We start from the raw sequence: 144,179 nt of genomic DNA on the forward strand, positions 1-144,179 counted from the left end.
ATTAGCTTTAGTGCATATCAAGTCTTATTCCTCAAAAATGCCATCAATAATTATCAAATTATGACTTCGGTAGGTTGTTCGTTACAAAACATTAATTTTCTCATTTTGCTTGAAGCAGTCGCTCAAAATGCGCCTAGAATTTCATTATCTTAAACACTTACTATTTCTTAATATGTGCTGTATTCATTATCAGTTTTGATATACTTGTAATACATCTCAATGTTATGAAATAGAGGTGATGCTTTTCTTCATATGAATTCAAATTGTTTATTTAACCGAAGATATGAAAGTTAAATAACTTTGAGTTCAGTGACGCGATTGCAAGAATTTCTCCAGTTTATTCCACTAATTTTAAAGGATGTTGATTTTCGATATACATAGGTTTTAAAATTCCCCAGTTGTACACAATTTTGAGTGTTTGGTTATCGACGTATGGATGAATAAGTTAGGAATCGTGTTATTATTTTGGCCATTACCTAGTATACCTGAATACACATCAGTTATGTGAAGTGAATACCTTCTATTAATGAAGATAAGTGTTATTTTTATTAATTTTATTATTCGAATAACAGGTTAATATTAAATTCAATTGAAGAAGGGCAATGTAAATAGCGTTTTAATCACGAACGTACGTTTCCTCCTATTTCGGACACTCGAGCTGAACAAGCTCACTTTGTAGGGAAAGTAGGTATCTGCGTATTCACCTACACTTAATTATATATTTATAATTTACAAAATAACTGGATATAATTTCATGCTCAGGATGTCAAGTTAACCTCCTGTCTTTTATATCGTTTTCTTTGTGGATGGTTGTAGTATCGTTTCATAAAAATAACATGAGTTCGACGAACATAAATTAAAAGAATACACTAAAATCCTAACCACAAACCTTTAAACGAATTTAAATAACCAATTTTTCTATCATTAGCTAACAAAACATCTTTCCTAATAGTCTTTTCTAAATTCTACTGTTAGGGAATTATAGTTAGAAAACGTATCTCAGCTTTGAATCCAGTAAATACAGTTGACGCCTTATAAATAAATTGGCTAATATTTATGCTAAGAACCTTTCGGAAAATTCGCAAATTTTTTATAATGTTTTATGACATGGACTTAGAAGATAACATATCACTGGATCCATATCATTGTGCTTGATTATGAGATGTGTTACATGTGATAGAGTTTAAGACATTATCTAATCCTGATAGTGACTTTATTTCACGTCTTATAATAACAGTGGAATATGAGCTGATTTGGATCGGCAAGGAAGCAGAATGGTTTTGCTGGTGAAACAGTGAAGATCTTTAATTCATTTTTGTATTGGTTGTTTGAATCTTTCCATTGATGTTTAGGACTGCAATTGACCAGTCTCTTATTGGCATATATGCATCCTGTACGCATTGCCTTAAATCACAAGCACTGTAAACAGTTATGGGTGATGGCTAGTGGTGGAATCCAGGAAGCATGTTTCGTTTCATCTAGGAATCGTCACCTGGATGTAGCTGCATCTCAGAGTTGATGTTCATTCCGGGACTCGAACCCAGTACCATCCGCTTCAAACGCCATAGCGTCATCTACTTGGCTACTGATTGGCGGATTCTACTGCTAGTATCCATCCATCTCTGCTTATAATGCTTGTGATTTAAGGGAATATCGAGACAATCTGCACGGGATGCATATATGCCAATAGGAGACTGATCAATCGCAGTCCTAAACATCAATGGGGAGATTCAAACAACCAATACAAAATGAATTAAAACTTCAACCAATTGCACGAGCCTGTGATTACCACAACTCAGTAGCTAAGCGGATAACGCTAAGGCATTCGGAGTGAATGGTACTGTTTTGAAGTCTCGGGGTGAACATTAAATCCGAGATGCAGGTATACCCAGGTGACGAGTCCTAGATGGAACGAACCACGCGTCTTGGATTCCACTTCTAGCCACCATCCATCTATGCTTATAGTGATGAGCTGTTTTCCACTTGTTGCTCCTCAATCCATACATAATAAAAAAAGTGGTTCAAATGTGTATTAGTAATGATTTTTGATAGGATACTGAAATATTCCTGAACTTAAAAGTTTGATGACATTTTAACTTAACTCTCGAGTTAGATGTTACTTGTATATGTTCTTATATTCATCAGCTTTAAAACCTCATCTAGGTCTTCGTGAAAATGTTTCTCAAAAAGAATTGCTAAGGGTTCTAATGTGTATGATACATTGAATGTTTCAATCAAGTTATCATTGTGTAAAATATTTTTTTGGGAATCTATATGATATGTCTAAATTGTTGGAAAAATCCCATAAAGACGTTTCAAAATTTTTTATGGGTTACTTTTCATTTTCAGAGCATGACTCAAACCTGACCAATTAGGGTGTCAAACGAGTTCATTGTTATTTAACTGATGTTTTAGTGCGTCACTGATTAACAGAACAAATAAAGCCAAAAACAGCTCCTGCTGCATTGTGATATTTCGATCAGCATAACAAGCTAAAGAAACGTGAGTTACGGCAAAACGATTGATCTATATCCATATAAAAACTTATCCCTCTTTGAACAGATCAAAGACTTAAAAATCATATATATATATATATATATATATATATATATATATATATATCATTCTAATTCTTCTAATTAGCTACATCTGGAACCTCCGGGTTTCTGCCTTTCTTAATCTCAGTCAAAGGAGGATGGTTGGACATCATATCCGCAACCCGATCCCGTAGAAAACAACGTTGCTAAAGAACGCTAACCAATTAAACTCTGCTCTGAGATATGAATGATCTCCATTCAGAAGAACTATGATGCCTCATTGCAAAAGCCAATATTCTTCTGAAGTCCTGAGGCAGATGCCCATTCTAACAACCAGAGCAACAATTTGTACAGGTACATCGAACGTCCAGACAATGTGGGAGACCGGGAGGACCAGTGTTATTCACTCACCAATGATGGTAACGAAGATCAGTTCTACGAGATGCTACAATCCATTCTAGCAAAGTACTCATGAAACGACCTGACCATCCTGATGGGAGATCTAAACGCCAAAGTTGGAATGGACAACATCGGATATGAAGATATCACAGGACGGCATGGACTGAGTGGTAGAAAGGAACGAGAATGGTGAGAGATTTGCGAATTTATGTGCATTCAACAGATTGGTTACATGAGGCAAATTATTCCCACACAAACACATAAACAAAGCTACATGGGTCTCCCCGACTATTCTAGAAAGAACCAGATCGGTCATAGTTGTATCACTAAAGAATCCAGAAGGACAATGGAAGACGTGAGAATCATGAGAGGAGCTGACATAGCTTCAGATCATCACTAGCTGATGATTGCCATGTTGAAACTGAATCTCAAGAAGTACTGGACAACTGGACAATCAGCACTACAAAGGTTCAATACTGCCTTCCTTCCACATACTAACAAACTCAACGAATTCAAGATATCTCTCAACAACAGGTTTCAAGCCTTACAAGATCTACTGAAGGAAGAAGAAACTACTATGGAGGACAACTGGAAAGAGACCAGTGAAGCATTAACTTCAATGTGTCAGCAGGTTCTAAGCCTGAAGAAGCACTTTTATAAGGAATAGGTCTCTATGGAAACCCTGTATTTGATTCAAGAAAAGAAGAACAAGAAGACAGCAATTAACAACAGCCGAATCAGAACACAGCAAGTTAAGGCACAAGCTGAATACACTGATGCATACAATGAAGTGGAGAACTGACAAGCATAAATACGTGGAAGATCTAGCAATGAGAGTGGAGAAAGCTGCAAGAGGAAATATAGAACAAGTATCTGACACGACGAAAGAACCGTTAGGGAAATATATACACCGTTGAGTTTTATCTAATAACGGTTATCAGGACAAGTGATATACGAAGCCTTTGGAATTACTTCTAAAATATTCTAGTACAACCCAACACTTGTGAAATGGACGCTACACGAACTGAAAAGCAACTTTACTTGCTACTTTCTTAGATTTATGAAGACATAACCAACGTTCGTCAGTATTCTTCGGGAGGCTGATGGTTAGCCTTAAACATAGTCTGCGTACAACAATCCATTCAGGACGATACGTTTTTGGGTCAGCGAAAGGCAAGAAAAGCTTGTTTTAAACCAAGACACGATCAATTCCAAATACGCAGCATTCGTAACCATAAAAACTTCCCCAAGAATTGGCCAAACCTACATGTTATCTGCTTTGTATCAGTGCGTAAACGAAGTAGGCAAGTTTAAATAAGATAGCCCTATATTTTGTATTCCGTGACAGTACTAATCAATGCGACTACTTAAAGACGTGGGACCGTCTAGATGGGACAGAGTTTTCGGCAGAGGTAAACTACTAGTTAGGTTAAATAATATAAGTAAACAGGATGAAATAAAGGAAAACAAAGGTGAGACAGTGTAAAGTAGATACCTTTGAATTAAATGCACTGCAAATAACATGTACGCGAACCGGTTATTTTCTTTATTATTATTATTTATCATATTTCTGAGTGTGTTAGAATACTACCCTGACATCTCAATAGGATCCTGAAGTCCATTTACATCATAGGTTTGGAATCACAGTTTTCCAACTTCCGTAGGTGGGTCCTATGGGTCCACCAGCCTAGTTTAATGACCGGAAGTTCACTTTTCGTTCTACCATTTTCGTAAAAGCCCACTTTACGTGACGGGAGAACACGACCCTTTCCATTCTCCGTTTTACCAGCATTTGGGGACACTAACACTCTAGACTTTTCCAAGTGGCAGAATATAATCTGTTTCTGGCTACCTGTGGTTAATTGACTCAATTGATTTGAAGTCTGATTAAGCAATACAATCCGGTTGTAGCGAGTAACTGACATCCTTCCCGACAAATGAATGAATAGTGGAAAAAAAATAACTCGCCAATAAAAATTATTCCTTTTTAGTAAATTGATAAACTGATACACAAAATACTTAAGATTAATTAACACAACTAAAGCCATTTAAAATAATTATGCAGTTGGAATACAAGGGTCATTGTATTTCACTTCTGACTATTAAATCTCAAGCATTATTCACTAGATCAGCTTCATATGAGCTATTGAATGTTAAATATAATTTATTCGTTCAAATTAAAATGAAATACAAGTAGAACACATAGTGGAATTTAGTGTTATAACTATGAAAAGCAATTTGATTTATTATAAGAAATAAATAAATGATTTGCAAGATACTTCGATAGATTTTGAAGATATGAAAATAATAAAGTCAATATATATAAATAGCTGAATAAAATTTACAAATTGTTAATATTTCTTCAAGCATGTTATTGTTTTAGATTTAACGAAGATAACATATAAGAATCCTTTACTTTTCAAGAGATTAATATTTAGATAAAGCCTCTAACAAATATTAGTTGTATACTGAATTAAGTACTCGATTTTCATATTAAGGAAGCCTGTTTCTTTGTGAGAAACTTTTATTCATTGTATATAGATATATCTTTACGTTTTTTATAGAAGTAAAGAAATCCATATTAAATTGATAATAGAAGAGTACTTTCCTCCAATATAATTTACCTAATTAAAAGAGATATCTAATTGAAATTACAATTTGTGAATATTTTTCTTCAGGCTGATATTATATAATTCAACATTTATAAAGCAAATTTTGAGAAAAAAGAGTCATAGGAAGTGGTTTATTACAGAAATGAAATATATTTTTAAACAGCAAAATCTTGAACGCTACAAAATAATTTATAACATATTGAACGATTAAATTCAATTCAATTACAAATATGCTATGATTGTTTGAATGATTAAGTTTACAGTTATTCTAACATAAAATAAAATTGAAATTAAAGAAATAATTATCATGATCATATTATGTAATTTTTTTTATTTCGTAATACATTAAATAAGACAAAAAGAAGTAAATAAATGGTAAGATCTTTTACCAAAATATAAAAAGATAAATAAAAGAAAAAAATTCAAGTAATTAAAACGAAAATGAAATTAATGATAAATAATAACTCAGAAAGTAATAATAATAATAGTTACTACGGAGATTGTAGTGAATTAAGAGAATATGATCATAAATACAACTTAAAATTGGTTATAATTTGTTAACATTGAAAATCATAGGATAAATACATAATTAATGATAAATAATATTTACATAATCTCAATAGATAATTGTTAATTAGTGTGATGAAGTTTCACAATTATTTTCATTAATTGTATTAGATGTAATATTATTTAATGTGATGGATTCTTCCATTGATTTATCACCATTTAGTTCATGTAATTTCAATGATGGAGAAGAACAACTGTTAGGTGTATTCAATAATTTGAATTTATCAAGAATATGTATAATTGATTGTCTTCTTGTACATTTACCATTAATGATTTTTTCTTCAGATTGATTGTTCAAATGATCTTGATTCTATGAAACAAAGAGATAAATGTTTTGTCAATACAGTGGATTTATGTTTTGAATGTAAGATATTCCGCTAATTAAAACTGAGAATAAATCTTACAGACATAAATGAGAAAAACTTTGAAACGTCTAAATTTCTTTATCTGTCAAATGCTTCACAAAGTTTCATGATTTAGTGGTAGGTCAAAAGATAAAAGTTGACAATGGAATACTTGTAAGACTTATACACGTTAAAAAGCTTAATAAAATGACTAATAGGTCGGTACATTTATTGTAAATGCATACAATGATAGGTGTAATGAATAAAATAGTAGGTAAGTAAATTGTAAAATACGCTCTTCATATTCACTGTTGCTACATCAAAAAATCAACTTCGGTAGCTTGAAGACGTTTTATGCAGTTATAACAGCTTCGTACTCAAGCAATATTTGATGACTTTTAGACTGGTTGGAGGCAGCGGTTACTTCGCAAATTAATATGCATACGAAAGGATCCATGTATCTTTTTAAATTTATCTTAGCTGTCTGAATAGGATCCTAGGTATCAGGTACATTAGTGGCTTTTGATGTTATATATATATATATATATATATGTATATATATAGTTCAAAATAAAAAATTAGTGGAATTTTAACTGAAAAGTATTACCTATGTTCTTTACAAACATTTGCAATGAAATCTTCATTGGTGATTTGCCTGATTAAATAGTAACCTTAGCTGCCATTATTATCGTTATTATATTATATTTCGATATTACCTTTACTAAAACACGTACAATTTATAAAACAAAAGGAGGCGGGGTGTGACACGGTGGCTCTCAATACTGACATTTTAATTGTAGATTATTAGTTCAAAATTCGATCCTCTCCTGGTCACATTTCTATTTAAAAAGAAATCAAGACAGCGTTTTACGAAAAATCCGGCCTAAGATGTAGTACATAAACTTCTTTACCTAGATTTGGGAGTGTTTATTTGAAGAAAAATGCTATGAAAACTATATATTTGAAATGTACAAGTCAGTGGAAATAACTGTAATTTCAATATAAAAAGGGTACTTACTTGTTTGTCTGTATTATCATTATTACTGTTCATATTAACAATCTCTTCCTCTTTAATAGATAAAGGAGTATTTACATGATCTGTTAAATTTACACTATTTGATTTTTCAATATAAGTATTGACAATAGATGAGCATTCTTTACAATGTAATACTTGTTTTATTAAATCAAAAGTTAAATCCAAAAATAATGGATCATGTTTATATAATTGATTAATAGTTAATGAATTGATGGGATAATTTTCATTAATTTTTATTAAATAATCATTTAATTCTTTTATAATTGCTTTATAACTAGTAAACATATGTTGATTTCTTTCTAATTCAATGGAATTCTCTTCAAGTGCACTACGAAACATTTTTTTCACCTAAGAAAAAGTATCAAACAATAATGAAATGATGATTCCATTATATAGAACTTATTCTAAAATTCTGAATGAATATTTATTAGGTAAATTAACATTATAAATTTGTATGCAAAATGATTTATCTGAGATAACATGATGAAAATGAACGTCACTTGAGAAAAAGACCAGTGAGGTTTCACATCAATCGTGCTTACTATTTCTTGTACATAGGACTAATCAGTTTGATGCATTTGGAGTCTAAACAATATTGGAGGCTGGTAATTACCAAGTTATCAGGTTGATCTAATCAGGATGATATTGTTATAATTAATAACTAATTTATTATTATTAATGTTACAGGGACAAAGTAATTATCCTACAATGATAATAATAGAACAGTTTAGTGATACAGTAAGTAATAGAGATAATAATAATATGATCACACAAATGTATATGTACTTTGGCGATAGTACACATTTGTTAGGAAGGCGAATTCAATCGCTTTGAGACAATGACTCAAAAGTGTATATATGTTATTAAATAGTATGCGAATTGATATAATATTTACGTAGATTGAATAAAAAAAGTATCTTATTTCTCACATGAAGTAAACAACGATCAAATAATCCTACCAATTTCATTCGAAACTGTTATATATTAGGACGTGTTGATCTTCGGTAACTTATTGTGATTCACATGACTTTGGACAGATTGTTGAAATATATAGAATGGTGAATTTTAAAAACTGTAAACAACTTTCTACTGAACAATGTAAATGATTCAAAAAGTATCTGCCTTTTATATTATTCCATCAATCGGAAGTTAATTGTAATCATTTGACGAATTAAATACATTTAGCGAAGGCTTATTAACAAATCAATATGACAAGATGTATCAGAAATTATTATTGTATAGAACAACTCAATTGAGTTAACAATAGTTATCAGATCACGTTAGCCCATAATAATAATATTCAGATTATTCTCATATTCATAAACTATCTGTTGGAGGAATATAGTTTGGAATAAAGCATGTCCCGTGCAGGACTGTATTGGGGAAAGCTGATTAGCTGTTTCTTAACCAATCAGCGTCAGCGGATACTCTGGGATCTTAAGTGAAAATTATAGATATACTGACGTTTCTCTTATTGAGATTCCTACTTCCATTCAACACTTTTATTTGGAATATAGTTACGTTACTATTCAACCGTGTTCTGATTTGGGGACCTGTCGAGTGAAGTACTGCTTAAGAATACTAAGCAATACGGGTAGCTGGATCGTAGTAAGAGAAATCGTAACACAATCTAAGTGAATCAATTATTAAAGAAAGTAATGTAAAACAAACATAGTATGGGGTGAAAAGAGACTAAATTATATTTAAGTGTCAAATATTTCTGTCTTAAAAATGATGTTAAATTCAATGGAAAATCATTAAACTGACGAGTATGCGATGGATATAAAAATGAACAGTAATAATCAAACAAATACATTGATTTATGATAACCTTGATAGCTTGAGATATGTCGTACAATATTTAATTTATTTGTTTGGACACATAAAAATTTATACAAGGGAACACCACATATATACATATAAACACGCGTCACGATAAAAAAAAGAGGTTGTGAAGAGATACAAAATGGACGGTAAGTATAATAAAAATTAATATATGAGAGTGAAAGAACAATAATAATAGGGAAAACAGCAAAAATGCAACTAGAAATAGAATTCTTTCAGTTAAAGAAGTTATATTCACTTTTATGGAGAACGCAAAATAAAGTTACAGCAGGGTCGCCACTGACTTCTATTCTAAAACATATCTGATAACGTCTACACATTGTGTTACAACGTCTCTAGGACCCCAACCAGGGAGTCGTGAAGGACCAACAGATGCCAGTCCTTTGCAGCTTTCTTTCATACCACGACACATCGTCATACACTGACCATCTCTCCACTTTTTCCAACTAGTCCGAGCGTCAGAAAATAATGCACGACGTGGAATTCTCTAGGATAACATTCGTAGAACATGTCCAAGCCACCGAATTCGATGTTTCAAGATGGTGACACCAACTGACTTATCGTCTCTGCGCCCGAACACACGATAGTTTGAACGCAGTCGGGAAAAGACATCCCCTATTAGTAGTTGCACAGATGACGTGAACCTTTTAGAAAGATAGGGAAAACTATCGACTCATTCAAAGATGCTGCAGCACAACAAATTATGCTTTAAATGATAAAATTTGACAAAAAGGTAGATACCAAACTTTACTTACCTGTAGTACTTCATTTTCTAAGTGAGCTTTTTCTTCTAAAGCATCTTGAAAATCCTGCCTGGAAGCGAATAATTCTCGAGTTAATATTTCAGCTTTATCTTCTAACTGAAATATACAAAAATAAAATGATATAAATTAATATATTTTCTTTTTAATAATAAATTTAATCTTTGTAAAAAATAACAAGGAAGTGATCGTTTAATGGTTTTAAACAGTTAGACTTTTTAACGATTTTTAATGACAAGTTTTAATGTAGTTCGAGCAGTGGCCAATAGTCAGCACAAACGATATAGTACAATGACACTTATACATAAGTATATACAAAATAATTATGAGTATTATCAATGAAATCGAGTAGCTATTAAAAAGGAAATATTATAGAATTTATCGAACATCAGAAGAAATCTTCAAAAGAAAAAAATAGATTTGTATAAATCCTACATAATATTATCTGAATTAAATATTTATAAACTATCTGTCTTACTATCTATGTAAACATGGTATCAAATTCAAACAACAATAGATATTTTGACAAAGAAACACAATTAGTGTATTGAAATGTTAACAGAGAAGTTGCACATATGAATTAAGGATAAATACAATGAATAGTACAATGATAACCACCGATCAAAGTGAACATTTTTATATTCCCATGACACATCCATTTGATATATAACCTAATATGTCACGATAATAATAGTCTGAATAGTAGAATATCATCTAGGATAGCATACACTTACTCTAGAAAGATAATAAGGGTGATTATACTGAAACCGACATTGCTGTGTATTAATAACCAGTAATTTTCAACACATTCCTTAGCCACTTTTCTCTGAAGTCCGAGATCAACAAGATTCACCCTTACGGAGAAACAATTACCCTTTAACACTGTGAATAAATCACCCAGGACTAAATACCAGTGACGCCTATTGGAGCGACTAAAGTAGAGTTTCCTTCCATGAATCTACGTTCACAGAATTACTCTATTTGAAACAGGTTGGGTCCACCGTACTCAGACCTCATTGATTCAATCGTTTGCAGTTATATGATGTTCCTCTAAACACCATATATAACTTGGTGAAACAATTTTATGCTCTTAAAGACTATCTTGAGTTACTGAATCAGCTTTCCAATAGTTTTCAGCCTGATTTACCTCATTGCTTAGCTATGCAAGCAAAGCTTAGCCTGAGGCTAAACTGATTCTCCGTTCCTAAACACCAGTACAATATGTACTATTGTCTCAGGTTGACAAGGAACTCTATCTTCTTTAGCAACGCTTTCCGTACTTCGCATAGGGAGCAAAGCAGCAATGCTGAATATTGTTGATACCAACCTCGAGGTAGAAGCATCACCAATACCTGTTTCAGTATAATCCCCTATTTCTTATCCCTGACACCCTCCACCCATTATCTTTCAATATTTAATGTATGTAATCCTAGCGATTCAAGTACTATGTTAGTACATCATCAAAAACCTGTTCATATACTTTTGAATCACACATTTTCTTACTATGAAAACGTTAGGATAACTTTTCCTGTTTTAGATTTGCATGAACTTATTTATTACTTATTTTAACCACATGTTCTCAATCACTTCCCTAAAAAGCTGCCAATATATCTGAGAATTACTGAGAAATTCAAACACGACCAACCACAAGGCTTGCTGGTACATTTCCTTCTCGTATTTTCTAAGGAAACAAGAAAACTGAGAATGGGATTCATGAACCACGTGTATTATGCGATAAAAGATTTCATAGCTACGAAACTTGTCGAAAATGTTTGTAAATGCCGACAAATAACAACTAATCACTGTTGTGATAAAATTTTAATCCATTTTCCCCATAAATCGATATCAAAAATGGAACTGTTGCAATACTGGACATTCTGTGCTGAGAGATTGTGCTGTGATCAAATATATGATATTATTATTATTATCTTTGAGTTTCGTGCAAAAACTGTAGTTGTTCACTTTGATGTGTATTGATTCGATATCATGTAACTTAGTTTTACCACTTGAAGCAACCCTAAAAATATTGTTTCGTTTATTTGCTTGTAAGCGACTCGAACACAACTGAATATACAAGAGTATGTAAACATCGAAACATTCATAGGAAACCAACAAAAGGAAAAACGATACAAATAGTTCCCGAGAAATACGGAATGATAAAACAATCACATACTATAGGTTGACTTGAGATACTTAAGCAATAAGAGCAAGGAACAGACATTTAATGTTCGGTTTTACAGAATATATATTTACACAAATTGTAAGTTAAGCAAATTTTATATGATAAAGAGAAGTATTATATATTCATTGCTATATTAAGTATATGAACAGATTAAACATGACGTTATTTTATTCATATACTAGTCTTCTACGATGAAATATATCTGTCTGATACTTCATAAGAATCTAATTTGGATAGGAAAGCAACAAAAAATAGTTTTATATAGGGAAAGAATTTTAACAATTAATCTGTGAACTAAAAATGGACATTAAGCTCATTCGAATGCAAAATTTCTTGAAAAATCTACACAACATTCAATACAAATAACTAACCGTAAATTGTAAAAAACTGGTTAGAATTATTGATAAAATAAATAACAAATTACCCGGTCAACTTGTTTGTGCATTAATGTTTTACTCGATAAAAGACCGGTAGCCAGTGATTCATTCTCGTGTTCTAATCGAGAAACTTCTCGACGTAATGATGCCAACTGACACTCCATGACATGTAGAGGAGATTCGGTCAATTTTTCTTGGGCTCTCTTTGTTATCCATTCTTTAGCATATTTTTGTAATTTGGCGGAAGTAACCTTTGAAGAAATGTAAGAGAATAAAGTGGATGGAGAATTTTATCGAAACTTCTAACCGTACGGTTAAGTGAAGAGTACAATTTGGTGATCAAAAGTGCAAGATCTTCTGCAGATACGGTACTATCATTACGAGATAATATGGAACACATTAAAAACATTAAATCGTGAAGTATCTGTATAAAATACTAGACCTATTTACAATAAAAGTGAATATTGTTACGTCATCTACCTGATTACGGCAGAATACGATATATAACTAACGGCAGTTGAACGTGTAGAAACCTACAGTCGCAAATCAGAAGACGGAAGAGGCATGGGAAATGATTATCGAGTAAGAACCAAAAATGTACAGAAAACATGGGTATTTATAGTTATTGGTATTGGCTATAACCTCATTGTAATTCAGTCAATATGCAAGCAGATAAGTTATGCTATCGTCCAATCGTAGCATGCCACGTTGATATTCTAATGAGCTCTATCAGATCCTGATTGGATGGAAACTCTAGAGTCTACATTGTGCTTTTCGAAACCGTCCTAATATATATAGCTATGTACAACAACATACGATAAGTTACAAAACAGATAACACCTGTGTCGAAATCGCAAGGGCAGATAATCGAAAATGAGAACGAAGTACACAAAATGGAAATTAATACAGCAGAACAAACGTCCAACAATTTTATCGAAGTTGAAAACGACTGTTACAAATGCTAATGAAATGCTATTACTAGTAAGTAATTCTAATGTCACAAGTTTATGTAAATATTTGGAAATACTAAACAACACCAGATACACGTCGAACATCATGTTCTCAAAAATCATTAAAACTGACACTGGTTACTGAACATTAGTAAGTACTATAAAGTAATAAACAAAAGAGAACAAGATAAGAAAATAAAGGAAAGAAAAAACATTTAAAAATGGGTTTTGATTTCTTTTGAAAGAGAAATTCCGATCATTAGTAAGGTGTATCGACCTAAGTAATCATATAAAATCTGTCTTTTTTTCACATAACCGACAAGACAAAGCTATTTTTTACTAGCAAACTTAGGACTCCTGGTATATGTCTAAATGGTAAAAGTGGAAATGGTACACGAAATACCTGTCTTAATTTGAAATAATCTGAGCAAACAAATTAGGTACTTTGGAGAAAATATATTTACGTAAATAAAAACCAAAAGAGTTCATTATTGTCATTTTGAACACCGAAGGTATCTGGCTATTTGAACTTAGTAGCTAAGTGAATGAAACTAATGGAGTTTGATGCGGATGGTACAAAGTTAGAGTCTCGTGGAGGACATCACCTTTGGTATCCAGGTCCATCACCCTGACCAGTACCCAAAAGGACGAGACGCGAGCCCTGGATCCTACTGCTAGACACATCCCATCTATTCTAGACTAAAGGTATTATGAAATATGACAAATAGAAGTGTTGACAGAACCTACGATGAATACAGTAGATTAACTTAATTGTTCTTGTCAAATTACCATCTTAATAATGCTGGATAAACAACAAACTGTATGAAAATAACGAATTATAGAATTTGTATAATTTTTATTCTAAGTTTCAGTGAGTCACGTACTATCATAAACTACTTGTCTGGACAAGTGTTACTTAAGCTATATGAGCACATCAATTAGTAGAAATAATAATAATCATAATCGATTGGACTACATCGGACTACTGCTGACAAAACTACAATTACCCTAAAGATTTGATTATGCAATATATGGATATTCATCTAGAAATCACACACTATGAGAAAACATTATTGTAGATTGTAAGGCTAGGATAATATTTTATTATGAAAAATAACACGTACGAAGTAAGGAACAGCGAGCAATTCGACAATTATATGACTGACGTTCAATGGATAGATTACACAATTAACATTATTCATTCTCTTAAAATCAGAATTAGATAGGGGTATAGTCATTAATAGTAGAAGATTAATTTGTCTTAGTTGAGATGTTCATCTCAGCGAAACCTGGATATAAGTTGGCAAACACGGTGATGGAGAGTAAGTAGCTGATTACGTGAGAGAATACCGACATTAGTGAAATCAATGTAAAAGTGAAGCTTAAAAATTTAATATTTATGAACAATGATAATACCACGATAATCATTATGATCATCAACCCAAAAACTAAGCAACTCCGTAGAAGTTTTCTTACTTATTGATGACTTAATAATCTTTTGAAAGACAATAGGTATTACTACTCGACTGTTCAAATGTTGGTTTGTAATTGGAATTTAAAAACCAAAACTACAAATTGGATTTTGAATGCCTAAATAAACGAGAAACAGTGTAAATAACGCATAGTAATTCTATGAAAATATATTCATAAGAGTAGAGAAAATACATATATAGAAAAGTAAGATGAATCTATTGAAGAAATAGGGGAAGAATATGAAATGTCAATAAAATAACTCAGTAGAATTGAATTTAAAACTCGATACAAAAATAAGTAAACTAGATGAGTATCGTACGCGAATTGGATGAGGAATCATATGACGTAGATAAAAAACTGATATAACTTAATCATCTATCTAAACGAAATCTAACAATTGACGCTAATATTTTGATTAAAGGAACCGGCTACCTCAGCAAACTTATAAAAAAGTGACAAAGTGGAGTGTAGACGTCTTAAAAAATTAATTATGAATTGACGTAGAAGAAACCTCATACAGCTTAGCTTGGTGCAAAGAAGTTATACGAAGAACTCTATACCTCAGTTTCATCCCTACAAATACACTAACAAATCAAGAGGTTAGGCCACAGCTGTGAGATTGCAGTAGTGCTACTCATGGGTAACCGGTATTTTGTTCCATAATTTCATTTTTGTCTTTTATTGGTTAACTGTAAATTAAATGTCTTCTTGGTGGGTGATAGACTCGTTATTTCTCCGGAAATATTGAACTGATAATTTTTGTGCTTGTTTGTGCGAAGAAGTTGATCGCTGTTGCTGGAATTATCACATTGAATGTGAAACTTGACTTTAAGCTGGTTATCGTTTACTGAAGAACCATTTATCACTTATACACAAATACCTCGAGAGCCAAAGATAGCCTTTTGAATTTAATCGACTTCAGGTAGATTGTTCCGTTGAATCTAACAGATTTTTAATACATATTTTATGATTACGGCAGTAGGAAGCTATATTATCATGTAAAGTTGCTAAACCTGGTGATAAAAATCTATTTCTTAGTTAATCAGAAAATTCTACGATGGAGAAGTAACTGTTGAACAAACAGGATTCAACATTTATTGTTATGAATTATAGAAACAAAGTGGACTGAATGAAAGGGAATAATAATAGATAGAATTCCTAATGTAAGCAGATCAACCTAAACTATTTTAGCTTTTAAACACATCATTTAAAACATCGAAAAACATAAAATTCATTAATGGAATCTCTTTTCATGTTGTACAGTCGTATCCTGTGAATAAATATGAATAATGAATAAACACGATGATGTAATAAAAAGATCATAATCTCGGATTATATAGTTTCAAATAATAATAGTAAAATGTTATGTTACTACTACACGATATGTATATATAAATGGAATAGATAGAATATAAATGAGAATAGAAATGATCCAAAAGGAGCAATACAAAAGCGCGATAAATTTATGTTGATTTAAACAAGGTTACAGTAAAAAATTACTCATCACATTAGTACAACAATACTACACAATATAATTTGAAGACAACAAATGACAGGATGATATGAATGGTATTTACTTATAAAAAAGTATCATATTATCATAAATAAAGCTCTAGAACTTCGAATTAATAGAAACAAATATTAAAACACTTGACCTTAGATATAAATGAATGTGATCAAAAAAATAATAAATCGGTGCGGATAATGACACGGATAATGTCTATAAAATAAACAGTCAACGAAACATTTACTAATCACTTAAAATGTTTAAGATAATAAATATGGACATTTTCCATGATACAGTCGATAATAAATCGTCTTTACTTTAACACTAGGAGCAAATTATTTTCTCAAATCAACAGTTCCTCTTAGTATCTTTGAAATATCACTTAACCAGGAACTTAGAATAACCAGGATTCTAAAGAATGAGTTTAACATCATTGAGATGGCAACCAACAGTGATTTCTGATAACAGTCACCAAACAAATCATATATATGGTATAATTGCTAAGTAACTAAACTATGTATATTCATATTCCACTTATTACAAGCTTTACTTTGACCTATGAACTTAATATAGGATTTACCATTCTTAAGTTATGCCCAGTTTATTAATTACAGTCTTCCACGTTCACAGTCACCTTTGGCTAGATTCTTGTACCAATGTTATTTTCCATTTATAGTGTGATGTGGTTTGTTTGGCTTGCACATAAACCCAGTATATTTGAAATACATAATTCATATCACGGAAACTGAGATTTGTGTTTTGGGCTTAACAGGCAGGGAAAAGGACCAATCGGGACTACAGGCTGTTCGTTCAGGTGTATACGTCATTTGTTGGTCGTATAAGTCCGTGTATCTAAATTTGGCAACCGTATTCGCGATAATCGTACAAGCTAAGGTAATAACACCTTGGACACAAACATCGTGCTAGTTGATACTCATCAAGATGTACGTGAAGAGGATTTGAATGAGTAACAACTAGAAGGAAACCGAATTTCGAAGTTTCAAGTTAATCATCTTCAATTATTTAATATCATGAAATCACTTGTTGTTATTATATCCAGCTATAACTGCACCTCTATTATTTAAATAATAAACCATAAGAGTTGTTCAAATGAATGATTTTATAGAATCATTGTCAATGTTGTCAATTCCTTTAAAACCATTGAAAACATTTTGTTCCATTCAATGAAAGATTTTCTTCATATATTAAATACATCATTTTATTAAACTAGATGCTTGTTTTCCAAACTCACTTTAGCCGATAATGCAATACTAAGTAATTCTTGATTAGCATCATGGGCTAAATATTTTTTTGGCATCGTAACACGCAAATGCTTGAGAACACCTTCAAAGTCCAAACCGAGTAAGTCACGTCTAGCCAATTGCAATAGTGCTAAAGACACTTTGAATATGAATATCAAACCCTATAATAAACATAGATAAAGGATCATTTTTAAAATACAAATAAAACATCATAAAAACATATACTACTATAGTGTGATAACCTTGACTAATAGAAAATAGTATACCTTTGTCTTCAAAGAAATAGAAAAATACTGGAGGGAAAAGTTCATTTTATTGGGAAAAAGAGGGATGTAACTATCAATTCTTGTATATCATTGGCGAAATTAGTGCAATTTAGAAGTAATTCAATGCTTTATGAATTTATCCAAACAATATAATTCCTAAGTGTGACATGCTTTATAACATTTGTTTAAAGCAATCAATCCCTTTAATAAATTCGGATAGTTCACTTGGTATTATTTACTTGAATCTTCCCATTGATGTTTAGGACTGCAATTGATCAGTCTCTTATTGGTATATGTGCATACTGTGTGTATTGCCGCGATATGACCTTAATCCACAAGCATTATAAGCAAAGATGGATAGTGGCCAGCAGTGGATAGATTCATCTTGGAATCTAATTGTAATATATTTCTATGTCTCTTTGTAATATCCTCTTGTCCTAGTTATTAACCGTTTTTCGATCGTCGATAAAACTTTGAGTGTTTAAGTTCATATGACCAAGTATCTAGAATCTAGCGTATGACATACAAAACACATTTCCCTCCGTTATACCATACGAAAACGATGTTATAAATATGTAAAACATTAAAGGTATTACGTACTTTTAAAAAAATTATAGTATTTATACATTTTAAAAAGAAATGATCATGTATTTAAGTACAACATACCTCAGTTAGAAACAGATCAACAATATGAAAGACAACATTTAATGGAAATTTAGCAGTGAACAATGTTAAAAACCATTGACTAGCGAACATGTGAGTTTCTAAGCCAAGATCACTAAAATGTTTTGCTACATCTGGCAATTGATCCTAATTAGAAAGAAAAATGATCACAGCAAGTGAAGTGAGTGTTTATTATTGCATCAATTCAACCAAAAACAAATCAAAATTACAAAAGCTGATGTAATAATTTATTCACAGTTTAAACGCTCATCTAAAACAGTCTCCCTCTGTAGCTCACAGAAAAGAAGTAATACTTTCTATACTCAAAGTTTATATTTGGTTATAAATAATTTATTGTAACCGTTGGACGATTGATTTCTCATCGTGGTGAGATTACTTCAAGATGCTACATGAATAGTGGTAATACTTATTTATTTAATTTAACACATAGATATTGGTACAAGGAGGCACCAAATACATATGCGCCACACAAATCTCATTCGATATGTGTGAGGGCTGTGATACTGCCCGGGTGCCCAGACCGAAGCAGGTGGTTTTCTTAGGGGGCCACTCCCCAAGCCTTCGACCTGAAGGTTTGATCCACTAGGCAGTGGAGCATCGTAAGGAGATGCAGTCCCATGGAAGCAGGTGACCAACAATTGGTTCTTACGCCATTTGTTCCCGCAGGAAACTGGAGCCCATGTGCACCATTGGTTTGGAATCCGGTTAAAGCGCCAGACATTCGCTTTTCGTCCTCTCATTTTCGTAAACAACACCCCCGCCACGAGAAGGCAGTGAGTAGGACTTCCCTGGCAGAGGCTATATACGCGTGGCCATGTGAGAGGATTTGGAGAGGGAGAGCGGACTCTTCCCACTCTCGGCCGTACCAGGGCATTTGGGGGCAGTGGTAATACTGAGTGAATAAAAAGTTCTCAACATACAATTATATCAAATTATTTATATTTTTATCATCACAGCGACACTGTTAGCTATAAAATCTAAAATAAATGAACTACCATTAGATGTATATTTAAAAAAGTCATTTTTATTTTATGCAAATTATTTACCAAGTAAAGATGATTTATCTACTCAGTTTCGAGACAGTCACCAGTTCACGTATGAGAGCTAGTGAAACTATTCCGTTGGCAAAAGTAAGTTAGGTATACAGTGGGGTTAAAGTCTGAGATCCATTTAATTGGGAATCGACTGACCTAGACACCAAGTCACACACATTCAATAATGAAAATTAGAAAATAAAAACAAAATCATATTTTGTTGAAATGATGAACCGATCAAAGTTAGACAACCACTGGGAACCTGGAAAGATTAGGCGGTCGTTTCATTTAACTACATGAACACCCATAGTCCCACAAGCAGGACTCGAACCCAGGATCTTCTGTCTCGTGCGTGAACGTTTAACCAATACAAGGACGAAACATCCGTCCAATGCTTCCAGGCTTTTAATGGTTGTTTTACTTTAGTTTGTGATTACAATGAAATTAAAAAAATTCCACGACCTCAAAAAGACAATTATATTTTACCTGAATAATACGATCCAATTGATATAATCGCATATGTAATCCATCGAAATCATTCAAGAAAAATTCTCTAACTCCATAATTGTTATTCACTTGTACTAATAATGTGAATGCTTGTTCTACTGGCATCTGAAACAAAAAGACAGAATATTCATAAAGAATAATTATGAAAAATTATTCAATTTAAGAAAACAAAGATGAAAGAATTCAATTTATTTGAGTGTCATCTATATTAATAAAATCATCTATAAGTTGTACCCAAAGATACACATTAATAAAATTGAGATATTGATACCACTGTGAAATAATAATAATAATAATCAATAGTATTACAATCTAATTTCATATGCTTAGATAATTCTCTTAGATTAAACACATGATTTTAGAGCAAAAGGTACTTAAAAAATGTACAATATTTTGGACACAGTATAAAATAAATCCAATATCACACTTATGAAATATATTTCATGCTAATTTTTAGAAGTATTATACAACCATTCATTCGTAGTATGACGGCTCAGCTTCCAAAATTTGTAATGAAAGATGTTTGCAGATTGGTAGATTAGTAGATGTATGGCCGATCGATTGTAATATACAACGATACGATATGACGAAGTGATGGTTCCTCACTAGATCAAATTATTATTATGAACCGCCAATTGAACATGCATCACTAGATAAGGTCAGATGCTCAGCAGAAGACATTTCTTTCCAATAAAAATAATATTCTTTGTACAACGCATTGACACAAAAACATGATTTTGTTGGTCACTTATCATCCAATGAGTTAAGGCATGACTATCTATCTATTATTGCATCATCGAATCACAAAGTTTACCAAATTCAATTATCAAGTGTGAGTTGATGTACTCGGTTTGGAGTGATACTAAATGTGATTGCTAATGATATCACCCAGTTGAGCGAATCAAAGTAGGTAGAATAGGGTCAAAACTTGAAATATATTGGTTGGAGGTTGAGAATTTTAATCGATTTTTTTAAATTATCACTGTTACCATGCTTTACCAACAAATGAATGGCAAAATCTAAATTTATTTATTTATTTGAACACATAAATATTGATATAAAGAGGCACCAAATACATATGCGCCACACAAGTCATGCTTTGAGTATGAGTTGTGATACTGCCCAGGCGCCCAGACCGAAGCAGGTGGTTTTCTTAGGGAGCCACACCCGGAGCTTCTAACCTAAAGGTTTAATCTACAAGGCAGTGGAGCAACGTTAGGAGATGCAGTCCTATGGTGCCGGTGGCCAACAATTGGTTCATACGCCATTTGTTCCCTCAGGATCCTGGAGCCCATGTGCACCATCGGTTTGGAATCAGGGTCTTCCGACTCCCCTAGGCGGACCCTCCATACACACCAACACTGTTAAAACGCTGAACATTCGCTTTTCGTTCTCCCAATTTTGTAAATAACAGTAATGCCGCGAGAAGGCAGTCAGTAGGACTTTCTTAGCAGTGGTTATGTACGCATGTCCATGTGACAGCATTTCGAGAGGTTGAGCTGCCTCTCCCCACCATCGGTCGTACCAGGGCACTTGGGGGGCTCTAATGTAAATTTGACGATGAAAACTTAGTACTAAAAGCACCTTGCTAATGCTATTGAATGTCAAGACTATGAATCTGTTTGGATGTAAGTAAGCTAGAATGATTTATTACATAGTCGCCATGATAATCTAAAGAAATCACAAACACTATTTTATGAGTAAACAAGGAAAACTTACATGAAGTAATAATACAGCGGCAAAAAATGTTAAACCTTGACAATAACCAACTTCTTCATCGTACAAAGCATAAGCACGACTAACAAGAAAGAGACTTTCCTGTCCAATTTTATCACGGAAGAAACTATGAGCTGGAAATGTGCGTGCTAAATCACGACGTATAACTTCATCATGTTTACATGGCTACAAGAAAAAAAAACAATATTCATTTGAGAAAGGCGGTTATATAAAGTGTTACTATGAATCTTGTTGTACTAAGATAGAGAGAATATTTAATCTTGGCGCTCAAGTCAATCGGCGATCAATAAACACATCCAAATCTGTCTGATCAATCAATCAGATAAATCATGGACAAATATAGGAGCAAGAATCAGATCAAAAGTAAGATACAATCAAAATAACGAGGCAGATAATTACTGGTTTGAGGTCAACAATAGCCAATAAAGATCGAGGTAGTTAGGACAAACTGTGAGTCTGATGTTGAGAAATTCAAATACTTTACTTTTACCGGAAGCTTGTCCTGATGTTGTTCAGAAGAACAATAAAAGCTCCACGTCCAAACCACCCAGATTAAAGAAAACCCCACCAAAATCTAAGAGGTTACAGATGAAAAACAGTGGGTTAGAAAATATTGGAGTTATTAGGAAGGAGAAAAACATGTAACTCTGTAATTTGGTTATATTGGTTAGCAAAAGCAGTCATCTGAGTGCCGACCGTTTGCGTGGTAATGAGAAATCAGTGGATAGTTCTTATTCTTACTATTTGGGTGTGATTGGTAATTTTTATCCGCTAATATAAACAATACGACTAATGAAACTATACCGCTGTTCAAACAGAAACATAAAGAGAACGGCTTGATTCTGTAAGATATTGGATGGAAGTTAAACGCTTGACACTAAACAGACCAAAGTATTCTTTTGTTGAAGGAAAAAAGTACAACAGAAAAAAATAATGAAACAATACTACTAGAGTAGCTTACTTTAGTAATGAGAATTCGATAAGCATCCATCAATCCACTTTCATCAACAGGACAACCAGATAATAACTGCCAAACTTCAGCTCGTAAGGCATCTGGAATACCACGGCTAACTAGTTTCCTAATTCGTTGACAAAATGCAGAACCTAAATGAGAAATATGAGGACCAGAACAACCACTATACAATAATTCAATTCTCAAACAATATGTAGATAAGCCGAGACCATTAGCTTGATCTTGTCTGACTTTGTTATGCCATTCAGTAACTAAATGTCCCCATTCAAGAAGTAGCTGATCATCTGTAACTTCTCTTGATACAATTCCATTACCGCTCATCAGTGGTTCATTGTCACTATCTAAAATGAAATTTAGTTTATGAGATCAATTTTGTTTTGCAGGTTTTGAAAAAAAATTTAGTTTTTACGAATAAGTTAATAAATGAAAAAAATAATTGAGTTTGGGAGCTGCATCGTGATATTACTTGGTCAGTACATCAGATAAATAGTGAATGGTAATGAATATACCAATATTTATACTGGATCTATAGTACTTTATTTTTATATACTTCATCATTTAGTTTTTATGGTGTGTTAGGAAGCCAACATAAAACTGTGAATTTAAGCAAAAATCAGATTTAAGTGTTGTATATGTTCTCATAAGTAATGGTAATCAAATATATCTATCTGTGTATACAGAATTCACTCAAAAGAATCATATGGAAAACTCCATAGATTATACAAGTTGTGTTGTAGATCATATGGATTCTCCATATATCATGTCTATTCTGATAATAACAATCCACTGAACATTTTTATCAAGTTTGACAAGTAGTTACGAAAATAACAAACACTGAAGAATCAACGGATGAATATTAATTTTCAGCTTTTCTGGCTACTCAAAAAAAGCAAACAACCACATTAATTCTCAAAATAACTACCTTATAGAACAAGAGGTATGAATTCACGAAGAAACTAAGCTCTTCAACAATTCTTCAATCTTATCATTTCTTTTACACCAGTAATTGTAATGCCTACTGAGGTCATTGTTAAAAGTCACAGCTGTTACTACTGAACTAAATAGCATGCTGTCATCACCGTAGGATTTAATGAGAGATTAAGACTAGAAACATGGATCAATAATCAAGATATTATTCACAGCACAAAATAGATTTTAAAAAATCTTTACAAGTGTAATAACTATTTTAATAGAAAAAATTATCATGTCGTAATGTACTTTTTTTGCTGTCCAGTATAATTTAGTTGCAAGGTAAAACTGAAAACAGTGCTCTCTACAAAGTTTTAGTGGAAAAAACAAACATCGAATGATCAATAAAAAATTTCTGAATTGTGTGTGTGATCATTGGAATGAAGGTTAAAAGAGAAAAGAAATAAGTTAAAATGCTTTAAGCGAATATTTCAGTGATTTTAGCTCAGAACAAACATGAAGGCGCAGCAGAGAGAGAGACAGTAAATAATATCACTAAACAACGGCAAAAAATCAAACAAATTGCTTCACACAGAAGTTCAACTAATAATGTTGCTTGTTTATAATAAGACTGAATAAGTATTCATATTCAACGGAAGTCTAGCGACATGATGTTTTACTAGTTCTATTTACTATATTAAAAAACGACTTTGTAAGTAAACGAGATTCAACATATATGACAAATCCGACAAAATAAAATTAGAATATTGATAATTGGAGTAAGAGGAGTTATACATAACAGATTTGGTGGATCTTTTAGTAAACTTTAGATGATCTTGAATTTTCGTAAAAATCAAACTAGAATATAATTTATTGTATTTCTAGTAACGTGAGACAATTAAGTAACACTACCTTCTTGTTCAATTTAAGTATAAGCTTAACATCATTATAATTTATTACACAGTGCCATGTCTTAAATTAACTGTCCACCAGCGAAGCGAAATGAAGCGCGGTGGAGAAGTCATGTGAGCCAACTCCATTTGATCAAGCGTTAATCAATATTTATAGCCAGATAAAAATAAGCCACAGACATGTGATGAATGTGATAAGAAGTGTACACACACATATGCTCGTATAGTATAAAATCAGTCAGGATTGATAAGTTAATGATTAACAAGGTCAAAACGTGACACAAGTAGGATGGATAAACTGGCCTGTCCAGAAGATAGAACAAATCATATGGGCTTAACATAGTAACTGAGACTACATGTCAAGTATACATTTTCCGGAGTTGAAGGATAGAGCCTCTGATCCCAGTGTGAGGTTAATTGACTGGTGCCAGCTGTTGAGCTCCCGACGGATGTCACTGAATCCGCAATTTTCGTCCCATATCGTAAAAGTATCATATATATATCTCTTGTATATATGGGAACAGTCGACTATTTATCAAAGTACGGTATTCTCCGGTTATTTTATGAAACAGTCATCTATAAGTGACTCCATCGATGCTTCAACATTGTCGATCATAATCATTATGAAACCTGGACTTTACGTTGAAGGTTCATCGTAGAAGTAGTTACCATAGATAGTATTCCGGGACACGAATATCGTCGGTTTTTACTTTTGACATAGTCATATAAGAAATATCTTCACGAATGAGACATTTTTGATAAGTGAATCAAAATTAAGTAATACCTTCCGATTTTCGGACATATTGATGTTAATTACTGAATCAACAGAATCTATTAAGCTGATGTCTTACTCGTAGCAAATTTTTAGACAAGTAGCACTTGCAAGGTATAGAGAACTATTTATATGTAGAAAAGAGTATGAGGAAACATCTTTATTATGCATGTTTGAGAAACCATATAACTGTGGAAGGACAAGATCCAGACGGTTCAAGGTGTCCGAAAAGGTCAAAACTGATGATTTGTTTATTGAATCAGCACATAATTCTTTTCATAGGATGCAGTAGTTGTGATTTGTATTCTCCTGACAATAGTTGCTTGGTTTTTGATATTCTTATTTGTGCATTTATTACAAAAGTGTACATGGGCCATTTTCAATTGCTCGAAATCTCTGTTACAGACTAAGAAATTACTTGTCTGACAAATTACTACGATTTTTACAGATGGCAAAACCTCAAGAAATCAGGGTAATCAGACGTTAAGGTATTAAATAAAAAATCAGTATGACATCAAGGCTGCCTTCGATTCTTTGCACAGGACTGTTCTCTGGGATTGTCTATCGGAAAAGGGTGTGCCTGAGATTTTTAACAGCTTGAAAGCCTTCAGACAGAGTGAGGGCATACAACCACCTCTTTCCACTGTTCCATTCAAGCAATAAGGTTGACCAATCTAATCCTTCCTCTTCAATTTAGCCATCGATGACATTCTGGAAACAGCTCTGATGGATGTAAGCAATGGTGGTGTGGATCTGTTGTCTGGAGAAAGATTCCTCGACTTTGAGTATGCGGATGATATTAGCTTACTGTGCGATAATACCCAAACCATGCAATTCGCACTTAATCAGTTGGCAATCAGTGTCCGTAGGTAAGCTATGTGCTTTGCACCTTCGAAGTGCAAGACTGGCAGGATCCTGCACTCACCCTGGATGGCAAGCAGATAGAAGTAGTCGAGAAGTTCGTGTATCTGGGTAGCTGCATAAGTGCTGGTGGGGGTGTGAGTGATGAGATCAATGCACGTATAGTGAAAGCCAGAGTGGCTTATGCCAATCTTGGCCACCTTTGGCGCCTTCGTGATGTTACTCTGAGTGTAAGACGACGCACCTAAGATGCGTCGGTTAGAGCAGTTTTGCTCTACGCTTGTGAAACCTGGCTTCACCGAGTCGAGGATGTTAGACAACTCTCTGTGTTTGATCATCGTTGTCTCCGAAGGATTGCTGACATTCAGTGGCAACACCATGTTAGTAATGCAGAGATTCGGCATCGTGTGTTCGGGCGCAGCGACGATAATTCAGTTGGTATCACCATCTTGAAACATCGAATTCGGTGGCTTGGACATGTTCTACGAATGTTATCCTAGAGAATTCCACGTCGTGCATTATTTTCTGACGCTCAGACTAGTTGGAAAAAGTGGAGAGATGGTCAGTGTATGACGATGTGTCGTGGTATGAAAGAAAGCTGCAAAGGACTGGCATCTGTTGGTCCTTCACGACTCCCTGGTTGGGGTCCTAGAGACGTTGCAACACAGTGGGTAGAGACGTTATCAGATATGTTTTAGAATAGAAGTCAGTGGCGACCCTGCTGTAACTTTCTCCTACTTTCTTCATAAAAAATGGACGTTACTTCTTTATCTGGAAGAATTCTTTCTGGTTGTACCTTTTATAATTGAACTGCTCCTCCCATTATTATTATTTCACTATCACACACTAATTTCTGTTCGTGTTGGTTCTCATTTTTCTTATACACATCTTACATTCTTTATCTCTTCACATTCTCACTGTTATTGTGTTGCCCATATGTATCTGGTGCCCCTTTATACCAATATTTGTGTTCAAATACATAAATAAAATAACAAGATAAAAAAATAACACAAAAGAGCAAAATAAAGTGAATAAGAATATGATGATACGATGTTTATCGTTAAACATAAAAAAATATTTGTATACTAATATGAATGATTTTCAACAAAGTACGATAAGTTTTGAAATAAGTTATCAAATTTCATATTTGCCTGCATGAATTGAACGTACAGTCAATGGCTACTATAAAGCGGTGACAAATTTGAGTAGATTTAAGAGAAAATTTCTCTCACTTAATCTTATCCAAATTAAAATGAAGCAGTGAAATAACAAGTCAACCAACGTAAATGATACATACTCCGTTTACTTTATTTGATAAATTTATTCAAGTTTACCAATTAATCTACACATTCTATATAAAGATTACCGCCCTTACTTTACTACTCGATAATAAATCAAATGCATCAGTGATTAACTACCTGTAATCATTTTATACTATATCGCTTGAGACGTCAACTCCGCCCGTAGCTCTTCTAGAGTTACTGCCGGTCCCAAGCCCGGGTAAAGGAGTGAGGTTGGGCATTGGGTTAGCGACCCCATTCCATAGAAAACTAACTCGCTAAAAAAACACTAACCAGAAAAAATTATTCAAACAATTTAAACTCTGCCCTGAGAGTTAGAAGGTCTTCATTTAGAAGAATTATGACGCCTCATGGTGAAAGCCGAGTTCCTTCGGAAGCCACGAGGCAGATGCCCTTTCTAACAACCAGAGCAAAAATTTTTGTAGGTAAATGGAACGTCCGAACAATGTGGGAGACCGGGAAGACTAGTCAAAGAGCAACGGAAATGAGGAGATACAACTTGGCAGTACTGGGAATCAGCGAAACCCATTGGACCCAAGCTGGACAACAAAGGCTAAATACGAGAGAGATGCTACTATACACCAGTCATGAATAGGAAAATGCTCCACACACTCAGGGAGTTGCTCTAATGCTGTCCAAAGTAGCATGAAATGCACTTGTAGGATGGGAATCTAACGGATCCACAATCATCAAAGCATCATTCAAAAAAAAGAAGGAGGGGATCTTAATGAATATTATCCAGTGTTATGCACCCATCAATGATAGCCACGACGACATTAAAGATCAGTTCTATGAGAGGTCGCAATCAATCATAGTGAAGTGCCCAAGAAAGGATCTCACCATTCTGATGAGAGATCTAAACGACAACACCGGATATGAAGATATCACGGGACGACATGGACTGGGACAGAGAAACGAAAATGGGGAAAGATTTGCAAATCTGTGTGCATTCAACAAATTGGTCATAGGGGGCACAATATTTTCACACAAATGTATACACAAGGCTACATGGATCTCACCGGACCACACTACAGAGAACCAGATAGATCATATCTGAATCAATAAAAAATTCCGAAGAACAATGGAAGATGTGAGAACCAGGAGAGGAGCTGACATGGTTTCAGATCACCATCTAGTTGTGGCCAATTTAAAACTGAAGCTAAAGAAAAACTGGACAACTGGACAAACAACACTACAAAGGTTCAATACAGCCTTCCTTCGAGATGCCAACAAAATCAACGAATTCAAGATAGCTCTCAACAACAGGTTCCAAGCCTTACAAGATCTACTGAAGGAAGAAGAAACTACTATGGAGGACAACTGGAAAGGTATCAAAGAAGCATTAACTTCGACGTGTCAAGAGGTTCTGGGTCTAAAGAAGCACCATCATAAGGAATGGATCTCTATAGAAACATTGGACAAGATCAAAGAAAGGAAGAACGAGAAGACAGCAATTAATAACAACCGAACACGAGCAGAGAAAGTCCAAGCACAAGCTGAATACATAGGAGCAAACATGCAAGTGAGGAAGAGCATTAGAGCCGTCAAGAAGAAATACGTGGAAGAACTAGCAACGACGGTGGGAAAAGCTGCAAGGGAAGGAAATACGAACCAACTTTACGATGCAAAGAAGAAACTAGCAAGGAAATACAGTAAACCAGAGAGACTGGTCAAGGACAAAGAAGGCAAGCCAATCACTGAAATTCAACAACAGCGGAACAGATGGGTAGAGTACTTCGAGGAACTCCTGAATAGGCTGGTTCCAATGAATCCACCGGACATCGAAGCAGCGCACACAGATCTTCCTATAGATGTCAATCCACCAACGACGGAAGAAATCAGAATGGTCATCAGACAAATCAAGAGAGGGAAAGCAGCATGACCAGACAATATACCAGCTGAAACTCTTAAGTCAGACATCGAAGTAACTACAAGCATGCTTCACCTTCTATTCATGATTTGGGAGGAGGAACAAGTGCCGATGGACTGGAAAGAAGGACACCTCATCAACATTTCAAAGAAAGGACATCTGAGCAAATGTGAAAACTACAGAGGCATCACACTACTGCCAGTACCAGGGAAGGTCTTTTAACAGTGTTGCTGAACTGGATGAAAGATGCGGTAGACGGTCAACTTTGAGATCAACAGGTCGGATTCCGTAAGGATCGGTCATTCACAGACCAAATTGCGACACCATGGGTCATCGTCGAACAATCAGTTGAATGAAACTCGTCACTATACATCAACTTCATTGACTATGAGAAGGCGTTTAACAGTGTAGATAGGAGAACGTTATGGAAAATTCTTCGACACTGTGGAGTTTCTGAGAAGATTGTCAACGTTAACTGGAACTCACACGACGGACTACAGTGCAAGGTCATGCATAGAGGACAGCTGACAGACACATTCCAAGTAAGGAACGGAGTCAGACAAGGCTGTCTACTCTCTCTCTTACTCTTTCTTCTGGTGGTCGACTGGACTATGAAGATTTTGACATCCAAGGGAAAACATGGCATACAAGGTACGGCTCAGAACCAGTTAGACGATTTGGACTTCGCAGATGACCTAGCCCTCCTATCGCATACACACGAACAGATACAGATAAAGACAACCAGAGTAGCAGCAGTTTCTGCATCAATAGGCTTCAACATACACAAGGGGAAAACCAAGGTCCTCAAATACAACACGAAGAACATCAATCCAACCACTCTTGATAGCGAAACTCTGGAAGATGTAGAATCCTTCACATAACTGGGAAGCATCATCGATGAACAAGGAGGACCCGTTGTAGACGTAAAGGCGAGGATTGGCAAAGCAAGGGCCGCATTCCTTCAGTTGAAGAACATATGGAACTCAAAACGACTGTCAACCAATATCAAATTCAGAATCTCTGATACCAACGTCAAGCCAGTTCTACTGTACGGAGCTGAAACTTGGAGAACTACAACAACCATCATCAAGAAGGTATAAGTATTTATAAATGGTTGTCTACGCAACATACTCAACATCCATTGGCCGGATACCATCAGCAACAGCCTTTTGTGGGAGAGAACAAAGCAGCTTTCAGCTGAAGAATAAATTAGGAAAAGACGATGGAAATGGATAGGACATACACTACGCAAATCGTCAAACTGCATCATGAGACAAGCCCTAACTTTGAATCCTGAAGGAAGGTGGAAAAGAGGAAGGTCAAAGAACACATTACGTCGGGAAAAGCAGATATGGAAAGGATGAACAACAACTGGAAGGAGCTGGAAAGGATTGCCCAGGACAGGGTTGGATGGCGAATGCTGGTGGGCGGCCTATGTTCCTTCACGAGGAGTAACAACAGGCGTAAGTAAGTAAGTAAGTAAGCTTGAGACGTCACATTTCAAAAATATCTAGTAAAAGACACCAAAGTATATTTTTGATAAATTGGTAATAACTTGAAAACATACCACACATAGTAGTTGGCAGAGTAATATACACTTTAACCGTACCTAGTAACTTCCCTTTCACACACTTACCCTACGAAAATATATCACATTTTAAGTAAACTCTCAAAGTTAATCTAAGTTAATTTAATTACCAAAGAAAATTTGATTGACCACATGATTTGAGTAAACTGAGTACAGAAAAAAGAATTAGTGATTTAAGTTTACACACCATTTAACACATAGCACTTCACTGATTAATAATTAGTTCAAAATAATAAAATGATGGACTGGAAAATATCACAGATGCAAAGAACTAATGAATGTTTCTCAGTAGAACAAGACTATCCCGTTGCTGATTATGAGTTACTTGAAACAACCAAAAAAGACTACAAACCGATAAATGTATTCTGATTTTTGTTTATACAGTAGAAAAGTACAAACCTGGTAAACATTGAAGTAATAGCAAACGTGTAATATATCATTTCCCATAAAACTAATCTTAGTTGACAGTAGGAAATTGATCTTTTTCTTCCAAATGGATTACAACTACAAATATGAAATGTTGATCTCTGTCATTAAGAAAGAATAAATTTTTTAAATTCCATAATGATCAGAACTAGGGCAATATTGTGCAGTTAGGTAGAAGGACAGATTTCTAATTACAATCATTACTACAAGACCTACATTTTTAGGGCGTTTTTTTTCAAAATGAATTTAAAGACTTCATGATCAAAAAATCGAAACACAAGAAACCTTGAACTGACTAATCCTGATTAGTAATTGATTTATTGTTTAATTTTTAGGGCTGATTGAATTATATAGATTGTATTTACAATTTGAATAATAGACTAAGTGATTCAAACAGAATTTCCTGATGTATATAAATCATTAGAAAAATGCATCTGCAATCTAGAAGTGTGTGATGGTTTCTCAGATATTTAAAGCAACATCATTTAATGTCTCAATTAAACCTATGCAACTCAGTGAAAGTCAATGAAAATTTTTACCATAACTAAACGGTCATAAAAGATGAAAATCTTAAAAGGTAGAGTTAACAAACCATACATAACACTATGATCGTGTAGCACGTAAATTTCATACATTAACTAATAGTACAAGATTGATAAGCACAAAAAACTACAGTTGAAAATATTGACCATGTAAAATGAAATATTAAGGTCACTAATATTGTTATTAGATCTAATCCAGGTGAAATATGCAAATCATATGCATTAGTAGATGGAAAATGAATACAAACAATAAGAAGTATAGTAATAATATTGTTATAATGAGTACTAAGTTAATTTATTATTGGTCAACTAATGATTAAAATTTACCTTCAGCTTGATTAACAACTGATGGAACAATTGATTGATTATGTTCTGGATGAAATGCAGTAACATTGAAAATTTTCTGTATTTTACCAGCGTGTAAATTTCCGTTTTCATCTATACTCTAAAATGGTAATTTCTTTTTTGTTTTTAAAAATGGTTATTCGAAATCTAAGAGTAATAAAAAAACTGACTAGAATAATGAATAGATAAGTTGTAAATTGAGATACTTAAATGTAACTCACTAGATATGAGAGCTAGTGAAACTAATTTTGTTGCTAATACTGAAGTAGTTGAAGCCAATTTCGAATACATTTATCATTAAGTCAGTCAAAACGATATGAAGTGCTAGAAAGTTTTAAACTTCATCAACCATTATCGGCCTCTTGCAGTGAAAGCTATCTATAAATAAATATTAGTAATACTGAAGTCAGCCTAAATGAATGCATTAAAAATGAGGTTAGAAATATTTTAATCAATAGCCACAGATTACGTTTTTTGGATGTATGTTCTTTCCAGAGAGTATATAAAAACTAACCAAAATGAAGAAATCCAAACTAGTAGTAGAAGATAACTGTTCTCGAAAAATTTACTTTAAGCTTTCGAATTGCTTAGCTAAATACACTAATGACCTTGACTCATCATATACTTTAACTTTTTTCAAAGTTATGACAAGATTTCAGGATATATGGCAATTACGATCCCTTACGGCTCTATTTCCATTTCTTAATATATACATCTTGAAGTAAAAGTTAAAGAGAAGAAACTTAATATTTCTTAGACAAACGTCTTAGTAACAATACAATAACAGTCTATGATCTTTGGGTATCATGTTAGGAAATTTCGGGGTATTTTGAAAATATTTAGCTTAACAATCCCAGAGTAGATGACTATGAAGTGAGTGCAAAAATTAACGAGTATGCACTTAGTAATACTACTATATGGTAAAACACAGTAGGTTAAACAGCTCATGTAAGATATGATAAAGAAGCGATCCGATTTACATACGTAATTTTCTTAAAACGAGCTTATAAAAACCTTCATTTTTACAATGATTGCCGAAATTCGAATAAATACTACTGCTAAGACTGACACGAAAAATTTGGTCCTTCAAATAGAAAACATTACACTATTAATCCGTTTATTTTTCAATAACAAGCTTCCTTCGACTAAGCCTGAAAGTAAGTTCTGTTTATTTCGTGGAATCAATAAGAAAATCCATTTGCGCAATATTCAGCATCCGTAAAGTTTAAAACAAATGATGAAAATTAAGAATATCTTAGAAATCTAATCATTTGATTGTAAGCTAGAAATGTATTTTGAGGATAAGATTTAAACTTGAGCGAGTGAACTGTATTTTGAAATTTTGAGTAGTTGATCAGAAATTTAGTGACTAAATCATTGAAACACACCAATGAAATGTTCAATACTCATTTGTCTAGTTGACACTATTTTAAATAATGTGGTGTAATCAGTTATCAACAAACGAGTCCGTTTTTCTTGAATTTTCAACTACCTACATTGGGTTTTTCATTTACACCGTAATATATGACAAACATGTTGATACAATAAAGCAAAGACTCAAAATCAAATACGAAAACATCTGTTAATATCAACGGCATATAATTAGTACAAAATACAAACCTCAGTTAATTTAATAGTATAATCTTCTATAACAGGTTTTCTATCTAAAGAGAGCCAAAATATTTCATCTGTTTTATAAACACGCGCTCGGCAGATTCGTCGAAGAGATAATGGTTCTTCAAGTCTATGGATAAGTAGGCGTACAACAACCGTGAAGAATATACATTCATCTACAGAAAAACATATGATAGAAGAAAAAAGTGTTAAAATTTCGGCTTCATTTCAACAAAAACATTGAGGTCAATTTATGACATGCGGATCATTTAAATATAACTTAATGTTTATTAAAACTGAAAATATATAATCTAAGTAAGAGCACGTAGTCTTTTATTTACATAACGGAACATTGTACAAAAAGTTTAGTTTAATAAAATAGTTGATACTTTTCTTGAGAACAACTATTTCTTGAAATGACACAGTATTTCAGATGGGGGAGTTAAAGCATTCGACTTTCAACCATTGAATTTCAGGTCTGAACCCCGCTAAATTTGATATAGTTAGAGCAACTAGTCAGTATTATCAGGCCACATATAAGATGTTCGGCTTGAACCTAATTACACCAATTTGTACTTAATTGCTAACTTCCTATTTAAAACCGTAATTATGAGCTCTACTTTGTTAGCTATAGTAAAGCAGATGGGAAATGTGATACTCATGTAGTTCACCAATAAAATATCGATTGCATTTTAACCGACATACGCTAAAAAATGCAGGATTGCTATAGCATGATGGTTAATCACGAAATTTTTGTGGTATGAATACTTATTCTTAAAATATTCAGAATTTATTCACTTCTTTTAAGTTGCACAGGGTTTTGGAGATTGTTGAATTACAAGAAATCATGAACCTACTTAAGTTAGACCACCATCTAAAACCTCAGAGCATTGAAAGACCATTTCGTCCTAGTATAGGACTTTTCAGTGGTGCGCATCCAAGATTCTGAACGCGCAACTCGAACACAGGACCTTCGGTCTTGTACACGAATGCTTAACCCCTAAACCATTGAGTACAGATTCAACAATGTTAATGTCTAACTTCAACAAATCCATGACATTGCACCACCATTTTTCATGGACTTTGGTGGGTAACTACCTTACAATCGACACAGTTTAGCTCTACATGTGACGGTTTTGCACAAGAAATCCGGAAATGTTTTCTCGAAGTTAGTCACCAGTGAGCAAATGATGATTATCAGTATGGGGTTGGGGAGATTGTTGAGTAGTAAAGAAAACTCATAACTGTACAAATTACAGTATGCTAAACTGTAACGAAATAATTAGCACAATCTTTAGCTAGTATATACGAAAGAAACATAAAAGATGTACATAAATTTAGGGATCATCTAGTTTCAAAGAAAATTCACAACAACCTTCAGATTTTTACTTTTCTAGTAAGTGAGAAAAGAAACAGTATGGTGTTCTTTTAGACTTTCAGTAATATTTTACAACTTAACTCATAAGCTCCAATTCTAAATGATGGTTGAATACTGAAATATTAATTTTCACTGATAGCATCTTACCATGGGCAGAAACGGTGGGAAAATGATAATAAACGTTTTATAATGGTAAGTTTCGGAAACAAGTTTATAAGCGAATGTTGTTCAACGTGGAAATTTAACGAAAGTTGACTTAAAAAGAGACTGGTATATACGCTCATTAGGAAAACTACGAAATACCATATACGTATCGTCAAAATAAAGTCAGTGCAAATATAACTATATAATTTTCATAATCGACCTGAAAAATACATATAAATCAACAAATGAAGAACTAACCACGACTTCCAACGACATCAAACATAGAGAATTGATTATGATTTGATGGCCAAGTAACCCAAGTAGAAAATGAAGTTCCGCTTAAAGAATTAGATGATGCTTCTCCTCGTGTGACATTTTCTTCGCCTCCCAAATAGGTTAGTTCACTATCTGATAAATAACGACCAAAACCCAAACATACGTCTAAAATTCTAGATGATATAAAAATGATTTAATGTATGTCATATACATACGTTGTAAACCATGAGAAAAAATATCCACACTTTAAAACTGATCATTATGGAATTAATATTTTCAGAATTTTATGGTGGAATAAAATAGCACAGTCTTAGTGTTAATATGTAATATGTAAATTTTAAACTAGCTTTTTACGATCACAATATTTGCATAAAAATATTATAGGAAAGATATCTACAGTAGCCTACCGAAATCATATTGCTTAAATAGATAATGGTATCGATGCTTAGAATTTTTCAAATTACGTTTCATTATTGTGAAAACCGGTTATGAATTATGATTTTAAAACTTCAAGGTTTTAAAATATGATTAATCTCACAGTTTTAGAAAGCAAACTAAAATGACCATTATGTTTGCAGCTTGCTTCTAGCAGTGAACTTTGTGGATGCAGAAAAGGAACTGAAGACTAAAGCATCTCAGTGTACACAAGATTACACAAACAGTCCATTTGACTTAAGCATATTTGAATATGAACTCTAGCATATTCATTTTGATATTTCCTCGTTATTTTAGTTTATGACATGAACGTTTCATAAACGTTATAGTCTTAATTCGTTATAAAGTGTGGGATTTATTAAGTCTTTCCAAGCCTACTGTTAATAAATTCATTCATCTTATGTTTATAAAAAGTCCATTATTAATTATTTTACACTGATTTTACTAATTTGGGCTTAAATAATGACTTGTTCGCATTAAAAAAGGATTCAATGTGTCAGTATATTAGAGTAACCATTCTTTATTTGAACCCTCAACTAAGTGAACATTAGTATTCATTTACTATTGGGGTCGATAAACATATCACGAACAAATTATTACCCCAGGACATCCTAATAACAATAATAGTGATCAGCTGCAGTAGTTAAGTCGACATTTTATAAAGAAAATTTTGAGGGATAGATAAATAGAACAGCTTTTTTATGAATACTTACGTCACATACAACAATCTGACCAGTAACTTTGTCGTAGCACAATGAATTCGAATAGTTTATAAGTAAGGATTTCAAAAAAAGAATAGTGTTCTAAATATCAAATAAAATAACTGAATTAATAGATCACAAACAAATCCCAGTTAAGATTTACTAGGCATCTATAAAATTTCATCTTTGGATAAACTAACTCATGTATTTATGACTAGTGACCATTATCAAATCACGTAATAAGTTGGAAATGATTTTAAAAAAATCTACTAACCCATTTATCGGTAGATAAACATGACCGTCTAATTGACTGACACCAACAAATAGTCGTTTAGCTGTGCTCTTTCTCATTTTAAATAATTCCGACTTTTCTTTTGGTACAGGAGTAAAGTTAACATTCGATCCATCATCTTCTCTTATATCCAAATGTAAACGTAAACTAGATCATGTTTATTAAGGTTGAGAATTAAATATAAGGGTAGACAATATGGGAAAGAATCTTTTATTATTCAAACTACAAATAAATTCTTGAAGTTAACAGGAAACAGGTACTAGTGATGTAGAACTTGTTAATCATGTAAATAGGCATTTCCAACTTCATCAAAGAGAAGCAGTTTAAAATCGAAAATTAGAATTAATGAGTACTAAGCAGTGTTTGATCACTGTATTGGGTTTAGTTCCAAATGGTTTACTTATAACATATGTTTGACTATGGAGTAGGATTATATGACTCGGGAATTTTAAGGTGGTAATACATTTCTACGATAGATTGTAGGTGGGTTTCATTGACAAGTTCTTAAAAGCACGAGAGCCAACTCAAAAGTCTTGATCAGAAAAAAGGCTGTATAACGCATAGGTCTTTTAAAATAAGGTCAAATAATAAGATTCCAATATAAGGAGAATGGTAATATGAATGCGTAACGAATTAAATAACTGGTTATCTACAGGTGATTTGCAAAGTTAATCAATTATATGAGCCTTCAAATACCCGTTAAAAAACGAAAATTATCATCAATATACAAAATGTTTGGTCATGGAGCTTAGACATGTTTCGACTAGATATCTAACAAGACGTTAAACCCCAATGATTTCATATGGAAAATAGCAAAGCAATCGAATCTAACGTCTTGAAAATCCCTATACAGTGTTCGAATGTAGGAATATCGATCGATCGGTTATTCAAAACCAGAATCCCAGTTAATAGTAAATGAATTCCTGAGGCTACTGAGTACATAGTAATAAGGCTCCTATTTCGTTCTTACAAGGATATAATATTCTTGATATCATATAGGTTTTTCAGCATTCTAAGGGTGGAAATGACTTACGTAACACTTTGAGGCTCCCACACACCTGAAATAGTAGCAGTGGATCCAGTTTCTTCAGTAATGATTCGACGGATGACATCGATTATCCTCAACGTCTAAACAAAAATTCGAATTGTAATTTTAATGGCGAAGAAATTAACGTTACTTTTTTCAAAAAGGAATTGAATTAAACAAAACTTTTGAAACTAGTTTTACTTCATACAAACATCACGACTCTTGAATTTTAACGTATCTCTTTACTTTTAGTGATTATGAATCGAACTAAAGAGGTAAATGGAAAAATCTTTTAAAACGTGGATTATCTTTTTCTGACAAACATTCGGTTTGAGTGAAGAAAAGTAATGGAAAATAAATTAACTCATCAACCAAGTATTGGAATACGAGTCACACTCTGAGCGTGAGGGACAGTGATACTAGCCTACTACCTAAACCAAAGTAAGAAGGGATCAAGAAGACTATATTTTGAAGGAACTGAAAATCCTGGGTATCTAAATAAACAAAAGGCGATGCGAGGTTTGGAACTGTGATATTGGTTTTTGACTGACTTTATAGATCATAGAGCAATGACGCCATATTTCTATGGTACCTGTTGAACGAACTATTTAGTATCTGGTCTTGTATGTTGATGGACAAAAAGAGAACCGCCTACTGCTGTCCCTAGTATTTGATAAATTTTCTCCACACCATAAAAATATTCCAATGGTTGACAACATGAGTCAATCGAAGCTAAACAACCATAGTTGGGAAAAGGAGTCACTAAATCGATCGACAGAACTATCTTTTCTCCCTTAGTAGATAGTGAACATTATATCAAAATAGAGGAAGCTTTCTCTGTTTTATATCAAGTTTCAAAATATCTACCTCAAGGAGCTAGATTACGGTTACTCTAAATAGCCGAATCCATCTTGACCAACTCCAGAAAACCGAACTTATGTGTCCAGAGAAGGTATATCCAGCCTATAGGTGTACCTTGGCCTATGACTGGATCACTGAATACCTAAACTGAACCATTGAAATTACTGTAATATCCACAAAAAGCCCTTGCCATATAAATATGTTGACTAGATCTCTCAAAAGGCTGAATACTTCAATATTGATAGAAAATAGGCGCGACTTATGCTACAAAAGTTCCTGATACGACCACACACAAAGCTCCTTTAGGTATAATAGCAAAATTTATCTAAATAAATCTAAGAAGAAAAGCCGAGTGATGACAATTCTAATTTAGACATAACTTTGGCTTGTTTCCACTGCAGTTACTATATTCACCACGTACCAGAATTTGTGAACCAAAACTATCGTAAGCAGTTTAATCACAAACAGGTTACACTTGAAAGTTTACATTGCAAAACGAGAGAGGTAACAAAAATATTTTTAGAGTTACCCCATGATATGTTGGACAACGTAATACATGTGTTAGGTACATGTTTAATGGCTCTTCTGAAGACGGGTCTATCGCTTCGTTATTTGATGATGAAGTACCGTGAGTTAGTAAAACATAATTTGCTGTTGCGGTGTCGGATCCCTTTGACAAGTTTTTGATCTCATTAAGTGGGAAACAAATTAATTGTTCATTGGTAACTGAATCCGTAACGCTAGAAAAAAGTGAGATAAAATAACACAAAGAAGGAAGTCTAGTGGTCGGGAAAGTAACGGACTAATAAGTAAAAGTGGCAAATGTTCCTAACAAAATAGTTTTGATAATGAAATGCGGTAGTTCAGCGAAATCGTGTATAGTTAGTTACACATGATAAAGTGACACAAGTAAACTACGCAGGTTATAATTAATAAAGTAGAGCTACTAGATGAGATTTCAAGTGAAAAATGAATGCAAAAAGATCTTCGAGTGAAATGAACTTACCATAAAATCCCCTCTCTGTTGGTTGGAATTGATATATTTACGACAGTGAAACAGTCTGTCGAGTTGTTTTCAAGAACATGAAAATATTTGTTTACTTCAGTTTTGTTCCATGACGACATATCGATATTTGGGGAAAAAAACTGGATGTCTTCGAAATAAATGCATCGAGAGTCCGGACCGTTCGTTCTACCAGGTGAAGGAGTCGGATTCATATCGCAATTTCGGATTATTTTAGGTAAGAACTTGAATATTCTCCTGATCGCCTACAGGAACCGGATGATTCGAATAACTACCTTTAAGGAAGTTAAATGATACGAGTTAGCAAGCTGTCGCGAAGAGAAAACGTTATTCCAAATAACCACCGAATTATAATAATGAAATTCGATTAACTGAAATTAACACCAACCACTTCATCACAATACATTACTTAAGAGCATCACTACAAAAATTCGGAGTGTCTAGTATTTACAATCACAGCAACAAATGTTTAGAATATTTGCATCGAAATGCACAAACAAAAACATGTATTCACTAACCTACAAATCTAAGCAATTGAATAAAGATATAAAAACACATAATGCTTTAGTGAATTTTATAACCAATTTTAAGCTAGCATATTAATATGAAATAGAAGTTTACGTCACAACTCAGCTCCCAGTATCCTTGCTATTTACATTAACTGTTCATTGGCTTCCGTTGTGAATAAAGCAGCATGTTGATAAGCACATCGAGTAGATTAGAATTTGCACAAGCATTAGGAGATGCGTATGGTGAAGTCTTAATTTTTAGTATTTTTAACAAAACCAAATACTAAATAACATAAAGGTTTTATTTTAGAGTTACGAATTTACGCCACATAAAGATTTATCGACACCACTTATGAACAGTTTACTTTAGGTAATTAAGTTCGTTTTAACTTGACAAGATAAAAGTGATCGTAATCAATTTAACAATTACGACATTAATTTGAACTTTGACCCAAAGAACGGCAAGACGGACATAGCATAATCGATTCAACCTCAGTCATTCAGAGAAAGTGCTGTTTCTTGTTAAAAAAACTTCTTAATAAAGTAAAGTTCAGGGCAAATCGACAGGGATTTTGCCTAAAAATAACGAAATATATAGTTGAATAAATTGTATCCCACTAATAAAAGGTCTGTCCTAAATCAACCAAAATGATTAAACGGAGAGTTACAATTGTAGTATGATTTGCTGCTGCTAATGAAATCAAGAAAAATATCCGTTTCAATAAGCCTTGCAGAAAACAAAATTATACTGAAATTTAAGACTGTTGCAGCACTAAAAGTTTAGATACTTAGTTTCTGAGAATATAACTTAGATTTCTGAAAAAAAGAACATTTTGGCACTAACTCCACTCATACACCAGACAATACCAGGAGCTTAGATCCTTTTTGACAGTTAGGTACCGTACGAGCCAATCTCAGCGCTATTAACTAAGCTTTGAATATATGGTTTAAGATCCAATGTAAAGGTATTTGTGATGAACTTATAAAAACCGACCAGTTCCTTAGCTCTCGTGTTTTTTGTCTCGTTGCGGTTACATGTCTTAATGTTAATGTATAATTTTAAATAGTACGACCACTAAGATGAACAAATCCTTGTCAGTTTATTGGTTATTTGTGTGTTTGTATATTTTGTGGTCGACGTGGATGCATTTATCTCAAAGCAAAAAAATTTTTGGATTTCAGCAGCTACTAAATTATTGGGCAGAAGGAAAGTTAGTTTTAATGTGAAAAATGATATAGAGAAAATTTGGATGCTATGAGAAGACGGTTGTTTCAAGTACCACAAATAAACAGGTAGTTAGTAATGAAGTACTACTGCCTAAAAGCTGCACCATCACAGCGGCGACGGACATAGCTACCATGGGAATTACGTTCAAATGTTGAGTTGGTGGACTTAACGAAATATAAATATACGACTCAGTTATCGTTGTGTTCTTCTTTTCCAGTAGTCTAAGTTACCAGACGTTTTGGACCCCTTTTGCACTATTTCTGTGTGTTTATTATTTTTACCATCTGTTGGAGCATGGGTAGGATTGCGATCCTGATTACTTAGTTGGAAACTCGGCTTAAGTGTTTGAAATATGTTCTCATTGCCTAGTGTTGTTCCGAGCTTTCTTACCAACGTTTTGCTGGATACAGGGTTTTTCAACTTATTATCCTGACTTGAGTCAATATGTCTACTACTCGTCGTTGTAGTTAGATTGTAACTACTGGTCGCAACGTTTTTACTGTTCGTGTGACTTAATGGATTAAAAGATATAACGTAAGTCAATAAAAAGAGGAAGCATACAAGATGCCAATTTCGATTGAGAAAAATAATACGAATAGCACATACATAAAGGACACTCTAGTCTAAAAAGCTACTTTTAACCATCCTAGTCACCAATCTTGCGTGAATCTGCAAGTTCTTGGTCTGAAAATGAATGAATGATGTTACGTTGTAGTTGAAGCAACTAGAAAGATAGCAGATGACTGAGAGAGCTTGTGGAATTCAGGTCTAGTTCGGTAAAATAGTATGTCTTTGCTACCGTAATAATAGAGACAGTCCTAAAACTGTAGATTTGTCATGGTGTGAATACCTAATTTTTAAGATCTCACATGAAAGTCACATCACAGACTATGCTGACTCGTCCTACGTGACGATGAGTATTGTGACGTTTAGCAATTCTGAAGAGCACATTTGAACAGAGGTGTGAGTAATCTATTCGATACAAAAAGCAGGAGATTATGCATATTTATGATTGAGCCATGCCATTTTGATTCATTGTTCCTGAGTTCGCCGTGTGCTGACCTTCTCTAAGCCCTACATGCTTAATGCAAATCTCAGTAATTACACGCTCAGCTTCAAAGATCATGTGGCTACGAGCCACTGACGTTTCGAGAGTCACTTACTATATAGTGCTTCAACCTTGATGTGATTATGTATGTCCTATTTAAGATTTTGGTTTTCTATCACCGAAATAAGACGCGGTTTTGTTCTTTGAAGTAGTTTACTATTTCACGTCGGCAGAGAAAACTAGATATTCATCGTTATTTGTGCGAAATAAAAGACAATAGGTCGAACTCAAAAAGCTCACTGAAAAACTGCTAAATAACTTCCCGTAGACTTTTTACTGTGTGTGACGAGGTCAGAAAGTGACGGCCTGTAATGAATCTTTCTTGTAAGTCCCTTTGGGTATCTAATAGACTCCAAGAGTTGATTACTCAGCGTGGGAACTTGTACGTTAGCAGTATTTCCTGGAGCTACATGCCCGGATAAAAGAACAAAGTCTTCTGGACGTCTAAAGGACACGTTCATCCGATTACTTCCTTATTATTTTTCTTGTGGACACTTATTTTGTTATGTCTATGCACCTCCATTATACGCAAGTACAACGCGTCTCGATTTATTTCATATCACTTGAGTTGACGGTTAAATGACTATATGTGGTTGTCCTATAAAATGGTATATCAGTCATGAAACGAATGGTTAAACTTGGTTACGACGATCAAGTTCAATAAGTAAATAGAATAGCAGCCACAGAATGATGCCATAAGAGTCCTACTCATTGTAAGCAATGCCCTTTATTCTCCAACCCTCATACAACTTTTCATGGACACTTAGTATTTACAAAGGAATTACAGACACCAAATAAAGTGATTCACAAAGTCGAATGAGCACTACGACATTTGAGAAAATACCGATTATGATTTTCATATCAATGACAGAAACTCACGATTCACATACAATATAAAACCACCAGAAAACAAAATTTAGATGTTACTCATCTATATGCATTAGATTTCTGCATATAGTTTGCTCGGTAGCCGCGGATTCTGTTTACAAAAACTGATTCGTCAACTGAACTACCGACGCATCATAAATTAGTATTAACTGACAACATTGTTCAGTTACTATGTTCAAAACAAAAATGAATCGTTTGGCCCACTATGAATTGGCGATTAATTATTATGGCACTTATGGTGATGCTATATACAGTTGCTGTATGTGTTCATAAGATGAACAGGAAAAGCTATCAACCTTAATTATTACTTATATGATTTTTCTTCATCAGATAAGTTACATATCAATATAACATTTCTACAAAAAGCGATTATACTTATACCTGTTAGACTTGTGTACTTTTGTATGTTAGAAACTTGTATAATGTTCAAAAAAGTTTAATGACGAATTGTCCCAACCTGCACTTACTAAACAACTGTCATATATCTTTGTAGGTATAATTACCAAGGTTCGATTTGATAATTTCGAATAAGTTGAGCATTTGGTTGATTGTTATAAATAAAAATAATATATTTGTAATAATACAAATATATTATTTTTATTTATCATATATCTTTGTTCGCTCACATCATTTGGAGTGTTAGATCATATTTTAAGGTTTTTAAGTCAACTTTGCATGAAAATATCTAATTTCAGTATATCTATGACCTGATAAATAGTACATTTCACTTGCACGCGTTCAGTTTGATACAAATAAGCACATTCCATTTGGCTTGGTTTTCCTCCAGATTTTGAACAACAACTACGTTAAAATATTGATAAAATGGGAAAAAGCTGCCTATTCTCTCTTTGTTTAGGGAAAACTTTATCCGTTTTGTTTAAATTTTGGGGAAGCCGCATTAGAAAACGTTGGAGAAATTTTAAGGAAATGGCAAAAAAGCCGCACAATTTTCCCAAGTCTGGGGAAAAGTTCCAAAGATTTCGAAGGATTTAGAGTTTTCTCCAATATTTCACCAGAATCGTATAACAATTAGAGGTTTTTTTTGAAAATCCACCTAACTTTGATGAATCACAATCTTAATTTTCGGTGGAACGTTAGAGAATTTTGGGCAAATTTTAGGGTTTCTTCAAAATCGAAAGTAGTTTGGTAAGTGTCCCATCAGGTTGGGGAAATTTGTGGGGAAATCCTCAAACCGTCATAAGATTACAGGGAAATATTGGGGAAAACACAAAATTTTCTGAATCATTTTAAGGATATACTCAAAACCTTGGGGATTTTCTCTATACCCTAGGAAATTTTAGGTTTTCCGTACCATTTCCATAAAAAAATCATCAAAGCTTCTATCTCAGTTTCCCCGAAATTGGCTCAAACCGTTTGCGAATCTGGGAGATTGGGAGACTACCAAGGTTCTCAGGGCATTAGGGAAAACCCAAGAATTTACTCAAAATTCCCCAAAATAAGAAGATTTGGTATGCAGTGAACATAAAAATTGCAAAACCTAACGTGGATCGGCAAAATTACTGTCAACAACTGATCATCAAAGACTTCAAATATACTCGATAACTTGTGACATGTACGCAAAAAACCGAAGCCTAATTTATACCTCGTTCCCTCACCTTCACCTCGGTCCTTCAAAGTTTTGCTAACATGGAAGAGTTAATTCAAACCATAGGATGACTTTTATTTTATACTGACATAGTCTGATTTATTGAAGAAGCAATATTGTTGAAGTATACTATACCGATGGCCTTAGGTTAATTAACATAACGCGCGCAAAACTTGAAGCGTAGTGACTGGTATCTAGGTAAGAATTGACTATATTCAACGCTTGGAATGAATATAACCAGTCAAAATATCTGATACACAACAAAAACGTAAATATCAGGTGGTTTGTTAGCTTAATTACAAAATATACCTGTTCGGAGACCAGGTTTTTGAGTTAGACCTCATCAAGCATTTAAATGCTTTGTATAGTTCAACACATAGTCAAATGTTCAGTAAAGCTTTGTTATTTTCTAACTTATTAATTCCTAATATTATTCTCAATTACAAGACTTTTTAGGCTCGTAGAAGGAAGGGTGTCAAGGCATTGTCGATAAATCTGCATATCCAGATATCATATTATAAATGCTGTCAATTCATGACGAAAACCCTGACTCTTACTTTTTAAAGCTAAACTACAAAATATATTGTTAGTGGCAGTGAAGTGCTCCATTAAATACTTTAATTTTTTTGGAAGGGTGGTAGAAGATTTATACAAGTGTGCTTTTACGTCTAGGAAATTTACACAGGTCAAATTTTTCCGAAAATTCACCGAATTCTGGACTTTCTACTCACTTTTGACGAGCCCTGAATTTTCTCCCAAATTAGCCTCAAAAAGCTCCGAATATTCGGAGGTAACAATATTGTTACCTCAAACGCTAGTATTCCGATAAGCGAATTGGAAAGGTGTTTATTCTATCATTCCTTGTAGACATTTCAGTTTCAATTTCAGTTTCAGTTTGGGAAGGACAGGAGGCTCGATGGCCTATGTTAGTCCTGGCAATGGTGGTCTCTCAGTTGATCCAACTTTCTTTTGAAAGAGTCGACGGATGGAGCCTCAACCACGTGCTGAGGTAGTGAATTCCACTCGTTGATGATTCGATGGGAAAGTCGATGGTAAGCTGACAAGTAATTTGTTCTCGGCTTATGAAGTTTTTTGGAGTGTCCTCGTAAATTCTCTGTTTTGGAAGACAAGAAAAATGAGGGCATATCAGGTGCAAATTTGGCACTAAGCAATTTGTAGACTGTAATCAAGTCGCCTCTAGTTCTGCGATAAGACAACGGGAAAAGGTTCAGCTTGGCCAGTCGAGATTCATACGGAAGCTTCGCTATTCCGGGAATCAGCTTAGTCGCCGTTCTCTGAACCTTTTCCAGAAGCTCACTGTCTTTTTTTAAGCAAGGGCTAGCCGCTTGTATGCAGTACTCAAGTTTGGGACGTACGAACACTGTATACAAAGTCAAAAACGTTTTGGCGTCGACATGACTAAAAGCTCTACGTATTGACCATAACGTTCTAAAACCTTTGGCGGCTATTGCACGGGAGTGTGCAGTAATCTTTAAGTCTTGGCTAATGATAACTCCTAAGTCATTATATGTCTGGACGACAGGTAGCTCAGTGTTATTCATCGTGTATGTATCTGTGCCTTGATGACCGATGTGCATCACAACACACTTGGAAGTATTTATCGGCAACTGCCATGTTTGAGACCATTCAGATAACTTCTTCAGGTCATTTTGAAGTTCTAAGCTATCACTCTTACATCGTATCGTTTTCCATATCTTGACATCGTCAGCATATAGCAAGACCGATGATGATAGGAGACAAGGAAGGTCATTTACATACAAGAGGAATAGCACTGGCTCCAAAACTGTACCCTGGGGCACTCCACAAAGCACAGTTCCCCGGCTAGATAACTTTGAGTTCACCCTTACTCTTTGTTGACGCTCAACTAAGAAGTCTTTTATCCACATCAATAAATTACCTCCAATCCCTACATTTCTTAACTTATATAACAGCCGGTTGTGCGGAACTTTGTCAAAAGCTTTGCTGAAATCAATGAAGGCGACGTCTACAGGTAGCTTTTGGTCCTTAAGAGCGCACCAGCTTTCACGAGCCACTGATAAGTTAGTGAGACAAGAGTAACCTATTCTGAAGCCGTGCTGCTTCTCCGAGAGGATCCGATTTTTATCGAGATACTTAAACAGCTCCTTCCGAATAATCTTTTCTAAGATTTTGACAACCACACTAGTTAGGCTAACGGGGCGGTAGTTCTCAGGTTTGTGTTTCGTACCTGTCTTGAAGACAGGACTTACTATAGCATTTTTCCAGTCTTTTGGTAAACGACCCTGCGTAACGGATAGGTTAAAGCATGTACTTAAAGGGCTTGCAACGAAGTTAGATAATTCCTTCAGTAGCCTAGGATGTAATTCATCGGGCCCCATGGATTTGCCTATGTCAAGCTTATTTAGCAGACCAAAGACATCGAGTTCTTTAATGGTCACGCTATCCAGTGTATGTATGGGGGATCTGTATACGCTGACGGGAAGGGCGCTTCTATGGTATATACGTTGCTAAAGTAGTTCGAGAACACTTGAGCCTTACCAAAGTCGTCTTCCACTAATGATGAAGCAGTACTGTCTCCCCATAGAGCAGGAATATTTCCTCTTCTCTTTGTCCTTTGGCTTATATAAGAATACAAGCGTTTAGGACATTCTACGGAGTCCTTAACAATCTTTTCTTCGTACAACTTTCTAGACTTACGGAGGGTCGAGGCACAAGTATTCCGAGCCTTTCGATACTGAGATTTTGACTCATCAGTCCCCAGTAACCTAAATCTATCCCACATTTTCCTTTTCTTACGGAGAAGGATACGGAACTCCCTACTGAGCCATGGTGGTGAGCTTTTCGGCCCCTTTGGTATAGTCCAAGGGATGTGAGGTGTGGTAACTTTTAAGTATGAATTTCGAAATGCGTCCTAGGCCGTTTCAATGGAGGACTCTGGGTCTATTGTCCAATCTATTAGCGATGCTGAATGCATGATGTCTGGTATGTTTGCTTTCCAGACGTTGGGTCTGGACTGGACTGACGCGTGCTCGTGACTGGCAGTTATGTGGAAGTCGAAAGTTAAAACTGCGTGGTCACTTTTACCTAGGGGTGGCATATGGTGGAGGTTCACAACATCATCCTCATAGTGAGTCAGTACAAGATCTAATAAGGATGATTCAGCGTCCGGATCGTACCTTGTCACTTCTTTCACATGTTGCACTAGAGCACATGTGATAACCGCATCAACTAGTTCCTGCTCGAAAGAATTCTCCGACGATTTAGTTTGCAGATTTTCCCAGTCTACCATAGGTGCATTGAAGTCCCCTAGGATTAGACATCGACCACTTTGGGACCAAGTATTGAGACTGTTTAACAGGATCTCATTTACTTCACAGCTTGGACTGCGATAGACCAAACCAATCAGCAGCTCTTGTCCCTTGCATTTTAAGCGAAGACTAACTAATTCACACGTCCCACTTTCATGGGATACACTATCTATAATGGCAAATGGGATAGCATTCCTAATGAATAGAGCTACTCCCCCTCCTTTGCGCTTTTGTGTTCTGTCGGCCCTTACTAACGTAAAACCCTCGAAATCAAGTTCCATACTGTCTATAGCCTGTGTCAGCCAGGTTTCTGTTACTGCGATTATGTCTGGCTTTGTAGAGTCAATCTGTACACCTAGTTCCGATCGCTTATTAAGTAAGCTTCGTGCGTTGGTGTAACAGATCCAAAGCCTGTTTAAGTGCCTTCGTGCTTCACCCAGAGTGGCTTCGGCATCATTCTCTGTCGAAGTCTTACAACCCGAAAATTTACAATTTTCAGGTCCTTTTCGCCAGCGTCTAACCTTAGTTGTAGTTCTTTCTCGGCTTCCCGCCTTTTAACACGGTCTGCCAACGGTAGGTCCTTTCGGATAAAGACTCCTGAACCCTTTAATTTGTGTCCATTTTGTAAAATCAGGTCACGTTCGTTCGAAGAGCCGAATACCACTTTAAGCAGTCTGGAATGATTTGGTTTCGAGTCCGCTAGACTCCCTAGTCTGTACACCTTTAGCAAGGTGACCCCGGTCATATTTTGAGGCATGAGTTGATTAAGCAGCTGCCTAATCAGTACAATGTCATGCTCAAAGCGAGCTTTAGGTTCAGAGCTCTCGCTCTCCTTGATTCTATGAAAAATAGCTGATCTGTCGCTATGATCAGCTTTCGATTTTTCAACTACTTTTACGGGGGCAGGGTTCCCTTTTATATCCCTACTTTTCTTCCTTACAACCTGTACCCATTCGTCAACGGTGCTGGTAGAAGCAATAACAGTTGCGTCAAACCTAGTGTTGGATTTTGGGGTTGTCGACGACCTGAGAGGTCGGGTTATGGTTACCGCTTGAAACCGATCGAGCCTTGCGATTGCGGCTTCTAGGTGTTTCCTGTTGGATCCCATCTGGGAGACGGGGAACAGAAGACCCTACTTTTCTTGAGCTTTTGTTTAAGGCAGGCCTCATTGGAGACTGCTTTTCCTTCTTTGACGGGCGTGAGTCATCTATCATCGGACTAACCTTAGTTTCCTTCACGTTGATTTGCGTGTCAACAGATCGAGTGCTATTTGACGCGTTCCGACTATGCTTGCTAAAACACTTCTTTGCAGCATCAACCAGTGAGATGGCCTCGGTTAACAAGCTGTTTGCATCCGAGCAGCACTGTTGACAAAGCCATACACAACCCTTCTTACTGAACCGTTTGAAAGCAGCAGGCGTTAAGTTCGTGCAAACTTCGTGGTACCAGCCTTTGCACTCGTCGCACTGCATGCCGCTTTCAACAGGATAACGACAACCCGGACGTTGGCAACTGCTTTTTTTACACTGTCCGGTCATTTAGGAGGGGTTTTTTTCAATATGCGATGATACCCAGAAACAAAAAAAAATTATCAATGACCAAAAAAGTGAAGAGCTGTAGATTGCTAGGACCAAAAGTACTAACAGATACACTTGGAAAAGAGGTACTCAAGAGTACCAACGACAAAACTAATTGAGAGAACAGTAAAAACGATACTCTAGTCGAATACTTTAACTGAAATAAATTCAATTAAAGTGAAAACAGTAGTCTTGATACGTAATAAACGATCAAAACAATGAAATTTACTCAGCGAGGAAAAATACCACTGTCCTTTTTAAATTGTAATTTAAAAATTTGTACTTCTTCGATGCAATAAAAATGAAGTCTGTTAAACTCAGTCATCCGAAATTTGAAGCTAAACCCTGTGAACTTGGTGCCAACTACTGCATATTGTTGTTTTATGTGCATCATGCCCACGCTTGATATACATTTTGATGCTGGCTTGTGTGTGTCTGGTCTCATCATTTTATTAGCTGAGGTTCAGTCATAAATAAAGCAAAAGTTACGAGGACACCGTTATGAAGTAGGATCTACTTTGATGATGACTGGTGACTAATTGATTGATCTTTCGTTTACTATAAAATGTATTAATACCAGCGTAAGAAATCTTGTTGCATGAAGTTGAATATAAACAAAACGTTCAGTGATTTTCACTGACGACAAACTACTGACAAATAAACATAATACATGAAAAAGCTCACTATAATATTTTGAATACGTGGAGTCACGATTCAGAGAGATTCATTAGTTTACGTTTAAATAAATAAAAAGTTCCATAACAATAGGCCTTGAACTCTATTAGTATCCTGAATCGCGATGAACAGCTAAAACAAATCAACCTTTACGGTAATGCAACTCAACTACCAGGTGTACGTGTGTGCATTAAGTTATGAGGTGCATTTTATTTCTAAGTGCTAGTGATGCTCCTCGATTGAGTGGACATAATAGGTGAGATAGAGTTGGAATGTGTGACTTGTGGTTAAAATTGGAATGTTTCAAACAATAACCTGCTAATCCATATTTCATTATTTGATGGTTTACTTAGATTGCTGCTGTACTAATAAAATAGTGGACTCCCTCAATAAAGTGGCAGATTCGTTTAACTTTGATAAATTACGGTCGTCACTGATATAAAGTCACTTGTTTTTTTACAGTAAATGGTCTTCTTTTGGATGTAACCTGCATTCCTTGTGAATAACTCTTCAACGTAGACCATTTTGCTAATCCTCTGTGATTATTTCCACAAAGTTAAACTTTAAAGGCTAGTCGACACATATACTCACCAATTTTGCACTGTGATTGGTTTTTCAAATACTCCAACAAGATCAAGACTGGATCTTTAAAGCTTTATCTGACGTACACTTCACAGGTGTGTCTCTTCTGCCAAACGTTTATTTCAATGTATGCGTATCCCATATCTTTAAACGTGCCTATATTTGTTTTGTGTTTGAAATTTACTGGTATAACAAGTATTTTTCCTTGTTAGATAAGACTATTTAGCGCAGTTCCTTTCTAATGAATGCTGAAAATGTCTTCTGTGACAAAATATCGTTCAAAATCTTTCCCGGACTTGTCTGCTTTGGGAGATTAACCAGTGATCATCACGTGCTTGCGTTTGTTACTTCCTCAGATAAAGTAATTGTTTTAATAAATTTTTCTTTTTTTAATCATTACTTCCGTATTTTGTAATAATTCAAATTATTGGCGTTCAAGTCGTCACTTTTATCTATGATTTTTGTCCGTTTATTAAGGTCAAATTATCAGGCGAATCGATGCATTATGGACTAAAGTTACATAATAAACCCATTTTTGTGTTGTTCGTGAGATCGATAGTCATGTAGATATAGATCTCTGCACTGTGACTCTTTATATTCCGAAATTCTATTCTTCAAAACGATTATCAATCCCTAGACGAATAATAGTTAAAATTTAAGTATACTCTGTCCACTAAAGTTCCAGCAATATTTAAGATAAGACAGTAGCTGCGCTTTCATGCGTAAACTTATGTTATGCATAACGATCATGAAGTAAGTAGTTTCGAAGCATGGGTGAAAATAACAGTGTGATTTTTCCACATCAAAATATATTCCATTACTTAGCATGAACCAACTTTATTTTTAATTTACAACTAAATATTTTTTATATAAATAACTGAAGTTACAGCAACTATTTAGTAGGTAGGAAATAAGCACGTTGTAAATATATATGTAGTCTATTGTGATTACAATCTGTCCAAATTAAACTGAACTAAGTTCATTCAAATTTTTAAAAAATATCGGGATTCTTGGGGCACAGCTAATACCAGTAGGAAGCATATTAAATCAATCTTCGCAGCCGAACAAAAGGTCTGTGGGCTAAAGGAAATTGAGGGTCATGGGCACAGCTACATGTAAACGCCAGAGTGTATGTTTCCAGGTAAGTAGACGGAGGTTATTGTGAAGGAGAATGGGGTATGGGTGAATGTTTTAATATCATAACAGTAATCAGGTGGACGACAAGTAAATTTTAGTGAAGAACATTCGAATGAAAATTGTTGAGTTTACACTTACAAAAAGATAGAATTTGATTCTATAGGGATTACTGAATAATGTACATAATCCTTAATGCTTACAACTAATTATAAGTTCTAAATTAGATGGCTTCATAATTCCATGTTTTCCTTTACTAAAATATGCTAGACGCGTTCTCCAAAGATATGGTTGTCGGAGAACAACCTGTGTTCATAATACAACATTAAATCAGACTACTGTTATGGTTAAACCAATGAAATTAAAGATAAAAAGTATTTTATTTGGGCACACATTCATTCATTGACATATTTAAATGGTGTTTCAGTTGTACAGCTGATACCAGTTGGTGATGAAAAACCGTACCTTAATTCATAACCCTAAATTTGGACGCTAAATCTTAATCCTGATTCCTCATATTGATTTATAACTCTTTTGGAACTGGTAAGTAGAAGAATTATCTAATGATCACTTTAGCGTCGCTCAAAGTTTGTCTAGAAATTGTAGGTCTACCCCACATTAATAAAGTGCTCTTGATAATTAGCGAATAATCATTTAATTTTTGAAATGTGACTATCAAATATTTTAACTAAATGAGGCAAAATTAGTTACATAATTATTAGTTTGATTTATGATTTTAGATGATATATCATATGTTTCACGTACATTCCTTTAGGTTTACATTTATAATCCAAAATTTTACCATTCTTCTGAAGGTATCACTAAAATCTTATCCCAAGGTAAGTACCAGTATATTATTTTAAACAGTTTTTTTTGTATATCTTTTCTTATTTTATAGATTTTATTAAATGTAGTAATATTCATTCAATATGTGCAATTCATACAGGCAAATTTGAGCATATTTCAAATCAAAATGATTTATTAATAATTGGATCGAAATATGGTATTCTAATCTATGATTCAATAAATAATGTGGATATATTTTGGAAAGAAGTAACCATCAATTTCTCTCATTAATGATCTAATATTTAGTTAAAAAATAATGGTGTAAACACAATTTTTTACAAACATTTCGATGAACAGTATAAATATTATAAAGATACTGATATTATATTTATTGGAGGTCATTGTTCATTGCTTGGATTGAATTATTCAGCCAAAGAATTATTTTGGACTGTAACTAGTGATAGAATATCTGCAATAACTTGTTTATCTTATGAGAACGATGAAGAATATCTCAATGATATTGTTGTTGGCTCTGAAGATTATACAATACGTATATTTCGTAATGAATTAATTATTCATGAAATATCAGAAACAGATGTTAGTAGTTTGTTTACCTACAAATGTAAATTTTTGTATACGTATTATGAATTTCATGAAAAATAAGTGACTAGATTTATCAAGTTTATAGTATTTCCAAACATTTTTAAAAATCTTTGTTATCTATCCGGGATAAGAATTTTGTTAACGGTTCTTATTGAACGTTCAGTAGTAGGGACATATAAAGTAGGTCTTGAAAAAGAAAGATTGTTTTCTTAAACTAACAAGCAATTACTAAGTTGACATGAAAGTCGGTTATTTTTCCAGCTTCAACCGACTTTCATCGATCCTTTAACGTTTTGAATTCACTGCCGAAACGGACGTAGATTATCACATTGAACTCGGAGTAATTAAATCTATTTAAGTTAGTATATATGAATTTTCGTGTAAAATTGATCGATTAGTTTCACGGTATTTGGACACCGAGTTGATGTGAGGCATTAAGGAGGAAGAATGTATTTGTAAAATCATTCATTTGCTGAGATTTTACAAATACACTCTTTCTCAATGTTTATTTCAGTTAGTGTTTACTTAATTTTTGAGGTTAAAAACTTACTAATCAGGGTTTCATTGACTCGTTTTTTGCTTAAACTAATTCACAATCTGTAATTTTCTAATTTATCACACACAACAATAGTAACAAAATAAGTTTGAAACCTGAATAGAAACCAGTATTGAATGTTTATGTAACAAGGTAACTCAATAAAACAATCTCTAAATTAGGGGCGTGCCGACTCATCTATTTCTAATAGACAGCTAACCAAATAAATGTTTTCATTAAAAACTATACTTCTTGTTTGACTTTTTCGTTGACGTGCTTTTAGAGCTGACACTTTCCTCATCTAAATTTCGAGGAGTTGAACTTTTACCGAGAGATTCACTTGTTGACTTAGAACATGTCGATGACATAGTTCTATTTGGTGAAGACGCTGAAAAATTCGGTCTTCTGACCACTCTAAGCAACAATGCAAGCATGTTCTTGATGCGATTCTCCCTATACTTTTACTACCTCTACTACTATGGGATTTGAATCGGCAATTGTATTTCTGTGCTAATATGGTGTGGCAACTTGAATTGATGTACGTGCGTACGACGTTCTACGTTGTTGCTAACTGATTGATACTTTATACTATGAATAAATCATGTAAGATAATATTTATTCATTCTAAGATTCTGAATAACAGAGTCTATTACTGTTTAGCATGACTAATATACCTACTTTTTCTGTAAATACTTTTTAAACAGGCAGTAATAAAACTTATTTCACTTGGTGGTGAGTATTTTGGTTATGGTTTGCGAAATGGTACTATCGGTGTATATAACAGAGTGAATCGTGTATGGCGTATTAAAGTAAGTAGTTCAAGTATTGAATGATCAAATCTCTTATCAGATATTAAAGTCAAAGTATATTTTACAATAGCATTACAATAATTTGTAGTGGCTTAATGACCATCCTTTTCCTTAAACATGTTTTTCACAATTCGAATGATGAGTGACAGAATTTATCTTCAAAGCATTGTGAAGAAGTACATTATTATCTGTGTACCAGTCTGTTTATTTAGTGACGTGTATATCATCCAGCTGTTAATGGAATCCAGCCTTTTGTAGTGGCTGTGCTTCGATAACTAATCACCCTCGAACCGTTATCGTATAATCTTCAACGATGTTTGAAATCAGAAGGCAAAAAGAAGCAGCTACTACAGTTTATTTAGCAGATAATTCGGACCAGATAGCAGAGGCAAAATGGATGAGCAAGCGAACTACGATTGTAGCAGTAGCAGTAGCGAGTAGTTATAGTGAATGGGTGCAAATGTATATATATATATATATATATATATATATATATATATATATATATATATATATATATATATATATATATATATATATATATAGGAAAATGGATGAGTCAGCGAATAGATTAAGCAGTTAATAATGAAGCTAGCATAATGAATACATGCGTAGGCGCTAAACAATGTTCAAGCATATGTATTTCATACAAGCACAATAATAATAACAGTACAACAAGTTGTTATAGCATGGATGACTTTGTCCATTAAGTAGGTCAACAAAAGACCTTGACTGAACTAAACTCAATTGCACATGTGTCGCTATACTTTTCACTACAAACAAATTTCCGTCTGAAATTAATTCTTGTTCCCGTCTTCTGAAAATCCTTTGCAATAACTAAGAATGAAGTCAGTGTAAAGAATCGTGTTTTTAGTTCGTATGGTTTGACTTTAAGTAGTAATAGGTAGTAAATAAACCATTATAGTCGATTCCGAAAATCTCTTTAGTCAAAATACTTATAATACTCACTTGCGTAGTTCATGTTCAGAAGAAGAATAAAGTCCACTGCATTTCTGTAGAAATGGTATCTCCAATTCATCTATCTATATATATAGATGAGAGGATGTAGATCTTCTAAATTTCATATGATTTTGAGATAGTGGAGATAATTTCTAGCCCAGGTGGATGAATTTGTGCTAATGATTTTGTTCAGAAGGACAACGAAAGCTCCACGACCAAACTGACCAGCTCAGAGAACGAAACTACATCAAAAACTTTATCTGATGTATGTGTATTACTAATTTAAATTAAACAATAGTTTAATGATCAGACAAATCATTTTTTTACTTATTTCAGTCAAAAAACAAACCTATCTGCTTTGTCAGTCATGATATAAATTATGATGGATATCCAGAACTAATTTGTGGTTGGAACAATGGAAAAGTAAGTCTTTTATCTACTTATCGTCATATCTCAACTTTTATCACAAATGAATCTGTTTTCGCTAATTATATCTTTAAACACCATTTTTGAGTTAATTTCCATCATAGTGCTTGATAATGCTTAGCAATAAAATCAAACACAGATTTTCTGCTGTATTCAAGACTCATCAACGAGAGTAAACCACATTTTATTATTCATGAGCTTTTAGAATATAAAGTGAACCATCTATATATAATTTTAAACGGTATTATTTATTTATTATGCAGTTTAAGTTATAAAAGACATTTCTATAAGGTTTTGTATATTAGAAAGGTTCACTTTTACATCTGCTTCCGTCTATTTTGATACATATGTTAGGGCTCCGTTGTCAAACGTGGATGGAGATGAAGGGAATAAATAAAAGAATCAATCCTCAATACAAGGTCAACATCTCTAGAATAGTGATACAGCCACCAAATTATTTTGATAATATTTCAAAATGCCTACTATGAAATAAACTGTCATCAATTGTTATGTACTGTTCAGTTTTGACTAAAGACACTAAATAGTGAGTTTGTTAATAATTTCAGTTAACGATACAAGATTATTTCGATCCGTGTTAATTCTACCTATTTGAGTCTGAATAGTAAGGTAAAAAGATGAATCGAATTGTCCTGTGCACATATTCCTCAGAAGTCAAATGTTTGTATAGTTAAGAAAATTATTTTATTTTTCTTCCTATCCGGTTGAATCACTAATTCAGTTTTTTTTAAAAAAGATGATCAATACGAATTTTGTTAATAGAGATATCTAATAAATCACTCATTTTTTAGGGTTTACTAAAATTTGTATCATTACAGTGGTTGTCTGACGAGGAGCATTTTAAAGCTTAACATTCTTTCATTCAAGTCAGTAGCTCTAATAAAAATTTATATAACTATCAACTTGGTATAATAATGCATAACCGACTTACTTACTTATGCCTGTTACTCCTCGTGAAGGAGCGGAAACCTCCCACCAGCACTCTCTATCCAACCCTGTCCTGAGCAATCCTTTCCAGCTCCTTCCAGTTGTTATTCACCCTTTTCATATCAGCTTCTGTTTCTCGACGTAATGTGTTCTTTGGCCTTCCACTTTTACTCATCCCTTCAGGATTCAATGTTGGGGATTGTCTCGTGATGCAGTTTGATGATTTCTGTAATGTATGTCCTATCCACTCCCATCGTCCTTTTCTTATTTGCTCTACTGCCGTAAGCTGTTTTGTTTTCTGTCACAGTAGGCTGTTGCTGATGGAATCCGGCCAATGGATGTTGAGTATCTTGTGTGGACAACCATTTGTAAATACTTGTACCTTCTTGATGGTGGATGTTGTAGTTCTCCAAGTTTCAGCTCCGTACAGTAGAACTGGCTTGACGTTGGTATCAGAGATTCTGAATTTGATATTGGTTGACAGTCGTTTTGAGTTCCATATGTTCTTCAACTGAAGGAATGCGGCCCTTGCTTTGCCAATCCTCGCCTTTACGTCTACAACGGGTCCTCCTTGTTCATCGATGATGCTTCCCAGTTATGTGAAGGATTCTACATCTTCCAGAGTTTCGCTATCAAGAGTGGTTGGATTGATGTTCTTCGTGTTGTATTTGAGGACCTTGGTTTTCCCCTTGTGTATGTTGAAGCCTATTGATGCAGAAACTGCTGCTACTCTGGTTGTCTTTATCTGTATCTGTTCGTGTGTATGCGATAGGAGGGCTAGGTCATCTGCGAAGTCCAAATCGTCTAACTGGTTCTGAGCCGTACCTTGTATGCCATGTTTTCCCTTGGATGTCAAAATCTTCATAGTCCAGTCGACCACCAGAAGAAAGAGTAAGAGAGAGAGTAGACAGCCTTGTCTGACTCCGTTCCTTACTTGGAATGTGTCTGTCAGCTGTCCTCTATGCACGTCCTTGCACTGTAGTCCGTCGTGTGAGTTCCAGATAACGTTGACAATCTTCTCAGGAACTCCACAGTGTCGAAGAAGTTTCCATAACATCCTCCTATCTACACTATCAAACACCTTCTCATAGTCAATGAAGTTGATGTATAGTGACGAGTTTCATTCAACTAACTTTCATATATCAATGCATAACGTGAAACACAATTTGTCAGTTTATTCAATCTAAATTTATACTAAATTATTTTCGACATATGAAAATTCATTTTTGAAAAATACTACTATTTAATTGTCGAATGCAAATGTGACTTTTTCCTTTTGTGAGGTTGAACATATTAGCCAAATAGTTTGGGGAGTTGTTTTGGTTTTATGTTTTGTGTGTATGGTAAATGAAATAAAAGGTAGTTCTAATATGTTGCATAACAGTAATAAGCTAACTGTAATATTCAATCATAGAGAACAGTCAGCTACATTAATTTAATACGGTAAATAATGTTGTTATTTACAGAAAAATTATTGTCTGCAATCTAGTTTATCATTCATTGCAATCTATTTATTCATGTTTTATTTTATATAATTTTAGGTAGATGCTCGTTTGCGTTCTAATGGAGTAATTGTATGTAAAATTCAACTAGATGATTGTGTCGCTGGTATGACAGTGGTAAATAATTCACTTATGTCAATAAGTTAACGATTTTTTCTTTTCTAAATCCTATCTTAGTATAGTTACTTCATCCAGTATTCCAAATGGGTTATTGACTTTCAACAAATGAATAGACGAAAATCAGTTTTCAAGACTAATAGTAATCATCACTGATGATTAGTTACATTTAAACTACTAAGTTCTACAAATTTATGAATGATAGATGTACAATGGCAGCAAATTGTAAATTATCATCACTATATTATTAAACATGCAAATAGACTATATTAAACCAAGTCCTAATACCACTAAAATAATATCTAATTTCATTTGAATGACACACAGAGATCTTTCTTAGTCAGAAAGCTACCATGGTTATTCAGAAACATTCATATATGAATAATATATGTGGTTTTTCACCTGTAGCTCTTCTAGGGTCACTACCGGTCCCGAGCCCGGTAAAAGATAAGAGTTGGTCGTGGGGTCAGGAACCCCAAGCCGTAGAAAAAAAACTTACAACTCCTGTCACAGTAAGTGGACTGCAGTTCGACGGAAGTCAGTCTTCTAGCAAAGGATCCATGGCTTGTTGATACAGTTGTGAGGACCATTTTTTACAGGTATGGCAACTCCTGAGAACCGATTTGATCGCTTCAGTAACTTTGATGATCTGTTAGCGTTTCCTTATTATCGAAAGCCTATAACTTAGTCCCGTGTCCACTGGGTTTACGATTACAGCAGATGATAAGACGAATTACCAAGCGATTAGCTGGTATTACAATTGAATGTCTCATCTAATACGGTAAACTAGCCCTGTCCAAACGTTCACCAACTCTTATAATTCCGTTCATGAATGTATGCTTTAAACGACGTAAAAAACTGGCAGACATATACATCATTTTTGAACCTATACATCGGTTCTTTGCTTTCTCATTGGTTGTACTTGAATTAGCTGAAGCTAGCTTGATCTCGGTATTATAGCACTCCTTCCGTGCCAGTCAAATAATATCAAGTACCCAGAAATCCTTCATTTCATAAAAGACTGAAATCCTTTTTTCTTGTACCTCATTGGTTAAATTAATTATGGACAAATTGGCTATGCTCATGCTGTTTGAAGCGTATTTTGTTTAGACAGCTATTTTGTACCTGTCATTTTTATGTTTGACTGCTTTGTGATTTACTGTTGTTATCTCAACTTTAACTAATTGTGGTTTGTTGTAAAACCACATATATTAGTGTTTTTCTTTGAAATTCCTTCTCCAGGCTAGAGTTTTTTAACAAAGTTCTTTTTCTACGGCTTAGGGTTCCTGACCCCATGTCCAACCCTTATCTTTTACAGGGCTCGGGACCGGCAGTGACCCTAGAAGAGCTACAGGTGATAAATTATATATATTATTCATATATGAATGTTTCCGAATAAGCAAGATAGCTTTCTGACTCAGAGAGATCTTCGGTGTGTTATTCAGTTGAAGTTAAATGGTATTTTGTCGAGTTTCAGTGGGTAACTTAGTTTGTAATTGTCTGTTAAGATGAATTATGATCTTTGTCTGCTTGTAGGCCGTAAATTTAATGACGGTTTCTTCATATCCTTTTATACTCAAACTTCGTAACAGTTATATTACTGAAGAACGCCCATTTCAGCGAATAGTTTTTGTTGTGTTCGCTTTGCTACAATTACTCAAACAAATTTCATCGTAGTTATCTATTTTTAACTCCTTCTCCTTGAAAATTCACCGTTTGTTTTTTCATAGGATATTTCTCATAAATGAAACTTACATTAATATGGTCAGACGTATTTAATTGTGTTGGAAATTTCTTACTTTGCCTGTTATGTATTTCAGGGTGATTACTATGGTTTTACCAATATATTGCTTGTTTGTACCACTGAAGGTGACAGTAAGTTCAAATTTTGTTCTACTGTCTCCATATGTTAAAATATTATTAATTTTGTTTGTGAATTCAGACTTTATTAATATAAGTGTTTTTATTTAACCGATAAATTCCACTGTATAATGTGATCATGACTATGAAGAGAATTTGAATCACGCGTGCGGGATCGTGGATGCCAACTGCTGAGTCCCATACTAAGACGAAACAGTTTTCTAGTGCTTCCAGGTTTTCAGTGGTGGTTTAACATTGATCAATTCGTGATCCCAATCATAAACTCAACATTCTTCACAACCCCATATTGATAATTAACATGTGCTCACTAGTGACAAGCTTCGAGAGGTAATTCTCGGAGTTCTAGTGATAAGCCGTGACCAGTAAAACTAATCTGTTTTGGGTGTGAGGCAGTAACCCTCCGAAGACGATCGATTTCGTGGATTGGTTGATGTTAGACATTAACATCTTTGGATGCTGGTTCGGTGGTCTTGAGGTCAAGCGTTCGCTCGCTAAGCCAAAGGTCCTGGATCCGAATCCCGCGTGCGGGGGGTCCCATACTAGGGCAGGACGGCCGTCTAGTGGTTACAGGTTTTTAATGGTGGCCTAACATTCATCAGTTCATGATCTCAATCCAAATACAATTTCAATTAAATTTTGAAACATAGTTGATTCGTGATTAAACGATAAATTGGGGACGTAGTTTTCCGTAATCAAAACTAAACAGCTGGATATATCAGCAATGAAGTTCTTCAGTCGGATTTGATGGAATTATGTATATTATCGGACACCACTGAGAAAATATTCTATTTTCCATAACGATCTTATGTTATGTCCAAACTTTATTTCGCCGTAAAGGTAAATCAGTTATTGCTTAAGTCCAATAGTACTCTGTATACTTACACTATATATATGTTTTTATTTCTATAAATGTTTTGGTGTATCATTTTTCTGCATATTTTAGTACGCTGTTATTCTGTAAGCCACTCAAAGAATTACTTGAATTCAGAACCATCTGAAGATACTTTACGTCATTTAGTCACTAAAAGACAGGTGAACGAAAATCGTAACTACTGAGTATAATATTATTTTTCACTAAATTTCATTTTATAAAATTGCCAAATATAATGTGTTTGGTAAGCTACCTTAGAAGAAATTGTGATAACCAGTTTTCTCTGCAATCGACCATTCTCTTTTGGTATATGTGCATCCCGTAAGGATTTTCTCAATGTTCCCATTAAGTCATAGGCATTATAAGCACGGTTGGATAGTGGTTAACAGTGTAATCCAGGACTTGCATTTCGTCAGCTGGATATGCCTGCATTCCAAAGTTGATTAATTAAAATTTGATTCATTACACACGCTAGTGGCTATCTGGACTCAGTAGCTAAATGAGTAATGCAATAGGATTTGAAACAAACGGTACTAGGTTCGAGTTTAGGAGTGAACATCAACTATGGAATGCAAGTACATCCAACTAAATTCTCCTCTGTCTAAGTTAATGCTTTATTTCGGTAACTGCTTTTATAAAAGTTGAAATATTGTGTTTCTCGGATGATCTCTTTAAACGGAAAACTTAGATTGTAAAATAACTTACAAACTATTCTTGTTCATGGTACACATTTCCAAAAATCGATTAAATTAATTACTAAAAAATGTTTCTTACATAAGATATTCCAAACAATACGTATTCGAGTTCATACCTACTAGGAAGTTAATAAGTCTCGTTCGTAATCTGTCGTGTTGTCATACCTTTACTAGATGGTGTTTAACACACTGTTTAGGACTGGTACAAACGTCTATGATTTTTAGTATACTGAGGATTTTATATATTTCTTTTTGCATAACAATTTTACTTTTTCACTTTGGAAATAGTTCATTTTTCTACAATGTTACAACAACAAGTGTACTTGTTCCGCTGATAGCCATAACACTTTTTATTCCTAAAGTAAAAAGATTCCTTAACTGAGTTTCAGATTATATAAGCCTACCATTAAAGAAATCATTCAGTTAAGTTCTGACTACGTAATGGCACAACGAACACATATCAACAATTTTTTTCATTATGATAACAATTGTTTCATTTTAATCTATTTTGAAATATCCCTAAGAAAAAGTGATATTCAATATTTTACTCATATTTTACATATTAATATTAATTAATAATAAATATTGGTTGGTAACCACTATCAATTACTGTGTAGCATGAGATTAATATTTAGTATGAATGAATTTTGGTTTGTATTACTTGAATTATTTTGGACTAACATTGTTGACGTTTAAATTTAGTACAGGAATTATTATTCATCAACTACAAATTAAACTTCTATCACAATTCACAACAAGACTATTGAATCATTCAATCGTTATGAAAGAAGACACCATTAGGTTATGTATTTTTTCTTTCGTGTTTAGTTATATCCATCTAAATATGTCTATTGTAGTCAACAAATATAGGATTACATTCAATCAGAAAATTTATTGTATCAGATCAATACTATTTTTTATGACTGAACTTAAAATATAATGATCTGACAACTTTGCATATCATTAGAAATTAAAATTACATACTGAATATTACTAGACAATTAGTTCGTGAATCAATTTAACGGTTACGTAACTAACGTCTTTGGTATCGTATGTTAAATTTGATTATACTATTATTGTCACTTGAGTAAATAATTCCAATTGTTGAAGTAAGTATTTCGTCTTTTTTTTTAAAACTTATACCATGGATACAACTAACTTTATACTATTCAATGTTTTGTTATTTTTTTTAAAAAAAAAAACAGAATTTATTATTGGAGATTCAAAGTATTGATCAAAATAGCAATTTATCTCAATGGAGTAAAACTGAAATTCGTCAAGGAAACCTTAATATCATTAAAGTAAAAATATATATATTTCTTTCTTTCTGTGTTATGATTTAGTATCATAGTTACAACTATTTCATATTTTTACAATTAGGAATTGTGTTTTTTTTAAAATCGGACCTTTGCTACTTACAAATAAGACAGTAGATATTCGAAAGTTGTTAACACTTAGTTCGTACATGTTTATTATAGTTTAAGAAGACCAGTTTTAAAACCTGTAAACAACTCATACAATTGTTGGTGTTAGATAAGGTAATATACTTTTCAGTTAAAGAATTTTGTTTTCTATACTACTAAATGGAGATAAGTAATCATTAAAGAATCTCCGTAATAAATTTGAAGCAGTTACTACCGATATATAATTTTGTTCCATCACTCGGTGCTTAGTGTTGATGTTGACTGAGTAGATTGCAAAGTTTAGTCATTGTTAGATCTACCTCTAGTCTGTCAGAATTCTGTAATTTGAAAGTTTTGTCAGCGTTTTGTGGTGTCACTCTTATCAGTTGACTTAGGACATAGGATCTAGAAAAAAGATGACGTCAGAAGAGCGAACAGTTGAATAAGCACACGGAATGTGCTTTAGTCTTTATAAAAAGTTCAAACAATATTATTTATTGTTTCACAGATGTGAATACAACGCAATCGAGGGACCAGGACATGAGGCAAGGTGAATAAATAACCTTAATCGTCACTTGATTTAAACTGTTTATTTACATTAATCATTAAAACGAACTGAATGGTACAGTTAACACTCAGTTTTAACTAGATATTTACATGTACTTGTACCCAAACGATAAGACAATGTTTGGATTCGATTGCAATATCTAAACTATTTTTTAGCTGACAGAGTGACGTGAATAAAACTACTATTCTAATACTTAATATTGAGATTATTGTGATTATGAATGAGAAAACAAACCAGTTTACATGGATATTTCTTTGAAAACTGACGTGCTGGAAAATGACAGATAAAACAACCAGCTCATTGTCATTTAATATAGACTAAGCTTTTTTGTGGGAAAATTTTTTGACCTATCCAAGTTTAATCCCATAATCGTTTAGTTACTTCGAATAAACGTTACCTCTGTTTTATTGAGAGAATAATGTAGTGTCTGATATTTCAGACAGATATCCTCGTTATGACATCCTGACTTCATTCTATCATTCCATTTATAAGGGTATCTCTTCATCCAAATTGATTCATTACGTATCGTGTATAAACCACCATTTTCTTAAATTTGATCCTTAAGTGTGTAATCATTTGATAATCCGTAAATTTCCGAGTTAATACAATAAGACTCAATTTATTTTAGAATCAAGTAGTTTTCAAATTGTGTTTGCTGAGTAATAACTTAAAAAGTTTTCTAATTTTATGTATTCCTTAATTTAATTTACTTGGAGGTGGTATTTTCCGTCGACAAGTTTCATGTCAAAAACATAACATTATGACATTTTTATAAAAGCGGTGGGATTATGGTAATGTTATGTTATAATACTGATTAGCGTTGGTAAAAGTCAAAAGTTATTTTTATTTGAAAAATAGTAGCATTGATTAAATAAATGAATTTATTTATTATAATCAGATAACTGCCAAGCTTAGGTTGAAAGGAAACTTTGTCTTACATGGACAGTTCTTCACTTACTTACTTCCTTATGCCTATTACTCCTCGTGAAGGAGCGGAAACCTCCCACCAGCACTCTCTATCCAACCCTGTCCTGAGCAATCCTTTCCAGCTCCTTCCAGTTGTTATTCACCCTTTTCATATCAGCTTCTGTTTCTCGACGTAATGTGTTCTTTGGCCTTCCACTTTTACTCATCCCTTCAGGATTCAATGTTGGGGATTGTCTCGTGATGCAGTTTGATGATTTCTGTAATATATGTCCTATCGATTTCCATCGTCTTTTTCTTATTTGCTCTACTGCCGTAAGCTGTTTTGTTTTCTGTCACAGTAGGCTGTTGCTGATGGAATCCGGCCAATGGATGTTGAGTATGTTGTGCAGACAATTATTTATAAATTCTTGTACCTTCTTGATGATGGTTGTGATAGTTCTTCACGTTTCGACTCCGTACAGTAGAATAATTGGAGAACATATCGAACTCCAAACAACTGTCTACAAGCCAATATAAAAGTCACAATCTTGCTTTGCTATATTGCTCTGTCAATCCTCACCTTTACGTCTGCATCTGACAATCCTCTACATCGATGACGCTTCCCGGAATTATAAAGTCGGACAGTTCTTTAATAAATAAATAATGACAGCTTTCTTACCAAATGTATTCTAAATTTTTCCATGAAAATCTTAGAAGATAAATAAGTGATATATTTGTTTTCTTTACAGGCTAATACAGAATTACAGACTAAACTGGAAATTTCTCCTGATAAACCATGTGTTAATTTGACAATTCAAACAAATGATGGTAAGTTAAACTATAAATTTTGTGGAAGTTAACATATTGTCTTCTTCATAGACATAACTCAGCTAGCGAAACAGTTGTTTCATAAATGTTCAGAACTCTTCATCAACGCGCCACCTCAAAATATCACGAGGTGCACAATGCATTCAGACCATTGCTTAGTGAAATAGCGTGATAGTTGTTTGATATCATTAATGTCGACTATCTTCATTCATACATGCTTGAAATCCTCCATAGCTATAAATTAGCTTGTTTGCAAATGCCATTGTTTCTAGATTGATTCGAGTATATAATAATGAAAGGTGAATATTTCACAGTATAACATAATGACCATTTAAGTAAAAAAACATACACATTATCATCTGAATTTTCGACTTGGTTATATCAACTTCCGCGAGATGAAAACTAAAAATGTCCTATTTACAAAAATGGTTTTTCTTTGAATACACTTAGTGTTACATAATCTTTAGGGTTCTATAAATAAATGCATACATAACTTTTCTTAGAACTAATAGTTAATGATTAGCAAATAGTTTTCAACTGTTCCACCCAATTACATGTGTCAAAATGATATATGATAAGTTAACTCTGTCATTAGTGCCAATCTAACCATCAGCACATTTGACTTATTTAGTTAACGAAAAATAAAATTCGTAATATAATAGTAGTATAATCTTACTTCTTGGTGTTGATAATTACTCATGAATTACATATTAAGTAATAAAAAGTACCCACTACTGTAATTGATATTTTTACTGAGGTTAATCAAGGTAAATTCAATAATTAGTAAATATTTATCTTATTTATTTTAGGTACACTTTTAAGATGTGTTGTATTATTTGCTGAAGGTATTTTCAAAGACGAAAGTCATGTTTTGTAAGTTAGTAATTTGTATGCATAGTGTAACATATTTTTTGATTGAGATCATGAACCGATTAATGTTAGACCACCATTGAAAACCTGGAAGTACTGGATGGCCGTTTCGTCCCATTGTGAGACTATTCAGCAGTGCGCATCCACAATCCCGCTCGAAGGATTTGAACCCAGGGCCTTTAGTCTCACGCGCGAACGCTTAACTTCTAGACTACTGAGTCGGCATCCGATGGTGTTAATGTCCAACCTCAACCAATACGCGACCATCTTTCATTGTACAGAGGTAGACACCTGTCTCTACCTGACACGGATTAGCTCCACCGGTTACGGCTTCTCATTAGGACACCTAGAATTTTCTCACGAAGCTAGTCACTTGTGAGCACATGCTAACCATCAGTATGGGGTTCATGATTCAGTAAGTTTGTCGTGATTTGTTGCCTGGGGATTTTTCCCATGACTAACTACTATGCCAAACACTGTTAATCGTTGGATAAGTACTGGTTATATATGAGTAGCTTATTTCTTAACCACCTTAATCAATGATTATTGATGACCTAATTAGTCGGCTCGTTATTTTTTCTTAAAACTATATTCCTAACTTCTCACTTGGTGGTTTTACTGTATTCAAGGAGTGTTTTGAAGATACGATTGATTGATTGCTAGTAGCCACTATGTTTTCCACTTTTATAGATCAGCTTAAGTGATCGTGCAGTAATACAGAAATGAATGATACTCACTATTCCCATATGTACATCCATAAACTGACATCCTGCTCATGCCACAAGTTGGTTAGATCCAAACAAGATTTATGATAAGACTGATGTTCATTATGAATAGCAGAATTTCTGTTGGTAAGAATGAATCTTACAATATAAAATGGATGAATTACAACTTGCGCTGGAGTCCAAGCCGCACGTTTTGTTCTATTCGGGACTCGTATATATATATATATATTCAGTTGACAAATTTCAAATAGAAAGAAATATCTGTCCTGAATTTCACTGTTAGCTACATTCCATCTATTCCATATTAACTTGTTTTATAAGGACTGTATCGAGGGACTCCGTTCATTATGCACACATACCAAATAAATCATCTTGCAATGTTTGATTCTTCATATGAATGTTGAAATTTTTTTCTAAATGTTTTTAATGAGTGGAGTTTTAAGGTGTACTGATAAATCTTAACATAGATGAAATGTAATGGCTAGTAAAGTTGTTGCTTATTTTTGACGATGAGAGTAATATATATGTTCCTTAATTTTTAGTTTTACATTGACATAATAATACGGAAAAATATAAATAAACTATTCATTTAACACTTTAGACATCCTCCAGAGAACGTTTCTTATACTTCCACATTTTCAATCGAATTATATCCAACAAGAGATATAGCAACTGATGTATTCATCAAAGCATATGCAATACCGATAAACAAATGGCAAGTGAATACTTAAAATGAATATATATGTATATATATGTACTTGTAAATTTGAATTTTATTTTGTGACAGATATAAAATCTTAACAGTTAAATTGACAAGTCGATCTAAGTTAGACCACCATTGAAAACCTGAAGGCAATGGACGGTCATTTCATTTTAGTATAGGACTCTTCAACAGTGCGCAGTGTAAAATTGTTCTTTTTTCAACTTTGCCAAGAAATCCTGTTGAACCAAAATGAACTACTTTTTTCTCGCTAGAACTAGGTAAAGACTGATGTTATAAACGGAAGAATATGTGAACAGATGAAATAATGTGTATTAATGGTTAAAGTAATTAGTCCCTTTTTATAAATTTCGATAGAACAATGAGAAGACGGAATTGATCGGTAAAATGTGATGTATTTGCGCTATACATTTCGAACAATCTGGTCACACATATACTTGTCAGGGCATTTTATATGAAAATTAATAAAGGTCAATTAAATGAAAGTTTAAGTAAAAAAGTAACAAAGAAGAGAGAAACAATTGTACATCGTATGGAAAGAATAAGAAATTGTCAAGTTATCCTAGGCCATAGAATGATTTAAGGATTACTGAGGTAAATCCAAGGTTACGACGAATTGTTTTTGTACATATAAGGAAGGGATTTAAATTTACGAAAAGCCAAGACTTCAATAAACTTGAGAATTCGTCCTTGACAGTTTCTATACAACGTTTTAAAAGCTGTATTTATGTCAATTTTATGCCTCCTTTCAATTATTTGTTTTGCTATCGATAAACTTGATTTTCTGCCTCCCACGTTGGTCGGATCGTTTGACGCACATTGATTTTGAAGCCATCTAGGCACATGTTCAATGACCCTTGATTGCATTGTTCGGTTACTCCTCTCTATGTATGTGTGTCCACACAAACATCTAAATTGGTAAATACAATGGGATGTGACGTAACCATTAGTGCATTGTCTAGGTCTATTTAGAATCCTGGGCTTAGACTTTTCAATCACAACCAATTGAGCAGGATAATAGGTTTTCTCGATGGCTCCTTTCAATCTCTGTCTTAAAACTATGCTGTTGGATTAACCTCTATATTGTAGATGGATATAAACTCTTTTCTTTGAAACTGAATAAACAATTACTGGTTAATCGATTATAAATATTGTTGGAATATTTGATAAATTCATGCTGAAATTAAGTATTTTCACTTTTATCTATAAGAATTTGTCATCAGTTTTAAGTTTACTCGTTAGAATATTTTGAAATTTCAGTGTAAAACCGATGCTATGAGAATGTTATCATTACAATTCTTATTACTTAATAATGATATACTTATCAAAGGTATATTCTTTAAAGAAAAACTTAACGGAACCTATGAAGAATAGAGAGAAAACATTGTTAGTAGTAAACCTGGAAACGTTTCAATGATTTTGAAGAAAATCTATTTCTTTAAAAATTTCAAATGAATTTAAAAGACCCCATTTGATTGTCGTCCGATTTTTATCGATTATATTATATTCAAATCATGATCTTTATTTATCCGATGAATCTTTGGAGAGTATATGTCGTATATAATTCGAATAAATTCTAAATAATTTTACATCCATGCCTATTCCAACTGGACTTTGTTTGAAAAAATAAACTATTCTGCGATAAAATTTCAACGTAAAATGATTACACTAAAGAATTTCATAATTAAAAATGTATAAAGAATTAAAGTCAGTTTCAAACCTAATTGTTTATCGCACAAATTTTCCTTTTTTGCTAAAGAATAACAGTCAAGTCAATGATAATAGTGTTTAGGTTGACTACGTTATCTATTTCTCACGTTTAGATGTTACTATCTGCCGGGTAGTCCGTATACATTTAGCGAAGCTATTTGATCCACACCTTAGCTATCAGAAACCATGTCAATGAAAAAAAGGCGTGGAGCACATTTCAAAAATATAAAGCCGTATGTTAGAATAGAATTTGGCGTTTTCGTCAACTAATTGTTTGAATGGATCATCTATTTAAGCCAACAACCTTGAATAATTTACTGAAGGCATCAAAATCGTATGGAACTATATTGTTCATTACGTAAACTACGTATTAGTGTAAAAAAGTCTCATTAAAAAGCCTTAATGGATCCACATACTTTTATTATCATTGTGGCATCTATAATGGACCCCTTTTAGAAATAATTTTGAACAATTTGCTGAATTGAAGAATCAACAATTTTTGGAGTAGAACCTGATAACCTCAACAATTTAATACAATGTAGTGCTATATGGGAATTATTGTACATTTAGAAGCTATAAGCATTTGAACTTTCATTGCCTTTTTAGTATTAAGGTGTATGTCTGTCAACATAGATATGTTGAACACAGTCTTCATATACTGATGAAATGAATTTCTTATGCATAACAATACTATTGTCAAAAGTTTTAAATATATTCAGGTATCAAATCTTGGGTGAGTATTTATCGTACATTATCCTGTATATATAATGAGTGAATTAGGTCACAGACAATCCGGTGTTATTACATTTAAAAGTATTTTATTTCTGATCTTAAATTTGTATCTTAATAGTTCAGACCAAAACTCCTACTACTTGTTGGCTAGCACGCAACTGTTGCCGCAGTTTTGCCTCTATCGATTACTCAGTCAAAGTCCCAAATTAGACTTTCATGCTGATTTAGATAGTTTGCGATCAGGAGTCTTCTTTATAGTGCATGAACGACCTCAGAGGGTAAGTTAGTAAAAACAAATCTTCTTGTTAATTTTATAATATAAGTTCTTAAAACGAATTTTTTATCACTAAAATATAGTCTAAATAAATGAAGTACACAATTGTATATTTCGGTAGTTGAGATCATGGGTCAATTAAAGTTAGATCACCATGGAAAACTTGGAAGCACTAGACGGCCGTTTCGTCCTAGTGGTTAAGCGTTCGCGCGGAAGGCCGACAGGTCCTGGGTTCAAATTTCGCGAGGCGGGATCCTCGACGCTCACTGTTGATGAGTTTCATATTAGCCCAGTACTTCTAGGTTCTCGATGGTGGTCTAGCTTCAAATGACTCATAATCTCAACTATTAAAATTACTACAATATCCACAAAAACCCCTTCTGATAATAATTGTATATTTATTAAATACTGTAAACAGATGAGTTTCCCTGAAAGATTTTACGGCCGTTTGATATATAATTCTATTCCATTTATAATCTTACAAAGTAAAATGAGATAATAAAGTTTGAAAATGTATTTCTCAATTAATTAAAAATCAAGTTTACTCTTGTTACTTATTCTCACTCCTATGACGATTTTTATAAGTCTACATATGCTCGTGTTAATACGAATAAGTAGCGAAGATAATTGATCTGTGCTGCCGGTATTGATAAAACGCATCAAAATGGCTTCCAACTCAGTTAGCATCATGAAATTGTCTATATGGTCATAAGAAGCTAACAGCTATTCTTTTCTATAGCGAAACATAATTAAGAGAAATTAAGTAAGTCAATCTTAAACCCTTGCATATAAACTGTAAGGCATGCACTAATGGGCTAACAGAAACTATAATCACTGAAAATATTTTAAAATTCTTTTAAGTGTCCGAAAACCAATTGTTCTGAATATTAAATTACTTACTTACACCTGCTATCCCTCGTTGAGGAACATAGGCCCCCGACCAGCACTCTTTATCCAACCCTGTCCTAAGCAATCCTTTACATATCTTTCCACCTGTTCTTCATAATTGTTATATCTGCTTCCAATTCTCAGAGCAGAGTGTTCTTTGGCTTTCCACTTTTCCCCTTCCCTTCAGGATTCCATGCTAAGGCTAGCCTCGTGATACAGTTTGATGATTTCTGTAATATATGTCCTATCGATTTCCATCGTCTTTTTCTTATTTGCTCTACTGCCGTAAGCTGTTTTGTTTTCTGTCACAGTAGGCTGTTGCTGATGGTATTCGACCAATGGATGTTGAGTATGTTGTGCAGACAATTATTTATAAATTCTTGTACCTTCTTGATGATGGTTGTGATAGTTCTTCACGTTTCGACTCCGTACAGTAGAAATGTCTGGATGTTCGTGTTGAAGATCCTGACTTATATATTGGCTTGCAGATAGTTGTTTTGAGTTCCATATTTTCTTTACTTGTAGAAATATGAACTTAGTTTGAGACTAATTAATTTATTCAATATTGAGATTAATGCAATAAATTGATGTTCTCTAGATATTCAATCTCGATCCTAGATCCTAAATTACCATTTATTTGTTTGACTTTTAATAAATTTCGCTGAAATGTATTACTGTTATTATATTGGAAAATATAGTTATTGCTCAATGATTAATGCTTGGAAATAATCATTAAAGTGTTTACTTATAACTTATGTGTTTTTACTGATTGATTCATGATTGATTTTAAATTGATTGGAAACTCTTGAACAGTCTTTATTACTAGCTTCATTTGCTTATGATGTCATCTAAATAGTTATAATTTATTTGTCTGTTCAGTAAACTGTCAACTTTATGCTTGCAATATATACCTTTATTTCTCAATAAAAGTTTCATTTCATGCTTTATTTTCATTAAAAATTCAGTGATAAAAATATGATTAATCTTGAAACCTTAGATAAAGATGATTTCGGGGTAGTGGGTTCTAGCGACCTGCTTGAATATCTGAACTATCTGTTTCTGACTTCTAGATATTTCAACAATTTATTTATTTACTTGTTTATTTTAACAAATCATTATGTCTATTAATCGCATAAACTATTTAAGGGGGTTTTTGAAAACTATACGACCTTCCCCTGTATAAGTTTTAAAAAAGTAAAATCAGTGACATCGTGATAACTGGCAAAGTACATTGAAAAGAACGAACATTATTCAAATGAACTGCTAACATCTACCTGGCGATTACTCAATATTTATCGTAAGGATCGTCCAAGAAATAAGAAATAAGGAAACTTGTTGAAATACTTTGTGTTGAGAATTTTATATTATACCAAAATATAATATTGAATTAATCCGTTAATAATAATAATAATCATTTAATAATGTGATGTTATAGTTTCATACAAACATTTTCACTTTTACTGATAAGTATTTTTATGTGATAATCTTTGTGGTAAGTTATTATTATTAAGGGCTTGAGTTGTTTCTTATTAAATAACAAATTAATCTATAATAACCATTTTAATAGTTGAGATCATGAGTCAATTGAAACTAGATCACCATGCAAAACCTGGGTCTGTTGTGAGATAGTAACTCACTGAAGACAATGGTGGATGGACGCGCAATTTCGTGAATTTGTTAAAGTTAGATATTAACACCGTTGGTCTAGAGGTTAAACATTCACGCATGAGAATGAACGTCCTGGGTTCGAATCTTGCGAGGCGGGATCCTCGATGCGCACTGTTGATGAATCTCACATTAGTCCAGTACTTCTAGGTTCTCCATGGTGGCCTAGCTTCAAATGACTCATGATCTCAACTATTAAAATTACTATTATATTCACAAAAACCACTTCTGATACTATAATAACCAGTAAACGACATATTTACATTGTCATGTATTCACTGTTCATATAACTAGTAAACAAATGATTATTTCTATTGAAACACACAGAACAAACATATTGATGATTCGTATGACATAAGAAAATTACAAGATATATTTTATTTCTATCTTAAAATAGCTTGCTATTTGGTTAAATCAAAATTTTATTCTGGGATCAGAAATTATAGTCAATGAACAATCTTCATTATTTGTTCTTTTTGAAGAATTACGCTCAGCTAATAGATGGATTTCAACAATAAATAAAAATTTGAATGAAATATTAAATAATTTCATTGTTCAGCAACAGAATTCAAAACGTTTATTATACATAACTATGACAAATAAAGGTGAAGTAAGTAATAAATGTATGAAATCATTGAATTTTCAATGAAATCACTATATTGTTATGATTTAATTCAAAATAAATAAGTTTAATGACAATTTCATTCAATGAAATAAACATTGAATGGAAAACATTAGTACGTTGAAATGTTTGTTAACAATCTGTTTGTTAACTTCATTTCCATACTCGACAAGTGAATGATGTAAGAGATCAATGAGACTAGTTAATAGAATAAGAAGCTTTAAAAATGTCAAATCATTCTAGAATTTAACGACTGTTATGTAACTTTGATAAACTTAACTTGAAAAAGTAAAATTATTTCAATCGCCTTAATTTTGTCAGTTGATCTAAGATACCTTTATTGTATTGAATTAAGTTTTTAAAATAATCTACTTGATAAGATGGACAATGAATCCCTCACTTATATATTCATATACATGATAAATGTTAGTTTATTCATTACTATATCTGCCTATTGGTCATATTGTTTTACTCTTGTGTTTAAAATAATTTATTCGAAGTACTTCGTTTTACCTTTTGAATACCGTAAATCATTGAGATTTATTATGATAATGATTGTGTGGTCATTATGTGTACGAACGCTCAACACATCCCTATAAACATTTGCTTGCAGAAATTATCTTAATTACTATCCATACTAGTCTAAATTCACAAAATTGATTTACTTTTTATCGCCAAATTGATAATTACATGATTATTAATGAATTTTGTTCTACAGTAAGAAAATAGAGTATATTTTTGTAGCTAACTGAATTCCATTATGTCAGGAATGAGACAGTTAACATTGATAATATCAAATGAACACATGAATTATTCAATTCAAAGTAGACAATAACACATTTTTATACTTATTGACATTACTTAAAATCTTGAATGTGTAATCATGAATATACATTACTGAAGAGTCCGTAAGTTTATGGACAAAACATTTCTTTAAATTAAGTTAAACAGTTACTGTTGAATAACTCTTGAGTTTTTTTCGTTTGTTTTTATTTTATTCAAAAGATTACAATAAAAACTGAAAATTTAGAATTAGCTGCAAACTTAGTTCAATCAATCAGTCGACATTTCAATATAACAGAACTTTCAAGCACATGTGATTTTCCAGAACTATTTAATACATTAGAAGAACTCATTGAAATGGTTAGCAATGAGTTTTAATTTTGAATAAATTTACATTGGCTTATAACACTATAGATATATAATGACTAGTTATTTACTATAAATATTGTAATTGAAAATTGATAGCAATATTATTGAAACGTAATTCTATTACATATGAGTGCATCAATGTATATAGCTAGAAGGCGTTATAGTTTACATCTGTAGACGTTATGAGAATTTATTGATTATGAACTTATATTAGTAGTATTATATTCATTGTTAAGATCACAATACTATTTAACTAAGTGTATTGCTTAGAAACTAGTATTTCCATCATAATATTTAAAAACAAATAAATTAGAAATTCCAGGAATGAAATAATAGTAATAGTAATAGTAGTAAGTAGCACAATAAGTGTATGCATACTTTGAATAAGGCATATCAGGTGTTCATATTTTCTCACTATTAATTATAGTTGTATATTGGTCTATATCTACTGAGGCTCCAGTTTATCATGCAAAACGGAGTAGCACACATAATTCATATGCCTATGTCTTAAGACACATGTTAGTTCTTCTAGCGATTGTTTCCATTAGAGGTACTAAATCACACTGTAACAGTCGAGTGCTTTATATATATGATGTTCTAGGTACTTGAATTAAATCACTTTCAACAGATCGTTATTGGGATGAAATCGATGCTAAAGCAAACTGATTCTACTTTCCCTACATGTTTATTTCATAAAATTTTATAAAGTCTTTGGAGAAAATTAATGTTATACATCGTTAATATCTAGTTATTTAATGCCCCAAACACTCTGGTACGGCCGAGAGTGGGGAGAGTCAGCTCAACCTCTCGAAATGCTCTCACATGGCCTCGTTCATGCAACCACTGCCAGGGAAGTCTTACTCACTGCCTTCTCGCGAAATCTCTGTTGTTTACGAAATTGAGAGGACGAAAAGCGAATGTCCGGCGATTTAACCGGGATGGTGGACACGAAGAATCCACCTAGGGGAATTGGAAAACCCTGATTCCAAATCAATGGTGCACATGGGCTGCAGTATCCTGAAGGAACGAATGGAGTATGAACAAATCATTGATCACTGGCTACCATGGGATTGCATCTCCTGACGTTGCTCCAGTGTCTTGTGAATCAGACCTTTAGGTCAAATCCTCCGGGGTGTGGCCGCCTAAGAGAACTACCTGCTTCAGTTTGAGCACTCGGGCAGTAAACAAATCGAATGATTTATATGGCGTATAGCTATTTGGTGCCTCTTGTACCAATGTTTATGTGTTTAAATAAATAAATAAGTATTCACCTCAATAGCGTACTATTTATATTCGTAAGATCATAGAGAGTTCAACACTTATTCTAAATTAATTTTCTGAAAATAAAATATGACTCATGTCCTCGAAGTTAAAGCTACAATTTTTGAGCAAACCATAATAAGTATGCTTTTCAATTAACTATTTTTTCGTATCAAAACTACTGTTGATAAATTACATTGTGTTTATCACAACCATTCAATATTAGAATAATTAATATCATTCTTTTTGTCTTGTTCTATGAAATATTGCGCTAGTCTAATGCTTATTCTTTAACTCAACAACAAATTTTGTTGGATATGACAATCAAATCAGATGATATCAAAAGATTAGTTGTCAAAGCAGAAGATTATCGATTAGCCGGTAATTGGTATGTCAATCATTCATGATTTATGAATGTTTAAAACAACTAATCCATTTGATAAATTCAAGAAAGTGTAATAAGAAGACGAAGATTATCAGAACTATGTAGTGCTAATAATAATAATAAATGAAATCAATGTTTTTAAGTGAACAGTGAGAAGTTATTTTGGTCCTCAGAACAAACAATAAAAAATTGTATTTCTTTTTTCCATTTTAAAAGTTTGATGCCAAAATTGCACAACATCATAGAATACTGATGTTGGAGATGAAATTAGAATTATTGAGGCTATCTGTCATTAAATTAACCAACAAGTATAGAATAAATTGAAACTTCATCTCTAAAAACTTATGATTTCATAAAATATATCCGTATTAAATATAGAATAAATGGGATATAGGTAGCAATAGAATCCAGAAAATGCATCTAGCTGAAAATTTTGAAAAAGGAAAAATGGCGCGTCGTGCATCGTACCGCTTATTACATTCCACCTGTGCTATAAAAAATTTGCATCATGATAGCTATATTGAGGCAAATCGCATATGACAAACGTGTGTCAACCAAGAGTGATCAAAATTCAGTGAAAATATCTACAACCATTGCAAACTAAATTATTTCCTTAAAAGTTGTTGGCTCAAAATAATATGATTAAAGCTAGATCTAACTACAGAATGAGTGAAAGTTAATAATTCACTAAATAGTTTCACACTGGAATAAAATCAGTTGTGATTGTCAGCTTTATGATTTTGTACTATACCGTTAAGTGATACTAATTAGTTTTTGATAATACAGTCTCATATTTCATGATTAGATGTTGTTGATTGTTTCGATGGTTACTTCTACTTGGTCATGGACCCCTCGGAAACAGTGCTGGGAAATTTGAGGACCACTGAGTGAGCCATGTTAGGATCAGGTACAGAGTAATATGCAATGATATTGCAACAAACTCATATTTGATACGGATTTAAACTGAAGGATATGTCAAAATAATTTCTTCAAGGGTTTGATCGTTTTCTGTCACTGAAACTTCAACATTTCACATTCATTGCGTAATACATCTTGAGTACAACAATTCCTATCCATTTCTTGTTTGTTCAAAGAATTTCGAAGAAAAATGTACCAAACGCTTTCGTACTTCAGCCTAAGTTTTGGAGTATTTGACCGGAGTATATGTTGAAAACAATATATTAAGAAAACTTAGATCAGATGTACAGTTAAATAATCAATTTCTAGTCGATTGTAGCATCTGTAATCTTATTACATTAGTTCACTCTGGGACTCGAAGCTAGTACCGTTCGCTTCAAACGCCATCGCGTTATACACTTAGCTACTGAGTCCTGATAGCCACTTGTATGTGCAATGGGGTGAAGTTTAAATTTATTTGATATTGTTTACTTGAATCTTCCCACTGATGTTTGGACTGCAATTGATAAGTCTCTTATTGGCAAATGTGCATTTTGTGCGTATTGGCTTGATATTGCGTTAATTTACAAGTATTATAATCAAAGTTGGATAGTGGCTAGCAGTGGAATCCAGGACGCACGTTTCGTTTTATTTAGGACTCGTCACCTGGATGTACCTGCATCTCAGAGTTGGTGTTCACTCCGGGGCTCGAACCCAGTACTATTCATCAGAATACATTTGAATAATTTAAAAACTGAATATCAACACAACTTAAAATGAATAACATGGATGAAAAGTCGGCAATACAAACAGGTAAATAATAATAACAGGTTAACAAAATTACTATTAAGCTGCTTCTGATTATCTGTAACAGTTTACCTAAAATATGATTAGTTAACCGTAATTTTTCTAATTAAATATTTACAGAAAATTTATTGTTAATTGTACCATTCAATTACTGATATCGTTTGAAGTTATCTTCTTATTACATTATTAAACTATTTCCATAACGGATATAATTCATATGATTTTATCATTAATTTTTCTTGAAGGAAATCTTTGAAAAAAACAATCCAGTTATTGTCAATCGCAAATCATGACCTTATGTCGAATTATTATTCACGGACTACTAATTATGAAGTTTCAATGGATTGCTTGAAATATATTAACCAAATCATTGAACATGTTAGTTCATTAAGAGGTAATTCATTTGACATATATCAGCTATCACTGTGTTTAATTCAGGTTTTATATTAAATTAATTAGTGTCAAACAAATACACTAAATTTATAGATATGAAACTTGAATTTCAAGTTATTTAAAATACCTGCTCTCTAAAACTAACCTCTCAATTTACGACAATCATTCCTTTTTAAACTAAGTATCTTAGTCCGTAAAGACGTAAGATTATAACATGTTTATTACAAGTAGAAACAAATTATTTTTTGTAGGAGTTTTGTTCTCTGAGCTGGATGGTTTTGTCTTGGAGCTTTCATCGTCCTTCAAAACGAGCTCATTAGCACAAACTTCAGGAGGAATTGAAGTGTTCGAACTTCTCGAATATTTTTTGCTGATGATGTCGTTCAAAAGAACAACGAATGCTTCACCAGCAAACCATCCAGCTCAGAGGAAAAAAAAGTCCATCAAAATAATCCACTTCAGGTACAAATCTTATCCAACATCTCAAAAAGACGTCAGACTTTCGAAATAGCACAGAATTAAATGATATATAAATTACGACGCTCTAAATAAATCTGCAACATAGTATAGTTATGATTGTGTTGAACTGTTTTTGAACTACAATGGGTGTTCATAAAACATAAATCCATAATACATATACAAGATATATATTTAAAACCGACAATACTACTTGATTAAGTATCATTATTGATGTTTATAAAAATTCAGTAACGATTTTATCTTTCAAGTTGACCGATACATATTCCATATCATATCACAACTATTGATAATTAGTAGTATGTTATGCTACGAAATGTTTATAGTGAAATAAATTAAGTTAATATATGAAAACTGTCTGTAATTCATAAACTATTCAATGTTGTATTTATTTGAAATTTTTATTATCATATTTTGCAGTTGGAAAGTTTAAAACAAATGTAATAACCATGTGTCATAACGCATTGAAAGAAAACAATATTGGAGCATTGAAGAAAATTTTTCGAACTGGTTCGAACTAAAATTTTAATTCTTCATTTACATGTGTACAGTGTGAATCGTTCGTTTAAATAATAAAGTTCATTGTCTTCTGCTTTCATCGTTCACATAAGAATGAAAGTGTTCAAATCTCAACAGAATCTCATTGATATTGACCTTTATAAACTAACTGAAGATGATGGTATAGATTAGAGGAAGGGTCGCCTTAACCTATTAAAATCTGTGTTGAAATTTTCAGTTTTTGTTGCAATCGAATATTGTTATATATATCAGACAAACATTCGTAAGATCATCACGCGTCTCATTCTATTTGAGACTGTAGATATCACTTCTCATGATAATCAAGCATGAACCTAGTACTCTTCTCTCCAAATATCAAATCGTTATCGTACGAGGATCTTATGCATCTCATCATAGACAAATCAAATTTAGTCTTGATTATTATCAACCAAAAAACAAATTTTCACAAACAATGATAGTCAAAGGTTCACATTCTGTAAATACGATGGACAATGTGTGAATAATTCGTTTAGTATCGTTTAAAACCATGGCGATATTGAAACGAATCTCGAAAATTTTACCACTGTATTAGATTATTATTATTATTATTAATAGAAATTCTTAACTTCATTTCAGGAATCTCAGATGAATAAATTATTGAGAGTCTGTGGGTTTAATTTCGATTGTGAATTAGACTTTCTATCAATCCAAGTTATTCTCCATATAACTGTACTCAACTATGTAAAATCTAGGATCTAGGACTCACAATAATTGCATGGTTGGTTTGTCCGACTATAATAATCTAATTAACTTGGGTATTTATTAGTATGCAGTGTTTATGACTGTCATCTCACCGGATGTCACAAATTACAGGACAATTGGTGACTGAAAAAAAACAACAGCACAACTTAAAATGCTTCTACTTTTTCAACTGGATACTGAGCTTAATTATAATTTATGATCCAATGGTTTAATGTCCATTAATTTTACCACTAGATCAAAGCATCACCAACTGACAGTCTCGAAAACTGACTCACAAAAGAAGTGGTACACACTTTACCTATCAACCTTAAGACGAAATAAAATCGTCGTCTACATACAAAAGTTGAAGTCAGAAATGATAGGAATCCATGAGGTTTGCCAAGGCTCTATAGTTTTCACTCTGAAATAGATGTTCTGCTGGAGATAACACACTCACCGTCTAACTTTGAAGGAGTCGATCTCTTACGAGGAGAATCACTTATTGACTTCGAATATTCACATGATAGAGTTCTGTTTGGCGAGAATGGTGATAAAATGCAATCTTCTGATCGCCTTGAGGAACAAACGTACACATGTTTGTGATGCGTTTCTGCCCACCCAAATACAAAGTGTTGTTTTAGAACTGGTAAGTGTCAGAGCCTAAACTAACTATGGAATCTAAGGTAGTCGACCACTTCATCTACCTGAGAGGTTTCGTAACTCCTGACAGATTAGTGTTTGATGGAATCTTGGGACGGATCCAGACAACTCGACTGTTTGTTGCATACTTGCTCCACTTATAGCATATGTTGGGACTATCGAACAAACAATGATGAGGTTAGATAAAAAATAATGAGTAAAAATGCCAAATCGGTTGACGAGTCTTTAGATCTTCATCGACTGAGCGGGTGGAAACATGCATTACGTATATTCATTCACCCTCCACTTCAACGACCGATGTTGGATTGTGTTGTATTTTGCAGAAGATCAGGAAGAGATTAAAGAAAACGTGATATCAGTTCATGAAGTCTTCAACAAATGAACTGAGTTACGTAGGCATGTATATTCTATCTCCAGTTTTTAGTTCCGGAAACAAGGGAACATATCATGTTAGGTCTTATTACTGTATTCTACTCACCCAGAGGTTTTTATTTCGCATACATGGATCTGCGAAATAGCTTAAAAACCAATTTCTCTAGTACTCGTCCCGTTATAGCGGTAGCCGTTATTTCGTTGTGTAGCCGTTACTTTATCCATCTCATCATCTACACTATCCTCAAAACAATAGTCTGACTCTATGGCTGAGACACTTGACCACATTTATCTTGTACTGAAGAGGTGTGAAGCTATAGAAGTGGGTATATTGGCTGCCTCAGATATTGTGAATAAACCACATTTCACAGAACGTTCCATCTCTCTGGAAAGGAGAAAAATCATCAACGAGTATTGAATCTAGTGAAGATCTCATCGCTTCTCCATTTATTTCTCTACAAATTTGTTATTAGACATGAATTGGGTATCCGTGATGTATATGACCGGAAGCTTCTATATGTTCATTGTCGGCATAAGTAGCCTTGATTTATTTCTTAAAAGCTGTTCGCATGTGTAATCGATGGTTTCTGTCAGTGGAATATCCCTGAAGCTACATGTAATGTGCGGAGAAAACATAGTTTTGTCGGTCATATTCACATTTTTTACTACATCTACAAATTATAAACGTCTTTAATGGTATATTTCATGAAGTTTCGGTGTAATTATTTCTGTAATTTCACCAACTTTCGCACTGTTGACTGTTATGGTGTGTTTGACATATCTAGAATCGGAAGTATAGAAAACCCTGGATTGTGAACGAATTGTGCGAATAAAAAAATTCATGTAATCACTCCGTACCTTGCCTCAATTTCATCAGTAACTTACTCACTAGTGATAAGGAGACAACCAAAATGACTGAAGAAATACACACTCTGAACTACCTTAATCAATGTCGAGAGACTAAACACTGACGCAGAAAAGCCTTTCGGGTGAAACTTATTCATATCATTCTTGTAGTGCTAATCACAATTTTCAGAAAACTGGATTTCACCAACCTATTCTTTAAATAAAATCGAGCTAACAAAATACTCATAGCTCATAAAGAAAATACGATAATTCATTGACTGGAAACACCGGAAGAGGTAAATGTCACTAAATGAAATCAAACAAAAATGAAAGTGGATGCGTTCAAAAAGTGAAACATAATAGCGTTGAATCAATGAAGATCTATTCTTATTTGGTACGCCAGAGGCAAAATCCAAACAAATGGAAAATGAAATAATATAAAGCAGTCCCAATAACACTATCCAAAGATGATAAAATATTTAAAAACTAAAGACATGAAATTCAGAAATGATATACATATTGAATAGTATGAATAGCTGAGTAAGTGTTTCATAAATATCTGAGAACAAAGCGGAAGCAATCTATTCTAGCATTCAAAATGCTATCATCAGTGAAGATTATACACCTAAATGCAAAGAGTTCGACTACCGTAGTATAAATTACAAGAAAGCGTATTAGAAAGGGCAGTAAAGAAGGCGAACTCCAAGATAGCACGCAACACGAAAATAAGAACATTAGAAAGAATGATAAGAATAAAGAGGTATTTCCTTGAAAAGCTTGGACTAGATTGTCAGGCGAAAAGTTGGATTTACTTCAAAGTTCATTCGCTGAGATTTTACAAGTACATTCCTCCTCTTTAATAAAGAGGTTATATTCAGTAAAACTCACAACAATATAAGGTAAACATCTTGAAGAAAACACCAAACACCTATAAGAATACAATTACAGAATTAAACTTAATAAACAAATGTCTAGTTGAGTCCCGTCGAGATTTGCAAAAGAAGCTAAAATCATTCCGGTTATTTATTTATTTATTCATTTGAACACATAAATATTGACACAAGGGGGCACCAGATATATATGCGCCACACAAAACGATGAGAATGGGAAGAGAAAAATAACGTAAGGTGCGTATAAGAAAAAAAGAGAACAATTACGACCACAGATTAGTGTATGTTGGTACAATAATGATAATAATACTAATACTAATACTAATAATAATAATAATAATAATAATAATGGGGGAAACGGAAAGGTACAACCAGAAAGATTTCTTTCAGTTATAGAAGGTACAACAAATTTTATGAAGAAAGTAAAAGAAAGTTACAGCAGTATCGCCACCGGTTTCTATTCTGAGCCATATCTGATAACGTCTCTACCCACTGTGTTGCACCATCTCTCAGACCCCAGCCAGGGAGTTGTGAAGGACAGACAGGAGCCAGCACTTTGCAGATTTCTTTCATACCCCGACATCATGTCATACACTGACCACCTCTACGCTTTTTCCAACCAGTCCCAGAGTCGGCAAATAATGCACGACGTGGAATTCCCTGTGACGACATTCGTAGAACATGTCCAAGCCACCGACGTCGGTGTTTCAAGATGGTGACACCAATTGCATTATCGTCTCTGTGCCCGAACACACGATGCCGAACCTCTGCATTAATAACATGGTGTTGCCACTGGATGTCAACGATCCTTCGGAGACAATGATGATCAAACACAGAGAGTCGTCTAACGTCCTCAACTCGGAAAAGCCATGTTGCACAAGCGTAGAGCAAAACTGCTCTGACCGACGCATTCTAGATGCGACCTGTTACACTCAGACTGACATTACGAAGCACCAAAGATGGTCCAGATTGGCATAAGCCATTCTGGCTTTCACTATACGTGCATTGATCTCATCACTCACGCCAACACCAGCACTCACACAGCTACCCAGATTCACGAACTTCTCGACCAATTCTATCTGCTCACCAACAAGAGTGAGTACGGGATTAGAATCCTGCCAGTCTTATAGAAGTACTTTTCACTTCAAAGGTGCGAAGCACATACCGTACCTATGGACACTGATTGCCAACTGATTAAGTGCGGATTGCATGGCTTGGGCATTATCGCACAGTAACATAATATCATCCGCATACTCAAGTTCGAGAAGCCTTTTTCCAGGCAACAGATCCACACCGCCATTACTTACATCCATCAGAGCTATTTCCAGAATGTCATCGATGGAAAAGTTGAAGAAGAATGGTGAGACTGGACAACCCTGTCTAACCATACTGCTTGAATGGAACAGTGGAGAAAGGTGGTTGCATGCCCTCACTCTACTTGAGGTGTTTGTATATAGGACCTTTATGGTGTTAATAAACTTCTCAGGCATACCCTTCTTCAATAGACAATCCCAGAGAACAGTCCTGTCTAACAAATCAAAGGCAGTCCTGGTGTCAAAAAACACTACGATTGTTGGCCTGTGATAAGTATGACGGTGTTCTAACATTTGGCGGAGGGTGAATATATGATCAATACATCCTCGACCAGAACGAAAACCAGCCTGCTCCCCGCGAGTCAATCTTTCTCGGTTTTTGAACAACCTATGAAGTATGACGGGAGCCAACAGTTTGGACGCAATCGAAAGTAGAATTATCCCCCGATAGTTGCTACAGAAAGAACGTGAACCCTTTCTAAAGATAGGGACAACTATTGACTCGTTCCATGATGTTGGAACACTATCTAGCTCCCAGAGCTTTGTAAACAACGTTGTCAGTTCCTTAACCAGAAAGTCAATGGATGATGATAGTGATTGGTATCCCGTCAACCCCGCAGACTGTTTCGCTCACACCAGACTTCTTGCTGCAAGTGGCTCGGATGAGTTGAAAGAGCTTCCAGTAGTTACCAGATGCAGCTGCTGCTTCCAGCTCATTAGCACGCTCCGACCACTAGGCTTCTCGGCCCTTACACAAGCTTTGCCAGGTTTCATTACGTAACAGCCTTCGTTTGTGGTCAAACTCACGGTCACACGGAGTAGACCGACGGGCTTCGATGAGTTGTAAGGAGTCTGAAGAAACCCAGTGCTTATAAGCGGGACGTTTCACGAAGCCGCGAGCGGATTAACTCGCCATTTTCATGGCGTCATGCAGTTGCAACCAATGCTCATCTATACTTTCCAGTGGGATGGTGGCTAGCCTAGAAGCTAGCTCAGTTCGATGCTTACTTGCAACAGAAGTTGCACGGAAAATCAGATTTGAACATTTGGTTGTTTAGTCCGTTGTCCCCGTCGATTCTCTCATTTTCCCTGGTTCGCTGTACATCTAGGACATAGGTCGCAGATGAATCCACTGGATTTTAGGAGGAAAGAAATTCATTAGCACGTAATCTCTGTGTAACACTCGCTTCTAACTCAACCATATATGCGTTTGAAGAGATTCAATTTGGCTCAAGAAATATCTTCTCACCAAACTAACATTACGTTTAATCTTACACCGACGAAGGGATTTACAACACTGCTTAAAAACCATGTATAACAATGTAATCACAAACAAAATCCAACAGTTTTCGCTTCACTGAATTTCGCACGATACTTCGCGTACTCGGTGAGTCCCTTCAGTACAACTGGGTGTTCACTAGATTACAGCAATATTAAAATCAGACAACAAAGTTCCTTGCTATGGAATATTCCATGGGGATTTCTGGATCGCTTAAGTTCAATTAGTTCACACACCACTCTCAGATTGTCTCGTGAAATAATCCAAATCATCAAACCGTTGATTTCAGTTTCCATCTCAAATGTTGTCTAGCTTCGACTTATCAAAACACTAAAGCTCATTAATTAGTTATACTTGAAATTGGATCGGTGAGATTCTTGCAATATGACAAACATCTACACTCAGGTATCTCACTGTACGATTGTAACCGAAATGGATTTTGTTTTTACGTACATGGAGAAATGAAATATACATTAAAATATATGAAGATTCACTTATTTATTTTCAGGACAAAATTTGTTTGTGGACTAATTTTAGGTCACCATAATAATGTCAAACTCAAAAATTCAACATATAAATTGTTTATTCAAACGAAATCACTTTCAAATATTTTATATTTGCATACAATAGAATGAAACATGATAATTAATTCATGAATTGTATGGTTGATACATATGAATAAACTGTCAGTTCATTGAAACAATTTGCAGATATCTAACCAACCACAACATAACAACAATTGATATTGGGTAATTAATTAATCAAACCGGAAGTAAATTTTCCATTATATAAACGAAGCTGTGCACGGGTAGAATATGAAGTGACTCGTAAACTAAACAGCAGTTATTATCAACCATGTCTTCTCATGGAGGTAAGTGAACTATACCTTTTTAAAATTACGCTTTAACTCATACTATTGTAATGATTATGCTGAGTTACTTGAGTAGTAATAAAGTTTGTTAGTATACTGAGTCTAATTGTCTAACAGTGTAGTGTAAAACCGCGGTATTGGGAAATATAGAATTGATTTCCAGTGGTTGTAACACATGGCATTTGCAGATGGTTCGTTTTGAATGATGAACTGGTAGAGATTTAGCACGTTAGTAGTCGAAATATCTGGATCGAGTATCAACGACATGTCATACCATTCAATGAGGTTGAAGTAGTATTATGCATTTGGATGATTTGGTTGTATCTATTTAATCATCAAAATCTACTAGCACATGCAAAACCAACAGTTTGCTGTTGTTTATACCCTGTAAATAAGTACTGTTGCAGTCTTCATCACGTTAAATACACTCATTATATTCAACAATTTCGTCTAACATTTGACTTTGCAGTAAACTATATCTGTTTCTTTCACAAATTTATTCAACCAAAAACTATTTTTATGTTATTAAGAGAACGGGTGAATTATTGATCACAGATGGAATCCATAAGCAATGGTGGCTCATTTCAGAGCCAAACATTGACTTAACAACATTCAATGTAGTTTTAAGTCCAAATCTTATTCTATATCAAAATAATACGTAATTACATAACAGGTTTGGTTCATCACATATCACATAAGCTTTCTTGACACTGACCACTTTGATTGTCATAAACTTGCCTCTCCAGACACAAAAACTCTTCATACGGTTTCAGCCAAACGCATTTATGCAGAAGTATCTTCATTGACAGGAGTCACTGCACTAACCACTAGTTTCACTCATTACTATGGCTAACAACGAAGATGGGTTTTACTTATCACGTCATATTTCACATGATAAGTGCTTGTGAATTCTAATAGAGCACTAGTTCTACACGCAAGACTTCCAGCTAATCACCTCCATTATACGATACCCAATACGTAATGTTTGTAAGGTAACTAAAGGAATTGATCCCCTAATACAAAGTATATGATAGTAACTAAGTAAAAGATTTCTACAGTTATTATTTATCGAAGTGGTGAGAGTCATTTGAAAAGGCTACATCTTCTGCACACCGAAATTGTATTATCCATGTGCAGTCACCACCTATGGTTCCTCATGGATGAACTGAACTCTTTAACCATTTGATTGCTAAACTAATTCATCTGAACAACTCATCGGATTCTGCAGTTCAGTATGTTTTAGACACATCTGCTCACCTTACTAAACTAGCTAAGAGCTCACGGTCAAAGTTCCATTTATTGTGTCACCATTCATGAGGGATGCCTCTTTCATACACTCGATATCCAGTCTAGTACTAGTCTCACACTCACCCACCTCCGGGTATAGCCAAATAAACTATTCGTCCTTCATACTGCCGTCTTTGGATCTATTAACCAAACATGTGGTTAACGTACATCATTTGAGTACAACGTTCAGAACACTTGTACCAGCATCACCCAGTTCTGAAGTATACAGTTATCTTCATTGACCTCTAGTGTTGTCTAGAATGAACCACAAAATGTGCGTTGGATATTTGCAAGCAGTCACCACATTCCAAATTGCTTTACAAGAATAGTGGGCAGAAACCAACTAACAATTAGAATGCTAGCAATGCCTAGTGATCACCATGTCTACTACTGTTCCACTGGAGCGTCATATATTCAGCTCATGTGTTAAACAATCATATCAAAACTTATAGATGTCCCTCTTGTAAACCACATAGTTTAAGTTCACACATTACACAAAGTCTAATTATTTTACGTCTATAAATAATGACTTCACATTATCTTAGTATAAAATGCTTTCAACAGATTATATTCACAATCAATGTCAGTGGTTAATTTCTTGACAACACGAACCATTAATGTACCTAGGTATGACTATCAATATGACATGACAAACAATCTTGACTGTTGTTTAAGGTTTCAGGTTTATGTGTGAGTTTGGGTTAATGTTTATTTCCGTCCGTGCGTTTTACTAAATTTGTGCTTCAAGCATAATGCAGTGACGTACGAACATTAGTAAACATAATTATTCAAAAATAAAATATTTATTACCAAATGAGTATGCACTAAGCCATGACTGATCTTTAATTATAAAGGGCCGGTTTTCTGTTTTTAACTCACACCCAAAAATCAAATGGATGGCTCATCCACACAGTAGACTTGATTAATTGGATTTCTTCATATTCTTCACTTCAGCTGAACATCATCACGAACATCATGAAGAAGCCGGTCATGGTCATGACAACAAAGAGCATTGCAAATCGTCTGAACACTGTGTGAAAGACTGCCACGACAAAGAGGGTGCTGGTCATGGATCTCATGACAAGCCACAACATTGTGGAACTGGTTGTCATAAACCAGGATCTGGAAAAGATCACGGTGGTCACTAAACACATGTATCAGAAATTCCTAGATAGTTTATAAACTTATTTCTTAAAAATAACTAACACAAAGTAACTACAGACATTTTATTGACTATTGAATTTTAAATATACATTTTTATTGCCTATACACTTTTTGCTTTTATGTAACGTTAATTATTCTGTCTAATCCACTGTTTTATTAAAGTTATATTCACATTGAGTAGAATCTTCCGTAGTAATAATTCTCTCTTGAAGAATGTCAAATCGATTATAGTCGTCACACAGTTGGTGTTACATCCAGTCGAATTTTCCGATCTGGGTGAGTCAGAAAAATTGACTTCAAACGCATACGGAACACATAATTCGAAATCTTGAGTGAATGACTATTACAACGAGGTCTGTACATGTTGTCCACTTTATTGTGAGCTGCATGTTCAATATTATTTCACTGTCTCAATGGTTAAACTTTTAAGTACAAAAACTGTGATGAGTAGATGCAGTAGTACCGAATTCGGTAATATGAACTGGTAATTCCTAGAACTGTCCAATACGTAATCTAGTGATCACAAATCCACCAGCACTCAAGTAATAGAGAATACAGTGAGCAGAATTGAAGGTATAACCTCGTAATTCCAAACAGACGCGTAACAATTTACAAAACATTTATTACTTAGCACGAACACCACAGAATACATTAACGTATGGTTTCCCACACCAACCAGTCTCTTCGTTTCTGTCCTCCAAATAAAATCATACACTTTCAACAAGCTATAAAAATGAGAATCCACCAAAAGTAGCTTCAAATTATATATACATGTCTGAAGTAGGAGAGCAGCCTCGAAGTAGTCACATCGAAATGTCACAATTCTCTGTTATTTTCAGCTTTGTGGGCTTACGTAAAACAATCGACAATCTGTAACGTTTGACAATAAGCCTTAAGATTAATTGCAATGGCGAGCATGTTGTTATTTTCCTTCAAATCTGCATCCTACTCCATACTTTGCTTTGCTTCCTAATAATTTCTTAACATTGCTTCACCTCCTTACTATTCGTCATGATGATTTTGTCCAATACGTTTTAGCTTTGTATGTCTACTCTCACAGCCCTAATGCGAAGTGTAATGATCAATACATAATTGAGTTGAGTGATGATATTTATTGTTCACTAACGAATAATCACCATTAAAAACTAATGTGGCACCCCTTCATATGACTGAATCCGACACTTTCAGGAATACATAGTTTTTGTTTGCTAGATTGTAGAATGAATATTAAGGTATTGCAGAATGACCGAAAAGTACAGTTACATTGGCAGCTGATCAAAAGATTTCTAGTCTTAAAGTAAAATCAATGTGGAAAATGTTCGTTGAAATTGTGTTGAATGATTACATTTGCAATTACAACGATGATACGCAATCGATTTACAACTCATAAGGAGTTATCTAATTAGAAAGGGAAATTACAGAATCGACTATCGCTTTCCCGTTCCCAGTCGGGATGTTTCACAGGTTCTCAATTAAACAGTCAATAGAATAAATCCACTGGGGAGTTCTATAGAACGAATATGTGGCTAATAAATACCCATACAGTTATCGACAAAGATTGTATTAGCCTATTTCTGGACAACTGAAAGACATACAAGATTTATCAAATCAAAAACATTCTACCTAGTGTAAAGTGAAAAAATATCCATCACGGGTAGGAAGCATAGAGGGGAACCAACACGTTCGAGTGTAAACCAACAAGAAAACATGGCAATTGATGTATTTTTTCCTCAATTGTAAAGCGCAATTAATTGGAAGGCTGGATTCAGTTATTCAGTCATTTGAGCCATGAATGTAGTATCCATATAATCTGATGATTTGAGATACGTAGGTTTGAGATATGACAATCAAGTACATTTATTTGCAAGGTAAAAACCTGGATAAGCCAATCAAATATGTGCGAATGGTATAAGTCCACATCGGTAAACGTAAATCAGCGGTTCATGTAGCCCCAAACTCTGTCATCCATTTCTCATACCGTTCAACATCACTGGCTGAAACAGATCTGCACACACGACCGACTGCTTCTTCGAAATCAGCCATTCGTGTCGGCTGATTAAGTGTAGCAGTATTAAGACCTTTAATTTGCTCTACTGAGAGTCCTTCTATAGCTCGTCGCATAGACATCATTGAAGCATCTCTAGGATAATCAAAAATATATCACTATAAAATCGGGCGGGATATTATGTGAGTAGGAAAATATTACTTATACATTAACTTGAAAATTGAAACAAATATGACATTTACAAAATTCTAACAATGACGAGTGAGAATTAATAAAACGAATTTGAATTTTAAAAGGACAAGAACTAGTGACTCTGAATTACCAGTTAGTGGAAAAAACGGTCAGGTGCAACGAGCAGAACTAAGTTAAAGTTGATTTGTTTGTGATGACAACTGAGGTAGGTTATGACATGCACAAACGCGTGTTCCCTCTATTGTAAAACTACACTATAGCAGTGATTGATAACAGACAAAAACTTTCAGTTCAAAGCTTTTCATTGATTCCTGTTCACAATACACTTGATATGTTAACTGGGAAAACAGTAAGTTTCTCAATCAGTGTTAGGGTTGAGTAGACAATATAGTAACTATATTCAGGCTCATGGAATAGGCTGTGAACGACCCCATCTATTCTTTAAAATATGATAGACGGAACCAACGCATACCATGAGTTCACAGTTGAAAGTTATGTGTGACGAAAGTACCTAGTTGTACATAGGAAGTAACTGAAGAACTCATCAAATCCTCCACATAATAGATTGAAACCGATATCAGTACCGTACTCTATCTCCAGTCTTCAGTCCAACAAACTAAACAACACAGAAGACAAGGTTCTAATACCGCATTCCATGCACCCAGAATTAGAAGTGCAAACTTTCACCTTTTTTGACAATAGTCACAAAATGTTTTTGTTTGAAGGTAACATAAATAGATAACATAGAAACGGAGACTGGAATTAAAAGTCAACGAAATGCACGAAATTTATTATCTAACGATTTTCAGATTCATGAATCTTGACGCAACGCTTTCAGAAGACTTTGTTTATCCACATATGTTTATTTGCTTCGAAGATACTTTACCTCACGGACTGAAGTCAAGTTGAGAAGCAAGGGGTATTTCTTTTATCTTAGTTTGAAACGCGCACCAATTATGCTTTATGCGACCGAACCTAGAAACTTCATGTCCGATGGTAAAAGTGATATCATTCAGCCGCGAACTCGGCATCCAATAAAAATCCCTCATAACTTCTATGGATTAACAATATAGTGTAATCACTGTTGCAAACATTAAAGATAGGTTGCTGCTTTTCTTTTAACTCTGTCTGAGAATCTTGTTTTCGAACCTTCAAAAAATGCCTCTATAAAAAAATCATGTTCTCAAGAGTAAGTTGCTCAGAGTTTTAGCGAGAAATCGTGAGCTAAGGAGTCAACCAAGTAGAAAGTATAGTATCCGAGAACGGTTTCTCGAAACCGCAAAACAACTCAAGATGAAAATGATAACCACATGATTCCAAACCAATAAATCAATAACACTGTATTCACTGTGAAAATTGAAATTGTTAGGAACGATCCTGTGTTGATGCTGAAGATATATAGCTCAAAGGAATGCTTTTGGTCTTTGTTTCGATGGCATGTAATGCTGATGAATTTTAAACGAGAGCAAAACAACAGTATATCTCTATTTCATTAATGAGTTTTGTTATTTGGTTTCATTTGTTACAAGATTTAACCTTCTCAGTTCGGAATGTGGAAAACGTTTGGAGTGTGTACTGTTGAGTTTCAAGCTAAGACATATTAAAATATGACCATTCCCCTTCACTTTATAGCTAAAGATAACAAAATAACTTAAAATTAAACCATACACCTATAGTCAATTATAAATTATTGGTGATATTATCTTTGAAATTCAGAAGTAACAAATAAACAAAAATTGTAACTATTTATATACCTGCATACATTCGTTATGTCCGCACCGGAATAACCATCTAATTGTTCAGCTATACTGTCTAAATCTACATCTTCTGCTAAAGGAACGTCTTTCAAGTTGATTTGCAGCAGAGTTTTGCGTGCAGTCACTAAGGTAAATCAAAATCAAGACGACATAGATTAGGAAGAATCTCAACAAATCATTGAGTCAATGAGATTTATTTTTATGAATTCTGTTGAATAAACAAAACATAGCAGTTCAAAAGTATAAAATCATTTAAATAACTAATGTACGATTAGATGATTCTCGTCATTTCTCCTATTCAACAAATGTCAATTAAATAACGTGGTTCACTTCAAGAAACTAAACGTTGTAGTCTCTTAACCAATTACAACTTTACATGGTGATAATCAGTACCATTCAATAATAAATGGGATGTGGAAAACCGAAATGAACTTCAGTGATTAAAGTGTTTAATACACTTTCCATGGTACAAATGTGATATCTACCATTAGAAAACACATATAAGGTCGTGGTTATCTAGGCTTTTTGACGTATCTGACTACTTTTATCATGCATCACTTAATAATAACAACTTTATACATACAGGATCTATGACCATTAAGACCTCTATTCTGTCAGTAATTCTGTACTAGAAAACGATATCAACTGGAATCATGTATTTTTTATACATCTTATACCTGATACTATTACCAACTCCATCAAAAATATTCATATTAACTCGAATTATTTGTTACCACTTTGTTTTTACTCACTTTACAATGCTCGTAAATTTATTTATTTACTTGAACGCAGAAATATTGGTACACGGGGATACCAAATACATACGCGACACACAATAACAGTCCAACAAACTAAAGAACACAGAAAACAAGGTTTTAATATCGCATTCCAGGCACGCAGAATACATGCATAAGTTCGACAGTGACAATACTACTTGATTAAGTATCAACATTGATGTGTATAAAAATTCAGTAACGATTTTATCTTTCAAGTTGACCGATACATATTCCATATCATATCACAACTATTGATAATTAGTAGTATGTTATGCTACGAAATGTTTATAGTGAAATAAATTAAGTTAATATATGAAAACTGTCTGTAATTCATAAACTATTCAATGTTGTATTTATTTGAAATTTTTATTATCATATTTTGCAGTTGGAAAGTTTAAAACAAATGTAATAACCATGTGTCATAACGCATTGAAAGAAAACAATATTGGAGCATTGAAGAAAATTTTTCGAACTGGTTCGAACTAAAATTTTAATTCTTCATTTACATGTGTACAGTGTGAATCGTTCGTTTAAATAATAAAGTTCATTGTCTTCTGCTTTCATCGTTCACATAAGAATGAAAGTGTTCAAATCTCAACAGAATCTCATTGATATTGACCTTTATAAACTAACTGAAGATGATGGTATAGATTAGAGGAAGGGTCGCCTTAACCTATTAAAATCTGTGTTGAAATTTTCAGTTTTTGTTGCAATCGAATATTGTTATATATATCAGACAAACATTCGTAAGATCATCACGCGTCTCATTCTATTTGAGACTGTAGATATCACTTCTCATGATAATCAAGCATGAACCTAGTACTCTTCTCTCCAAATATCAAATCGTTATCGTACGAGGATCTTATGCATCTCATCATAGACAAATCAAATTTAGTCTTGATTATTATCAACCAAAAAACAAATTTTCACAAACAATGATAGTCAAAGGTTCACATTCTGTAAATACGATGGACAATGTGTGAATAATTCGTTTAGTATCGTTTAAAACCATGGCGATATTGAAACGAATCTCGAAAATTTTACCACTGTATTAGATTATTATTATTATTATTAATAGAAATTCTTAACTTCATTTCAGGAATCTCAGATGAATAAATTATTGAGAGTCTGTGGGTTTAATTTCGATTGTGAATTAGACTTTCTATCAATCCAAGTTATTCTCCATATAACTGTACTCAACTATGTAAAATCTAGGATCTAGGACTCACAATAATTGCATGGTTGGTTTGTCCGACTATAATAATCTAATTAACTTGGGTATTTATTAGTATGCAGTGTTTATGACTGTCATCTCACCGGATGTCACAAATTACAGGACAATTGGTGACTGAAAAAAAAACAACAGCACAACTTAAAATGCTTCTACTTTTTCAACTGGATACTGAGCTTAATTATAATTTATGATCCAATGGTTTAATGTCCATTAATTTTACCACTAGATCAAAGCATCACCAACTGACAGTCTCGAAAACTGACTCACAAAAGAAGTGGTACACACTTTACCTATCAACCTTAAGACGAAATAAAATCGTCGTCTACATACAAAAGTTGAAGTCAGAAATGATAGGAATCCATGAGGTTTGCCAAGGCTCTATAGTTTTCACTCTGAAATAGATGTTCTGCTGGAGATAACACACTCACCGTCTAACTTTGAAGGAGTCGATCTCTTACGAGGAGAATCACTTATTGACTTCGAATATTCACATGATAGAGTTCTGTTTGGCGAGAATGGTGATAAAATGCAATCTTCTGATCGCCTTGAGGAACAAACGTACACATGTTTGTGATGCGTTTCTGCCCACCCAAATACAAAGTGTTGTTTTAGAACTGGTAAGTGTCAGAGCCTAAACTAACTATGGAATCTAAGGTAGTCGACCACTTCATCTACCTGAGAGGTTTCGTAACTCCTGACAGATTAGTGTTTGATGGAATCTTGGGACGGATCCAGACAACTCGACTGTTTGTTGCATACTTGCTCCACTTATAGCATATGTTGGGACTATCGAACAAACAATGATGAGGTTAGATAAAAAATAATGAGTAAAAATGCCAAATCGGTTGACGAGTCTTTAGATCTTCATCGACTGAGCGGGTGGAAACATGCATTACGTATATTCATTCACCCTCCACTTCAACGACCGATGTTGGATTGTGTTGTATTTTGCAGAAGATCAGGAAGAGATTAAAGAAAACGTGATATCAGTTCATGAAGTCTTCAACAAATGAACTGAGTTACGTAGGCATGTATATTCTATCTCCAGTTTTTAGTTCCGGAAACAAGGGAACATATCATGTTAGGTCTTATTACTGTATTCTACTCACCCAGAGGTTTTTATTTCGCATACATGGATCTGCGAAATAGCTTAAAAACCAATTTCTCTAGTACTCGTCCCGTTATAGCGGTAGCCGTTATTTCGTTGTGTAGCCGTTACTTTATCCATCTCATCATCTACACTATCCTCAAAACAATAGTCTGACTCTATGGCTGAGACACTTGACCACATTTATCTTGTACTGAAGAGGTGTGAAGCTATAGAAGTGGGTATATTGGCTGCCTCAGATATTGTGAATAAACCACATTTCACAGAACGTTCCATCTCTCTGGAAAGGAGAAAAATCATCAACGAGTATTGAATCTAGTGAAGATCTCATCGCTTCTCCATTTATTTCTCTACAAATTTGTTATTAGACATGAATTGGGTATCCGTGATGTATATGACCGGAAGCTTCTATATGTTCATTGTCGGCATAAGTAGCCTTGATTTATTTCTTAAAAGCTGTTCGCATGTGTAATCGATGGTTTCTGTCAGTGGAATATCCCTGAAGCTACATGTAATGTGCGGAGAAAACATAGTTTTGTCGGTGATATTCACATTTTGTACTACATCTACAAATTATAAACGTCTTTAACGGTATATTTCATGAAGTTTCGGTGTAATTATTTCTGTAATTTCACCAACTTTCGCACTGTTGACTGTTATGGTGTGTTTGACATATCTAGAATCGGAAGTATAGAAAACCCTGGATTGTGAACGAATTGTGCGAATAAAAAAATTCATGTAATCACTCCGTACCTTGCCTCAATTTCATCAGTAACTTACTCACTAGTGATAAGGAGACAACCAAAATGACTGAAGAAATACACACTCTGAACTACCTTAATCAATGTCGAGAGACTAAACACTGACGCAGAAAAGCCTTTCGGGTGAAACTTATTCATATCATTCTTGTAGTGCTAATCACAATTTTCAGAAAACTGGATTTCACCAACCTATTCTTTAAATAAAATCGAGCTAACAAAATACTCATAGCTCATAAAGAAAATACGATAATTCATTGACTGGAAACACCGGAAGAGGTAAATGTCACTAAATGAAATCAAACAAAAATGAAAGTGGATGCGTTCAAAAAGTGAAACATAATAGCGTTGAATCAATGAAGATCTATTCTTATTTGGTACGCCAGAGGCAAAATCCAAACAAATGGAAAATGAAATAATATAAAGCAGTCCCAATAACACTATCCAAAGATGATAAAATATTTAAAAACTAAAGACATGAAATTCAGAAATGATATACATATTGAATAGTATGAATAGCTGAGTAAGTGTTTCATAAATATCTGAGAACAAAGCGGAAGCAATCTATCCTAGCATTCAAAATGCTATCATCAGTGAAGATTATACACCTAAATGCAAAGAGTTCGACTACCGTAGTATAAATTACAAGAAAGCGTATTAGAAAGGGCAGTAAAGAAGGCGAACTCCAAGATAGCACGCAACACGAAAATAAGAACATTAGAAAGAATGATAAGAATAAAGAGGTATTTCCTTGAAAAGCTTGGACTAGATTGTCAGGCGAAAAGTTGGATTTACTTCAAAGTTCATTCGCTGAGATTTTACAAGTACATTCCTCCTCTTTAATAAAGAGGTTATATTCAGTAAAACTCACAACAATATAAGGTAAACATCTTGAAGAAAACACCAAACACCTATAAGAATACAATTACAGAATTAAACTTAATAAACAAATGTCTAGTTGAGTCCCGTCGAGATTTGCAAAAGAAGCTAAAATCATTCCGGTTATTTATTTATTTATTCATTTAAACACATAAATATTGGCACAAGGGGGCACCAGATATATATGCGCCACACAAAACGATGAGAATGAGGGGCGAAAAATAACGTAAGGTGCGTATAAGAAAAAAAGAGAACAATTACGACCACAGATTAGTGTATGTTGGTACAATAATGATAATAATACTAATACTAATACTAATACTAATACTAATACTAATACTAATAATAATAATAATAATAATAATAATAATAATGGGGGAAACGGAAAGGTACAACCAGAAAGATTTCTTTCAGTTATAGAAGGTACAACAAATTTTATGAAGAAAGTAAAAGAAAGTTACAGCAGTATCGCCACCGGTTTCTATTCTGAGCCATATCTGATAACGTCTCTACCCACTGTGTTGCACCATCTCTCAGACCCCAGCCAGGGAGTTGTGAAGGACAGACAGGAGCCAGCACTTTGCAGATTTCTTTCATACCCCGACATCATGTCATACACTGACCACCTCTACGCTTTTTCCAACCAGTCCCAGAGTCGGCAAATAATGCACGACGTGGAATTCCCTGTGACGACATTCGTAGAACATGTCCAAGCCACCGACGTCGGTGTTTCAAGATGGTGACACCAATTGCATTATCGTCTCTGTGCCCGAACACACGATGCCGAACCTCTGCATTAATAACATGGTGTTGCCACTGGATGTCAACGATCCTTCGGAGACAATGATGATCAAACACAGAGAGTCGTCTAACGTCCTCAACTCGGAAAAGCCATGTTGCACAAGCGTAGAGCAAAACTGCTCTGACCGACGCATTCTAGATGCGACCTGTTACACTCAGACTGACATTACGAAGCACCAAAGATGGTCCAGATTGGCATAAGCCATTCTGGCTTTCACTATACGTGCATTGATCTCATCACTCACGCCAACACCAGCACTCACACAGCTACCCAGATTCACGAACTTCTCGACCAATTCTATCTGCTCACCAACAAGAGTGAGTACGGGATTAGAATCCTGCCAGTCTTATAGAAGTACTTTTCACTTCAAAGGTGCGAAGCACATACCGTACCTATGGACACTGATTGCCAACTGATTAAGTGCGGATTGCATGGCTTGGGCATTATCGCACAGTAACATAATATCATCCGCATACTCAAGTTCGAGAAGCCTTTTTCCAGGCAACAGATCCACACCGCCATTACTTACATCCATCAGAGCTATTTCCAGAATGTCATCGATGGAAAAGTTGAAGAAGAATGGTGAGACTGGACAACCCTGTCTAACCATACTGCTTGAATGGAACAGTGGAGAAAGGTGGTTGCATGCCCTCACTCTACTTGAGGTGTTTGTATATAGGACCTTTATGGTGTTAATAAACTTCTCAGGCATACCCTTCTTCAATAGACAATCCCAGAGAACAGTCCTGTCTAACAAATCAAAGGCAGTCCTGGTGTCAAAAAACACTACGATTGTTGGCCTGTGATAAGTATGACGGTGTTCTAACATTTGACGGAGGGTGAATATATGATCAATACATCCTCGACCAGAACGAAAACCAGCCAGCTCCCCGCGAGTCAATCTTTCTCGGTTTTTGAACAACCTATGAAGTATGACGGGAGCCAACAGTTTGGACGCAATCGGAAGTAGACTTATCCCCCGATAGTTGCTACAGAAAGAACGTGAACCCTTTCTAAAGATAGGGACAACTATTGACTCGTTCCATGATGTTGGAACACTATCTGGCTCCCAGACCTTTGTAAACAACGTTGTCAGTTCCTTAACCAGAAAGTCAATGGATGATGATAGTGATTGGTATCCCGTCAACCCCGTAGATTGTTTCGCTCAAACCAGACTTCTTGCTGCAAGTGGCTCGGATGAGTTGAAAGAGCTTCCAGTAGTTACCAGATGCAGCTGCTGCTTCCAGCTCATTAGCACGCTCCGACCACTAGGCTTCTCGGCCCTTACACAAGCTTTGCCAGGTTTCATTACGTAACAGCCTTCGTTTGTGGTCAAACTCACGGTCACACGGAGTAGACCGACGGGCTTCGATGAGTTGTAAGGAGTCTGAAGAAACCCAGTGCTTATAAGCGGGACGTTTCACGAAGCCGCGAGCGGATTAACTCGCCATTTTCATGGCGTCATGCAGTTGCAACCAATGCTCATCTATACTTTCCAGTGGGATGGTGGCTAGCCTAGAAGCTAGCTCAGTTCGATGCTTACTTGCAACAGAAGTTGCACAGAAGATCAGATTTGAACATTTGGTTGTTTAGTCCGTTGTTCCCATCGATTCTCTCATTTTCCCTGGTTCGCTGTACATCTAGGACATAGGTCGCAGATGAATCCACTGAATTTTGGGAGGAAAGAAATTCATTAGCACGTAATCTCTGTGTAACACACGCTTCTAACTCAACCATATATGCGTTTGAAGAGATTCAATTTGGCTCAAGAAATATCTTCTCACCAAACTAACATTACGTTTAATCTTACACCGACGAAGGGATTTACAACACTGCTTAAAAAACCATGTATAACAATGTAATCACAAACAAAATCCAACAGTTTTCGCTTCACTGAATTTCGCACGATACTTCGCGTACTCGGTGAGTCCCTTCAGTACAACTGGGTGTTCACTAGATTACAGCAATATTAAAATCAGACAACAAAGTTCCTTGCTATGGAATATTCCATGGGGATTTCTGGATCGCTTAAGTTCAATTAGTTCACACACCACTCTCAGATTGTCTCGTGAAATAATCCAAATCATCAAATCGTTGATTTCAGTTTCCATCTCAAATGTTGTCTAGCTTCGACTTAGCAAAACACTAAAGCTCATTAATTAGTTATACTTGAAATTGGATCGGTGAGATTCTTGCAATATGACAAACATCTACACTCAGGTATCTCACTGTACGATTGTAACCGAAATGGATTTTGTTTTTACGTACATGGAGAAATGAAATATACATTAAAATATATGAAGATTCACTTATTTATTTTCAGGACAAAATTTGTTTGTGGACTAATTTTAGGTCACCATAATAATGTCAAACTCAAAAATTCAACATATAAATTGTTTATTCAAACGAAATCACTTTCAAATATTTTATATTTGCATACAATAGAATGAAACATGATAATTAATTCATGAATTGTATGGTTGATACATATGAATAAACTGTCAGTTCATTGAAACAATTTGCAGATATCTAACCAACCACAACATAACAACAATTGATATTGGGTAATTAATTAATCAAACCGGAAGTAAATTTTCCATTATATAAACGAAGCTGTGCACGGGTAGAATATGAAGTGACTCGTAAACTAAACAGCAGTTATTATCAACCATGTCTTCTCATGGAGGTAAGTGAACTATACCTTTTTAAAATTACGCTTTAACTCATACTATTGTAATGATTATGCTGAGTTACTTGAGTAGTAATAAAGTTTGTTAGTATACTGAGTCTAATTGTCTAACAGTGTAGTGTAAAACCGCGGTATTGGGAAATATAGAATTGATTTCCAGTGGTTGTAACACATGGCATTTGCAGATGGTTCGTTTTGAATGATGAACTGGTAGAGATTTAGCACGTTAGTAGTCGAAATATCTGGATCGAGTATCAACGACATGTCATACCATTCAATGAGGTTGAAGTAGTATTATGCATTTGGATGATTTGGTTGTATCTATTTAATCATCAAAATCTACTAGCACATGCAAAACCAGCAGTTTGCTGTTGTTTATACCCGGTAAATAAGTACTGTTGCAGTCTTCATCACGTTAAATACACTCATTATATTCAACAATTTCGTCTAACATTTGACTTTGCAGTAAACTATATCTGTTTCTTTCACAAATTTATTCAACCAAAAACTATTTTTATGTTATTAAGAGAACGGGTGAATTATTGATCACAGATGGAATCCATAAGCAATGGTGGCTCATTTCAGAGCCAAACATTGACTTAACAACATTCAATGTAGTTTTAAGTCCAAATCTTATTCTATATCAAAATAATACGTAATTACATAACAGGTTTGGTTCATCACATATCACATAAGCTTTCTTGACACTGACCACTTTGATTGTCATAAACTTGCCTCTCCAGACACAAAAACTCTTCATACGGTTTCAGCCAAACGCATTTATGCAGAAGTATCTTCATTGACAGGAGTCACTGCACTAACCACTAGTTTCACTCATTACTATGGCTAACAACGAAGATGGGTTTTACTTATCACGTCATATTTCACATGATAAGTGCTTGTGAATTCTAATAGAGCACTAGTTCTACACGCAAGACTTCCAGCTAATCACCTCCATTATACGATACCCAATACGTAATGTTTGTAAGGTAACTAAAGGAATTGATCCCCTAATACACAGTATATGATAGTAACTAAGCAAAAGATTTCGACAGTTATTATTTATCGAAGTGGTGAGAGTCATTTGAAAAGGCTACATCTTCTGCACACCGAAATTGTATTATCCATGTGCAGTCACCACCTATGGTTCCTCATGGATGAACTGAACTCTTTAACCATTTGATTGCTAAACTAATTCATCTGAACAACTCATCGGATTCTGCAGTTCAGTATGTTTTAGACACATCTGCTCACCTTACTAAACTAGCTAAGAGCTCACGGTCAAAGTTCCATTTATTGTGTCACCATTCATGAGGGATGCCTCTTTCATACACTCGATATCCAGTCTAGTACTAGTCTCACACTCACCCACCTCCGGGTATAGCCAAATAAACTATTCGTCCTTCATACTGCCGTCTTTGGATCTATTAACCAAACATGTGGTTAACGTACATCATTTGAGTACAACGTTCAGAACACTTGTACCAGCATCACCCAGTTCTGAAGTATACAGTTATCTTCATTGACCTCTAGTGTTGTCTAGAATGAACCACAAAATGTGCGTTGGATATTTGCAAGCAGTCACCACATTCCAAATTGCTTTACAAGAATAGTGGGCAGAAACCAACTAACAATTAGAATGCTAGCAATGCCTAGTGATCACCATGTCTACTACTGTTCCACTGGAGCGTCATATATTCAGCTCATGTGTTAAACAATCATATCAAAACTTATAGATGTCCCTCTTGTAAACCACATAGTTTAAGTTCACACATTACACAAAGTCTAATTATTTTACGTCTATAAATAATGACTTCACATTATCTTAGTATAAAATGCTTTCAACAGATTATATTCACAATCAATGTCAGTGGTTAATTTCTTGACAACACGAACCATTAATGTACCTAGGTATGACTATCAATATGACATGACAAACAATCTTGACTGTTGTTTAAGGTTTCAGGTTTATGTGTGAGTTTGGGTTAATGTTTATTTCCGTCCGTGCGTTTTACTAAATTTGTGCTTCAAGCATAATGCAGTGACGTACGAACATTAGTAAACATAATTATTCAAAAATAAAATATTTATTACCAAATGAGTATGCACTAAGCCATGACTGATCTTTAATTATAAAGGGCCGGTTTTCTGTTTTTAACTCACACCCAAAAATCAAATGGATGGCTCATCCACACAGTAGACTTGATTAATTGGATTTCTTCATATTCTTCACTTCAGCTGAACATCATCACGAACATCATGAAGAAGCCGGTCATGGTCATGACAACAAAGAGCATTGCAAATCGTCTGAACACTGTGTGAAAGACTGCCACGACAAAGAGGGTGCTGGTCATGGATCTCATGACAAGCCACAACATTGTGGAACTGGTTGTCATAAACCAGGATCTGGAAAAGATCACGGTGGTCACTAAACACATGTATCAGAAATTCCTAGATAGTTTATAAACTTATTTCTTAAAAATAACTAACACAAAGTAACTACAGACATTTTATTGACTATTGAATTTTAAATATACATTTTTATTGCCTATACACTTTTTGCTTTTATGTAACGTTAATTATTCTGTCTAATCCACTGTTTTATTAAAGTTATATTCACATTGAGTAGAATCTTCCGTAGTAATAATTCTCTCTTGAAGAATGTCAAATCGATTATAGTCGTCACACAGTTGGTGTTACATCCAGTCGAATTTTCCGATCTGGGTGAGTCAGAAAAATTGACTTCAAACGCATACGGAACACATAATTCGAAATCTTGAGTGAATGACTATTACAACGAGGTCTGTACATGTTGTCCACTTTATTGTGAGCTGCATGTTCAATATTATTTCACTGTCTCAATGGTTAAACTTTTAAGTACAAAAACTGTGATGAGTAGATGCAGTAGTACCGAATTCGGTAATATGAACTGGTAATTCCTAGAACTGTCCAATACGTAATCTAGTGATCACAAATCCACCAGCACTCAAGTAATAGAGAATACAGTGAGCAGAATTGAAGGTATAACCTCGTAATTCCAAACAGACGCGTAACAATTTACAAAACATTTATTACTTAGCACGAACACCACAGAATACATTAACGTATGGTTTCCCACACCAACCAGTCTCTTCGTTTCTGTCCTCCAAATAAAATCATACACTTTCAACAAGCTATAAAAATGAGAATCCACCAAAAGTAGCTTCAAATTATATATACATGTCTGAAGTAGGAGAGCAGCCTCGAAGTAGTCACATCGAAATGTCACAATTCTCTGTTATTTTCAGCTTTGTGGGCTTACGTAAAACAATCGACAATCTGTAACGTTTGACAATAAGCCTTAAGATTAATTGCAATGGCGAGCATGTTGTTATTTTCCTTCAAATCTGCATCCTACTCCATACTTTGCTTTGCTTCCTAATAATTTCTTAACATTGCTTCACCTCCTTACTATTCGTCATGATGATTTTGTCCAATACGTTTTAGCTTTGTATGTCTACTCTCACAGCCCTAATGCGAAGTGTAATGATCAATACATAATTGAGTTGAGTGATGATATTTATTGTTCACTAACGAATAATCACCATTAAAAACTAATGTGGCACCCCTTCATATGACTGAATCCGACACTTTCAGGAATACATAGTTTTTGTTTGCTAGATTGTAGAATGAATATTAAGGTATTGCAGAATGACCGAAAAGTACAGTTACATTGGCAGCTGATCAAAAGATTTCTAGTCTTAAAGTAAAATCAATGTGGAAAATGTTCGTTGAAATTGTGTTGAATGATTACATTTGCAATTACAACGATGATACGCAATCGATTTACAACTCATAAGGAGTTATCTAATTAGAAAGGGAAATTACAGAATCGACTATCGCTTTCCCGTTCCCAGTCGGGATGTTTCACAGGTTCTCAATTAAACAGTCAATAGAATAAATCCACTGGGGAGTTCTATAGAACGAATATGTGGCTAATAAATACCCATACAGTTATCAACAAAGATTGTATTAGCCTATTTCTGGACAACTGAAAGACATACAAGATTTATCAAATCAAAAACATTCTACCTAGTGTAAAGTGAAAAATATCCATCACGGGTAGGAAGCATAGAGGGAACCAACACGTTCGAGTGTAAACCAACAAGAAAACATGGCAATTGATGTATTTTTTCCTCAATTGTAAAGCGCAATTAATTGGAAGGCTGGATTCAGTTATTCAGTCATTTGAGCCATGAATGTAGTATCCATATAATCTGATGATTTGAGATACGTAGGTTTGAGATATGACAATCAAGTACATTTATTTGCAAGGTAAAAACCTGGATAAGCCAATCAAATATGTGCGAATGGTATAAGTCCACATCGGTAAACGTAAATCAGCGGTTCATGTAGCCCCAAACTCTGTCATCCATTTCTCATACCGTTCAACATCACTGGCTGAAACAGATCTGCACACACGACCGACTGCTTCTTCGAAATCAGCCATTCGTGTCGGCTGATTAAGTGTAGCAGTATTAAGACCTTTAATTTGCTCTACTGAGAGTCCTTCTATAGCTCGTCGCATAGACATCATTGAAGCATCTCTAGAATAATCAAAAATATATCACTATAAAATCGGGCGGGATATTATGTGAGTAGGAAAATATTACTTATACATTAACTTGAAAATTGAAACAAATATGACATTTACAAAATTCTAACAATGACGAGTGAGAATTAATAAAACGAATTTGAATTTTAAAAGGACAAGAACTAGTGACTCTGAATTACCAGTTAGTGGAAAAAACGGTCAGGTGCAACGAGCAGAACTAAGTTAAAGTTGATTTGTTTGTGATGACAACTGAGGTAGGTTATGACATGCACAAACGCGTGTTCCCTCTATTGTAAAACTACACTATAGCAGTGATTGATAACAGACAAAAACTTTCAGTTCAAAGCTTTTCATTGATTCCTCTTCACAATACACTTGATATGTTAACTGGGAAAACAGTAAGTTTCTCAATCAGTGTTAGTGTTGAGTAGACAACATAGTAACTATATTCAGGCTCATGGAATAGGCTGTGAACGACCCCATCTATTCTTTAAAATATGATAGACGGAACCAACGCATACCATGAGTTCACAGTTGAAAGTTATGTGTGACGAAAGTACCTAGTTGTACATAGGAAGTAACTGAAGAACTCATCAAATCCTCCACATAATAGATTGAAACCGATATCAGTACCGTACTCTGTCTCCAGTCTTCAGTCCAACAAACTAAACAACACAGAAGACAAGGTTCTAATACCGCATTTCAGGCACCCAGAATTAGAAGTGCAAACTTTCACCTTTTTTGACAATAGTCACAAAATGTTCTTGTTTAAAGGTAACATAGATAGATAACATAGAAACGGAGACTGGAATTAAAAGTCAACGAAATGCACGAAATTTATTATCTAACGATTTTCAGATTCATGAATCTTGACGCAACGCTTTCAGAAGACTTTGTTTATCCACATATGTTTATTTGCTTCGAAGATACTTTACCTCACGGACTGAAGTCAAGTTGAGAAGCAAGGGGTATTTCTTTTATCTTAGTTTGAAACGCGCACCAATTATGCTTTATGCGATCGAACCTAGAAACTTCATGTCCGATGATAAAAGTGATATCATTCAGCCGAGAACTCGGCATCCAATAAAAATCCCTCATAACTTCTATGGATTAACAATATAGTGTAATCACTGTTGCAAACATTAACGATAGGTTGCTGCTTTTCTTTTAACTCTGTCTGAGAATCTTGTTTTCGAACCTCCAAAAAATGCCCCTATAAAAAAATCATGTTCTCAAGAGTAAGTTGCTCAGAGTTTTAGCGAGAAATCGTGAGCTAAGGAGTCAACCAAGTAGAAAGTATAGTATCCGAGAACGGTTTCTCGAAACCGCAAAACAACTCAAGATGAAAATGATAACCACATGATTCCAAACCAATAAATCAATAACACTGTATTCACTGTGAAAATCAAAACCGTTAGGAACGATCCTGTGTTGATGCTGAAGATATATAGCTCAAAGGAATGCTTTTGGTTTTTGTTTCGATGGTATGTAATGCTGATGAATTTTAAACGAGAGCAAAACAACAGTATATCTCTATTTCATTAATGAGTTTTGTTATTTGGTTTCATTTGTTACAAGATTTAACCTTCTCAGTTCGGAATGTGGAAAACGTTTGGAGTGTGTACTGTTGAGTTTCAAGCTAAGACATATTAAAATATGACCATTCCCCTTCACTTTATAGCTAAAGATAACAAAATAACTTAAAATTAAACCATACCCCTATAGTCAATTATAAATTATTGGTGATATTATCTTTGAAATTCAGAAGTAACAAATAAACAAAAATTGTAACTATTTATATACCTGCATACATTCGTTATGTCTGCACCGGAATAACCATCTAATTGTTCAGCTATACTGTCTAAATCTACATCTTCTGCTAAAGGAACGTCTTTCAAGTTGATTTGCAGCAGAGTTTTGCGTGCAGTCACTAAGGTAAATCAAAACCAAGACGACATAGATTAGGAAGAATCTCAACAAATCATTGAGTCAATGAGATTTATTTTTATGAATTCTGTTGAATAAACAAAACATAGCAGTTCAAAAGTATAAAATCATTTAAATAACTAATGTACGATTAGATGATTCTCGTCATTTCTCCTATTCAACAAATGTCAATTAAATAACGTGGTTCACTTCAAGAAACTAAACGTTGTAGTCTCTTAACCAATTACAACTTTACATGGTGATAATCAGTACCATTCAATAATAAATGGGATGTGGAAAACCGAAATGAACTTCAGTGATTAAAGTGTTTAATACACTTTCCATGGTACAAATGTGATATCTACCATTAGAAAACACATATAAGGTCGTGGTTATCTAGGCTTTTTGACGTATCTGACTACTTTTATCATGCATCACTTAATAATAACAACTTTATACATACAGGATCTATGACCATTAAGACCTCTATTCTGTCAGTAATTCTGTACTAGAAAACGATATCAACTGGAATCATGTATTTTTTATACATCTTATGCCTGATACTATTACCAACTCCATCAAAAATATTCTTATTAACTCGAATTATTTGTTACCACTTTGTTTTTACTCACTTTACAATGCTCGTAAATTTATTTATTTACTTGAACGCAGAAATATTGGTACACGGGGATATCAAATACATACGCGACACATAATAACAATGAGGTTAGTAGCAGTTATCATTGATTTGTGTGAGGGTTATGATACTGCCCAGGCGTCCAGACCGAAGCAGGTAGTTTTTCTTAGGGAGCCCCACCCGGAGCCTTCGACCTAAAGGTCTGATCCACAAGGCAGTGGAGCAATGTCAGGAGATGCAATCCCATGGTAGCCGCTGACAAATAATTGGTTCATACGCCATTTGTTCTCTCAGGATGTTGGAGCCCATGTACACCATTGGTTTGGAACCAGGGTTATGTAAGTCCGTTAGGTGGGTCTTACATATCCACCAACCTTGTTAAAGTGCCGGACATTCGCTTTTCGTCCTCTAAAATTCGTAAACAACAGTAATGCCGCGAGAAGGTAGTGAGTAGGACTTCCCTGGTAGTGGTTGTATATGCATGATCGTGTAAGAGCATATCGAGAGGGAGATAGAACTTTCCCCACCCTCAACTGTACCAGAGCATTTGGAAGATAATCATTTATGACAATATATTTTTACTATTATGATTACTATAACTATTAATCAAACAGTTTGTAAAATACTTAGTCAATAGATTTACTGAAAAAGTAACAAACACAGAAACGAACTGTATGTCAATTTTAAAGTCATGTATTTTAATATAGCAGTTGATATAGATACCATTAATTCGTAGAAAGTCCTCATTGCTTATTGAGTAGATAGCAACATGTTCAGGATGAGATTAGCAGTTCACGAGTTAGACTTTTTAATGGATCAAGTATAACTGTTGAATTAAATCAGATTGATCTAAAACACCTGTACAATGAACCTTGGTTTTCAATAGCTTTGTGGTTGATGATGAAGGCAATTCCCAAGTATATGTAGATGTTAAGTTTAAGTCTTTATGATCAAGATTACATACACAAACTTTCACTTTATACAACTTTATAGAACAGAACTATTAGAATGACTACTATTTTCAGATTTGTTGACATGTAATTATCGAACATTTAAAACTGTACATTCCACCTTAGGGTATGGCATCCCAATGTCTTTGCCAAGATATTTTAGAAAATGGGATTTACCAAAGGTTGAGCCTTTTCAAAATGTCACATAATACATTTGAAATATACCTGTGTATAACATTTGTTTGCTTTCCCATTTATATAGATTCCAATAAGACTAGCTTTTAGAAAGTATCTATCGCTTGGATACATTTGAAAATGACAAGGTATATACTAATTTAGCGCGAACATCATACTGTTAGAACAGATTCATTGTAAGATGATCACAATTGATAGGACAATATTCAGTTGATAAAAATATAAACTGTCAGAACATTAGATAACATGTCAAAGTCTAGAAGATAGGTAGAATGGGAAAAAGTGAATATAGATAGAAATAAATGCAATCTAATGTAACAGACTCTAAACAGAGCCTGGCCAAGTTGTAAAGAATGATGAAAATGAATTACCCGCGAAATTCCACATAAATTCGAAAAACCTGATATTGTAAGGCAAATACTTCACACAAATATCATACCATTTGGAAGTGGTATGTACACTCGTTTCTCAAGACGTCTACGCAAAGCTTCGTCAATGTCCCAAGGGAAATTCGTAGCAGCAAGAACCATAACAGATTTCGTAGGGTCCTCTTCTTGTCCTGTAGCTCCTGTTACTCCTTGAGAAGTAAAGATAACTTTAAGTACAGGGAATACTTAAAGTAATACAACAAATATATGCTCATTTATATAACTATCATAAGAAATGAGATTAAGCGCCTGAAGATAACAAAATTGGTTAAAATGAAATTTTTAACTTCTATGTGGGTTCAAAGCTTAGTGATTAAAATTTAAAAGCGATAGCTTCGATGAATGACAACCATCTACTAACACTAAGATGGCTAAATTTATCTCGACTATCTCAGCGTCGATACATTAATTTCTAAGTAGTCGTAAGATACTCTATATATGATTTTAGAATACAATTACTGTTATAATTGCCATTAGTGTTGAAGAACGAATATTGCAGTGCTCCACACTTCGATTTCAACAAACACTGGTGTTAACGAGATGAAGATTGGACTGAAGCATGTTCCGCGCAGGACTATATCGGGGCACGCTATTGTCTATTTCTTAAGCAATCAGCGATGGTGGATACTCTAGAATCTTCTTGTGTGAAAATCACAAATATTCTAACGTTTTTTATTGGGACTCCTATTTTCATCCAACATTTTTATTTGGAGTATAATTACGTTCCTGTTCAACCATGTTCTGATTTGGAGACTTGTCCAGTGAAATAATGTCCGAGAATACTAAGCAATAGCAGCAGCTTAGTCGTAATAGAAGAAATTGTAACAACTGGTATTCAATATCAAACATTATTGATAATATAAAATAACCATAATTTATAAGGGAATATTCGCAATATAAAGTAATAGACTTATACTAAGACAAGCATTATGTCAGACTAGTGACCTTATGATCCCACGAACTATATATAGTACACGAAAACGTTAGTTGATACCAAAGAGAGTTGTGTTTTGGATCGTTTATTATGTTAACTTACATTTACACATTAAGTGACAAAATAAACGTAAATCATTTAAATAAGTCTTTTGGATTCGCAACAAACACAAAAGATCACATAAGGATCCTGTTTCAGTCGTTATCGGTTACTCCCCACTTCAGATTTTAGGAAATAAGTTCAGTATACTTTCCACATATTTAGTTATTATTGATTGCATAATACAAAAGTTTTAACTAAGTACCGTGAATTCGGACAAAACGTAAACGTCTGCTAAAATATTTGTACGTGGTTTAATCTTTTTAATAGCATAACTTTAAAAGAAGCTCTTCGACATTTAAGTTATTCTGCATACGAGCTAAGAAGCATGGGGCAACTCGAAATAAAATATGATGGAATTCGGACAAAAGCAAATTAAGTGCATACGCCAACGTAATCAAGACGTGTAAATTGAGTCCAGAAAATATAACCAACCATCATATTCATTATTTACAAACTACTAGTTATTTGAAAGGGTTAAACACAAATTTAAATCCTTTGAGAATTAGAAAAAAACTTAGAAGATTTTCCTGTCAATCAAATCAAAGCATACCATCCATTTGCACTAAAAGTTCAGATTTAACACGCCGAGAACTTTCATGTTCTGATTCACCACCACGTCGAGAACAGATTGAATCGATTTCATCCATGAATATTGTGCTTGGTGCGTAGAAACGTGCCATGTCAAATAAAAGACGGACTAATTTTTCTGATTCACCTCTCCATTTACTTGTTAGACTAGAACTGGAAACATTGAAAAATGTGGTGCCACATTCTGTTGCAACAGCTTTAGCTAATAATGTTTTGCCCGTACCAGGCGGACCAACCATTAATACCCCCTAAAACGAAATGAGAAACGAAAATACAAACATTAAGATGCAGAAATCCAATAAAACAATAGTTTTCGTTAAAGATAAAGATAAAAGTCAATTTAAATGATGCCGCTCATTAATAACATAAATCAAATCACCACTTGCAAGTTATTACATTATATTCCATTATGATTCACACAGTCAACTTTGAACTATGCTATATATGTGGGGGATGGTGATGTATTAGAAAACACACCAAACAACTTACTTTCCATGGTCTACGTATTCCCTTAAAGAAACCCGGAATAACCATTGGGAGAACTACAGCTTCTTGAAGTAAACGTTTTGCATCATCTAATGCAGCTATATCATCCCATCGAACATTTGGATTACGTTGAACAATATCGCGTTCTAGTGTTTCCACAAGATCTTTGTCGTATCCACTAGCATCAAATTTCTCTTCATTGTTATTGTTAGCAGTGGTAGTAGCATCCCCAGTAGGTTGAGATCCAGATTTGACACGACGATTATTTGCTAAATAAAGTCAATAAAATAAACTATAAATAACCCAAAGGCAAGATTTGTTTGAGATAAATGGCTACTTTCTATCACCCAGTTGAATAGGTTGTCAAACGATGCGGAAAACTTAGTACAAAACTTAAACAATAACTATAAATAAGCGTTTAGACATAATAGTGTACACTGAGACATAATGTTTTTATGAGGCTTGAGAAATAAACAAAGGATTTCCCAGCAACCCCAATTGAACATTGTGAATGAAAGTGAAAACTGCTTATTCATATTATTACGAAATGTCCTGGTGATATCCAATTATCCCCTACCTCCAGGGTTTATTCCAGTTTAAATCGAGGTGAAACATAATACGCTTACAAACCAGAGGACGACAATAGTTCATTAAAATTTTAATTTTTCATAAGATACAATGGTAAAAATTTAGAGGGTGTTATACCTATAATTACTGTATTTGTACTGTTTTCTTATTCCTTACGTTTATTAACGATTTATGGATAGCATTGCTTCAAACCAATACTTTGCTCTTAACAAATTTTTCACCATCACTCTTGGTGCCATAAAACGTGAAGAATAAAAGATTAAATATAAGTACATTTGTTCCACAAACTTGCAACATCATGGTAAAAATGTCGAACTAAAAATCACTATTCAAATGTATATAACTCAAAATGGTTTAAGAAAACAAGAGAACATGAAATGTGAATAAGAAAGCAGAAACGTTACCAGAGGTTTGAGTGGTACCCTTAGATCGAGGATTCGTCGGACTGGGCCTGACATTGCGACGAAATGATCCCGCAGTATTATTAGATGACTTGGAGCTAACGGATGGAGGAGGGGGAGCTGGAGCATGAGCAACAGGTGGCTTATAGTAAGAGCTAGAAACTGAATTTGGCTGAATATTTGATCCAGCGTTTTGAGAACTATTCCCATGCCTTCGTTCGAGAGGAGGGGGAGGTGGCCAAACATCTGGGTCTCTGGTTGGCTCTTCAACAGTTGAACGGGAATTATAGCGACTGGCAAAAGCACTCAAACCCGAGTCATCATCAGATATTTTGAAACTAGACAACGTTTGGTTGACGTCTTTAACCAGTTCATATTCATCTGTAAGCTCTTGCCGTACCTACGACAAACAAAAACAGCCAGTAAGAAGTGTATCGACTAAATGAACTAAACAGTAAACACTAAACGAATATATAAGGTCTCGTGGTCAGGAATAAAGACCTACAGTTGGCTAAAATATACTTAGAATACATGTCTTTAAGAAATTGTAACATAAATGTTGCACCGTAGTACTAATATCTCCAGGTGTGAAAAAATGAGATATTTCAAGGACTGAAACGATCAAACAACTCAATCCATAATTTCAAGGTAACCCATCTACCAATTGCAGTTGTGTGACCTCATTTACAAGCAATTTCTATGTAACGGATACTGATACGACCTGATGGAACGATGGCTTAACAGTTGAAGCGACCGAGCAGTATGCCACAAGTCCGAAACCTGCATCACCTGTCTTAGTTTTGGTAACGGGAATATCACTAGCTTTAACAATATACAAAATATTACTCAAACATCGGTGGACAACAAAACTTACAGTTTGCCATTGTTGTTTTCGGTTTGCTTCAGAAATTGAAACAGTGAACTTCTTAAGTTGAGCAAGACCAACAGAATAATACGTTAACGAACTTTCATAGTTTCCAAGCAAAGCCAGTTCTCGTGCTTGCTTTACATTCTCAACTATTTCACTCAAAGACATGATAAAAAAAATTGGAAAATCGCGCAGAACTAGTGTCGACAGATAACAAACAAATGGAATGGAAATAAATCCATGACAAAGTAGTCTTTTGTGGAACAAAAGAACTAGAAAATATGGAAGATAAAGAAATCATGTCAAAATTAAGGCATGAAATTATTAAGTGGTTTAATCAAGGGATAATGTTACATAAAACAGAAGAACCGAGTACATAAATTAGTACCGACATTCACAGACACAGATTGATCAAGTCCCCTTTCAATATATTCGAAGCGCTACTCGCGTGTCGTGGAAAAAGGGAAGGAGCAATACTGAGGTTAGATCTACTTGGGCACTAAGCAAAAGTGGAAAATAGGCTTATGAGGTTTCGCATATTTTGACAAACGAGTGGGATGTATCTCTTTTGACCAACTACAGCTTACCTTGGCCTTGTTATCTTATATCTGATTTTCTTTCTACAAACTAATTCTTTATTTCTGTATTGTAACCTTATACACAATCCTTCTTTTATATATTATTATATAGTGAAAAAGAACACCAGTGGGGACAATCGAATGTACTTAACACAAAATTACAGGACTTGTTAATAAAATCTAACAATCATAAAGTAAATGCCTAATTTGCAAAATGTCCATCAATATTCTCAAAATGACTCAGACTTCATTGTTCTTGCATTTTCATACAAATTGCATTGTTTCCATTCTTTACTATTCGATTCTCTTGTGTCTCTGCTGCCAGACCTTCTGTTCACGACTAACATCAAATACTACTTATGTCAATATAAGCAGCACACACCACATAACTACTTCATGAATTCGGTGTTTATCTTGTTGTGCTTATGAAGTGTGGCAACTTGGACCGATGGCTGGTCCTTGTAGCTGACTGACTGATATCTGATTTGTTCGTCGACAAATTATACTCTTGTCCCATTAATACTCAACTTGTTAGTTAAATCCTATTGTGTTAATTATATACGGAGACTTAGGCTAACACATTTTACCTCACCATTGACACTGATTGTAAAGACGATAATTTTTTGCGATAAATTCCGGATTTACGGAACATGAAAATAACTGCCTAACTGACAACTAAAACTGATATACCACCAAATGGCTTAGAACGTGACTAAACATTAGAATCTTGATCATATGAACTTCAAAAAATTGGACGTTACAAACACTAAAACTTCACTGGCACAACGAAAAGGATTTTTTCCAAACACTTTTTAGTACTGAATAGGGGTGAAATGGGAAATATCAAACTTAAATTAACAATGAATAGATATGACAGTATGTGAATATCAATAATGATAGTATATGAAAACATTCCGAATGGCACCTTAGGGTCTTTATGAGCATACAGTATGGACTGAAAATTTAAAGCCAAGTTGAAAAGCTTCATTGGGAATCGTCATCCACCTTGGTTAATGGATATTTCAAGGTTACTTGAGTGTTAATTACTTCAGAATCAGTATTTTCACTGTACAAAAATACATATGTGTGCAGCAATTTGTGCATGGATTTTCAATGAGACTACCTAAGCTCCCAACTTTGGGGAAATCCCCAATGTCTGAAAAAATTTTGGGGGAATTCCCAAAGTTGAATAACCTTCCCCAAAGTTTGGAGAAATTTTGGGGTAAGTCACCAAAACATGCGTTGCTCATTATTCCACAATAACATTTTATCACCATTAGATTATCAAACCTTTAAATATTAAATTACAATGAAGAGATATTAATTTTAATAAAACAATGACTTTTGTTCACGAATAGCCTATCGAATTTAAGGTTTTCTTTTAGTACGTTAAAAAAAGACACGAGACAATGAGTATAAGTAAAAGTATACTTATATTTTTTGATTATTTACCAGTTCTAATAGTGTCTATGTGCAGAATCATTTAAAGATCTTTTGTTTTATTTTATGGAAGAATGGTCTGGAGAAAAAAAATCACTTTAAACACTAGATACTAGGAGCTCAATAACTATCGTTATTCCCATATGTATACATATGGGAATCAATGCTGAGTAAAACAGTATGGTAACTGAGACTCCAAATCTCCACCTTAAGATATTTACCACTCGGAGCTTTAGATCCTATAACTTTCTGATATGAACTTACGGTGAAACTTAACTAATTTGTGTTTCTTTAGGTTAACGAGAGAGCTTATGTACACATCCAACCTTGACAAATTATAATACCCGCTCTGTTAATTCAACAACTGAATCAGATTCAAATGGTTCAAATGGTTGTGGACGGAATAGAAGCTTTCGCTTAACAGGCTTCCGTGTCTAGTAGCAGGGGATCACCAAATCCTCCAGGCAGGAACCTAGGTATGTTAACAATAAAAGAGGAAAAGAATTGGTAAATCATAGTGTGATGCTGCCCTTGGTCCTTAAGAATAGGTCAAGTTGCCTCTTGAAGGACTCCTGAGAAGTCGCTTGGACTAGCTCGGCCGGCAGCGAATTCCAGCTTTTGACAACTCTTAAGGAGTAGAAGTTGTGTCTACATTCCGTCTTGCTATGTTGTGTTTCCAGTTTCTGGATGTTACCCCTTAGGTTATTATTCGAACTAAGCTTAAGTAGGTGTTTAAGAGGATGTCCAGAAGTGTTAAGAATACTATAAGCCGTTAATAAATCACCTCTAAGACGCCTATATTCTAATGGGTAAAGGTCTAGTGAACGGAGGCGTTCTTCGTAAGGCTTAGATTTGAGTCCTCGAACTGATTTCGTGGCTCGCCGTTGGATACGCTCCAAAGTGACCTTGTCCTTTTGGAGTGAGGGGGGAGTACTATGTTTCCGTACTCTAAATGGGGACGGATGAAACTATTGAAGATTATGTGGAAAGTTCTTCCGTCAAACTGTCCAAAAATGCGCCTCAACGTTACCAGTGCAAGGTTTGCTCGGAAGGCATTTTTGTCAGTTAGCGTAAGACTTTAAATCATGGGGCACCAGGACTCCTAAATCTTTTTCGACTTGGGATACTACTAGAGAGGAGTTTCCTAAGTTGCAACTGTAGTTTGCAACATGTCGCAGATGGACTACTTTACACTTTGAAGTGTTAAAGGTAAGTCCGTTATCGTCTGCCCAACTTTGAAGTCGAGTCAGATCCTCCTGAAGTGCCTGCCTATCGTCTTGGTTGCGTATCTCTCTCCAAAGTTTCACGTCGTCGGCAAAAAGTAACAAGTCTGACGTTACCTGTTGAGGAAGATCATTTATGTAGATCAAGAAGAGAAGAGGCCCTAGTACTGAGCCCTAGGGGACCCCACTAGGACATTCCGTAGCCTGAGATAAAGTGAAATTAACCCTAACCTTAAAGTGTCGATTTTTTAGGTATGAAGTAAGCCAATCCATTAGGGGTGGTTTGATACCTAGTCGTTTGAGCTTGTTGATAAGACACAAGTGGTTAACCTTATCAAAAGCTTTTGAGAAATCAAGGTAAATTACATCAACCTTTCCCTTGCAATCGAGGATGCTTGTCCATCTGTCCACCGCAGTCAGCAGGTTGGTTATACAAGAGTAACCCTTCCTGAAACCATGCTGTTGGGGTGAGAAGAAATTTAAGGACAGTAGATAGTCATTTAAACCGTCGCGTATCAGGGACTCCATGAGTTTTGAAGGTAATGACAGAAGAGCCACCGGCCGATAACTTGAAGGTTCATTGCATCGACCACCTTTGAAAATTGGTGTGATGTGAGCCAACTTCCAATTTTCCGGTAATTTGCCTCGGCTAAGCGAGTGAGAAAATATCACGCTAAGCGGCGTTGCCAGGATTGAGGCTGCCTCCCTCAGTATGGTGGGATGAACCGTATCCGGGCCAGGAGAAGTGTCTAGTCTTAAGTGCTGCGATTTCCGGAACACCAAGTCAGCGCTTAGGTCCACTTCAGAAAGTCCTGTGGAATTGCAGATGAAACTGTCGTCAATAAAGTTTATGTCAGCCGGTTGAAATGTTTGAGAGTGATGTGCCGCCAGAAGGTTAGCGGCGTCGCCATCGTTATTGGTCGGGCCGTTAAGACCTAGCAGTTGAGAAACTCCTGTTTTGGCTTGACGAAGAGAGGCTGCATAGCGGAATAGGCCTCTAGGGTTAGAGGCGAATTTGTCCATAAGCTTTGTCTGGTACTGAAGCCTGTCTTCTCTTATAGCCTTCGTGCATATGTTCCTGATATGTTTATATTGCCTATACGCTCCGTCGTTATCAGTTCGTTTGTATTACGCCCAACAGTGCCTTTTGCGGCTTAGCAGGCGAAGGGTACGGTTCTTGATTACTGTAGGAGGCTTGCAGCTTTTGGGAACCGTTTGAGGAACTGAATGGCCTGTAGCACATAAGAGCGTGTGCAGTAAGAAGTCCCAATGACCATCCACATCGAGTTGAGGGTGAACATCCCAAACCACCTGTTGTAGATAGTCATGTGGAGCTGGCACATTCAGCCGTTTAAAGTTCCAACGCAAATTATTGTTGGGATACCTTAGCTTAGTTTTGATGACAAAACTGAAGGCTATGACGGCATGATCGCTCTTTCCCAGAGGAGCCAGGATTGAGAGGTTGTCAACTGGGAATTCTTCGTTAGTGAATACACAGTCTAAGCGCGATGGTGTCTGAATGTTTCTCCAACGAGTTGCCGACCTCACATTTTCATATAAGCCCAAGTCATCGATGAGGTTGAAGAACCGAGCTTCAATTGAGTTGTCACCTCCAATGTACGTGTGTCCCGCGAAGTTGACTCTAGGGAGATTAAAGTCCCCTAGAACCAGGATGTGTGTGAAACCGAGACGGATAGAGCGGGATAGTCCTTCCAGCATACGACTATCGTACTCGATGTCGGCAATTGGCTTCCTGTAAATGACTCCGACTAGACACCTCGAAGTACTGGACAATCTTACAGAGCACCATATGGATTCCTCAAGATTGTTAAACTCGAGGTTGTGAACTTGGTGCACCTCCAAGCAAGAGCTTATGTATGTGGCTACTCCGCCCCCAATTCCTGTTTTTCTGTCGTTGCGGAACAAAGTCATCCCAAGTAATGCTAACTCTTGGTCCGAGAACTGAGAAGATATCCAGGTTTCAGATATTCCTATCAGATGGGCCTTATTAGCGTTGCTAAGTTCACGTAGTTCATCCAGTTTGTTTGGTAGACTCGCGGCGTTCATATATAAGCAGTTTATGCTTTCAATTTGGAACGCGTGAGCTTCGTCCTGTTTTTCTGTATGAACCTTATGTGAATGGACAGGTAGCCCACCTAGATGAGGTTTGCCGAGGTGGTAGGCCCTGTCCTTTACACGTTTTTTTTATCATTTAGACAGTCCACAAGTGGAATGGTCAGCTCCAACTTGCCTTTGTTCTTGGTCCTATCTTCGTATGGCCTATCCGGGTGCATGTGGATTCCAGTTGGCAATCGGCGTCTATTGGTACGAAATGCTTTCAGAACTGCAGCCACCATATGGGAAGATGGGAAGGTTATCTTCATTAGACGGGGCCTAGCATCACCATCCTTCTTGGCTAGTCTCGTCATATGCTGAGTCAGTATGTGTTTGAGCCTCAAGGACTGTTTGATGAATTTCCATTCCCTAATGTCAGTTTTTGATTGAGTAGGGTCCGTATTTTCCAGTATACCTTGCACGATTATATTCCTCCCGCGGAAAAACTGATCGTGAGATTCCTTAGGGATGTTTCGTATGATATTGCGCTCAGAGTACGGTATGTCGGGCAATATTCTTACGTTACCATCGGATTTCAGCAAGTGACTTGCTAGCAAGACGTCCTCTACGTCGGTAGCATTCTTAAGTGTTACTCGGAGAAGCCTCGGGTGATTTAGATGCTTAGAATCCTTTCCTCGAGTGAGCCGGGTGACCGTCAAAGGCTCTATTCTAGGAAGTTCGAGCTTCTTGTTCAATTCACCCCAGAGCATCCTGTCGTTTTTGTCCTGCAGACTAAGAGGAAGGTCAGGATTGTCAACGAGGTTCATGATAATCAGAGAATCGTCATGAACTGTCGTTAATTTACCAAGTTTCATGATGGGTTCAGGTTTAGTAACTTGTTGTTTGGAGGTCAGTGTGCGTTTTTGAATCTTGGGCTCTTTATTGACCGGATGAACAGTCTTGGGGGTAGACTGTGCGACCAAATCACCAGTTATTTTCCGTGCAGCAACACTTGGGTTGCTCGGCTTAGGCGGTGATGCCTGGTTGTTTATCAATGGAATGAGAACAATATACACTTAAAGTCATGAAGCAAAAACACCCAAAAATCAAAAGCGCATAAATTATATGAAGTGGTTGATTATTGCTAACTTTTGCATGTAGGTGACTGTATCATTTGAGTAAGAAAGCTTTGTTTATGTAGGCTTCCTCCCACGAAAATAGTTGTCTTCCTGACGAAATGGCTACTGACAAAAGCATTATTCCGTAGTACCCCTCTTTTTTATGTCTTCCAGTTGCTGGGTTTTAATAAACTGCCAATTTTTCCGATAACGCACAACACCTGATCAGAATTCATCACTAAAATGTCGAAACATCACCCACAACTCTCATCAGTGATAGCTTCAAAAAAACCTTACAGGCATCCCTTAAGAAAACACAGGTACTTGACTAATATTCCATACACTACAGAATGTGGAAAGGATATCTTTTCCTGACATGGTTGTTTCGTTTGTCTTTTATTGCCAGTTATGCACTAGTAACTTTGAAAAGCATTCCTGAAAGCTTAGACAGAAAATTTAATTGTCAGTCTACTTTCAGATGGGCCAGATCGCAGTTCTCGGGATGGTGACGACTGTACTGTGAGGTCAGGACGCTCTTAGTTGGGCTTTCATACAGTCGAAGTTCTTGGTGTTACTTGTTATGTACATCATATGTCTTAATTAATTAACTGTTTGCTTGCAATATCGAGCATTCTTGTACATATGCACATGAATTTACTTCACATTTATTTATCCGAAATCCCGCCAACTATGTAGGGGTGGATCTAAGATATATTTGGTAGGCTATCGATATAGCGAGATGGGTTTGGTCTAGACTGGCTAGTGGTTAGAATGTATGAGTAGCACGGTGTACTCGCTCTTGACCTGGTGCTGACGAATGGTGGAGAGCCTGAAGCTAGGTGTGTCCAGTAGAACCAACGTGGTCAGCAGAGATTTTGAAGACCTACGGTAGTATTTATGTTGAGGGTTTATTTATCGCTGCGACAGATTTCTGTTCGTAAGAGTCAAATTTTGTTTTGTTTTTTCATATTTGGCAGAATAACTGCAAGTACAAAAGTATAATTGTGGATAAAAGAAACCCTGATTTCATCGTAGGAAGTTATTAATCCCTGAGCAGTTAGAGTTTGAAAAACTGATGACTTGCCACAATCAGTAACCGCCATAGACTACAGATCAATAATAAATCTCTCTCTATAAAATTGCGGATGGCAAGCGTTGCCTACGTGTTTGATAACTGGATCGAAAAAAAGAAACCAAGAGTGTCGATCTGGATTCACGCTAATGATACTGGTTCAAAACACTGTCAGGGCGGCGACGGAAACAAGAACCACGAGGAAACAGTATTTCATGTAATTAATAATCATATAAGCCAATCGACCGACTGAGTTTGTTTTGACAGCTGTTTCGATTGTACCAGTCGCAATTCGTGACTGCTATTTTCCTACATGGTAGTCTTGAAAAATCGTTATGAATTAGATTCTACAATGTTGATGAGTGAACACTGCATGGAAAACAACCACTTAAATCTTTGCATATTACATATGTAAAAATAACATTTATGACAGGTTACGTAGTCTAGCAGTTGTGACGCAAGAATGGCCGATTACCTATGATTAAGCCTAATGTTTAGGGCTCCTCAGTTTATTTTGAGTAAAATGCACAAATTATGGCATCAAATTCGAATAATTACAGTGGTTCGGACGCATGTATTAATGTCACGGCAATATAGTATCGGTGCTATATATACTGACTGCCACGACGAACTTTTGTTTGGGTAACCTTAGTTTAATAGCTGAGTGCGCAAACACAAATATATTTGGAGATTATGGTGGAGTCTTCGGAAAGTTTGAGAGGCTGTTTAGGTATTTACAGAACCTTCATTTCATGTAAACAAACAAAAAACAAAAGTAGCATGGTATACAAGTATTAGGAAATTCAAGTTATGGTGTATCGTGTAAGACAACAGTGAGTGTCCATCAGATAGTAACCATTTGCCAAAACTGAAGTCGCCTACGTGACTGAATTTTAAAAGGTGCAGACCATCTCGTAAAAGGCTCATGCAAAATTGTGACAATTAGAAGTATTTGAATTAATATGCTAGTCAGTGATTTCGGAATTAGTGTTATTTAAGCCATGTAAAACCAGATAGAACTAGATGAGCACAGATGAACGCATTATATCCATAATTCGTAATCAGTGTTCAGTCAAACACAAAGGAATCATCAACTAGTATAAATACTACAATCGCCAAACTAAAATGCAAATCCGATTCAAAAACGAGGTATTTTTCATTTAATTTTTGGGTTAACAAAGCCCTGTTGACTGAAGTTGTATAGATCCAAGAATAATGTAGATCAGATACGTAGCATTGCCTGAACGAACATTCTAAATGAAATTAGGATTGCTGGAAACTTATAGTCCAAACTCCCTATGAATTTCTGGTATTCGTATTTTCTTCCCGACCATGGAACTTAAGAAACAGGCTAGCAGTGCTAATGTAAGAGCAACATCCTCGGAACAGTTTGTTACGGAAAATAGTATATAAAATGAGACTATAAGATAAATTTAAAGCTACAGTTGATCTTGTCTTGCTCATTTAAGTGAATAAGTTATAGAAAGATGTGCGTTCGTGTTGCTTTTTGATTTTGTTTACGAGTGGCCGATATTTTAACCGACGTATTGCGCAGGAGCGATTACGTATTGATAAGACTTCTTGAAGAACCATGATTATAACTGTAGTTGACTAGTATTCTATTAATTGATTGAACTAAATAGTTAAGTTTGAATATGAGCCGTTATTGATGTAAACCAGCGAGTAATCACAGTAATCAACAAGCTTAAGCAGCAAAAGAAAGGGAGAATAATAAGTATAGAATGTAATCACAAGAACAATCATGGGTTGCGTTAACCAAAGACTTACTTGCCAGTGTCAATCACCAATGTAAATCATCTGTGTCAAATAACTGCTGGCCTACTAGAGTTAAACGGGGATGGTGCGACCAGTAAGCCAACGTCAAAGTCACACCTCACGGTTAGTACTAAATGCAGATTAACCTTTCGTTGTATCCAGATACTGTGGCACCAATGGTTGCCACTTAATTACTAGGTTACTTACGCATGTCACTCCTCGTGACGGAGCATAGGCCGATCACCAGAATTCGCCATCCGACCCTATCCTGGACAATCCTTTCCAGCTTCTTCCAGTTGTTTTTCATCCCTTTCATATCTGCTTCTATTTCCCGAAGTAATGTGTTCTATGGCCTTCCTCTTTTCCGTTTCACTTCAGGATTCCATGTCAGGCCTTGCCTCGTGATGCAGTTCGATAATTTGCGTAATGTATGTCTTATCCATTTCCATCGTCTTTTCCTATTCTCCTTTTCAGCTGAAAGCTGCTTTGTCCTCTCCCACAAAAGACTGTTGCTGATGGTATCCGGCCAATGGATGTTGAGTATCTTGCGTAGACAGCTATTTATAAATACTTGTACTTTCTTGATTGTGGTTGTTGTAGTTCTCCAAGTTTCTGCGCCGTACAGTAGAACTGCCTTGATATTCGTATTGAAGATTCTGACTTTGATATTGGTTGAAAGTTGTTTTGAGTTCCATATGTTCTTCAATTGTAGGAATGCGACCTTACTTTGTCAATCCTCGCCTTTACTTCTGCATCTGGTCCTCCTTGTTCATCGATGATGCTTCCCAGTTATGTGAAGGATTCTACATCTTCCAGAGTTTCGCCATCAAGAGTGGTTGGATTGATGTTCTCCGTGTTGTATTTGAGGACCTTGGTTTTCCCCTTGTGTCTGTTGAGGCCTACTGATGCAGAGACTGCTGCTACACTGGCTGTCTTTATCTGCATTTGTTCGTGAGTATGCGATAGGAGGGCTAGGTCATCTGCGAAGTCCAAATCGTCTAATTGGTTCTCAGCTGTCTGTTGTATGCCGTGTTTCCTCTCAGATGTCGAGGTCTTCATAATCCAGTCGACCACCAGAAGAAAGAGTAAGAGAGAGAGTAGACAGCCTTGTCTGACTCCGGTCCTTACTTGGAATGTGTTTGTCAACTGTCCTCCATGCATGACCTTGCACTGTAGTCCGTCGTGTGAGTTCCAGACAACGTTGACAATCTTCTCAGGAACTCCATAGTGCCGAAGAAGTTTCCATAACATCCTTCTATCTACACTGTCAAACGCCTTCTCATAGTCAATGAAGTTGATGTATAGTGACGAGTTTCATTCAACTGATTGTTCGACGACAGCCCATGGTGTCGCAATTCGGTCTGTGAACGATCGATCCTTACGGAATCCAGCTTGTCGATCTCGAAGTTGGACGTGTACTGCATCTTTCATCTGGTTCGGCAACACTGTGTTAAAGACGTTCCCTGGTATTGACAGTACTGTAATCCCTATATAGTTTTCACATTTGCTCAGATCTCCTTTCTTTAAAATGTTGATGAGGTGTCCTTCTTTCCAGTCCATCGGCACTTGTTCCTCTTCCCAAATCTTTTTGAATAGAAGGTGAAGCATGTTTTTAGTTATATCGATGTCTGACTTCAGTGCTTCAGCTGGTATATAGTCAGGTTCCGCTGCTTTCCCTCTCTTGATTCGTCTGATGACCATTCTAATTTCTTCCGTCGTTGGTGGATTGACATCTATAGGAAGATCTGTGTGCGCTGCTTCGATGTCCGGTGGATTCATTGGAGCCAGCCTATTCGGGAGTTCCTCGAAGTATTCTAATCATCTGTTCCGCTGTTGTTGAATTTCAGTGATTGGCCTGCCTTTCTTGTCCTAGACCGGTCCCTCTGGTTTACTGTATTTCCTTGGTAGTTTCTTCGTTTTATCGTAAAGCTGTTTCATATTTCCTTCCCTTGCAGCTTTTTCCGCCGTCGTTGCTAGTTCTTCCACGTACTTCTTCTTGACAGCTCTAATGCTTTCCTTCACTTGCTTGTTTGCTTCTATGTATTCAGCTCGTGCTTGGATCTTCTCTGTTCGTGTTCGGCTGTTGTTAGTTGCTGTCTTCTTGTTCTTCCTTTCTTTGATCTTGTCCAGTGTTTCTGTAGAGATCCATTCCTTATGATGGTGCTTCTTTGGACCCAGAACCTCTTGACACGTCGAAGTTAATGCTTCTTTGATACCTTTCCAGTTGTCCTCCATAGTAGTTTCTTCTTCCTTCAGTAGATCTTGTAAGGCTTGGAACCTGTTGTTGAGAGCTATCTTGAATTCGTTGATTTTGTTGGCATCTCGAAGGAAGGCTGTATTGAACCTTTGTAGTGTTGTTTGTCCAGTTGTCCAGTTTTTCTTTAGCTTCAGTTTTAAATTGGCCACAACTAGATGGTGATCTGAAACCATGTCAGCTCCTCTCCTGGTTCTCACATCTTCGATTGTCCTTCGGAATTTTTTGTTGATGCAAATATGATCTATCTGGTTCTCTGTAGTGTGGTCCGATGAGGTCCATGTAGCTTTGTGTATACATTTGTGTGAAAATATTGTGCCTCCTATGACCAATTTGTTGAATGCACACAGATTTGCAAATCTTTCCCCATTTTCGTTTCTCTGTCCCAGTCCATGTCGTCCCGTGATATCTTCATATCCGGTGTTGTCTATACCGACTTTGGCATTTAGATCTCACATCAGAATGGTGGGGTCGTTTCTTGGGCACTTCTTTATGATTGACTGCAGCCGCTCGTAGAGTTGATCTTTAATGTCGTCGTTGCTATCATTGGTGGGTGCATAAAATTGAATAATATTCATTGTGATCGCCTCCTTCTTTGTTTTGAATGATGCTTTGATGATTGTGGATCCGTGAGATTCCCATCCTACAAGTGCATTTCGTGCTACTTTGGACAGCATTAGAGCAACTCCCTGAGTGTGTGGAGCATTTTCCTCCTCGTGACCGGAGTACAGCAGCATCTCTCCCGTATTTAACCTTTGTTGTCCAGCTTGGGTCCAATGGGTTTCGCTGATTCCCAGTACTGCCAAGTTGTATCTCCTCATTTCCATTGCTATTTGACTGGTCTTCCCGGTCTCGCGCATTGAGGGTACTTTCCATGTACCCATAAAAATTGTTGCTCTGTTTGTCAAAAGGGGCGTCGGCCTCGTGGCTTCCGAAGGAGCTCGTCTTTCACCATGAGGCGTCATGCTTCTTTTAGATGGAGACCTTCTAACTCCCAGGGCAGAGTTTAAATGGTTTGAATAATTTTTTCTGTTTATCGTTTTTTAGTGAGTTAGTTTTCCACAGGATGGGATCGCTAACCCTATGCCCAACCCTCCTCCTTTACCCGGGATTCGGACCGGCAGTAACTCTGGAAGAGCTATAGGCGGAGTTGGCATCTTTGGTTGGTCGGTTCAAAAAAAATTATTATTTTCTTTCCTCGTAAAACCACGCATTAAAGGGCTATGTTAGATTAGTTAATGTTATATTAACTTTGTGAGCATATTGATATATCGTCATGTATCACAATATATTCAGCAAACTTTCCACATCTATTCAAACAGTCTGTGATTGAAATATGACTTAAATAAACATGAAAACGAAAATAAAAAAATATATTGCATCTACCCAAGTTCGTATTACATAGAACAATATTCGCAAATAATTACAAGTGTCTAGTTAGTCTATTTATTATTGCTGCTGAAATTATTATGCAAAAATTTGGAAACCAACACAATAAGTATGATGACAGAAATAAATCACATTTATTGAAACAAAATGATCAAATATCCATGTTTCTGGGGCAAATGTCAAAAAAGGAGAGTAGTACTAAGAAAACTTTAATGCCTGACAGTTAATTTACTAATCGCGAAACATTTTAATTACAACAACATTTTTCTATATTTCTACACATTTTGACTTTGAGAACTAGATTAACTTTATTTCTTTTTCTTGCCTTTACTGATATATTTGATTTGCTTACATAAGCCCTCTGTAATTTTTAAACGCGTGTGTTTTATACTATGCTTTGTTGATCAAACTAAATCACTAGCAAGATTGCACTCTTTTAGCCAAGCATATATCATAATGCAGTTAATGAGAACTCAGTTGGGGAAAACTAATTTGTTCTTTAAAGCAAAATTATAGTGCTTTCTTAAAATGCGAAACCATACATTAAGCACATTATTTACACGTCTTCCTTCAGTTGACTTTTACATGCTTCATGATTCTTTCGATTCTGTTGTTATGGCAATTGCTCAGCAATTCCCTTTCTTTTTTTCAACTCAGTCTTTACAATATTCTGCTGACATGTATCACATTTTTGATTAGTGCTACATTCTACCTATACCTATCAATATAAGTAGCATATACCATACTCGTCCTCCTTTTAAACGAAAATCACTCTTGTAGTCGTTCTGTTTACCGTGCCTCTTTCTTCTTTGTCGCATTATGTGCCACTCCTCTCGTCGAGATGTCGAGTCCTCCGGAGCACGGACCAACCTTCTGATGAAAAATTTATACAGTGACAGGTCATATAAATTCACTTTGACCAAGAACAACTTGACACTTACATGTTCAAATCCATTATGAATTTGATTGTGCTGAAAATATTCTGCATTGTTTCCTTTCTACTATCCTAACTTGTGTTAATTTATTTGTTCTGAAGAAATAGCTTACATAATTTCATGTAACATCAAAATAAAACTTTCTACTGATAGAGATAGAACAAAAAGAATAGATTTATTACCAACATTCCACCCAATCCTCAAATTATTTGAGACCATTATACCCAACCTTGGCAGTGGTACCTGCAATTGTAATGTCAGTTTGTTGTCACTAACGGCATCATATGTGTGATAGTGAAAGAATTGGAACGATTACTCACTGTTCATATATTTTAAAGTTTAGTTCTCAAGTATCTTTGATTTTTAGTTTTATTTCCATATTGATATATTGAATTGTTTACCAGTCCTCAAGTCATTCCTGGATGTTGTGGAACCTCAGAGTAAAGCTGAGGAGAGTACCGGCCTTACTTTATCTCTCTTTTTAGATTGGACATGGCTCTAAGCGATTGTGCATTTTGTGTTTCGTTTGTCTGTGTACTGTTTGTTTGAAAACATTTCAGACACTCTCCAAAGAACTTTGTCGTTTCATTTTTGGTTAGCTCCTGGAATATCCACGAAATGGGACTTATCACAAATTTATTATTTGCGCTTCTCATACGACGCTGCTAATGATAAGTCGTCGAACGGTGTTTTTATATGAACCGGCAATACGAAACTATCTGAGTGTGTTTAGATTTTTGAGTCACACTTATTCAAGGTGTCCTTAAATGAGACAGATTTTTTGGTGAAAAGAGCTACAACAATAGTAAAGATATGAATCTTTATAAACTAACATGATTAAGATCTATGTTGCAAATGAATTCCCACTGCATAACATAACGTTGAATTCTAGCTGTTTCGTAAGTAGGTAGGCGAAGGCTAAATTCAGGCAGTTCAAGACATGATATTTTTCCATCAAGTCATTAAGTTCTAAGCTGATCGATATGGAAAAGTTTAAACTTCGTCGTTTAAGTTGAGCAGTACTCATAATTCATCATTCAAGATGTTAGGTGAAATGGAGTAAAGTCAGTTAAACTGATATTATTCCTTCATTTTCATTCTCTCGTCTCAGTTCTTCCTGTTAAATTCTACTTCTCACTAAAAGTGAAGTTGTACATTTCAAACTGTTAATTGAAAAATCGGAGTCGATCAATTCCAATCGTCGAAATTTCGACAAATAGTAAATAATTATTTACTTTCTTTTGTTCACTCAGGATTTGAATATTATGAAACTATTCGTTTACATATCAATGAAGGTCTTTTAAAACTCTTACTGTACAGACGTGACACGGAATGATATAGATTAATCGTATGTTGACGATTACTGATCGTTCACTTGCTTAAAGTGGCCTTGAAATAAGGATGATAGAAAAATATAATTCTGGGAATAATACCGGTGAGACTATAATATATGGATGACATTTGAGCGATACTAAAATGGTCTTGAGATTATCTAACCACTGACTAGGGCTAAATGAGGGTTTTAAACTTGTGTGAAGGAAAAGGATTGTTGCTTACAGTTGACAGTTAAGGAAAGGGATTAGATTTAGGGTTTTATCACGAACTGGCATCAGCTAAAATGCAAATACGCTATCTGACCAAATGGGTAAAGGATTTCACGCCGAAATCCAAAACACGTTATCGTAAATCCGATTGGTTCGTTCATAAATAGTCTCACTGATATTTAATCAATAGGAAGTGATTTACGAGAGCCAATGAGAACTTGTTTTATTAATCGAACAACTGGGATAATTTTTGAGTCAAAAGTGATTTAATATCATACAAGACATACTGAAAGCTGATGGTCATCTCACTTTCTACTTAAAGTAGTACGTTTTTTCTATCATTTTTCCATAAAGTTGACTTAAAATCCAGTCAAAATAATTAGTTACTAAACGTCCATTTCGTGTCATCATATCGTTTTAGTGAATGGTTATGACGTCAGTTTTTGGTATCACTGAATAATCTAGAAGGATTAGAAATTTATAAAGGAATAATCCTTTCATAAATGATTAAGAACAACTGTGGTGATACATATATTTACGGGAATATAATTTTTCGCCCAGTGAAGTCTTAACTTGATAAGTTCTCTTGAAATAATTATTCTATATGTTTGAAGATTTATTAGTTTCTCTTAAAAAAATTCGTGTTCATGATATTAAAACTTTACATACCGTCAGAAAATATAACACACATTAGCTTCGCTTATTATCATTTTACAAATTAAATTTATTCCAGAATATTCATCCTTACCAGTCACATACATTTGCTCATAGATAAGCTGCGAAAATTACATTTACTTTAATTTCAAACTGAAGCTTTTCATTCTGCTAATGTCTAGATTCAGGAAGTCTAAAATTTGTGACTTCGAATAAGTCTGTTGACTTTTCATTTCAAGTTATGTTACTTACTTACTCCTGATAATGCTTGTGGAGAAGCAAAGGCCGCTCACCAGGATTCTCCGACTAGCTATGGTCAGGAAAATCCTTTCCAGTTGCCATTTATCTTTTTAGCGTCTTTCTCCAATTCCTTCTACACATAAAAGTTGGTTTGTTCTCTTCCAATGTAGGTTGTTGCCAATGGTATCCAGCCAACGGACATTGAGTATACTGTGTAGACAACTGTTTACAAATAACTGTATATTTTTGATCAATGTTGCAGTAGTTCTCCAAGCTCCGGCTCCGTACAGTAGGACTGTATTGACGTTTTCATTGAAGAATCTGATTTTGTTATTAGTTGGCAGTTGTTTTGAGTTCCATATATTCTTAAACCATGGAAATACTGTCCTTACTTTAACAACCCTTTCCTTTACGACTGCATCCGATCCTTGTACATTGATGATGCTATCCAAGTACGTGAAACATTCCAACTCTCCCAGAGCTTCTCCATCAAGTGTGATTAGGTTGGTTGGTGTTCTCCGAATTGTATTTAAAGGGCTCGCTACATCCCTTGTGTATGTCGAGGCCTACTGAGGCAGAGGCATCTGCCACACTGGTTGTCTTGACCTGCACTTGTCTGTTTATGAGATAGAAGGGCTAGGACATCTGCAAATTCGAAATCATCTAGTCGCTTCGAAGCTGTCCATTGTATTCCGTACTTCACCTCACATTTGGAGGTCTCCATCATACAGTCAACCACCAGAAAGAAGAGGAAGGGGGTGAGTAAGCAGCCGTGTTTGACTTCGGTCCTCACTTGGAATGTGTCTGTCAGGTGTCTCCCATGCAGTGTGGTGAGTCGTACAGACTTAGTATGTTCACTATTTCCTCAGGTACACCATAGTGTCGAAGAGAGTTCCATATTGTTCTTATGTCTATGCTATCAAACAGCTCATAATCAATGGAATTGGTGTAGTGAAGAGTTCCACTCAACTGACTGATCAACGACGATCCGTAGTATGGCGATTTCGTCTATGTAAGACCGATCCTTAGGAAATCCAGTTCGTTGATCTGGAAGTTGCGTATCTACTGAGTCTTCCATTCGGTTAAGCAACACTCAGCTGAGAACTCTTCCTAGTATCGATAGTAGTGTGCCTCTACAGTTTTCACATTTGCTCAGATCTCCTTTCTTTGGTAAGCTTGTCTTGTCATTGTATCGCTGATCTTTCGTTCCGTTAGCCGATTTTAGACCACCTCTTAATCTCTTCAAAAATAGCTATTTGGAGACGAGGCTGATGGAAACAAGGTGTTATGTCCCAATAAGCACAACGAATGGTAACTTTTGGGATCCATTTATGGACCAATACTATGAGTATACTTTTATCGTATAATTGCTAAATAACTAAACTATCCATATTCGTATTCCTCCTATCATAAGTCTTATTTTGACCTACGAACTATTATTCTACGATTTACCATTCTTGAATTATGCCGTTTATTAATCACTACCTCCCTCACTCACAGCCATATACGTCCAAATCTTGTTTCATATTTTATGGTACGATGTGGTCTGTCTGGTTGGTACATAAACCCAGTATGATTGAAATAAATAATTCATATTGCAGAGGCTGAGATTTATGTTCTGGACTTAAATGGCTGGGCTAGGCGGATAGCATAACTCTGGACTGCTCGCACGTGTTTTACGCGTCATTGGTCCGATCGATAATTCACCGATCTCTGATTGGCGGTATCGTTACGTTTACATTAACAGGCCACAAGTTATGACACAAGGTTCCTTCAGAAGTGGAGTTACTGTTGGGATAGCAACTAAAACTTATCCATATATTAGCAGAAACGACAATTACGCCTACCACACAACCGAGCACTTCTCATTCTTCTACTCCACCGTCAGTTGACAGCATTGCAAGCGGTAAGATCCCGATGCCAATTTTACATTTGACAATTGGTTCCGGCGCTATGAAGACTTATTTAGATTTGATTTTGCATCTGAAGCCACGTAATCGCTTATTCTCAGACAACTAGAGTAAACAGTGGATTATTTTTCTTACAATATTGATCGTTTCAAAAGTAACTTAATGAGAATTTCAAATCGTTTCACCGGCAATCACCACATATTTCTAATGAAGTGCATAGTAAATTTGATATATACTTATTTATGGCTGTTAAGACTTACGGAAGATCAGGAATACCATTTTAAGTATCCTATCATGGGAACTAAGAAAATCACTACCGGAAGGAGGGTTCGTGTTACTACTGTAGATTCCAAACTAACTTTGGAAGAATAACTGTCCAGGTTAATTTATATTTGGATAAATGACGGTTCTAGATTTCATTATAACTATAAACGTACAGTATTACCTAAACAAATATTACCACCCGATTATTCAGCCAATAATTGCTCAATCAGTAGTCAAATCTAAATTACATTAAATAGATTAGTTGATAAAGGATGTAAGAGAATTGCCAAGTGCAACCAATAAATCTTATTCTACCCTTTCTGGATAGACCACGTACAGATTGTTCGAAAGATAATATTGAACTACGTTATAACACGGAGTATTTCAAATTCTGGAAGAATTTTTCAGTATACATTCCCAATCAATGCAAGCAACGCAGTCAAAAAAGCGAATCAATATAACGTCCGCCATGGCTAAGTATCAACTAAAACAACATAAATGAAGTTCAGGGAAAACATGAAAATTCGGTGAAGGTGCAAGGAAAACCAAACTACAATAAAATACAAATAGTACTATCTCGAATGGAATCGAAAGTATCAACAAAATGCATATCTGAAAGAATCAAGAGGGACATATCACAAGTGTATCCCTCGAAGGATTTTCCTAAACAACGCCTTCAAAATGGATCTTACAACTATTATCATGCTATTGGACCATTACTCACTATTGTTGAAGTTTGTTCTGATGAGCAGCACACAACTAACTTTAGCTACCTGGAAGAAACAGACTTGCTTAGTCTATGCTAGTAACAAGTCATTATATTTGAGTTATGTTAGCAAATGAAAGTTTTATGATTGGTTGTGTTAAATCTGAGATCAAATGAAACTAAACCTCTCAACTACTAGCTTACAATGGTTGTAAGTTAAAACTTTGTCAGGCAACTACTATTAAGACTGAAGTGAATGAATTGAGTGTACTGTTCGTTGGGTTTTCGTCGTTAATAAACAAGCTCTAATCAATCACTAGTTAAAACAAGTAACCAAAACAATATAAAATACCGTTTAAATGAGCAAGTATAGTTGAAACTAAGAAATGTAGGTTTGTTTCTTTCTTGACTAAAGTAGGTCAAATTACGTTCATTTTACAGAAAAACTAAACATATTTGCCAAAAAGTATTAGATGAAAACATTTAATGAATGTTCAGCAGCAGAATCTTTTTGTGAACAAAATGAATTCACTATTGAATACAATTAGTGTTAGTTGAAAGAGCAAAATATACTGTTCACAGTAACCTAGAGTATGGCCGCCTATAGATATTACAAAAAACAATTATGAACCATACATCTGTTTTGAAGATCAATATATTAAGTAATCCAGAGTTTAAACTGCATAGTACCATGAACTCAAGAAGTAATCGGTACAAACAGTGTTGAAAACACTTTAAGAGGAAGGAATATTAACCGCCGTAATTTAAACCAGTTCAATAAAATTATCATTCGGTCTACTTAATGTTAAATAGAAATGGATTTGCACTCACATATAGCCTTTGGTTTGATTATCGCTTCAAATATTTCATGAATATAGAAAATCAGACATTTTCACGTTATTGTATCTTTCTCAGCGCCGTTTACTTGTGAAAACACTTTAATAATCAACAATATCTGTATTTTCGTGTAAGAACCAAATGTTTTCAATGATAGATCAGATGGTTGGTGGCATCGCAAAACGAATGAGAATATCTGAAGGATACTGGGAGTATTATCGATAAGACTCCTTGTAACTTTCATACATACTCAACAATACACGGAAGTTCACTTAATAAAACCGCATTATAACGAAACATCAAGCCAAATGCTATCAGCACAGCGGGATAACGATGACTTCCTTGCATATTCAAAAATACTTTCAATGTCAAAAGTTATCCCTAAATACCTAAGAAATATTCTGACAGAAATCTTAATATCTGTAAGAAACTGACACTCGGAAAACAACTAAGTCGGTGTCAAAACAAAAGTTAAGGCAACGATTGGTGAAGTTTTAAAGAATCCCCTCCTTTCTGAAGGTTTTAATTTGTTAACAATTAGATATATTATATACAATTTATGATAAACTAATTTTTATATAATTTTTTAACGCTTCAAGCAAAACGAATGTAGTAGCCCAACTACTTAATGCATATCATCAATATAGAACAGATAACTAAGATATGTAAAACGATAAACACACATGAATGCTTTTATACATGAATATGACATGAATAAATAAACGACAATTTGAAGATAATGAGCATTGATACAACCAGTAACTAAGAATAAAAAAGGACAACCCCTGAAATATTATATTCTATCAGTCTGAAATAAACAGTAAATGGATGTGAGATAGGAATTATTTAGAAGCATGGTCTGTATGGATTAATATCCTGGAGACAAATGAAACATCAAGAGAATAATCGAGGTGGAGATCACATGAGAATGTTTACACACCGACTCCATGATTTAAGGTAGTCGATCCAAAAAAGTGAACAAACAACTTGATAATCACAAAGGGTTGAAACCGAGAAAAGCAGAATATACGCACCACATCACCATTGGTATCGCTATGTGGTAAAGTGGACTATGACCTCTTTGGGTAGAACGAACAATAGCTTTTTGTGTTTCATCCAATAAAAGTACAGGTATGGAGATTTTCAATACAGCGAACCACTCCGCGATATTCAGTGCAGCTATTTGGAATATATTCTGAAATATAGTGCAATCCAATTAGAAAAAATCATGAATGAAATTGATTAGATGAAGTAAATTGATTGATCAATTATAATACTGTATTCATGATTTAATTAGCTTAGTTTTAGTGATTTCTACAACTCTATTAACTTGTTACCCTTCATTTCGGCCAACAATGTCGGTTTAAGTTTTACTTATACGGACTATAATAACGATTTATTATAACGCGAATGTACCGTCTAATCTATAGAAACTAAACAGCTGATAAATAACATGAAGTACCCGTTAAATGTAAATTTAAACAGAACCTCATTCATGTGAGTTTATTTCATTTTATTACATGTAACAATGTTGCACATTCTAGATATGCAGATAGAACATAAAAAAGCTGTTTGTCAGTTGAATGACACAAAACAGTATATTGACCACTAATATAGATTATTGGAATAGTTTTTTTTAAAATGACAGCTATGCGTACAGAATTTTGTTATTCAGAATCAATGAGTTAAACGCTTTTGAATTAATTCCTTAACTAGAAAATTCTTACAGCTAACTACTGATGAACCATACCATTTGAAGTTCCATTATCTATGTGAACCATGCAAAATGAATCTATCTGAAACCTTTCATCTACCGACGCACTGATAATTCGATTGCATTTGGCTACAAACAGTTACAGGTATTGAGGCACACAATTAACACATAATAAAATATACCTACTTTGATCTAACAGGTCAGTCAGTCAGTAACAACGTAGAACTTCGTACGTACGTACATCAGTTCGAGTTGCCACACCACCTTAGCACAGAGATGCAGTTGTCGATTCAAATCCCGTAGTGGTAGAGGTAGCAAGAGTATAAGCAGTAATCGGGAAGATTAGGGTTTGGAGATGTTATTTAAAGAGTACAATCCAGTGAAATAAATTTGGAAAGAGGAAAAAGGGACATGAAGAATTCAGAAGATTAGAATTTGGGAGAATACAGAGGTGCATCCACTCTCTGTGTTCTCCCAAATTCTAATCTTCTGAATTCTTCATGTCCCTTTTTTCCTCTTTCCAAATTTATTTCACTGGATTGTACTCTTTAAATAACATCTCCAAACCCTAATCTTCCCGATTACTGCTTATACTCTTACTACCTCTACCACTACCAGAAAGAAATCTTTCAGTTAAAAAAGATCCTCTCACTCACATTAATAACGTAAAAGAAAATCACAACACAGTCGTCAATGGCTTGTATTTTCAGTCATATCTAATAACGTTTTAAGGTATTGTGTGGCGCTGTTTTTGGGATTCCAACCAGGGTATCACAAAGGATCAACACACGTCAGTCATGTACAAATTTCTTTCATACTATGGCACTATGTCAAAAACTGACTACCTCTCAGCTTTTCGCGACCAATTCCAAAGTCGGCAAGCAATCCGCGATGTAAAACCCATTGAAACGACATTCGTAGTACATGTTTAAGTCACTGAATATAATGCCAAAAATTGAATCGTTTCTGCCCCCCGGCGAATCTCCTCACTACTAATAAAGCGGTGCCATAGAATGTGCTTTTTTGGGATCACTTAAGTGGTGGCAGAACCCATCCTTGATAGCATCTGAGCCGCAATCTGTTAGGGCTGATAAAAATCATCCAGCTCTATAAGGGTGGTTTGCATTGCAACACAAATTTTACTGCCTTAAATTTTTAAAAACTAAGACTATTTGTTGAGCTATTAAACAAATTATAAAATGCACCATATTTAAAACTTCTATCACAACTAAAGGTCCGCCACTAGTGCCTAATGGATTATTGGGAGCAATCGGTAGACCAAAGTTAGCAGGTCGATGAGTGAATGTTTAGGGATAGTCCGTTGATTGGGAACCACTGGTTAAACAAAATACCTGACAATCGTCTGAATAAAAACCAATACAAATAGAATCATAGGAACGTCTAATAAACAAAATTCTGAAAACCAGAGCCTAGACAAATAGATATGAGTAGTTAAAAATGTGAATGGTTAAACTGAAAGACCTACCGCTAGTACGTTTATGTACAAGATTGCAAAGTGTAGTGCCATACTAAAGCAGATCGCAGCGATAAGCCACATATTATGCCAAGGAGGCATGACCAGAAGCGACTGATTCTCAGAAAGGCTAATAAAATAAAGAAACATAATACAAAATTACCGACGGAGACACAATGTCGACCAGAACAGTATATGATGGAAGACGCACAAACACCGGTACAATGAAGCACCAAATGTATATGCACAACACTTCGTCATTTGAAGTGTATGAGGGCTAGAACACTGTTCGGATGTCCAAAACAAAGCAGGTGGTTTTCTTAGGGGGCCACTCCCCGAGTCTTTTACCTAGAGGTCTAATCCATAAGACAATGAAGCAACATTAGATTCATACGCCATTTCTTCTCTCCGGATTCTGGACCCCTTGTGCATTTGACATAAAATAAGACGTAGGATCTAATATACCACTGAACTAGCATTTATTTAAAGGAGACTTTTTCTTAAAATATTATGATAGCGATTACCATACAAGTTACTCCGTTTACTACTCTATTTATGAAAGACCTTTAAAACCTAACCAACCATTAGCATCTATACATATTCAACTCACATTTTTTAAATGGAGATAGTTAGCTTTGCACTATTATACGTAATGACAATCAACTAAATCTGTATTCTATTCTTCTTATTCCATATAAATATGTGCAAATAATTCCCAGCTCTTACCATTTAAAATAATGGTCTGATCTACTTATCAACACCATACAGTGGATAATTTGCTAACATCAACAACTCATTTGAAGGGTTGGCGTAAAAACTATGTTAAGCGTCTGGCGCGAGACTGATAGTTCCTGGGTTCAAGTCCCGCGAGGCGGGGTCGTGGACGCGCACTGCTGAGGAGTCCCACAATAGGACGAAACGGCCGTCCAGTGCTTCCAGGTTTTCCATAGTGGTCTAGTTTCAATTGACTCATGATCTCAACTGTTGTAAAAACTATGTATTGATCTCTTTTTTATTATAGAATGACTCGATTTGTCACTGCAAAAACTCAACGATATGGAAGATAGTTGGTCACCATATTTCTGTGCGTAGTTGAACTTGAATAAGTATCACACGTAAAAACTGTGAATGAGGCTTACTGATACATAATGACTTAGAAAACAGCTTACTATATCTAGTGGACTTAAAACTTGTAAACGAAATGGATAATCTTTATAGCGTCAACCATAAATAACTCATAAATGAGGTAAAAATCAACAAAATGAATTACCTGTTCAATGCGTTAAACATCTCAATCAAAACCAACACAGACAATGCCATTGTCATAGGTTTTGGACTGGCGAATACGCTACAATTAACTCCTTTGAACATAGATGGTTCCAACTGGCATTGCAAATGATGTGTCTAAAAGAAACGAATTGTATTTTAATTCAAAGATAACCATAAAGAAAAGGACAACTGGTACTGAGTAGAAAGAAATCACGGTGTTGAAGGTGTCTCACGATTAGAAATGTAATTTTGAAACTAGGATGACACAGAAAGTAGGAAATATTATCGCTTAAATGAGCCGTAAATACAAATTGACAGAAAACATTTTTGGTGTATCGGATGTAAACGTTACGTAATTTTGTTATTACTACATACAAGTGAGTTCAAAAAAAGATATATTAACTGAAATGTTTAGGTGAACACTTCGCTTCTGTACTACTGCTGTCAAATACGGATGAAACAAGTAGTTACTTCCTTAAAAGAGCTAAAACATAATAGTGTCAGAAATCAATGAGCAATATATGAGAGAAATAAGCTAGTAAGTAATGAAAAATATGAACCAGCAATAATGGTGATTTACTTGGAAATATATAAGTAAACATCACATATTAGAGGCGGGGTATTTTTATGTAAGTTGCTATGGAAAAGAAAGTCTCATGTTGGTTCTCTTCTATTGTCAAACTTTTTTTTCGAAATTCCAAATAACTATCTTTTGAAATCTATTATTCTTCCTGTGTTTTTCACAAATTAGATTGAATGCACTTTCAACCCTGTAAACGGATTTACTGAAATCTTTTTTTATTTTAGATTTTATTTTACTGAACATTAAAAAACACATGATAGTGGTGGACACAGAATGTAACTGTTAGAGCGATATAGATTGGATTGAAACATGTTCCGTGCAGGACTGTGTTGGGGCACGCTATTGTCTATTTCTTAACCAATCAGCGCTAGTGAACACTTCGAGAAAACTCCAGAATTTTGTGTAAAAATTATAAACATTCTAACGATTTTTTATTGTGATTCCTACTTCCATTCAACACTTATTTGGAGTATAACTACGTTCTAATTCAAAAATGTTTTGGTTTGGGGACCTGTCGAGCGAAGTAATGTCCAGGAATACTAAGCAATAGGAGTAGCCGGGTAGTGATAAGAGAAATTATAACAGTAACTTGACACTTAATTTCACCAACTGACAGCTATATAGCTATATATAGTAAAACCTATCAGTGGGATGACGAAAGCATTAATAAAAATGATAGGTGTCAAAAATGTCCATTGTTTAAAATTAGGGATGTATAAATTGCATAAAAATAGTAAAATGCATTTTCTATGTAAATGTACATACCAGCTGATAATAGTTCACTTTGGGACCGCCCTCATAGACCATGAACCACCAGGCTGCTGCTCCAACTGTTGCACACCCAACATAGATGCCTATCAACATGTATCGAAGAAATAGCCAACCGGAAATCAATGGTTCTTTGCTTTTACGTGGTGGTTTAGTCATTATATCAACATCAGGAGGATTAAATCCTAAGGCTGTAGCAGGTAAACCATCAGTCACTAAGTTAACCCAGAGTAATTGTACAGGAATCAAAGCCTCAGGCATTCCAAGAGCAGCAGTCAAGAAAATGCAGACAACTAAGGCGAGAAAAATAAGCAAAGACATGGTTTATCACTAAAAGTTTGTGGTTAGTCTAAAATATAAGAAATTACAATACTTGTGTTATTGGTTGCACAAGGTCTACTAAAAACAATAATTTGTTTCAGACGGTTGCAAAACCTACGATAAACGGATTTTGAAGTCTGTAACCATTGAAGAAATTGATAAAGATTAAATGAAACTGAAGTAAGACATTTTTACTCTAATAACTTATGAACAGCGGCTCTCAACAAAAAGAAAATGAAGATGAAATGGAAAATTCAAGGAATTATGATACTCCTAAACGCAATACTTTTAGGGTCAAAAGTTGATTGAGATACATATAAAGTTTTATGAATACTAGTTTGAAGACATCTAAATATTCTTAGTTGACTTTCCTCAAGCGAAGGTGCTGATAAAATTTCATTTATGAACTTTAATAAATTACTATACAATCTAGTGGCAAACAAATGAACTTACCTTCGCCGATGTTAGACGAAATAAGGTAACGGATAAACTGTTTCATGTTATCATATATAGCTCGGCCTTCTTCAACGGCCGCAACAATTGTGCTAAAATTATCATCTGCTAGTACCATGTCAGAAGCAGATTTGGCAACGGCAGTACCACTTCCCATAGCAATCCCAATTTCCGCCTTCTTTAGTGCAGGAGCGTCATTAACACCATCTCCAGTCTATTAAGACATTAAAAGAGTAAGCGAACTTTAGCATTTAGAGACAGCAGTATCGAACGAAAATTACACAATAGGTAGTCATCAATTCATTACAAACGAGGTTGAGTGGTACATTTTTATTTAATTATTGCATCATACAGTTGTCTACACTGGAACACTGTGCATGTGTCGAAACTGAAACAAAGATTGCCAACCACGAAGGTTGTTTTGACAAGCTACCCCAGGTGAGTTATTCGTGATAAAAACTTGAAAAACAAAGAGATGGACATGACCAAATTGACCAGGGTTAGATGATTGGGATAAGTAATAAGTGCTATCGCTTCAATATGAGGAAATAACTCAGAGATATTTGTGTTTATTTTGCGGTTGTATAAGAAAAGCTGACCTATGTAAGATGGAAACACTTGATGCCATACCTGGAGGTTAGGTAGAATTACAAACAATCGACAAATCGACACTTGACATCAAAATATTTGAAACAGAAACAACGATGAGTAAAATCAGAGTTATTTCAAGAATACAAAAAATATATCGAGTATGTATGAAATTACCACGACAAAATGATGACGAAATGTGTTGCATACGTAGCACATTAAAGTGAGAAAACGCAGCTCAAATGTATAACATCTTGACATAAACGTATGGATATTTTAGATTAATTAAATTCTGAAATTCAAGATGCAATAAGAAATAACGGTACGCGAAGAAATCTGAAAATTAATGGCTACCACAAGATTTCGAGATGTATTCAGAAAGTTCGCCTGGCAACACATGTAGCGTAGACAAGATGTCTATTTTTCATAGTGAATATATACGACGCAACAGTCCGCTCTGAAAGAATTTATGGCTGTGAAATAAAGGCAGTTTCTTTGTCTTTTCTTTCCATATTCTCGACGCAGTCATTATTATTGCTACATTATTACGACTCCCTTGTTAGTGTTATCTTATCAAACTAATAGGGGATAGCAATTTGACCGAAGCATACTAGAGCTGGGCCCTTATGACTAGCAGACAACCACAATGAATTCGTTCGAACAGGTTCGAGTCATTCATCTGTAGTCGGGTAATTACCTGTACCATAAGTCACAACTAAAATTTGTAATTTCACCGACCATATATGTTTTACCACCTAGAATGAGTTACAACATTATGCGAGACCAAAACCACTAATCAAAACGTGAGGCGTTTTTTGCTTATCACAAAAATTATGTGATAAGATACACAGTTTACATGGAACGATATTTACTTAATAGCATTAGTGATATATATATATATATATATATATATATATATATATAGAGAGAGAGAGAGAGAGAGAGACACAGAGAGAGAGAATGAAAAAGTATAAAGACTTACCATCGCAGATACTTCACCATCCTGCTGTAGGAATTGTACTATTAGACTTTTATGGGCGGGTTCAACACGAGCAAACAACTTCCCGTTGCGTACAGCATCCTTTTTCTTGTCTAAACTGAGGTCATCGAATTCTCGTCCCGTGAAGGACTTTCCACAAGTATCTTCTTTATCTTCAAACAATCCTATACGACGGCATATAGCTTCGGCAGTTGCTTTATTATCGCCTGTAATAACAATAACACGGATGCCAGCCTTTTTACAAGCTTGGATACTGCTAGCAACCTCACAACGTGGCGGGTCCACCATACCAACAACACCCACAAGAGTTAATTCAGTCTGAAAATGAAAACCATTAGAAGTAATTGGTGTAAGCTTGTGATACGATGGAGTGGTAATAAGTTGTTAGAAAATGGTCGATCAAAAAGAAAGGGCCCAAATGCGTAACACACAACAGATAAGTATACCGTTCACTTGTTAACTTTTTTATATACAGGGATATACGAATACACTGTACCATACCACATAAAATCTCAAAGCAAATGGACAATTCATCATCTCTGCTTATTCTTCAATTTAGTTTGAATGTAACATGTGTTATACACCTGAATGAAACCTGAAACTGTTTTTTAAACATTAACCAAACTGCGTAGAGGGAACTAAAAACACATCACAAACGTTGTTCGAACTTAAATCTCCTTGCATCAAGCACTATACAACTAATAATGGTAAAAAATAAAAACAGGATCACTATTTGAGGAACTAAATGCAACGAGAAAGAACAAACATAACTTACCTCATAATCCTTGAAATTCTTTGGATCTTTTAAATCAAAGTGAGAGTATGAAGGTGGTTCATCT

General features: G+C 34.9%; 6 protein-coding genes across 8 annotated transcripts in view; 2 read left to right on the forward strand and 4 right to left on the reverse strand.

Moving 5' to 3' along the window:
- Positions 1–2,920: 2,920 nt before the first annotated feature.
- Positions 2,921–41,755, reverse strand: RABGAP1 (Rab GTPase-activating protein 1). The gene is made up of 17 exons (XM_035730795.2): positions 41,683–41,755; positions 40,312–40,604; positions 39,835–40,045; positions 38,451–38,545; positions 37,400–37,564; positions 35,972–36,162; positions 34,198–34,367; positions 32,560–32,677; positions 23,041–23,393; positions 22,062–22,244; positions 20,322–20,447; positions 18,784–18,927; positions 17,842–18,012; positions 12,707–12,910; positions 10,095–10,199; positions 7,478–7,843; positions 2,921–6,425 (listed from the first exon to the last, which is right to left on the reverse strand). The coding sequence occupies exons 2-17, from the start codon at positions 40,521–40,523 to the stop codon at positions 6,183–6,185; spliced, it is 3,057 nt and encodes a 1,018-aa protein (XP_035586340.2). The 5' UTR covers positions 40,524–40,604; positions 41,683–41,755; the 3' UTR covers positions 2,921–6,182.
- Positions 28,525–34,198, forward strand: MS3_00009857 (uncharacterized protein). Its single transcript, XM_051218256.1, has 3 exons — positions 28,525–32,382; positions 32,421–32,514; positions 32,566–34,198. The coding sequence occupies exon 1, from the start codon at positions 28,888–28,890 to the stop codon at positions 29,686–29,688; it is 801 nt and encodes a 266-aa protein (XP_051074100.1). The 5' UTR covers positions 28,525–28,887; the 3' UTR covers positions 29,689–32,382; positions 32,421–32,514; positions 32,566–34,198.
- Positions 41,756–45,831: 4,076 nt separating the features above from the next.
- BBS2 (Bardet-Biedl syndrome 2 protein) lies at positions 45,832–80,949 on the forward strand. The gene is made up of 20 exons (XM_051218489.1): positions 45,832–45,866; positions 52,023–52,171; positions 53,720–53,783; positions 53,843–53,997; positions 54,037–54,327; positions 55,573–55,677; positions 56,974–57,060; positions 59,550–59,627; positions 61,448–61,502; positions 62,452–62,540; positions 64,280–64,375; positions 66,701–66,779; positions 67,589–67,652; positions 68,976–69,089; positions 71,656–71,815; positions 74,762–74,974; positions 75,992–76,129; positions 77,674–77,786; positions 79,733–79,881; positions 80,778–80,949. Exons 2-20 carry the CDS (start codon positions 52,052–52,054, stop codon positions 80,876–80,878), a joined length of 2,271 nt encoding a protein of 756 aa, XP_051074101.1. The 5' UTR covers positions 45,832–45,866; positions 52,023–52,051; the 3' UTR covers positions 80,879–80,949.
- A 10,880-nt stretch (positions 80,950–91,829) lies between these two features.
- KATNA1_3 (Katanin p60 ATPase-containing subunit A1) lies at positions 91,830–94,931 on the reverse strand (the record flags this gene model as incomplete). Its single annotated transcript, XM_051218490.1, has 3 exons — positions 91,830–92,418; positions 94,230–94,356; positions 94,910–94,931. 3 exons carry the CDS (start codon positions 94,929–94,931, stop codon positions 92,220–92,222), a joined length of 348 nt encoding a protein of 115 aa, XP_051074102.1. The 3' UTR covers positions 91,830–92,219.
- An 11,822-nt stretch (positions 94,932–106,753) lies between these two features.
- Positions 106,754–117,661, reverse strand: KATNA1_1 (Katanin p60 ATPase-containing subunit A1). 2 transcript variants are annotated; one of them, XM_035730792.2, is made up of 8 exons: positions 117,458–117,661; positions 115,182–115,447; positions 114,311–114,707; positions 113,322–113,587; positions 112,795–113,080; positions 111,220–111,357; positions 108,876–109,002; positions 106,754–107,064 (listed from the first exon to the last, which is right to left on the reverse strand). In XM_035730792.2, exons 2-8 carry the CDS (start codon positions 115,341–115,343, stop codon positions 106,866–106,868), a joined length of 1,575 nt encoding a protein of 524 aa, XP_035586337.1. In that variant the 5' UTR covers positions 115,344–115,447; positions 117,458–117,661; the 3' UTR covers positions 106,754–106,865. The 2 variants fall into 2 exon arrangements, with proteins under 2 accessions (XP_035586337.1, XP_051074103.1); XM_051218257.1 differs by having other exon boundaries at positions 108,876–113,080; positions 113,322–114,707; positions 115,182–117,661.
- Positions 117,662–133,034: 15,373 nt separating this feature from the next.
- ATP2A2_2 (Sarcoplasmic/endoplasmic reticulum calcium ATPase 2) overlaps positions 133,035–144,179 on the reverse strand; it is a 15,107-nt gene continuing 3,962 nt past the window's right edge. Inside the window, exons 9-15 of one of the 2 annotated variants that reach the window (XM_051218258.1) lie at positions 144,116–144,179; positions 143,323–143,658; positions 141,753–141,966; positions 140,976–141,271; positions 139,629–139,762; positions 138,371–138,488; positions 133,035–136,365 (exon numbers count right to left, since the gene is read on the reverse strand). The exon at positions 144,116–144,179 is cut by the window's right edge and continues 155 nt beyond it. In XM_051218258.1, the coding sequence (XP_051074104.1) occupies positions 136,165–136,365; positions 138,371–138,488; positions 139,629–139,762; positions 140,976–141,271; positions 141,753–141,966; positions 143,323–143,658; positions 144,116–144,179 (1,363 nt within the window). In that variant the 3' untranslated portion in view covers positions 133,035–136,164. The remainder of the gene's footprint in view (positions 136,366–138,370; positions 138,489–139,628; positions 139,763–140,975; positions 141,272–141,752; positions 141,967–143,322; positions 143,659–144,115) is intronic. The other variant, XM_051218259.1, reaches the window with a different exon arrangement.

This window comes from Schistosoma haematobium, chromosome 1 (assembly GCF_000699445.3).
Source record: "Schistosoma haematobium chromosome 1, whole genome shotgun sequence".
Lineage (NCBI taxonomy): Eukaryota > Metazoa > Platyhelminthes > Trematoda > Strigeidida > Schistosomatidae > Schistosoma > Schistosoma haematobium.

Excerpts from the sequence above, each read along its gene's own strand:
- BBS2 (XM_051218489.1), top strand. The coding sequence starts at position 52,052 with ATGAATGCTGAAAATGTCTTCTGTGACAAAATATCGTTCAAAATCTTT. Across the intron at positions 61,503-62,451 it reads TTGTACCACTGAAGGTGACA|TACGCTGTTATTCTGTAAGC; the intron begins GTAAGTTCAAAT and ends TGCATATTTTAG. Across the intron at positions 74,975-75,991 it reads CTATGACAAATAAAGGTGAA|ATTACAATAAAAACTGAAAA; the intron begins GTAAGTAATAAA and ends TTTATTCAAAAG.
- RABGAP1 (XM_035730795.2), bottom strand. The coding sequence starts at position 40,523 with ATGAATCCGACTCCTTCACCTGGTAGAACGAACGGTCCGGACTCTCGA. Across the intron at positions 20,448-22,061 it reads CCGCTGTATTATTACTTCAT|ATGCCAGTAGAACAAGCATT; the intron begins GTAAGTTTTCCT and ends TTTTTGTTTCAG. Across the intron at positions 18,013-18,783 it reads TTGATCTGTTTCTAACTGAG|GGTTTGATATTCATATTCAA; the intron begins GTATGTTGTACT and ends TGTTTATTATAG.
- MS3_00009857 (XM_051218256.1), top strand. The coding sequence starts at position 28,888 with ATGGAAGATGTGAGAACCAGGAGAGGAGCTGACATGGTTTCAGATCAC.
- KATNA1_1 (XM_035730792.2), bottom strand. The coding sequence starts at position 115,343 with ATGTCTTTGAGTGAAATAGTTGAGAATGTAAAGCAAGCACGAGAACTG. Across the intron at positions 113,081-113,321 it reads GAATACGTAGACCATGGAAA|GGGGTATTAATGGTTGGTCC; the intron begins GTAAGTTGTTTG and ends ATTTCGTTTTAG. Across the intron at positions 109,003-111,219 it reads GTACATACCACTTCCAAATG|TGACTGCACGCAAAACTCTG; the intron begins GTATGATATTTG and ends GATTTACCTTAG.